At 40.3% G+C, this 105,410-nt stretch overlaps 3 protein-coding genes, 1 non-coding gene and 1 pseudogene across 14 annotated transcripts; 3 read left to right on the top strand and 2 right to left on the bottom strand.

Annotated features, from left to right (window-relative positions):
* Positions 1–17,713: 17,713 nt before the first annotated feature.
* Positions 17,714–58,954, bottom strand: MCM8 (minichromosome maintenance 8 homologous recombination repair factor). Of its 11 annotated transcripts, none has more exons than XM_073792688.1 (20): positions 58,646–58,954; positions 55,464–55,667; positions 55,094–55,177; positions 52,969–53,051; positions 51,310–51,459; positions 49,351–49,454; positions 48,366–48,564; positions 44,920–45,005; positions 40,574–40,725; positions 40,134–40,329; positions 37,010–37,040; positions 33,675–33,815; positions 31,483–31,624; positions 27,274–27,469; positions 25,317–25,536; positions 24,822–25,031; positions 23,897–23,973; positions 19,309–19,498; positions 18,509–18,738; positions 17,714–18,014 (listed from the first exon to the last, which is right to left on the bottom strand). In XM_073792688.1, the coding sequence occupies exons 2-20, from the start codon at positions 55,606–55,608 to the stop codon at positions 18,011–18,013; spliced, it is 2,640 nt and encodes an 879-aa protein (XP_073648789.1). In that variant the 5' UTR covers positions 55,609–55,667; positions 58,646–58,954; the 3' UTR covers positions 17,714–18,010. The 11 variants fall into 11 exon arrangements, 8 of the variants coding, with proteins under 8 accessions (XP_073648789.1, XP_073648791.1, XP_073648788.1 ...); XM_073792690.1 differs by having other exon boundaries at positions 18,509–18,735; positions 55,464–55,610; positions 58,646–58,953; XM_073792687.1 differs by having other exon boundaries at positions 55,464–55,610; positions 58,646–58,953.
* Positions 58,955–59,105: 151 nt separating this feature from the next.
* On the top strand, positions 59,106–69,046 carry TRMT6 (tRNA methyltransferase 6 non-catalytic subunit). Its single transcript, XM_019941452.2, has 11 exons — positions 59,106–59,382; positions 61,922–62,049; positions 63,500–63,609; positions 64,161–64,252; positions 64,383–64,466; positions 64,732–64,856; positions 65,623–65,981; positions 66,375–66,460; positions 67,102–67,204; positions 67,307–67,393; positions 68,322–69,046. Exons 1-11 carry the CDS (start codon positions 59,255–59,257, stop codon positions 68,529–68,531), a joined length of 1,512 nt encoding a protein of 503 aa, XP_019797011.1. The 5' UTR covers positions 59,106–59,254; the 3' UTR covers positions 68,532–69,046.
* A 2,518-nt stretch (positions 69,047–71,564) lies between these two features.
* LOC109550907 (EEF1A lysine methyltransferase 2-like) lies at positions 71,565–81,638 on the top strand (annotated as a pseudogene).
* On the bottom strand, positions 81,622–94,744 carry CHGB (chromogranin B). The gene is made up of 5 exons (XM_019941454.3): positions 94,587–94,744; positions 90,057–90,103; positions 89,497–89,590; positions 82,885–84,581; positions 81,622–81,996 (listed from the first exon to the last, which is right to left on the bottom strand). The coding sequence occupies exons 1-5, from the start codon at positions 94,633–94,635 to the stop codon at positions 81,913–81,915; spliced, it is 1,971 nt and encodes a 656-aa protein (XP_019797013.2). The 5' UTR covers positions 94,636–94,744; the 3' UTR covers positions 81,622–81,912.
* A 6,498-nt stretch (positions 94,745–101,242) lies between these two features.
* Positions 101,243–101,315, top strand: TRNAR-CCU (transfer RNA arginine (anticodon CCU)). The gene has a single exon. It is a non-coding gene; the product is annotated as a tRNA-Arg (tRNA).
* Positions 101,316–105,410: the final 4,095 nt, after the last annotated feature.

Here is a 105,410-nt window from a genome sequence, read left to right on the forward strand (position 1 = left end):
ACTGATACATAGACTTTCTGGATAATCCTGTCAGGGGGGAGTGGGCAGTATTTCAGTCTCTTATCCCTTCCACTCAAGGACCTGCGTTTACTCTTTCCGTTTACTCACTCTTTCCACCTTCTCCTAATTTAGGACACTTTCTCATTGTCTCTTGGGATTTTTTCTTCTCTGTGCTCCATAAGCTGTCAGTCCTGCTGCATCTGCCTCCTGCTATGAGGGCATGATCTTACTTGCTTTTCTCTTCATGTTTTTTTCATTTCTTGCTCTGATAGTTTTTATTTCTATTCCTTTTGGTATTTAATCTTGTTTTTTCTAAATTCTAATTTAATGTTTAATTATTTATTCAATTTATGTACTATCAATTTATGGTAATCTAGTTTTATCCAGGGCCATCAAGAATGATACCATCGAGAATAACACCTGAGCTCTTCACTTAGTTGCTTTATTGTTTGGAGATAGCCTTTTGGCTCATAGGCAAAAAATAGTCACAGAAATTAAACCATGAAATATAATTTATGGTTTTCTGTTTAAAATACAATTTTAGTCGTATGTATTTTTTGTATATTTCTGTGTATGGAATTACATTATACTAAACTGTAAATTTTTAAAATAAAACTTTTGTCTGTTGTCTGTGTAGTGATTTCATTATGTTCTTCTGTTTCTCACTTCAATATAAAATTAGAGAAAAAATTAACCCCCAACTAAAACAAAACTCACACTTTAAATATAGTAAACTAGGAAATGGGGAGGTGTTGGTTAAATGGTACAAATTTCCAGTTATAAGTTCTGGGGCACTAATATACAGCATGGTGACTATAGTTAACAGTACTGTATTATATACTTCAAAGTTACTCAGAGAGTAGAGCTTAAATATTCTCACCACATACACAAATAATTATGTGTGGTGATGGAGGTGTTAACTAACCTTACTGTGGTAAACAATTCCCAATATATACATGTATCAAATCATCATATTAAATTTACACAATGTTATATGTCAATTATATCTCAATAAAGCTGGAAAATGTTTAATAAAATAAAATATAGGAAACTATTATATATATGTATATATATGTAATACAGAAAGTCAGCTTTACTACGGACTACTGATATTACTACTAAGTCTTTATAAAGTAGGGCAGTTAAGTGTCTGGCATTTTGGCCTAAAGGTCAATGACAGCTCAATACATAGAACTAAAAAGTAACAGTGCTTCCAACAGACCATTTCCTTAACACTTTAAGACAGGAGAACATGCAGCTATCAGCCTTTGATCTCATTTTCTAGAACATGACAGGTGTCAGCAAATGAACAGATTAATCTGGGATGAAGGGTGGAGAAAATGCAGAAACCCAGTAAAACAACAATCCCAGATATAAGCTGTTAGGATACACATAGAAAGTAGTAGTGAAGCATATTTGCTAACATATTCAGCTAGGGGAGGGCAGGGGGCAGAGGAAACCTAAAAGTTCTACGGTTAGTATTTGATTTATAATAAGTTAATTCCCTGTTTTATAAATTGTATAAGTTAATTTCTATCTAATAAGATTAACTAAATAGGTGGGCAGGTCATATGTCTGAGGGATTGGGAATCTCTGTCACTGGACTTTTTACCAAAATTAGGAAAAAATAATTGGAAAAGTAAGCCTGTAACAAGAATCCAAGTAAGTACCCGTCTATGAGCCCTAAGTCTCTTGCTTGAGATTAATTCCAATTTTTATCTCTTCACCCTTTTTATTAGAATTATTTTTTTTAAAAACTAGTCAGGTGTCTTATCCCAACTTCTGTAGTCAATCATGTAAATTCTAACAGAACAAAACAGGAAAAGAAAGGATTGTAAATAACCTTGAATAATTAGCCAGTTGACAGTGTGCTTAAGTTACTTCTTTGAAAGCATCAATGCTAACAACAATAGCTACTAATATCTACTGTGCAGTCACAGCGGAGCTATGGAGCTATACCGTGTATGGCTTTTTTTTTTTTAAATATATTTATTTATTTATTTTTGGCTGTGTTGGTCTCTGTTGCTGCACGCGGGCTTTCTCTAGTTGCGGTGAGCGGGGTCCACTCTTCATTGCGGTGCACAGGCCTCTCATTGCGGTGGCCTCTTCTGTTGCGGAGCACGGGCTCCAGGCACACGGGCCTCACCAGCTGTGGCATGTGGGCTCAGTTGTGGCTCACAGGCTCAGCAGTTGTGGAACACAGCCCGTGGCAGCTGTGGCACACAGTTGCTCCACGACATGTGGGATATTCCCGGACCAGGGCTCGAATCCGTGTCCCCCGCACTGGCAGGCGGATTCCCAACCACTGGGCCACCAGGGAAGCCCCTGTGTATGGCTTCTTATCTTTTGATTGATCCTTTGCTGTGGAAGTTGTGAAAGTAAAAATGTTGCCCCTAGAGGGTAGTATTGTCTCGCCACTCAGGCTTTCCTTGGTTAGTTGCAAAGCGGTGCAGGTCGGGCTGTGCTGAAAATAGGCACATCCTGCCTCTGCTAAAGATTCCTGGATCCTGGTTTTAGGCTTTTGAAAATTCTGCAACCCACTCATTCTTTCCCACTTGTCACTTCTATTTGAAGCATAAGCTTTTTGAAAAGAAAACTATCCCAAATCTATTCGTTAATATTTTCTGTTAATAGTCTATTGATAAACATAGAGATATGTTTACCCTCTTCTTATATTAGACATACAATAAGGTATAGTGTTTGTTACTTATATTAAGTTGTTCGATCTGGGATACAATAAACTTGAGTCACTTTCTGTTTCCTGGGACCAGAAGAAAATAATTATAGTGCAAAGAAAATAGCTCTGCAAGTGGATGGGTCTTACATAAATAATAATTGGAAGTTAAAGCCAAATCAGGAAAATGAAATTATTTCTCTCCTCAGGAATCAAGGAGAGTTAAGTTTTGTAGGAGTGAGCTTTAATTACTCATCCTAACCCCAAAGGTATTTTGAATACTTAGTAACACAAATAAGGTACAGGTTTAAACCATTGTAATAACTACATGAACTAACAGTCTAAACAGGAAGGAATAAAGTGATCAGGTTTAGATTTGAAACACGTGTACCCAAGAGAGGGCATTAGTGGTAGGGTCAAGCTCTTCAGGGCCTGCAGAGATGAACTCTATATAAATTCTATAATTTAGATTGCTCTTTAAATTATTAAGAGATCTAAACTAAATTCTTTTTTTTGTCAATTTCTAGTGCCAGCCTTTGATTATTCCTTTCTGAGAATATGTGAACAAGTCTTTAGCTAAGAGTTTATAAAAACTCATATAAATGGTTCATTTCTTGTAGGAAGCTTCAAAGGAAGTAAAAACAGTCACATAGGCAGGCATTATCTACAAACAAGGAAGTGAAAGAGTTGGGTTTCATACTTTTGTCCTATTTTCCCTTAGTAATAAAAAAAAAATTTTTTTTGGCCGTGCCACACATCCTGTGGGACCTTAGTTCCCTGACCAGGGATTGAACCTGGTCCCACAGAAGTGAAAGCACCGAGTCCTAACCACTGGACCACCAGGGAATTCCCAGTAGTAAAATATTTTTAAAGTAACAGCAGGATTTTTAACATTATTTAGTGTATGACTTGCTTTATTTTTTGTTCCATTTCTCCTTGTCAAAAATTTAAGAATCTTGTTTTCTATAGCTTAGAGAGACCTATTTTAATGTTATCATCTAACTATCCAATCCATTTCAGGACAAGTGACTGAATTTGAAAGATGATAAACACCTTCACACCCCCCTCCCCAATGGAAAAAATTTAAAGCAATACTGTGGATTCTTTCAGTGGTTTACTTCTGAGAGAAACCTTCAAATGTGAGCACAAGATAATTTTTTTCCTCCATAGAATACTCAGCACTTTAGTTAATTTTAAAGGGGTTATATAATACCTGCAAAGTGAATACAAATTTGAGAATTTTGTTTTTTAAAGTGTTTTTGAATGTAATAAATATTCTTCAGCTACTGATTTCCTATACGTACCTCATATTCCTCGAAAACTTAATAGTTAGTCCTCATATTTTTAGAAGCCACATCTCCACACAACTCAGCATTATTATTTTTCTTTTTTCTTTTGGCTGTACTGCGCAGCTTGCAGAAGCTTAATTCCCTGACCAGGGATGGAACCCTGGGCTCTGGCAGTGAAAGCACCAAGTCCTAATCCCTGGATCACCAGGGAATTCCCAGCATTAAGTTTTTTTTTCAGTTAAATCAGGTTGTTTAATAACTTTAATTCTGGAGCACGTGTTCATATCTAGGAAAAGGTGGTGTAGGGCTGAGAGGCTCAGTACTAGTAGAGAAAACAGTTGTGTTTCTTGACGAAATTTGAGTTAAACTATGACTCTTCTTATATTTTGAACAAAATACAGGGCTAGATCCCTTTTGAAATATTCTTCAGTCTTTACCCAGTCACTAAAACTGAGATTTTTACCCAGTAAAACTGGCTGTTACCAAAGTATATCAACTTGTATACAAATCAGCCACAGTTTGGAATAGGTTTTCTGATACTAAAACCACCCTCTGATATTTGGCTACCGCCACCTCTTCTATGTTTTGTCAATTCCAAGCCCATTTCCCAGGAAGCAAATTAAACTAAACATATTATTTCCTTTCTTCCACAATTAGAAAATTCTTCTATACCACTCATGTTTAGATTGTAGGGAATCTACATGTCTCTGTTCTCAGAGAGCTTACATTGCAAGCTGTCTGGACTCCAGCCCCTAAAAGATCAAAAGCATCTTCCATGGAATGTTTTGCAGACTTCCTATATAATCCAATGAAAGCTATAAAAAATAAGCAATACAAATTTTGGTAAAATTTCAAGGGATTTCTATAGCCCAGGAGACCCACTCACCAACCCCATGGTCATAACCATTGTGGGCAATGCTCACTCACACTTCTGTGTTCAGAGCTCAGGTTGTGAGTTCAGATGTGAACTCTTTGCCACGTTCACATCTTGTGCTTGTTCTCTATGGCCCCTAATTTAACATATTAAGCAGAGAAGAAATGGGGATAACACCTCAGCTTTTAAAGGTGTCAACCTAGCAACCAAGAAATTTCAGTGCCTCACTCTTCTTTATTCATCACCTTGGTGAAGGGGTGTGTCCTTCATCCCAGACCCTTTACTGAGAACCTCTCATAGTCCAGCTGCTGTTTGGGTAACCTCTGATGATACAGAAACTATAGCAAAAAAGGCATCTTTCTTACTGTCTCACAGTGAAGGTGTCAATGACAAAATGTGAAAAACTTCCACAACCGAAATGTTAGCTAAGAGTCTTTTTCACTGAGAGGTTCTCCGAACATTCAGAGTCAAACGGATGACTTGCCTCTTTTTTTTTTTTTACAGCTGGTTTTCAGTGTCATGACTAGATATCAGCTCCTTTTGCTAGAATACTGTTTATACGATGTTGTATCGCTGTCCTATTGCTATTGCAACACCTTACCACAAACTTAGTGCCTTAACACAAATCTATTATCTTACAGGTCTGAAGATCAGAAGTCTAACACGGATCTCACTGGGCTAAAATCAAGGCATTGACAGGGCTATGGTCCTTTCTAGAGGCTCTGGGTAGCATCTGTTTCCTTGCCTTTCCCAGATTCTAGAGGCCACCCACATTCCTTGCCTGATGCCCCTCTTCCTCCATCTAAAAAGCCATCAGGATTGCTTCTCTCTGTGCCTTTTCTCCATAGTCACATCTTCCTCTGACTGACTCCATCTGCCTCCTTCTTCTACTTTTAAATTCCTTCTGATTATGTTGAGCCTACCTAAATAATTCAGAATAATCAATCTCCCAATTTTAAGACCAGCTGATTAACAATCTTAATTTTCCTTTGCTGTATAACCTAACATATTCACAGATTTTGGGGACTAGGATGTGGATGTCATCGGAGGGGGGATGACATTTTGCCTGCCAAACCTGTGAATACAGTGCTTCTCAGGACTGAGAAGGAGAGCCATTTTCAATACTTTAGATAATAGACCTTCTTTGAGAAAGAGAAGTTTTCAGGCTATCCAGTGTTTTCAATATATCTAGAAGAAGTCTGTTGAAATTATTATTTGTATATGGAAGTAAGGCTAAGGTTCTCGTCTTAATGAATTATTCAGTGACTTTGCAAGTCTGTGTATTAAAAATAGTTTCAAGTTAAATGTCAAAATCTCACTCAATTTTTTTAACCTTTTCATTTATTTTTATGTCTATCTTATCAAGTTATATATATATATAGTTATATATATATATATATGGTAACTAATTCCATTGTGTAGAAAAGCTGATGATGAAAACAAATATGTACACTCTACCTTTCCACCCCTAGGCCCATGCTCCAGAGCAAACCTGGTATAGCTTTTTTTAATTCTTCTGATACTGACCTCTATAACTTCAAATAAAACTAGTATGTAGTTTTTATGAATTAATATTGCCTCATAACTTTTTAAGTATGTAGTAGGTGAGCTGGGTAGAGTGCTTTGGATAAAGGTATATCAGTGAGGATTTAGTTACGGGAAATGCAGACCATTCTCGGCACATTAAAAAGAAGGATTGTAAAACAGAGATGATTGTAATATTGTTGGAAGGGCTGGAGGAATGGGCTGCATGCTGGGTCTCCAGGGCTGACTCCCAGAAAAACACTACAGGCCTGGCTTGCCAGGGGAGCTTCTACCCCCACAACAAGAAAGGTGGAGAATTGGGGCCTGCCAACATCACACAACTGCCTCTTAACAACTGCTAGAATGTTGCTGCAGAGAAGTTAAATTAAATGTCTCCTCAACTACATGTGCCAGCAGAAAACAGCAAGAAGGAGGAAGACGGCTCTCCAATTCTACCTTCCAAATCTAATCAGTGGACTCCAATTCACACTCAGAATTCAAGTGGCAAAAGGACTTTGGGAGGGAATTCCCTGGCGGTCCAGTGGTTAGGACTCCGTACTTTCACTGCCATGGGCCTGGGGTTCCATCCCTGGTGGGAAAACTAAGATCCCAAAAGCCACGCGGCACAGCCAAAAAAAAAAAAACTTTGGGAAACGTTTCTTTGCTTTCCAACCTCTGTATTATAGGAAGGCACACTAGGAGGATGGATTGGGTGTCGGGTATCAAAATCACTTTATTTACTACCATTCACCTCTTTGGCTAGTCACTATGCATACATGTTCGTTCTACCCATTCATAAACATCTGTATAACAACGGCAACTTAACATGACAACGTAAAAAACATATTTCCCTTCTTTATAAAAGGAAGCTATAAAGATCTATCACTCACTGTGTGGTGTTTATTCCTACACTCTGCTTGATAACCTCTATCCAAAGGACTAAATTATCAAGTTGACTACTACCAATACATTTTATTTCAAATAATAGGGGAAGTAAGGGGGGAGGCAAGTTGCTTAATGTACAAATACAGGCCTTCTTTCTGCAACTGGTCTTGAGGTTCCAGTTAATATTTAGAACTATCTTTCTCCATTCCCATTCTGTATTCCCTTTTTACTCGGTCAGCATCTCAGCTGGTCTGGATTCTCTACCTGGTAGGATGACTCAAGGCTTCATCCTGAGGTGTCTGAGCCCATAATGATCCTGCCTATAGTTTCTACCACCTTCTATTAGTGGATGTGAACATATTAGGAACTGCCCTAGAAGACCCTCTAAGTTCTGGAAATGTCTTCCATGCCCCAATTTATATCAGTGACCCAGTTTTCTCCTAATTATCAAGTGGAAGCCCACTAATCCTCTTTATGTTTTCTACATCATAGGCACAAGAGCCAAAATGTTTAGGTGGTAGTTTCAACATCCAGTTCAATGGATTCATTGTCCTGTCTTCTGGTAGAAGTATTCCTCCTTTGGATAGTAAGACCTCTAGCTAGTAAAGCCCAATTTTATGGGCATGCAAAGCAAAAACTTTATGAAGGGATCATTAGAAGTAACTGTGACAAGGTGTTCCTAGACCTTGGTTCCTAGACCAATGTGTTCTGGCTGTGTAAGAAACAGCACAATAAAGTGGTCACTGGCTTGGAGAAAATAATTCATCCTGTAGGACAGTACCCCAGACTTGCTAGATATTATCAACTAGCTGGCATCATAACTGATTTTTCATTGTCCATTCCAGTGTTCCCTCAGGCCAGATGCTCTTAGGTGATGGGGTACATGATAAAGACAGTACCCATGAACTTCAACCCATTGCCTTACTTCTTCAGTTGTAAAATGACTTCCTTGGTGAGAAGTAATACGTGGGATATAGTGACAGTAAATAAGTTTAATAAATTCACATATGGCATTGCTGAAAGAAGTAAGGCAGCAAGAGCAGACCTATCCAAAATAAGCTCACTTCTTCCAGAGAAAACAAATTGCTGCCCTCTTGCGGCCCAAAGTAATTGATCTGCCACCAAGTGGCAAGCTCATCCCCCTGAAGTTTGGCACTGTGTTGTCTCAGATAAGTTGCTCTGCTGTCAACTTAGACCCTCAGCAATGGTGATAGTCTAGGTCAGTCTTGGTGAAGTTCATGTTGTTGAGCACATGCCTAACTGCAACCCCAGACCCCGTGGTCACTTTGTTCATGAACTCATTGGCCAAGGGCTGAGGTGGCTGTAGAAAGAGACTAGCTGACATCCACGGAATAGGTGATATCTGTTTAGTTGCAAAGCTCCTTTGGTGCGCATTCATGTGGACCCAGGTGTACAGAGTACACCCAGACTCAGAGTACATTCTTAGAAACTTATTCACAAGCCTGTTCCCCAGACTGATGTTCATTCATTCAGCAAATACTTATTGAGTGCCTGTCAGTGCCAGGTACTATTATAGGAAAAGGGGACTTAACAGTGAAGATAATAGTTAAAAATTCCTATCCCCATGGAACTTACATTCTAGTGGGATGAGGAAACAGACATAAACAAGATGAATAAACTATATAGTATATTAGATTGTCAACAGAGAAACAGAGATGGAAGATAGGGTTGGGGAAGTGCAATTTTAAACAATGTCCAGGGAAGATGTCACTAAGAAGGTGATACTTGAGTAATGACCCAAAGGAGTTGAGGGGATGACCCATGTGGCCCTTTGACTGAAAAGCAGATCAGAGAGGAGAAACAGCATGTGCAAAGACTCTCTGGTAGAATGTGCCTGGTTTGTACAAGGGCCAGCAAGGAGACCAGTGCGGCTGCAACAGAGTGAGTGAGAGGAATGAGCGCAGTAGGAGTTGAGGTTAGAGTGTGAACATGGGGCAAGATATGAAAGGCATTGTAAGCCATTTCATGTATTTTTGCTTTTATTCTAAGTTAAGCACAGGCTTGACCATCTTGTTTCTTATACGTCCTGACTGGCTAAGCCACATGATGTATGCTTGAAGTTATGCCCACTGGGGAAAAAATCCTTTTCCCAGTGTTCTTCAGAACACTGTGTTCTCCTTAGAGATTCTGTAATATAGCAGCACGCCACTTTTGGCTAGTGCCAGATGTCATGCAGAACCACCTATAAGCCAGGTTCAAAATGTTTCTTTCTCAGCTGAACTACCCTATGAGGCCTCAGATATGGAAGGGAGAGAGCAGTGTGACAGGACCAGACTCACTGGGAGTGTGAGTCACATTCCTGAAAACATACTGGGCCTTTGGGACCAACTCAAGCCTGTTCTTCCATACACCCCTTTCACTTTATGATGAATGCCGCTACACCCACTCAACATTACGGCTTGGTGGATCGGAGAATACCTCTTAGTGTCCTGTGGCCAGTAGATGAGGGCTCAGTAGAGGGCTTGGAGCTGTTTCTGAAGAGGAGGAGTAGTTATTGGCTGAAGAGGACCAGGACTTCTGCCAATCCTGGAGGCCTATGTCGTGATTGGCCTATGAGGACCTGCCGGGACCAGGTTCCATCGAGTAATCTGACACAGAAACTTAGAGCACCAACATCACTAAGATGTTTGCACTGCAGCCTGAACCAACTGGCGAGCCTTCTCTTGCTCTGAGCCTATTTGGGTCCTGGATCAAATTCCAGTGTGGGGGGTGGAATTTTCCCACACAACCAAGCAAGTCTCTGGACACCAGCTGGGTATCCTACAATTTGGCTCAATTCTGACACTATCAACCTGGAGATAGTATCAGATTCCACAGGTGAAGTCCCATAAGACTGCCCTCTACCTCAGATACAAATCCCAAGCCCAGGTTGTTACCTGTGCCTCTAGTTGGCTATAAATCAGAGGTTCCCACAAATCCCTTCCTTGGGTGTGAATAATTAGCTAAAGCTGCTCACAGAACTCCAGAAACCCATTTACTCACTAGATAACTGGTTTATTGTAAAAGGATATAACTCAGGGACAGCCAGATGGACGAGATGCATAGGGCAAGGTACGGTGAAAGGATGTGGAGCTTCCATGTCCTCACCCCAAATCTCCACATGTTCGCCAATCCAGAAGCGCCCCTAACCCTCTCCTTTTGGACTTTTATAGGCTTCATTACATAGTCGTGATTGATTAAATCATTAGCCATTGGCCATTGATTCAACCCCCAGTCTCCCTCCCCTCTTTGGAAATCAGGGGGTAGGACTGAAAGTTCCAACCCCCGATTGTGTAGTTGCTTCCCTAGTAACACTTAGGTGTTTTCCAAAAGTCCCTTCAGTAACATAAACCCCGTAGTGATGGAAAGGTGATAAGACACCCATTTCACTTTTATGGCTCTGAAGTGATTTCGGGAACTGAGGACAAGAGACCAAGTATTATGACAAAAAAAATGCTCCCATGTTTTTGCTTATTGCTCAGGAAATTCCAAAGGTTTGGGAAACTCTGTGCCAGAAACAGGGATGAATATATAATTCATAAATCACAGTATCCCTGAGCCACACTCAAAACTAAAAGTATTATGGATTATACTTATTGTATAAGTAGCACACCTAGTGTGTTGTATCTGGCTTCCAAAATCCAAAGAAGCAGGACAAGTATTGTGACTCTTTCAGAGTGTAACGGGGTGCAAAGTACAGCAACTTGTCTTTCACTTTGCAGGGTATATTCTGATATGCTCCTAAGTACTGGAATCCAGAAGCTTCACTGAGGAGACAGACCCCTAAATTTTTGTGGGATTTACCTCCAAGGTTATGGTATGGATGACCTGCCAAGGTATCTAGGGTAGCCAGTATAGTCTGCTCACTTATCATTCTATCAGCATGATGTCATCAGTGTATGGACAAGAATTGGCATCCCATGGGATGGGGAGATGGTCCAAGTCTCTGTACACTAAATTATGACAGAGAGTCATAGCTGTCATGGACCTGAGATAAGACAATGAAGAAATATTGTTCTTGACAGGTGAAAGCAAACTGCTGCCAGTGTTCTCTTATTAATGAGAGAGAGAAAATAGCATTTGCCAAATGTATAGCTTCCTGCCAAGTTCTAGGGGCTACGCTGATTTGCTCTAGTAAAGAGGATACAATTGGAATTGCAGCTGCAATTAGAGTAATTTAAAACATTCTACTGCTGTCTTTCTAAGACATCTTCTATAATAAAATGAATTAAATAGTGCACTTTATCTTCCAAAAGAAATGGTGGCAGTAATCTCTGTGATTCCTCCAGCAATGCAGCATTGACTTTGGTTTACTATTTTGGCCTTACGATACTATGATAATAATATATGGCCTTCCTATCAGAATAGCCTTGATCCACAAATTAGGGAGCCAAGTGGAGATTTTTTAAGTTAAGTATGTCTGCTCCAATTAGGCATTCAGGAACTGAAGTAACTATAGGGTAGGTTCAGGGACCCATTGGTCCACTGTAAGATGGACTTGGGCCCAAAATCTATTTATTACCTGACTCCAATAGCTATACCCCACCCTCCACTCAACTGTATTCTACAGTGATATTCTGCTCAATATCCTCGAAGTTCATCCATTTTGTTGCAAATGGCAAATTTTCATTCTTTTTTATGGCTAGGTAGTATTCCATTATATATACATATATATTTTTGGCCTCCCCATGGGGCATGCAGGATCCCATTTCCCTGATCAGGGATTGAACCCGCATTCCCGCTCCCTGCACTGGGAACATGGAGTCCCAACAACTGGGCTGCCAGGGAAGTCCCTATTTTTATTTAGTTATTTATATATATATATATTTTTGGCCACACTGCACCACATGCGGGATCTTAGTTTCCTGACCAGAGATCAAACCTGTGATACCTGCATTGGGAGTGTGGAGTCTTAACCACTGGACCACCAGGGAAGTCCCTAGGTCCCATTTATTTATTTGTTCTTTTATTTCCTTTGCTTTAGGAAACAGATCCAAAAAAAAAATACCACTACGATTTATGTCAGAGTGTACTGCCTGTGTTTTCTTCTAGGAGTTTTATGGTTTCCAGTCTTATATTTAGGTCTTTAATCCATTTTGAGTTTATTTTTGTATATGGTGTTATTAGAGAATGTCTTCTTTATTCTTAATTTTTATCCACTTGACTACCATGAACTGAGAGAAGTAAACCAGTCTCTTACTACTTGACTTCTGCATTTTCTGGTTTCTCTTATAGTTTCTGCTTCCTAACGCTATTTGCAACATATCCATAATTATTATATAATTTTATGAACTGCTCTGCCTAGAATTATAGAAAATATTCTTTGTTTAATAAAGCTTTGCCTTGACTTCAGTCTCCTTTTATATTAAGATGAAACCCTTGCTTTCTGTTTGTATTTTCCTGGTACACCTTTTTCCATACTTTTATTTTCAACTTTCTAGTTGACTTTAAGTGCATCTTGCATACAAGAGTTTGTGATCCCATCTGAAAGACTTTTGTTTCAATAGGCGAGTTTAGCCCATTTGCGTTTATTGATTTGACATATTTAGGTTTAGGTTTACTTCTGTCATGAATATGTTAGGCTCTTTTCTTACTTCTAAAACTTTCCACAATATGTTTTCTTGTTTTGCTTTGTATGTTTCTGTTCTAAAATTTGTACCTGGGATTTATTTTAATCAGGAATGGTAAGCTAACAGACATGAGGCAACTGCCTTTGAAAGAATTTATTACTTACACTTCCCAAGAGAAGTGGGCAATACCACACCACAAAGGGCCACAGGGGTTAGCATCAAGGCTGGTCAGAAGGCGGGAGCAAGGGGGAAGCCTAAGTGTTTATTGCTGTGGTTGTGGGAACTGGTGAGGTGAGGATGTCCCCTATTGGGCAAGAAGTGAAACATAGATACTGGCGTTTGTTGTTGGAAGGTTTGTAATCAGAGAAAGCTGGATCCCAGCAGAGATGTAAACAACTTTGGACATTAGTTTGGCCTTGTGATTAATGGATGCCAAGTAGACAACAGAGGATCTAAGAAACACAGAAGAGTTTCTTCTGATAATTTAGGTTTATAATTTCATCTAATAGTTTTAACATCTGACCTTTTAAACAGTATCTGTTATTTTCCTCTTTGAACAATGTATGTTAACATAGTATATTTATACTACATAAGTATATATTATATAAACATATAGTAGATGTGTATACTATTTATGTAGTATATTTCCTCTTCCTTCTCTCTCTCGTCTATCACCTTACTTTGTTTGATGTTATCTGTGCTGACTTTTGTGAAATGTACTTTTTATACTATTAATAGATTTATCATCTTTAAATACCTTTTAACCCTCTATCCCACAAAGACATCATATTTACACTACTATCTACCTTTTCCTTCCTTCCTTTTTTAAAATCAGGACTTAATATTTACATTCTGTTCTATGGCAATAATCACATTTATTGGTCCTACAGTTAAACGTTCAGTGTACATTGCCTTTTTTTTTTTTTTTGGTTTTAATTTTCCAGTCATCTAGTTTGCTGTAAGTTGTGTTTTGGTTTCCCCATGTCCCTGGTACAGAAGTGACATCCATGGGACATGAAGGCAACATGTGCCTTGTGAGGCAGTAGGGTGGTAGCAGCTTCCTCTTAAGGCCAATTTCAGAAATTGCTCCTTGAAGCTTATCCTCTTAACTCACCAGCCTTCCAACAATCCTGTGAGCTAACGAAAATTCTTTCAAAAATCTCCTTTTTCTGCTTAATCAAGTGAGTCAGTTTCTACTGTTTGCAACCAAGAGTCTGCAAACCACAGTTCATGGGCCAAATTGGACCCACTATCTGTCATTATTCAATGGATTAAAAAAATTAAAGATTATCATTCTAGACACATGAAAATTTTATGAAATTAAAATGTCAGTGTCTATTAATAAAGTTTTATTGGCACACAGCCACACTCATTTGTTTATGTAGTGTAACAATGGCAGAGCTGAATAGCTGTGACAGAGGTCATATGACCCAGAAAGCCTAAAGTTTTTCCTATCTGGCCCCTTACAGAAAAAGTTTGTTGACTCCTGGTTTGCAACTAAGAAACCTGATCTAAACATCTGGGTATAAAATTATTTTTTAAAAGTTTTTGTGGGCTTCCCTGGTGGCGCAGTGGTTAAGAATCCGCCTGCCAATGCAGGGGACACGGGTTCGAGCCCTGGTCCGGGAAGATCCCACATGCCACGGAGCAACTAAGCCCGTGCACCACAACTACTGAGCCTGCGCTCTAGAGCCCGCAAGCCACAACTACTGAGCCCACGTGCTGCAACTACTGAAGCCCGTGTGCCTAGAGCCTGTGCTCCACAAGAGAAGCCACTGCAATGAAGCCCGTGCACCGCAATGAAGAGTAGCCACCTCTCACCGCAACCAGAGAAAGCCTGCGTGCAGCAACAAAGACCCAATGCAGCCAGAATTTAAAAAAAAAAGAAAAAAAATTTTTTTTGTGGGCATTGCTCTACATGCTTCAATGATGAGTGTTGTTTTGGAGAAATCTGAGGACAGCCAGATTTTTTTTTCTCCTTCAAAGTGGCATCTGTATAACTTCTCATTTAACCTCTCCTTAGAAGGTGCTGCCGCCAATCTGTATGCCATATTCACACTATCGCAACGGTGGGGTTTTACATTTTTCTCCAAGAGGTTTGCAAAGTACACTCTGAGAAACACCTCGTTGCTTCCTTTGGAAATCTTCAGCCATAGCATCATCTCTGCCTCCTCCCTCATGCAAGGCTGCTTGGGTCATCCTGACAGCTCTTGAGAGTCCTTCCTAGTGTTGGGGTTTGGGTCTCAAGTTGTTTCCTAGTTCACAGAAGATGAACTATATAAATATAAATATATATATATATATATATATATATATATATATTTTTTTTTTTTTTTTGCGGCACGCGGGCCTCTCACTGTTGTGGCCTCTCCCGTTGCAGAGCACAGGCTCTGGACGCGCAGGCTCAGCGGCCATGGCTCAGGGGCCCAGCCGCTCCGCGGCCATGTGGGATCTTCCCGGACCGGGGCACGAACCCGTGTCCCCTGCATCGGCAGGCGGACTCTCAACCACTGCATCACCAGGGAAGCCCTGGACTATATAGTTTTGTTCTTCAGTTTCCTCATTGCTTTTGAGCAACTTCCCAGAGAGAAACAGGGGAGAATGCCTCCTTGTAACTAGAAACTCCTTTCTCATTTATTCTCTTATTCTTTTTCTATATTCTTAAATCAATTTGCTTAACCACTCTGATTAAGTTCTGTATCACTCTGTGTCCTTATTTATAAGTGGTATAATCACCCACTTCATGTGTGTTTACCTCATAGGGGTATGTGGTCAAAATCTGTTTTACATGCTAGGGCAGTAGTGGTGAATAAAGCAAAGTCCTTGTCCTTATGAAGCTGAATAACAGATGATGGCTTGGGCCAGAATAGTGGAACTGGAAGTAAAGAAAAGTAATCAGATTTCAGGCATTTTGAAGATAGTGCTGAGAGGATTTGTTGATGGATTGATTAGGGGATAAGAGAGAGAGTTAAGATAACTCCAACATTTTTGGCATAAGAAACCAGCAGCATAGAGTTTTTAAACACTATAAAATTTCAGAACACCATGGAAAAGGGAAGGTACAAATAGCCTGTCAGAGAAAGTAAAGGTCACATACCAAGAATCAAAATCAGAATGGCTTTGGATTTCCAAACAGAAAAACTGAAAACTAAAAGCAACAGAGTAATATCTAAAATTCTGAGTGAAAATGATTTCCAAACTAAAATTCTATGCCCAAACTATCAATCCATGACTAAGGATAGAATGTGCCTTATAAAATCTTCCTCAGGAAGCTACTAGAAAATGGATTCCACCAAAATAAAGGAGTAAAACAAGAAAGAGAAAGACATAGGAGCCAGGAAATGGGAGAGAAAATGAGACATCTCATGATGACAGATGTGTAGTTCAGAATGGAAAAGGCTGGAGAACTCCAAAAGAGATGTCTCCAAGAAGTTAAAATAGACTATTTGATTTGTCTGTGTATTCTGCGAGGAGATTCAGATTTACAGTGGAGCCTTGGGGTCAAAGCTAAGTGGTTGAGAAACAAATTATTAATTCTAAGGAAAACAAAATTTGTATAAGAAAGGAGATGAATATATTCAACAGTCATAATAAGATTAACGCCAAATACAGATTTAACTAAAAATTATGATATATAACTAAATTGGAGAGAAATGGGGAAGTCTGTATGTATGTATTTATGTATGTATGTAGAAGGATTTAAGAGAACCGTATTCTTATCTTCTAAGGTAAAAAGTCAATATAATTTTTGAAACTGAAAACTCAAGAATGAGCATTACTATAAATAGATAACAAGAATTTACTGTATAGCACAGGGAACTATATTCGTATCTTATAATATACTATAATGTAAAAGAATAGAAAAAAAAGAATAATAAAAAAGAATATATACATATATATGTATAACCGAATCACTTTGCTGTACACCTGAAATTAACACAACATTGTAAAACAGCTATACTTCAATTAAAAAAAAAAAGAATTAGCATTACTAGCGTGTCCTTTAGAAAAATGGAGGTAAATGCGAGAACAGTTGAGACTGAACAGAAAAATAGGGAATGTGGAAGAGTGGAACAGATGCTGCTAGGTTTTAATATTAGTCTTGCACAACAGATATCCCTGGCAGTCCAGTGGTCAGTGGTTAAGACTCCACGCTTCCACTGCAGGGGGCATGAGTTTGATCCCTGGTAGGGTAACTAAGATCCCGCAAGATGTACAGCATGGCCAAAAAAAACCAACTAAAAAAAAATATAAATAAATAAATAAAATATACTTTGAAAAAACTATTAGTCTCGCACAGCTATTTATTTAAAATTTTTTTCAGTAGCTAAGATGTTAAGCTTAGTATGTCAATATAAGGATGGAAACTAGACTTTTGGTAAGCTTGCAGTAGTATATACAGAAGTCTAATTGTAATATTATATACATGAGACTTATATAATGTTATAAACCAAAGTCAAAAAAAAGTCAATATAAAAATTTCCAAATTATGGGCTTCCCTGGTGGCGCAGTGGTTGAGAGTCCACCTGTCGATGCAGAGGACACGAGTTTGTGCCCCGGTCCGGGAAGATCCCATATGCCGCGGAGCGGCTGGGCCCGTAAACCATGGCCGCTGAACCTGTGCGTCCGGAGCCTGTGCTCCGCAACGGGAGAGGCCACAACAGTGAGAGGCCCGCGTACTGCAAGAAAAAAAAAAATTCCAAATTTTTTGGGAATTGAAAGTTGGTTTCAATTTATTTCTAAAAGATATTCAATTTTGTGTGTCAGAACTATTTAAACATTTAAATGTAACTTTGTAAATGCTTACCCAGATGCACATGTGATATGCAAGACTATGAAATATTTATAAGAATGAAAGACAGGTCAAAAATAAAACTATAAATAATTTCTAATTACATCATTTAGATAAAATATAAACAATTTATTTTTAGCCTTTTGGAGAAGTAAAAAATTAACACATGACTTTATCACTTCTTAAATTAGTTCAACACTCTTTTCCTATTGCATTACTTTTGGGATGTTATTTTTCAGATAACTTTTTTTTTTTTTTTTTTGGGTGCATATTCTTCATAATAAACCCAGGAGGGCCTGGCTTGGTAGCTCTTTTACATAGTTTGAAGCTGGTAAACCTTTGGGCCTTTTTTCAAGAGGTAACCTTGGTCATTTAGTGATCCAATAAAACTTTCAAAATCAGCTACCTGGAAGAAAATATCGAAAGAGTTATTAGCTCATTAAGTAATATACAAAAATATGATTTTTAAAATGAATCTCTCAAACAGTAATATACAATTGTCAAGTTTCTTATGCAAATAAAATTATTTGTACTTCTTACAGAAAAAACTGCCTACATATAAACCTTGGATTCTATAATGCCTAGCTAGTCAAAAATAACTCCAGTGGGGCTTCCCTAGTGGCGCAGTGGTTAAGAATCTGCCTGCTAATGCAGGGGACACGGGTTTGAGCCCTGATCTGGGAGGATCCCACATGTTGCGGAGCAACTAGGCCCGTGAGCCACAACTACTGAGCCTGCGCGTCTGGAGCCTGTGCTCCGCAACAATAGAGGCCGCGATAGTGAGAGGCCCGCGCACCGCGACGAAGAGTGGCCCTGGCTTGCCACAACTAGAGAAAGCCCTCGCACAGAAACGAAGACCCAACACAGCAAAAATAAATTAATTAATTAATAAACTCCTACCCCCAACATCTTCTTTTTTTTTTTTTTGCGGTACGCGGGCCTCTCACTGTTGTGGCCTCTCCTGTTGCGGAGCACAGGCTCCAGACGCGCAGGCTCAGCGGCCATGGCTCACGGGCCCAGCCGCTCCGCGGCATGTGGGATCTTCCCGGACCGGGGCAGGAATCCGTGTCCCCTGCATCAGCAGGCGGTCCCTCAACCACTGCGCCACCAGGGAAGCCCCCCAACATCTTCTTAAAAAAAAAAAAAAAGGATTACAGGCTGTACATTTAAAAATAAATAACTCCAGTTTGCAGAGAATCTTTTATATTTGTTTTAGCTTAGCTTCAAAACAAAAATCAGACTAACTTTTGCAATTGAGTGAGCAATTTTCTGTATAAACTGTTTTATGTGTTTAAAGTGCTATTACACCTATTTTCACTAAAACTTTTAAGTAGGTAGAGCAGGTGGAATCATGTCCATTTAACAAATGAGAAAACTGAGGTTCAACGATTTATAAGGATGACTTGCCCACAGGGATTGTCAGGAAAACATGGAAACTGAGTCTTGCTATGATGTTTTCCCCTATCAAGATGTTGAAAACTCTTTAGTAGGTATGAATTTTAGATAAAAACTGTTTTTCTGAAGCTCTGAGCAGCTAATTTTATATCTTAAAGAAAACAAGCCTGTATTTTTAAGTACTCCAAAGACACCTATTCTGTTCTTTTAATCCAAATCTTTTAATATTTAAATATTCTACTATATTAATAAAGGCCTCCTGAAATTATTATAAAAAGATTTACTAATTATTTGGTTTATCATACCTGAATGTTTAGCTCTTTGGCAATCTGCCGAAGTTGATGAAATTGAAATAAATTATTGTAAGTTCTTTCAGCAATGTTGTTGAGAGCGGAAATAAATCTTTTTGCTGTTGACCTGTTGCTCATTCCAGAACCATGCTGGGATCGTTCAAAATCTAGGTTCCCAAATTCATCAGAGTAAGTTCCTAACATGCTTATGGGAAGGAAGAAAAAACAAAGTTACCCAGTGTGGCACAGCTAAAGAAATTTTTGTCCCAGGCCTCCAGGTTATAAGAAGAAAAATATGGGGCTTCCCTGGTGGCGCAGTGATTGAGAGTTCGCCTGCCGATGCGAGGGACACGGGTTTGTGCCCCGGTCCGGGAAGATCCCACATGCCGCAGAGTGGCTGGGCCCGTGAGCCATGGCCGCTGAGCCTGCGCCCCGCAACGGGAGAGGCCACAACAGTGAGAGGCCCGCGTACCGCAAAAACAAAAACAAACAAACAAAAAAAAATTGTGGAAGTAGCCCTGAGGCTCACATAACAAAGATTTAAACATGTTTATTTATTGAGTGGCCACTGTGTAATTCACTATGTATTAACAGTTTGGGGATAAAAATATTTTGGACAGTTACCACTTTTAAGAAACTCCCTATATTTGCAAAGAGAAATGCATAAAAATACAAAGTTGATAGGCTACAATATAAATACCTGGAACATTCTTTTTTTTTTTTTTTTTTTTTTTTTGCGGTACGCGGGCCTTTCACTGCTGTGGCTTCTCCAGTTGCGGAGCACTCCGGACGCGCAGGCTCAGCGGCCATGGCTCACGGGCCCAGCCGCTCTGCGGCATGTGGGATACTCCCGGACTGGGGCACGAACCCATGTCCCCTGCATCGGCAGGAGGACTCTCGACCACTGCGCCACCAGGGGAGTCCTGGAACATGCTTTTTGATTCATGAAAAAAGAAATTCTAAATATACTAAATTTAGGCTTCACTTGGTAAAGATGTGTTCCAGCTCCTAGTGGAGCACCTGGCAAATAAAAGGTGTTGAAAAATACTCTGGATAATGAACTAGAAAGGTTCTGCTGAGTTGCAGTAATGATAGATATTAAAGGATATGCCTATTACTCCAGCTCTCTGCTGCTTTCCTCCTATTTTCACAGTATCATTAAGGAAAGAAATATGTACTTGACAGTAAATTTTAGTCAGAAGTCTGATAGTACTGGTTAGACATACAATTAGCCAGCCCTGTTGCTGATTCCCTGCCTGAATTCTCTGCCTATAAATGAGACATATGTAGTCTCACAGCCAGGCTCATAGGCAAAGATGTTATTTAATCAGGAATTAATTAATCAAATATACATTGGTCACTTCCGAGGCAGTAGGCTTATTGTGGTGAACAAAATAGGTGCAATCCCTGCCTTTAAGGAGCTCACAGGAATGAGTTTAAAGGGTTACTAAAAACACAGCTTCATTTTGTTCCCTGAATAGACAGGAGCTCACATGAAAGAGAAGGAACTGTACAAATAGGAATATGAGTCATCCAAGATTGTAATAATTGATAAAACAATTTGATGAATGTGTGTTTCCCCTAGATTTCCCCTATACCTAGATATATAGTATAATCTTATTTATGATTAACTACTTTACCATATAATTTACCATATACTTATTTCTCATAAAACAGTTATCACAAATGCTTTAGGCTACTATGTTAATTGTAATAGCTAATATTTACCTTAATTATATTTATTTACCATGTGCTATCCTACTTAGTCCTTCCAGCAACCCTAAGACTTAGGGACTATTCTTATTCCCATTTTATAGATGAAGAAACAAAGCCTTGGAAGGTTAAGTGACTTGCCAAAGTTACACAGCTAATGAGTGGCATATCTGTGATTTGAAGAAAAGTATGTAAAATATGAGTTACTTTCCTTAAATAGAAAAAACTCTCACAATGATCTCTTAACCTTTGAAGGTGGCTCTGTTCTCTTCTGCTTCCTAGTTTATTTCCAATTCTAAGAGAAAGCTTATGTGAACTGTTGCCCATAAATATGTGGTTTTTATAGCTATGTGCTCTGATAATTGTGATGTATCGTCACAGTTTAGATTTTTATTATTTAGGCTTCTGCTTCCCAGTTAAAATGTAATTTTACAGGTTCCAAACCACGTTAAGGGCAAACATTCAAAAGTTGAGGAGACAGAAACTCTGAAATGGGGACTTCCCTGGTGGTCTAGGGGTTAAGACTCTATGCTTCCACTGCAGGTGGCACATGTTCCATCCCTGGTCAGGGAACTAAGATCCCACATGCCACACAGTGCAGCCAAAAAACAAAACAAAAACAAAAGAAACTCTCAAATGGAAGATTTAATGAATGCAAAATGATTACTAAGATCAACCTTACCATTAATGCAGTACATTTACTGAGGGCCTACTGTGTGCTAGGCATCAGTCTGGGCCCTGGGAGTACATGGTAAATGCGACAGTTAAGGTTCCTTCTCTCAGAGTTTAGACTGAGAACAGAAAGCATGTTAAGTATCACAAAGCAGGTAATTCACGATCTAGTCTCAAAGTGTTTAACTGGGTCTTGATCTCTACCATGGAAATAATGCCAGGTAACTCCAATCATTTGGAATCAAACTAGCCTCTTTTTTCCCTGAAAATTTTTATAAAAGTTAATAAACACTCAAGCAATTCAGGGAAACAAACTGGAAATCTCATGTGGGTGCTATTTACACTTAATAATGAGAACTCTTTTTTCAGGAGCCCTGAAGAAAACTGACAGCCTGATGCTAATTCAGTTTTACCAGCAAGGCAACTTTGAGAAGTAGAAACAAATACAAGTTCCACAAGGAAAAGCCCATGTAAATACTGTCTGACATGAGTATTCAGACATGCATAACTATTCATAAATGAGCACTGTAGTATTTTTATTGAAAAGGCAATTAGAACATAATATACCTTGCTTAAGTATAATGCTCAGATATGAGAACTAATCCATGTTGTCCACAGACCTGTGGATTTACTGTAGAGAAACACCAGATTGGCTGCTTGAGGCAAAGTTTGGGGTCTGAGGCCTTGGGAGAGTGACAAAGGGTAAAGCCTCAAAAACCAAATGCTACAGGTGAAGGAGAGTGGCTGGGGTAGTCTGACCCTTGATTTGCTTGACTGCCAACAGTCTATGAAGTAGAAGCACATGACACTCTTCAGTAGAGCCAGGCACCAGAAAACCCAAAGAAAGGGCGAGAGAGCATTAAAAAGAAAAGAAAACCAGGAGCGGCAATCTTGGCTCCACTTCCAAAGGTGAAGCACTTAAGGGCACAATGCACAGAAAGAGAAAGATACACATACTCAAGATTGTGAGCAAAGAGGCAGCTTCTTGTCATTAAACGAGAAGTCCCTGTTGTTGGTGCTTGTTTTCAATTAGGAAAAAATTTTAGAATCCAAGATTTCTAGAATTTTGGTTGGGTTCAGTGACTTACTTTCCTAGTGAAAAAAAGGATCTCTATTAGGACTCTCAGTTTCTTATTGGTCTCGTCTCCCAGGAAGTTAGACCTACGAGAAGTCAGGCAGGCAGCTGGTTTTTGTGGCCATTCCTTTACTTCATATGCTGGTACACTGAGCCCTGGCAGCATGTTGTATGAGAAAGTCTAGTAATTCCTACCTGTTTGCTTATAAATGATCAACTGGAGGGTCTCCAGCACAATGAAGCCAGCCTGGTAAAATTTTCACCTACAAGACCCCTCGAACCCTAGTAGTGAGTCACGTAAAAGAGAAAATTGATGGTTCAAGTGCTGTGTGATGCTAAACCAGTAAGATATTAAGATATAGAGGGTAATATGTTAGGAATTGGTCGAAAGCATTGGTAGTCATTAATTGTTAATAATTTTATTCATTATGAGGCAGTTAGTTACTCTGGGGCCAGCAATAAAAAATTATAAGCTGTCAATTCTTTTTTTTTTTTTTTTTAGCCACACCACGCAACGTGTGGGATCTTAGTTCCCTGACCAGGGATGGAACCTGCGCCCCCTGCACTAGCAGCTGTCTTAACCACTGGACTACCAGGGAAGTCTCCAGAGAGGAGATCTTTAAAGTTGTCATCACAAGAAAATAAATTGTAACTGTGCAGTGATGAATGTTACCTAGACTTACTGTGGTGATCATTTTGATATACGTATATCACATATATATATAATATCATTATGTTGTACACCTGAAACTAATAATGGTATATGTCAATTATATCTCAATTGAAAAAAAAAGGTACAGAACAGAGTAAGTTATATGCTATTTACAAGAAAGTAATGGGTGTCCTGGTAAAGAGAAAGGGTGGATGGTAAACAGGATGGAGGCAAGCCTTCTCAAAGTATGTTTTTGAATTGATTTTAGAACTATGTGAATGTATTACCCATTCAAAAAAACCTTTTTTTTTAATGTAAAGATTATTTACACAGGAATATTTTAAACCAGTAAAGTACAATTTGTTCCAAGGAAAATAAGTGATCAAATGGGCTAAATAAAAATAATATTGCTTGTCCCAGTTAAATATATAATTTGAGATGGAAAGATGACTGGTATTTCACTTAAAACAGCATTTAAAATGTAATCTTACCTATATTTCATAATTTCAACTATGTCCTCAGCATCTTGTTTGGTTGCTTCCTCTCTCAATTCCAACCTTGCTCGTGCCTTTTAAAGAAAACAACCATCTTCAGATAACAAAAGATAAATATATTTAACACTGATTGAGCAGGTATAGTATGTCTAAGTTTATTTCATTTATTCATTTTACACAAAACTTTTTTGGGAAGAGGGGCTGTAGTATGAAAAGTCACAATTTTAAAAAATTATCTGAAAACTTGAGTATGAAAATTATCACTCATTTTAAAATCTATTGTTATCTACTAAAATAGATTTTAGTAGATAAAAATTTTTTATCTACTAAAAACATCTTTCTAAATGCTCATTCTAGAAGATTTGATTATGAAATAGACTTGCCTTGTACTTTCAGGAAATCATGCCTAACTAATTTGTTAAAACAACAAAGATGAGTTACTCAGATTCTAGGAGCAAAAAAGCTCAAACTCTGATCCAGTTAATTTTAACTGCCAGAGTTCTCTTAGCATTCCATAATTGTGAATAGATGTTACTGCCGTTAGAAAAACAGGCACTTACAGACCTGTTGTATATAAAATCAAATACTCCTAAGATATTTGACACATTCCATGTTCCCATATGCTCACTTTTGAATTCCCAAATCCTTAGTTAACCTAAGCAATCTTCAAACTTCAAGAGTCTCCTAAGTGTCATTAAAGGAAAAAAAACCCATTGCATAAGTAACTGGTCCTGCTTCGAAAAAAGTGGTTAAACTTTGATTGTTAAGTATATGACAACCCTTTTAAAAAAAATGTATCTACCCATTTCTAATGTCTCTCAGTAGGAAGAAAAGCAAATCATTACACAGAAAATTGAGAGAAATCTTATTACCCTCTACTTCCTTTTTAAGCCAAAAGAATGTGAACTTAAAATCAACGAACCTCTGTTAGACGAATCAAAGATTCCAGCTGCCTAGTAGTGATTGGTGAGCTATTTAACCGCTGGCTCTGTTTCCGGAGCTCAAGGTAAAAATCCTGAAGAATTTGAGTAGCTTCTGTGGATAGCCTTGGAGAGACATACTGCCGAGCATAACCAATGTACTTTCTCAATAGCTGGTGGGGAATTGGATCTATTGTTTCTCCAGGAACCACCTAAAGCATGATAAAAAGGCCCAAGATTACAAGGATAAGTAGCAAATAAAATCTTTCTGCTAAAATAACTTGTTTAGATAAATAGACCAAATAAGCCAAACACTGTAGTTCTAGCTCTAAGTCTAGTTGACTCAGATTATTTCAACTGAACTTTATATAAACTCTAGTATTATAATATAAAAGGTATTTGCTATGAAAGTTTACATACTACTGCTCTACAACAAGCAACACACTGAACTCTGACATTCAAACAAAACTGAACTGAATGATTAAGAAGAAGCATACCTTTAGTCTTTCTGATAGTGGTTTATCAGAAACCACTTCAAGTATAGAAGTATTTGAATCTTGACTATTCATACGAGCTACTGTGGCACTGCTAACAGCTCTCTGCTTTCCAGCCCTTATTGCAATCACATGTTCAGAGAGTAAATGATCATGATCCTCATTTGGGGTGTCTAACAGGATAAAGACTAAATCAAATCTGGATAGTAGGGCACTCCCCATTCTAAAGGTGTGAAAGAAAGAAGAAACAGTGATCGGAATTAAAACAAACAGAAAACCTAGAAAACTGTTTACTCACTTGCTTACTAATCAAGTTCCAGGTAGAACTTAAAAAAAAGAAAATGAAGCTTTAGGTTAAAGAAACAAGCAATAGCTTCTGGATTCAATATACCCACCAACTCCAGAGACACACCAGGTCACATGTGCACAGCCTTATATGTACCTATATCGGTATGTTGAGGACGCAGTCTTTTCTCACACCAGCAAAACCACTAAATTCTTCTCTATGTTCTATATCACTCCCTATGATTTAGGATCATTGAACTTGTAAGCTAGAATGCTACATGATACATCGAAGGTTATCTGGATGAGTAGTTCTTAATCTTTTATATTTCCTGTCTCACCAAAACATTGAGTCTCTCAAAGTACCTAAGCCCATTTAGAAGCAAAAATACCACTTTTTCTTAAAGGGGCATTTATATGTCTATTAATCATTATAGTAAAAGTGCTGTGTTTTACTTAGTCATTTCTAAATTTACCAACCAGATAACTCCTTTATTTGAGACCAACAAACTGAAATCCAGAGAGGTTAAAGAATTGGACCAACATCCTAGTGGATCCAAGTTCCCTGGATCCTTGTTCAATAAGATCTTTCTGATCTTTCCAATTACAGGACTTGGTCATTTTATTAAGAAACACTAACAGACGGCTTTTTTGGTGGTAGTACAGAAATACCCAGGATCTAAAAGTACAATTGTGTTTTTTACTATGTACCATTCCTACAATAAAAGTATTTATTATTAAATATTAGAAAATTAGCTTTTTGTTTCCCACTAGAATTTAAAGTTCCAATTTTTTACATGAGGCATCTTTTTGTCTTTTTCTCACTTATGCATCACTTGAGGCTATTTTCCCCTCCCCATACATTTTGTCCAACCTGTACAGAACAAATTAGAAGAGAAAGCATACACACACCCAGATATAAACATTGGTTTTGGAAAAAAGTGGGATCCACATATACAGATAAGTGTGTAATGTGCTCCTGTCACTTAACCATAAAGCACAGACATGTTCCCCTATCACAGTACATACAAAGCTACCTTCATTCTCCTAATTGCTACTTTCCACAGTACAGTCTTATTATCTAGTTCAAGCACTTCCCTACCGATGGGGGCACTTCACGTTATTTCCAATCTTTGGCGTGATAAATAATGCCGTAAGACCCACCCTGCCAACATATCTTTGTGCACTCTTGTGCCTATTTCTGTGAGTATAATTCCCAAAAGAATTGGCTGGAACAAACAGAATATATTTAAAATAGTGATAAACATGTCAAGCTGTCCTTCAAAATGCTAAACTATGTATGTTAGAACCCATTTCGCCACCCCATTGCCAATAATGATTAATATTTAAAATATCTGCCAATCTGGTAGATGTCAATAGCACTTCATTGTTTTATTCTTTTATTTTATTTTGGGCTTGCCATGTGGCATGCAGGATCTTAGTTCCCTGATAAGGGATCGAACCCGTGCCCTCTGCATTGGGAGCGTGGAGTCTTAACCATTGGACTGCCAGGGAGGTCCCAGCACTTCACTGTTTTAACGTGCAGTGTTCTAATACATTTTTGTCCATTTATTGGAAACTTGCAACTTCTGTGAACTTTCCATTTATGTCCTCAGTTATCTTCTTCATATCTATAGGCATTCAATATACTAAAGTATAAATATTTGAAGAGGCTTACTTTAAATTCTCAGAAACTGTTTTAGCTTTATTGTAGTGTCCTCCTACTGGATTGGCAGCAGCAATAATGGAAGTTCTTGCAGGAAGGCTGCAAACTACGCCAGCCTTAGCGAGACTAATACATTGCTGTTCCATGGCTTCTAACAAGGCTTGATGTTGATTCCCCATCTTATCAAATTCATCTATTCCACAGATACCTACAACCACAGTAAAATAATTCAGACAAAAAATATTCCTTTCGTCAAGTTTCAAACCTGACAAGATAGAAATTATTCCACAATAAAGCATATTTCCATTAGTTTCCAACAGTTAAGATTATAAAATGTCATACAGTACAAACTTTGTGCTTGTTTTACAGCAAATAAAATATTTATCTTATTTAACTGTTATATAATATTTAATCATTTAGCATTTTCCTTGGGCAAGGCACTATGTGGTGAGGGTTACAAAAATGAAGATATGAGAGTGACCCTCAAAAAGCTCAAAGGCTTAAATTTGAACAGATAATATATATATACACATTTAAGATAGTATATTTTAACAACTATAATATATATGCATAATCATATGAATTTTCTGGGGGTGGGGTGGAGTTAAAAGAGGAAGGAGAATCTGGAAAGGTTTCAAGAAAAAGGTGCTATTTGAGCTGGGTCCTTTGGGAACAGTGGACAGCATGATTTGGGAAGGAACACAAAGCCTCTAAAGTCAGAATCTGTCTAGAGTGCAGTTCTCAGCAATGCCAGGTGTTGACTGTACAACTGTAGAGTTAACTGTACACTTAACCTCTTTAAACACCATATGAAGACCCACCACTGAACGGGGAGGAGCAGCGGTAAGGAGTATCAGTTTTTAGATTCCACCTATAAGTGATCATATGATAAGTCTCCTTCTCTGTCTGACTTATGTCACTTAGTATGATCGTACCTAGGTCCATCCTAGATAAAACTTTTTTTTTTTGCGGTACGCGGGCCTCTCACTGTTGTGGTCCCTCCCGTTGCGGAACACAGGCTCCGGAAGCACAGGCTCAGCGGCCATTGCTCGCGGGCCCAGCCGCTCCGCGGCATGTGGAATCCTCCCGGACCGGGGCACGAACCCGTGTCCCCCGCATCAGCAGGCGGACTCTCAACCACTGCGCCACCAGGGAAGCCCGATAAAACATTTTATGTGCCAGGTATATTACGTCTAAACCATAGGTTTCTGGAAGCCCTCTAACATTACCTTGTAATATTTTTCCTCTGCTTCTCCCCATACCATGAGCAATTTGGTGGTCATGTCCTGAGGGCTTTGCTATGGTTAAATGTCTCTATATCTACTTTATGATCAGTAGGTCCAGGACTCTCTGGAATTGATGGTATTATTGGAAATTCTCAAGATTACTAGTACAGTTCCTCAGAGGTGTGGACAGGGTAGGAACAAAGTCAGGCTACCTCTTTGCCACTTTTCAAAGTTTAACGCAGGAGCTGGCAAACTTTTCCTATAAACGGGCAGATGAAATTTTTTATGTTTTGTGGGCCACATATAGTCTGTCACGTATTCTTGGGTTTTTGTTTGTCCTTTACAATCCTTTAAAATAGCTTGTGGACTACACTAAAATAGGCTGAAGGGTGGGTTGACTTGTGGACTAAACTTTGCCAACCCCTGGTTTTAAAGCATATAGTTTAAGTTGTGAAAATTTTACTCTTTTTCTTGTTTGGCTACAATTAGTATATCTTGTTGCTTTTTTTCCAAACAACTTTTTGGTCATTTCATTAGATATTGAAGAAGGGAAATATTACAAAACAGCTCTATTTCTCGTTTTTTTTCCCCTGAAAGTTTTCAGTAAAGATTTTAGTAGGATCCTATTTTTTAGTAGTATTCTATTTGTTTCTAGAATCTGGTCTCGGCTAATATTCTTTTGTATTTTAACAGTGATATTTTTACCATCATAGTGCTTGGCTCATCTACATAGATTTGAAAGAGAAGGCCATTGGCTTTTTTTTTTTTTTACTTTATTTTATTATTTTTGGCTGCGTTGGGTCTTCATTGCTGCACGCGGGCTTTTCTCTGGTTGCAGCAAGCGGGGGCTACTCTTCGTTGCAGTTCACAGGCTTCTCATTGCAGTGGCTTCTCTTGTTGCAGAGCACGGGCTCTAGGAGCGCAGGCTTCAGTAGTTGTGGCTCGCAGGCTCTAGAGCGCAGGCTCAGTAGTTGTGGTGCATGGGCTTAGTTGCTCCGCGGCATGTGGGATCTTCCTGTACCAGGGCTCGAAGCCGTGTCCCCTGCATTGGCCGGCGGATTCTTAACCACTGTGCCACCAGGGAAGCCCTGGCCATGGACTTTTAACGCTGTGCATCTTAAATCACATTAGCTATCTGCACAGCTAAACCCTGTATCACCTTCAACTTCTATTTAATGGAAAGTCTGACAGCTTAATAATGAGTAACCTCTTCCTATTTATTATTTTCTTCACCTGGTAACCTAGCAAAAATACTGTCACTTCTAATGAGCTATATAATAACCAGATATATGTTTGTTGAATTTATGCATTCATCAAATATTTACTGAATGCTTTTTATATATCAATACTATGTTCTAGGCATGCGGGATATAGCACTGCGAAGACAATATTCTCTGTCCTTGTGAAGGTTACATTCTATTCAGTGTTGGGAGGAAGACAATTAAAAAAGTAGACCATATGGTATATTAGAAGGTAAGAAATGCTCTGGAAAGAAAGGTAGAGTAGGGTAGGAGAACAGGGTCTGCTGGTGGTGGGGGTGGGGGTGGTTACAGTGTAAAATGTGGTGTTAAAGGAAGGCCTCGCTGGGGTCAGGACTTTTGAACAAAAATTTGAAGGAGGAAAGGAAATAAGCCTTGCAGACTATCTGGGGTAAGAAGGTTCCAAAGTACAAAGCCTGCGATGCAGGAATGTGATGTGCCTGGAGTGCTGATGGTATTCAAGGTATAGCAAGGAGGCCAGTGTAGCTGGGGAAGAGGAAATAAGAGGAAAGTAGCAGGTAATGAGGCAAAAGAGGTGATTAAAGGGTGCCTGGGCCACTATCAAACTTGGGCTTTCACTGTGTGAGATGGGAAGGCACTGGAGGGTTTTGAATAGAAGAATAATGTGATCTAAGTTTTAATGGGATTGCTCTGCCTTATTAAAAACAATAGGAAGGGCAAAGGTGGTCACAGGTATGCCAACTAGGAGATCACAGTAATAATCCACGTGAGAGATGATGGCGTCTTGGATTGGGGTAGCAGCAGTGGAGAGGTGGTTGGATACTGGTTATATCTGGAAGGTAGAGCCAACAAGATTTGCTGACAGACTGGATGTGAGGTATGAGAAAAAGTCAAGAATGTCTTCACGTTTTCTGATATGAGCAAATAAAAGGATGGAAGTGTCATTTACTAAGATGGGAAACACTGTAAGAAGAATAGGTTGAAGGGGAAGATCAAGATTTTGGTTTTGGACACGCTAAGTTTGAGAAAGCTGTAGAGATACTGCATAGGCAAGGGGAAATATGTGCCTGGAGTTCAAGGGGGAGGAAACATAAATTTGGAAAATTTCAGGATATAAGTAGGTAAAGAGCTATGAAGCTAGATAAGATCATCAAGAAGGTAAGTACAGACTGAGAAGAAAATAGTACAAAAACTAAGTTATCCTGAGGAGCCAACCAGTTAAAACGTTGGGGAGACGAAGAACAAGTAAAGACTGAGACTGAACAGTGAATAAAATTAAGAGGAAAACCAGAAGAGTGCAGTGTCCTTGAAACCAAGGAGATACAGTATTCACTGAGGCAGCAGTGATCAGCTGTGTCAAACATGGCTGACAGGTACTAGATTTAGAAATGTGATGTCACTGGCAAACTGGAAGGAATGAATGACCTCAGCTGGACTGGAACCTGGGCACTGCCTGATACATGCACAGGAATATGTTTTCCCAATCGGGTTAAAGCATCACAAAGAGAAATTTAGGTAGCAAAGCCCAACTGGCGATCTCTTCCTGCTGAGCCTTCCAACTAGAGTTCTTATAAACTATCCATCATATCCTAAAAAAGCAAACAAACAAAATGATGAGATGTGCATTTCTAGTTTTTCTGGCACTCATTCTCAACTCACTGGTTGGGACGGTGTTGTCCAAATGACTCTTAGAACAGACTGTAAAGAAATTAACTGAAAAGGAAAGGGCTTAAAAAAAAAAAGCCCCAAAATTATTATTTGCTTTGGCCTCTTACCTTGATCACCAAGTACCAGGGCACCAGCTTCCAAAGCAAAATCTCCAGAGGAACTATCTTTTGAAAGAGTTACAGTCAAACCAGAGGTGGTTGTGGTATTACCACAAACATACACGCCACGTGGAGCAACATTGCACACTGCCTAATGAAACAAAGAGTTTAAGAGAATCAACCAAAGTAAAAGGGAAATAATAGCTATAGTAGTTGCTCACAAATATTAGCTATATGCCAGGTATTCTTCTAAGAGCTTTACTGTACAATCTTCACCACCACAGTAAGACGAAGGTAACACTCCTATTACTGATGTAGAAACTAAGGTCTGAAGAGAGTAACTTACACAGCTATGAAGGTGTGACGTTAGGATTCAATCAAACCCAGGCAGCCTGATTCTGAAGTCTGTGGTCATGTGAATACTCTACACAATTCCATTTTATGCTTCATTTTCAAGTTGAAATAGCAAAAATGTAAGTACTAAGTTTAGTTTCAGAGACTCCAATGCTTCTTTAAACATCAGGTAATAAAATGGCTCAACAGTGCTCACCTTCTGAGTAAATAAGATACGGCACGACAGAAAAGTAGTTAAATGACACAGCAGCTAAAAGTATGGATCTCTGGAGTCAGACAGACCTGTTTAAATCCTGGCTCTACCATGCATCTACTGGTGGTGCTGCTCTTGAACCTCTCGGAGCCTCAGCTTCCTTATATTTTATCACATACTGCCTTGAGGAATAAATGAGATCGTATATGCAAGGCACTTAACCTGGTACCTGGCATACAATACATGCCCTGTGCAAGGCTGCTGTACACAGCTGTGCACCCCACAACCTTAGGAGACAGCACTTACACTGCTATCTATGTCAATAGTGCGCTCTGGACTTGCGTAGCATACAACCCAAGTGATGCTTCGGTGCCTAGCTAAATAAATGGTAGCTATCATTATTTTTGTTACTTGTAATTCCTTAGTTGTTAGTTTGAGAGTATGATGGCTTGCTAAATGGTCAAAGGAAAACATAATTTAAAAATATAAACAACTCATAACTGTTAGTGTTAGCCTAATTTTTAAAAACCTTGGCTTAGTGGGGCTAGCAGACTTAAATGCAATTCAGATCCCCACATGCACTTTTACATGCATATTCTACCTAAGTATATACTGTTTTCATTTTTACTATCAACTCTGTTTCAGCTATAACTGGGTACTCTATGCCTCAGTTGTCAGGCTTATAGCATGTGTTCAGAAGAGAATTAAAAAAAAAAAGTTGACCCAATTGGCCAAAATGAACAAAACTGGGAAACACAGGATTAAATAAATATCAGATTAGGAATTAAAATGATAAGTGATTTAACACTCAGCCATAGGGAATAAATAATGACTCTGACATGAAGGACAGTAGGTTTATAATACAATGAGATCAAGAGTTTTCAATCCTGGCTGCACTTCAGAATCACCTGTGTTTATAAACGTGCAGATGCTAGGATCCTAACCCAGAGATTCTTAATTCTTAATACCGGGGACGGCCACGGTATTTTCGAAAATCTCCAAAGGTGATAGTGATATGCATTGCTGGCTTACCAGGTATCACTCCAAGGAAACCAGAAGCACTCCAACCAGCTGCATTTTCTAGGGCCAGCATAAGCCCTGGAGGGGAGAACTACTAGGCTCTGATTGGCACAGCCAAAATCATCTTGGGGACCAACAACAGACTGGTCATAGAAGTTTCCTTGTTTTAGACTCAGAAAGAAGCAGTGGAGATGGATAGGACAGACCTCTTACCTTTATCAGACTATTCTTAAAGCCCAATACAGTGTTTATGTAGCTGTATGAAGAGATAACAGGTTACCCTGCTTTACTTTCTTGAACTATTCTTTTCATAGGTGAGGTCACAACAACAAAGACTAGCAAAGCAACGCTGGATACAAAAAAGGGGGTTAGGGAAATGGTTAATATTTCACAATAGTTGACATCTTAACAGAGCAGCATGCTTGTGCAGCCTGAGTGACAGGAGACTGGCTCAATTTGAAAGGATGGCCAGATACAAGTTATATATTATTCACACAAACCCCAACTCACTCACACTACCTGACAAATAATACCCTCTGGAACACAAACACTGTATGTTTTAAGAAAATTCACTTGTGAATTAGTCATGCATTTTATAAGCAAAAGGTCAAATACTAAATGTCTGATTTCCTACCTGTAGCATCTGACTCTTTCCCAAGCCTGGGTCTCCAACAACAAGGACATGTGGGTCTCCTCGAATTGGAATTCTGTTTTTGTCATCTACATATTTCTGGCTTCCTCCAAAGAGTGCTAACGCCAAACCTGCTTTAACAAGCTCAGATGTGAAAGAAGAGAGAGAAGAAACAAGTGAGAAAAACAAAGATGACTAGCAAAAGGGGTGCTCCTCCGATGTTTACAACATTTGTGTGTGGATTCTTTTTTTTTAAAGCATGATTGAACTCTGTTTTTTTTTCTTTTCCTAAGAAAAGTAAGTCTAAAAATATAAACTTCTTTAATGTAAATGATTAAAAAGCTTAGGGCTTCCCTGGTGGCGCAGTGGTTGAGAGTCCACCTGCCGATGCAGGGGACATGGGTTTGTGCCCCGGTCCAGGAAGATCCCACATGCCGCAGAGCGGCTGGGCCCGTGAGCCATGGCCGCTGAGCCTGCGCGTCCGGAGCCTGTGCTCCGCAACGGGAGAGGCCACAACGGTGAGAGGCCCGCATACCGCAAAACAAAAACAAAAACAATAAAAAGCTTAAATTAGAAAGCATATAAAATCAGGTTATCTTAAAAGTCACTGAGTGAAGACCTACCTTGCCAGGCATTGAATCCATTCCACAAAACTGAGAAATCTTTGTTAATTTCTGCTTTAACATTTACAGTGTCCAGAGTCACTTTAAAAAAAGGTCATTCCTATTGACTCTAACTGGTAACCAGCTCTGTCTTACAAGGGACTGTAGTTTATCTTTCATATAATGATTCATATTAAAATATGAGAGACCTCCTTGGTGGCGCAGTGGTTAAGAATCCACCTGCTAATGCAGGGGACACAGGTTTGAGCCCTGGTCCGGGAAGATCCCACATGCTACGGAGCAACTAAGCGTGTGTGCCACAACTAATAAGCCTGCATTCCAGAGCCCGCAAGCAACAACTACAGAGCCCACACGCCACAACTACTGAAGTCCGCGCACCTAGAGCCCACACTCTGCAACAGGAGAAGCCACCGCAATGAGAAGCCCGCGCACGGCAACAAAGAGTAGCCTCTGCTTGCCGCAACCGGAGAAAAGCCCATGCACATCAATGAAGACCCAACAGAGACAAAGAAAATTAATTAATTAAAAAAAAATACTTAGAGCTAATCAATGAATTTGGTAAAGTGGCAGGATACAAAATTAATGCACAGAAATCTCTGGCATTCCTATATACTAATGATGAAAAATCTGAAAGTGAAATCAAGAAAACACTCCCCTTTACCATTGCAACAAAAAGAATAAAATATCTAGGAATAAACCTACCTAAGGAGACAAAAGACCTGTATGCAGAAAATTATAAGACACTGATGAAAGAAATTAAAGATGATACAAATAGATGGAGAGATATACCATGTTCTTGGATTGGAAGAATCAACATTGTGAAAATGACTCTACTACCCAAAGCAATCTATAGATTCAATGCAATCCCTATCAAACTACCACTGGCATTTTTCACAGAACTAGAACAAAAAATTTTGCAATTTGTATGGAAACACAAAAGACCCCGAATAGCCAAAGCAATCTTGAGAACGAAAAAAGGAACTGGAGGGATCAGGCTCCCTGACTTCAGACTATACTACAAAGCTACAGTTATCAAGACGGTATGGTACTGGCACAAAAACAGAAAGATAGATCAATGGAACAGGATAGAATGCCCAGAGATAAACCCACGCATATATGGACACCTTATCTTTGATAAAGGTGGCAGGAATGTACAGTGGAGAAAGGACAGCCTCTTCAATAAGTGGTGCTGGGAAAACTGGACAGGTACATGTAAAAGTATGAGATTAGATCACTCCCTAACACCATACACAAAAATAAGCTCAAAATGGATTAAAGACCTAAATGTAAGGCAAGAAACTATCAAACTCTTAGAGGAAAACATAGGCAGAACACTCTATGACATAAATCACAGCAAGATCCTTTCTGACCCACCTCCTAGAGAAATGGAAATAAAAACAAAAATAAACAAATGGGATCTAATGAAACTTCAAAGCTTTTGCACAGCAAAGGAAACTATAAACAAGACCAGAAGACAGCCCTCAGAAAGGGAGAAAATATTTGCAAATGAAGCAACCGACAAAGGATTAATCTCCAAAATTTACAAGCAGCTCATGCAGCTCAATAACAAAAAAACAAACAACCCAATCCAAAAATGGGCAGAAGACCTAAACAGACATTTCTCCAAAGAAGATATACAGACTGCCAACAAACACATGAAAGAATCCTCAACATCATTAATCATTAGAGAAATGCAAATCAAAACTACAATGAGATATCATCTCACACCAGTCAGAATGGCCATCATCAAAAAATCTAGAAACAATAAATGCTGGAGAGGGTGTGGAGAGCAGGGAACACTCTTGCACTGCTGGTGGGAATGTGAATTGGTTCAGCCACTATGGAGGACAGTATGGAGGTTCCTTAAAAAACTACAAATAGAACTACCATATGACCCAGCAATCCCACTACTGGGCATATACCCTGAGAAAACCAAAATTCAAAGAGTCATGTACCAAAATGTTCATTGCAGCTCTATTTACAATAGCCCGGAGATGGAAACAACCTAAGTGCCCATCATCGGATGAATGGATAAAGAAGATGTGGCACATATATACAATGGAATATTACTCAGCCATAAAAAGAAATGAAATTGAGCTATTTGTAATGAGATGGATAGACCTAGAGTCTGTCATACAGAGTGAAGTAAGTCAGAAAGAAAAAGACAAATACCATATGCTAACACATATATATGGAATTTAAGAAAAAAAATGTCATGAAGAACCTAGGGGTAAGGCAGGAATAAAGACGCAGACCTCCTAGAGAACGGACTTGAGGTTATGGGGAGGGGGAAGGGTGAGCTGTGACAGGGCGAGAGAGAGTCATGGACATATACACACTAACAAACGTAGTAAGGTAGATAGCTAGTGGGAAGCAGCCGCATGGCACAGGGATATTGGCTCGGTGCTTTGTGACAGCCTGGAGGGGTGGGATAGGGAGGGTGGGAGGGAGGGAGACGCAAGAGGGAAGACATATGGGAACATATGTTTATGTATGACTGATTCACTTTGTTATAAAGCAGAAACTAACACACCATTGTAAAGCAATTATACCCCAATAAAGATGTTAAAAAAAAATACTAAACTTAATTGCTTTAAATAAATAAATAAAATATGAATAACTGTCCAACAGAAATGACTATTATTTGTGATATCTCTATATACTATTTTTGCCAAATTTATGTATTTTTGAGCAAAGAGGAAGTAAAATACTTACTTCATGACCAAAAATGACAGGGCAAAGCGAGCTGAAAAACAGAATATGACTTATAAATTCTAACTTACATTTCAGTGATACACTAGAAGATCTACTTTACAATTTGCTTAACTTGCTTTATTTAGCATCAAAAGAAAATAGTAAAAAATAAAAATTTACATCTCCTCAAACAACTCAAGAAATTTTATTCTAACAGTAAATTTATCAAAATTCTTGGTGAATCTATAAAGGGAAGAATGTTTTAAAAAGTGTGCCTGTGTAAGGGAGGCAGGACACTTGTAAAGCATTTATATTACTAGCCTTTAAAATGCATCATAGGGACCTCCCTAGTGGTCCAGTGGTTAAGACTCCACGCTTCCAATGCAGGGGGCGAGGGTTCTATCCCTGGTCAGGTAACTAAGACCCCTCATGCCACATGGAGCGCCACAAAAAAAAAAAAAAAAAAAAAATATCATAATTATGGTCTTCTACTTTAGGCTTTAGGATATCAAATTACATTCTATTTTACATGAATAGACATCTTTAGACCTGTGCAGCCAAGTCACTGAATGAAGGAGACTAAAGGGTGAAATGAGTACATAATAAAGGGATAAAATTTCATTTTTTCAGTTCAAAGAATCAGAATAAATAAGGCCATATATGAATATATAAAGTATTATGTTGAATATAAAGAAGTAGTTCCCATTTATCAATTATATAAACAGGAACAAAAAGGACAGGGAGGAAGAGATATAATCAGTTAACTGTGAATCATTATCCCTGTTAATACATGTCAACACAGAAGTTGGTGTCCTGCCACTTCCCCTTGGCAATCATTGTTCAGCGTGCTCCTGCATGATCACTGCTGGCCTCTTACCAAGCACCTGCACCTGTCTGCCAAAGGGCTTTCTGTGGCTGCAGAAGCATCATCAGCAGGCAGGCTGGGCAGGCCAGAAGTGCTCGGATGTCTAATATTCTCAGGAGCAGCCCCAAATCTAGGCCCTTAGATGGAAAAATACTGAGGCTAGCTCTATAGTCAAGTGTCCCAGAGGCCTCAGAAGGATTAAGCCTTTATTAAGCCTCCATTAAGGTACCATACACTAACTGCCCTCCCTTCTCTGTCTCACTTCCCCATTCTCCTCCCAGTATTTCTGGGGATCACCTCCCAAAGAAACTACATTTATGCAAATCATTGCTTCTGAAGGAACCTAAACTAAAACAGCCTTCTATTGTCTTCTCCATTCTCTTTTCATAGGCCTCAATTAATCTAGCAAGGGTTGACAACATTTTTCCTAAAGGGCCAGAAAGTAAATAGTTTCAGTTTTACTGTCTGGGTCACAACTACCCAACTTTTGTCAAAGCCAACAATTTGTAAATAAATGGGTGGGGCTGTGCTCTAATAAAAACTTTATTTACCAAAACAAGCAGCCTGCCTAGTTTGCCAACCCCTGCAAGATTCACAAATGGAGGACCATGAAAAATTCAAGTTTTGATGTTGGAATCACAAACTTAGAACTAAAAGGTAAAAGCAAACTGTAGGAAGGAAACCCAGGTTTTTCATACTAACTTATCTTCCTTAAGTATGACAGAAGAAGGACCACTGCAAATGTTCATTTTTATTTATAACTGGTAAGAGGTACCAATCAAAGAGGTGTTTTGGTCCTCAACCAGGGTGTTCCTTGGCCACCTGCTACAGACCACTCACCACCCCAACATTTATCACCAGATCACATCGCCACCCTAGCTCAGAGCACCCTCTCTCCCAGGGTGGGTTTGGATGGCCATCTATTCAAAGGACATCTCTAAGGGTTTAAGGACAAAGAACTCCTGAGGAACTCTATACTTTTCCCAGCTTTCTAATTAACATATTAAAGGCAGAAAGAAAAACTGTTAAATTCTCCTAGAGCCCAAAGCCTAGGTGAAGAGAAAGGCGTGACAAGATCAATTTTTCTAATACAATGCACTTCAAAACCTCAGTTCTTTACCTCTGGTACAGCTACTATTCGGTCTCTCACATTTTCTCCTATTTCTTCAAAGTTATCCAAAAATTTGTCAAAATACTTCAAAATAACAGCACATTGTGTTAACTATGTTAAGTACATAATGAAATCTCATTTAATCTTCAGAACAACATTCTGAGGCAGGTATTATTATTTCTACTTTAAGAAGATAAAAATGAAGGAGAAACTAACATGCCCCAGATCACATTGGAAGTGGCTGAAGCAAGATTCTAACTCAGGTTTATCTTCTAGAAAAGGCTCGTAATCACTAAAGCAAAAATGCTTCTACACTGCTTCTTCTCTACTGCAGGGCAATAACACGGAAATAAAAAAATATTATGAAATACTTATCAATAGTAAGTGACTTCGATGTGAATCTATTTCTTGCTTTTTAAAAGTAAACAAACAACACCCTACATACAAGTAGTTGAAATGACTTTGTAATTCACTGTCCCATGACTCTTCAGTTGAGTAACTAGATTGTGTAATATAGTAAATTTTCCTTATTGTTTCAACTAGAGATCAGTAAACTTATCTGTAAAGGTACAAACACATAAATATCTGTGAGCCATTCTCTATTGCATCTACTCAACTCTGCCCCTGTAGCTCAAAAGCAGTCAGATACTATGTAAATGAACAAGTGTGGCTGTGTTCCAATAAAAGTTTACCTATGGATAGCAAAATTTGAACTTCATGTAGTTTTGTGTGTCATGAAATATTCTTTTTAATTTTTTTCAGCTATGAAAAAATGTAAAAACCACTCAGCTTATGGGCTGTACAAAGATGGGTGATTAGCTGGATTATATCTCTTCCACTCTGTCCTTTTTGTTTGTTCCTATTTATACAATTGACAAATGTAAAATACTTCTTTATATTCAACATAATACTTCATATATTCATATATGGCCTTATTTATTCTGATTCTTTGAATTGAACTGAAAAAATGAAATTTTATCCCTTCTTTAAATATTATGTATGCAGTTCACCCTTTAGTCTCCTTCTTTCAATGACTTGGCTGCACAGGTCTAAAGATGTCTAATGAATTGTAATTTGCAAACATTTTGATTAGTTTTCAGTTATTGGTAGCCAAGAGCACCCCCAACATGCACACGATAAAGTAAAACTTGAGATAACCTCATACATACTTGACAATGAGTTTAAACAGGTTTTCTTCAGATTGAATCTCCTGGATGGCATAAAGGTCCTTAAGTGAGAACTCCATCAATGTTCCATGCTTATACTCATCCTCGGAAGGCTTAGTTTTCTGTCCTTTGCTGTTGCTAACAGAATTTGCTTCAATGTACAAAAGGAACATGCATTTGTCATTCTTATTTCGAGAACCTGTAAATTTCAAAGTATGATATACAATAATTGGTATTTTCATTTTCCCTACAAAGATTCAAGTAGACTGTAAAAGAAAGGCATGGTGAGCTATAAATAAACTTTTATTTTAGAGGAAAAGTTTCACCTATATAAGAATCAAGTTCTTTAAATTAATGGAAATTCAGAAGTATCTTAAAAAGGGAAAAGATGAATGCTGACAAACTATTGAGGGACAATTGAATTAAGGAAAGTTATACCACACCTTCCTCAGCATTTGAGACTTTGACAACTCCAGTGATAGTCACTGTGTCTCCTGGGACACAGCTATCCACAAGATCGTGAACAAGCTCACATTCTATTGTTCGTGGAATCCGACCTGCTTCTCGCTGATCATCAGACATCGACTCCTGGATTCTAAAAAGTTAAACAATTTTCAGTCAGTACATAAACTGACTTTGGGTTATTTGGTCAACACAGTAACTATTCAGGGTCCACATGATGCTGAGATAGATAAAGGGCAGTTAGTTTAAAAAAAAAAGAAAAGGTTCAATGGTATATTTAAAACTACTTCAGCAATTTCCAATTAAAGATGGCAGAATGGGCACATGCATTTGCCTACCTTCCCTCTAAAGTGTCCACCAAAACAACAGTCACTAAAAGAGTGAAGAGAAGTTTTGGGGCATGCAGAGGTGCCATCATCAAATAAGAGATATTAATGAAATTTTATAAAACAGCAAATGGGAAAGTACTGATGGATAAAATAAAATGAATTCCAGAATACACACAGGAAAAATTTACAAGGGTACAAGAGAAGTGGGAGCCAATGTTCTCAGCCCTAGAGAGGCTTGTAAGTTGGAGGTGGCAGGAATGGCAAGTGGGAGCAGATGGCTGAAACAAAACAGAATAATCAACTGAAAGACAAGTCGCAGAAGAGCTGTTCAGAAATTATTTGGAAGGTGGGGGCATAGGTGGCTAGAAGAAGAAGGAGGGCATCCCAGGAAAGCCATCAGGCTTCCCCATCTGGCAAAAACCAGAGCACTGTTTTAAGGAAACAGAGCCATCTACTCTATGAGGGGAACTAAGGTGCCGAGAGAGGATATCAGAGCTCCAGCATAAGCCTCCTCATTCTGGCATTTGAGGAGCCCAAGCCAAATTCAAAAACACATGCATAAAGCAAAATCTGGTTGTCAAAACCCTACCCTCTATCTAGGGATGAGGCTTTTTGAAGAAAAGCTCCTACCTAAAAAATAGCAAAGGAAACTTATCCTACCTACTCCAAATAATTTCTCATTCCTCATCAGATATTTGAAGATGAAATGGCAATAATTAAAGAAGGAGAAAAGCATTAAAAACAAAGAAAAAACTACTTAAGAGTTTCTGAGAAAATGTTACCATCATAAAACAAGAATGAGCTGCTATGAAAAAGAAACTATTGGAAAACAAGTGTGAGATCAGAAAAATTAAAGATATGTATATAAAAATCAAACACTTATAGAAAGGATACAAGCAAAAGCCAAAGAAATCTAGAAAAGAGCATAAAGAAAACAAAGGGTGAAGGACAAACAATTGAATGGATACACCTGATAAGAAGCCCAAAGAGAGAAAATAGAAAATAGATATTCTAGAGTTGAAGACAACTCTAGAAGAAAAGGGCCAATCAGTATCAAGCAAGATGAAGACACAGTTAGATAGACTCAGACGTTTTCAGAACACCATGGATAAAAAGATTACGAAGAGTAGGAAAAGTGCTAAACGACAGTTATAGTCCAAATATGAAGCATATTAAAATATGGGCTAACTCAGTGGAGTATAAGAAAAGAATCCTTTTTGATTTTGATGCTTGGATCATTTTCCTTTAAGGGGCAAAAAACCCCAACAAAACAAAACAACCCAGTGACACAAATTACATTTCTTTCTCTTGGCATCTGATCACCTGACTTGATTCTCTGTTGAACAATATTTATGTTATCATAAAAATGTAAGTGCTGTTTGTTGGTTTCATTAGATATGACCTATGAATAAAACATGGAAGATAATTCTCATTAGAAAACAGAAGTAAACCTTGACAATTTAAAAGTAACATCATACTGAAAAAAGGTGGAAGAGGGAGAAGGGACAGCAGGTACCATGTCTCTAACATTCTCAGCTCACAGACTGGATAAGTAAAGTGAAGGAAGAGACATAAGAATGCTATCTAGAATTATGTATAAGGCAACAAGAAGTTGTGGGAACTGTGGCCTTCTATGCTGATTGAGTTTTTAAAAACATACACATTATTTTAAAACTTTTTAATTTAATCACTTAAATGATGAAAGTAAGCACAAACCCTGCTCCATGGTTACCCACTACTTTCACCCTCAATGCATATTTAAACACTGGCGAACTGCAATGAGAAGTGTCAGAGTGACACAACATGCTAAGGTCACCTTGCTTTAAAAAAGTATATTTTTGGGGACTTCCCTGGTGGCGCAGTGGTTAAGAATCCACCTGCCAATGCAGGGGACACGGGTTTGATCCCTGGTCTGGGAAGATCCCACATGCCGTGGAGCAACTAAGCCTGTGCGCCACAACTACTGAGCCTGCTCTCTAGAGCCTGCAAGCCACAGCTACTGAAGCCCGCATGCCTAGAGCCTGTGCTCCACAACAAGACAAGCCACTGCAATAAGAAGCCGGCACACTGCAACAAAGAGTAGCCCCCACTCACCAGAACTAGAGAAAGCCTGCATGCAGCAACAAAGACCCAAAGCAGCCCAAAAAAAAGAAAGAAAAACAGTATATTTTTACACTTTTCTTATTAAAAGAACACATATTTCTATGTGTCACCTTTGTAAAAATTTAAAAACACAGATAAACAGAAAGAAAAAAATAACAATTACTTTCATCTGACCTCCCAGACAGTATACTCTTAACATGTTTTTGTATTTACCAGTGTTTTTTTTTTTTAATAAAGTCAGTATTGTACAGTAGAGAACATTCTGTGACCTGCTTTATCACTAAATTCATTGTAAACATTTTTGGATGTCATTTCAAAACACTCTCCTACATCATCATAATTAGTGGCTACACAATAGTTCATAGTATCATCCTTTTTATAATATTTTCTTCAGATGTTTAGGTTATTCTCCATTTTTGGTTATCAACACTGTGAAAACATACTTTCAGCAAGCTATTTCTGCACATATTGTGACTGTCTTCATCAGATGAACTTCTAGAACTGGGACTGCTGCAACTATAAGGCTTCGATTCTGATATACACAATAAAGCTATCACCTTGACTCATCCAAACATTTCAATGCACTAGTTGAGAAACAATTACTTAATTCCTTATGGCCATCCAAGCTAAGGCTCAGAAAAAATTGAAACTGAGTTTACTATATATGGCAGGAAGGAGGCCTTTCTTCTAGGGCAAAAAATCATTTTATGTACCTACAGAGCAATAGAATAAGACAATTAATTATGTAAGCTAATATTGCATTAACAAAGTTTTACTATAACTAACTCATTTAAAATGAACCTGAGCAATACCTTACTTTTAAAAACTCAAGAAAAGGACTTAAATGTCCTCCTTTTCTCAATCATCTACCCCTAAGTTTGATTTCCTAATATTAGGAGATGATCATTCAAACCCAGTTAAAATATTTAAGCCTATTTTTAGTCTATTTTTACCTGAAAACAAAGAAATTTTGTTCAAATAATTAAATCACTCTGAATCTTCTATGCATATACTGTGAACCTTATAGCACCTTTGAGGCCCTCACCACCCCCTTCAGTGGTGAAACTGCTATAGACATGGGCTGGAAACCAGGCTCCCCCACATGATCATACTCAAGAGTTTTAAACATTTCATCTTTTATAAAATGGAGTGTCTGTAAAGATCTCAGCATAGTGCACAGTTAATTATTGTATATATTGGTCTTGGTTTTTATAGGGCATTAGGAGGTCAAGCTAGGACAGGGCTTGGTAGAAATCTACTTCACTTTTCCCCTATGTTCTTAGTTTTTAAAGACCATTTGTTTCAGCCAAGTTTCCTGGATAGCACCCTGACTTCAAAACTACCCATTATTTTATATTTAGGGATGAGTTATGGGACTACAGCCAGAAAAAAATGGAATAAATTGTTAAAAATATACACACATAGAGAAAACTATCTGACTTTAAAAAAAAAGTTTTTTTTAATCACCTATAGAAAATGCCTCATGGATATTGTGAACATAAAATGAAATGTATCTATTTCTAAGGGATTCTCTATTTTAAAACTTCAAAACAATATTATTTCTAGGATATCACATTATGGAATGAAACATACAGCTTTGCTTATATATACATCCAATTCAATGAGTAAAATAAATGAGATATAAAATGATTTCTCAATAGCAAAATGACATAATACTTGTACGTTAAATCCTTTCTGGAATCTGATAGAAAACAAATCTCAAATGAAGACAATTATCACTCCAACACATAACTCTGCAGCAAGTAAACCTTTTATTATATACTTTATCACAATCTACAGAGAAGCATCAAAGTATAATACAGGAATACTGTAGATTTACTTGGCAGTATGAGGGCTCTAAAACCTGCCTTTTATTTAATAGTCTGATTGCTTACTTGATTGACTGCCAGTCCATCGTAACTGTGAGAGGAGAGCTTCGGAGTGCAGTAAATGACTTCCCTCGACATGCAGGCACAGGACACTGCAACAAGATTAATTCGCACTTAAATTTTGATATACTACAATCATATCTCAGGAAAATTCAAGTTAAAATGCTTCATTTAGTATTGGTTTAAAAGTTGGTCCCAGAATGGTATTAAAGTAAGATGAACTAAAAGCTGCAATGACTTTCTATTTTCTTCTGTATTGATTTTGTTTTTGAGGCACTTTTTCAGCTGGTCCCTCTTGATGACTGCTCTTATTCTTTCTGCTGTGGGCATGCAAGTCTCTTTACACACCTGTCACACCAAGCACTTATTCCTTCCTTTGTGCCCAAGTAGTCTCCCAATCCTTGAACATCTCCTTGTATCCAGTCCCACATACCCAGCTCCAATCCTCCCCTTTTCAAAAGCCCTTCCTGGGTCTTCTTTAATCCCCAATTCTCTTATCTAACCTCCTTTTGCACTGCTTGTATAGTATAATGTTTATTGTACCACACAGGCAGTCCTCAACATGTAAGTCAGTTGTGTTCAAGTTTTCGTAAGTCATTTGTTTGCTGTTTGTACCTCAAGATGCATTTATAAGTAGAGAGACTGTGGCAGACTGTGTTTTCCAAATACGGTTGTAATTGTATCACCCTTCAAACCTTTCTAGAACCCTGCCACTCCCCTATAAAGAGCTGGAGTCTAATTTCCCCCTCCTGGGATGTGGACAGGCTTGTGACTCACTTTGTAACCAACCGAATGTGACAGAAGTAATGCTGCCTGACCTCTGAGGCTGCCTCAAAAGAGGCAAAGCCATTTCTGCCAGTCAGCTGGACCTCTGTCTCTTGAAGCTATTGGCAGTCATGTGAGCAGAATGAGTGTCCTGAGCTGCCATACTGTGGGCAAGAAGCCAAAACCAGACCACACAGAAAGACAACGTGGAAGAGAGATACTGGCCAGTGCCCAGTGAGTCCAGTCACTTGCTATTCCAGCTCCCTAAGAGATCAAGAGCCAGAAGTACCCAGCCAACCAGTTCTTCCAAACTCCTGACCCACAGACACCATGTGAAATAATAAAATGATTGTTGTTATTTTGAGCCACTATGCTGTAGGGTGATTAGTTATGCAGCAATAGTGACTGGAACAGAGATCAGCTGGAACAACTGTCTTTCTGATCACTTTGATTCACTGAAGTTCAGACATGAGTAATGAAGTCAGCGTTACTACCTACTGTATTAGAGGGCATGGAAATACCCTGACAAAATAATGTTTACAGAAAATATCCAATTTAAATCAGGATTTAAATTCTGGCCTCTCCAGGGAATTCCCTGGAGGCCCAGTTGTTAAGACTGCGCTTTCACTGCTGAGGTCACAGGTTCAATCCCTGGTCAGAGAACTAAGATTCCACAAAATGAGCCAAAGGGGAAAAAAAAAAAAAAATCTGGCCTCTCTGACCTAAAGGCAGTCCTGAATCTTAAGCCCAAATAGTAGGTGACACCCATTTACCAACACCATTGATTATTCAGAACCAATAGCTGAATCTAACATACTCTGTTCTTCCTACAAGAGAAGGAAGCCTTAGGAATTTCAATGTGAGTAAAAATGTACTAAATGTTAAACTTATTAAAGTCTAAGGATGATAAAGGCAACTCTGGAAAAGAAGAATCGGTATGGCAAGTGTTCCTACCTTATCAAAAGTTTTAATAAGGTCAATGTAAATAGGATTGTGTAGACCTGGTACAGGACCAGTGAAATAAAACAGACTCACATGTCTACAGGAGCACAGTGTACTACAGATGATGTATTACACATCAATAGAAACAGAGGGCTTAATTAATAAATGGCGACAACTGGCTTTCCACCTAAAAGAATAATGTTAGATCCTTAGCTTTATGCCATTCACAAAATTAAATTTCAGATGGACAAAAGATCTAAATAGAAAAAACAAGACTTAAAAGTACTGAAAGAAAATGTAAGAGAGATGTTTATAAATAGTGAGTGAGGGAGGCCTTCTTAAGAAGCCATGGAGAAAATGTAAAAGTCATAGGAAAAAGACTGATCAATTTAACCATGTCAAAATGTATTGATAAAACTCTAAAGCAAAAAATGTACCACAAAGTTAAGAGATAAACTAAAGACTGGGAGAAAATATCTATAATGTAAGAAATCAATGCTCAGTATCTAGAATTCATAAAGAACTCCTATCAATAGTATAAACAGAAAAATGAACAGAAAATTCAATAAAGAAACTGAATGGCCAATAAAGATGTGAAAAGATGCTCAAACATAACAGAAATCACAGAAATTCATATTAAAAATGAAATACCATTTTACACCCATCAGTCTGGCAAAAATTTAAAAACCTAACAATACCAAGTGTTAATGAAAATATGGGGAAATGGTAATCACTTAACACCACCAGCAGGGGTGTAAGTTGGGACCAACATTCTGGAAAGTACTTTGGCAACATCTAAAAATGTTAAAAATAAGCATAGCATATAACTGAGAAATTCCTCTGCTAAGGAGACATGTACAAGAATGTTCTCTGCAGCATTATTTGAAATTGTGAAAAACTGGAAACAGCACAATGTCTGCCAAGACTATGGATAAACAGTGGCTATTCATTTACTCCACACAATAAATGAAAGAATTAGATATGTATTAAGATAGGTAGAACTCCAAAATAACCAAATGAAAAAAATGCTGTAATTTGTTACATTCAGTATATCATTTATGTAAACATAAACAAAACAAATCCTACATATATAGTCAAGTATGAAAATGCAGACTTGAGGAATACATGCTGATTTCAGAATAGTGGCTCTAGGGGTGGAACAAAGTTAATGGAACTGAGGAGGGAAACAAAGAGACTTTACCTTTATAACACTTAATATTTTTTGTAAAAAAATTAGCTAAATATTTGCCAACCCATAATGGTAGTACACAGATATTAGTTACATTATTCTCTACACTTTTCTATAGTTTTAAAATTTATAGTTTTAAAAAAAAGTTAAAAAAGGAATGCATCACTTTCCAACAGCAGAATAAAGGAAAGAAAACAATATGTGTACCTATTAAGCCAGAATATAAAAATATGAATGGAAAGAATACAAATTAACTTCAGGATAATGACTGTCTCTGGGAATGGTACAAGCAAGGGGTAAAAAAGAGACAAAAGCTGTACCAGTAATGCTTTACCTCTTTCAAGATACAGCTGGAGCTGGCAAAATGTAAATTCTGAGTGGTGAATAGAGATGTTTTGTTTATTTTTTGTACCCTGAAGTATTTTATAATTTAAAAACTGAAAATAAACAATAAAAATAAGCTCTGTATTTAGAAACACTGGGAAATGTTTTCTGTAAATTGATTTGCCTTCTTTACCAAGATAAAGAAGGAAGTAGTTAAAGAACATGGTATAACCTTTGTGGGAAGATTATATTTTCCATCTGGAAGAGAAAAACTCTGAATTTCTCCACACGCAGCACAAAGAAAAGCCATCTTGGTACAGAGAGGCTTTATATTACTGACGCGAACCACTGTCCCTCTCAGAGCAATGTATTTTCCATAGTAATTTGCTCGGACATTCTTGAGCTGTGTTAAGGGCTCATAGTTGTATACCCTAAAAACAAAAACAGGAACATATTTATCTATACATTTAAAATGAGCAGAAAGCTGAGGTTGTCTGCATTTTCACAAGTCCCTTTAAGAAACTATGGAATTCTCAAACCATATCATCCCCATATATATCAGGAATTTTACAAGTATTAAATCAGTCTTAAAAATAAAAAAAGTTAAATCTTCACTTTTCCTCTTGTCTCATTGGCTGTTCTCGAGGGAAAAAGGAAAAAAATAATGCCAAAAGGAAAGTCTCAAATTCAGCAACTTCTGAGTCTCCAAATTCTTTTTCAAGAAATGTTAGGAAATGTCTTTTTTAAATTCTAAGGAAAAAAAACAAAGAAACAACCTTGATGATTACCTTATTCATCTCTTCTAATGAGAATTTAAAATCTTATAATACAATAAAAAGTTGAATTCAAGAAAAAATTCCATTTGTTCTCTGTGTTTAATAGAAATCTAATAATTTTAACAAAATTTAATCACACCACTTAGTGTATCACATGGATTATTAAATGTAAATAGCAGGGTCTTGATAAGCATACATCCAAAATCAATGCTTACAAAAATTTGCAGGTTCACAAATCAACTTATTTAGGCAGAAAAAGCTTATTTCTATCAAGATCTCTTCAAATTCAGCAGGTTCACTTGGATGTGATGACCAATGAGTTAGCAAGAAACTCATATACTTTTTACTGATTTCTTTGGCTTTATAAAATAAGGTTCTCACTCTTAAATAGTCTTTAATGCCTGTTTCTGAATAACACTTCAATACCAGAAAATTCCTCACCTTGTATGAATGTGTGGCACATTTACCATTGTCTCCCCATTTCTAGACAATCCTTCTTGGGCTTGTAACTCAGCTGCATGCCTTTCAAGATCCTTAGTTAACACCTAGACAAGACAGACATTTACTCAAAAGTTTGAAAACAAGATACCCTCTTGAAGCAGAACTCTTTTATAGAGAATATGAAGTTAAGAATATAAACAGTTCAGAAGAGCATATTAACAGAACTCTAACTGCCCTTTAAAATTCTGATATTTAGGGCTTCCCTGGTGGTGCAGTGGTTGAGAGTTCGCCTGCCGATGCAGGGGGCGCGGGTTCGTGCCCCAGTCCGGGAAGATCCTACATACCGCAGAGCGGCTGGGCCCGTGAGCCATGGCCGCTGAGCCTGTGCGTCCGGAGCCTGTGCTCCGCAACGGGAGAGGCCACAACAGTGAGAGGCCCGCGTACCGTAAAAAAAAAAAAAATTCTGATATTTTATTATGATTACTTATTTTATAGTGGGTTATGTTTTACCTGGGGTTCTGCTGTCCTTGGGCTGGAAAACTCCAGCATCCCTGTCTGCTACTTTCTGCCTCAACTAAACCTAGTATTAAAAGTCCTTACAGTAGCCCCTTAAAGATATTCTGGATGGATTCTGGAAAAAAAATATTTTCTACTTCTCCAAATTCAGTGATTAAGATAAAGAAAATAAAGATTACTTTTGAAATAACCAATATTTACCTCCTTGGCATTTGACATTAAGTAAAATAAATATTTAACATCTACCTGTGTACAAAGCAGTATGCTGCCAGTCTGAAAAAATGAGATGCAAATATGCAGCTATAATTGCTACCATAAAGATTTACAGACAAAAAAACCATGTGAGTTTTGAAAAGGGGTCATGAGAAAGGTTTCAGAGTGACAACTGAGTTAGGCCCAAGACATTTGGACATGTGAGGCAAGGGGCATTCTATGCCAAATGGACAGCACGTGTAAGAATCCTAGGGGGAGCTTAGTTTAGCTGGATGGCAGTGAAAGAAGGAGAGCAGGGAGAGGAAGTTGAACCAGGTTATGGAAGGCTTTCAATGCCACACAAAGGGTTTGGATATCATTTGGCAGAAAAGAGTCACCACAGTTTCCAAGGACAAATCGTGTTTTACCACGTATGGCAACAGTTAAGGAAAGATAATGAAGTCTTATGACAGAGGCTGTAAGGATGGAAAAGAGGTGGATTTAAGAGATATTTTAGAAATAGAAGTGAAAGGATGTGGTAATTTAGACATGAAGAACTAATGAGAGGGACTTCCCTGGTGGCACAGTGGTTAAAAATCTACCTGCCAACGCAGGGGACGCAGGTTCAAGCCCTGGTCTGGGAAGATCCCACACGCCGCAGAGCAACTAAGCCTGTGCGCCACAACTACTGAACCTGCGCTCTAGAGCCTGTGAGCCACAAGTACTGAGCCCGTGCACCACAACTACTGAAGCCCTTGCGCCTAGAGCCTGTGCTCCGCAACAAGAGAAGCTACCGCAGTGAGAAGTTCACGCACCGCAACGAAGAGTAGCCCCTGCTCACCGCAACTAGAGGAAGCCCGTGCACAGAACAGAAGACCCAACACAGCCAAAACTAAATAAATTAATTAATTAATTAAAAAAAAGAACTAATGAGCAAGAGGAGTCTGAAGACAACAGCCAAGGTTCCCAGCCTTGGGTCACTAGCAGTGTATACATCTTTGCAACGAATCTTTTTAATGAACCCTCACCTGGATACCCTGACCTCCTCTGCTCTATGTCCAGTCCTCAGTACCACTTTAAGACCCACTCTAAACCCCACCACGCCTATGAAGTCTTCCTCTGACAGGATAGCAACCTTTCATTTCTAGCAAAGGTCTGTTGGTAAAAACTAAGAATCTTTTAGAGAAGGTACTGTGACTGTGAAATCTTCCTTTAAAATTTTGACAAAAGTCTCACAAAATCAACACTTACCTGATGTATTGCCAGACCCATGCAAGCCAGGGTTTTGTCAGGTGTATCCCTTAATTCATTTGCTATATTTGGTATCAATTTAGCTATTTCATCATCTTTTGTCAGTTCTTTAAAATCCACCAAAATACTTCCCTTTCTTTCTATTTCATCCTACAAAATATTACGGTATGAAAATAATGATTGCTTTTTTACCATATATGAGCATTCAATCACATACTTTGAGAAAGCATATAATGTTAATATAGTGATAATATCAGCTCATGCAGCTCAATATTAAAAAAATAAACCTAATCAAAAAATGGGCATAAGACCTAAATAGACATTTCTCCAAAGAAGACATACAGATGGGCAAGAAGCACGTGAAAAGCTGCTCAACATCACTAATTATTAGAGAAATGCAAATCAAAACTACAGTGAGGTATCACCTCACACCGGTTAGAATGGGCATCATCAGAAAATCTACAAACAACAAATGCTGGAGAGGCTGGGGAGAAAAGGGAACCCTCTTGCACTGTTGGTGGGAATGTAAATTGATACAGCCACTATGGAGAACAGTACGGAGGTTGCTTAAAAACTAAAAATAAAATTACCAGGGCTTCCCTGGTGGCGCAGTGGTTGAGAGTCCGCCTGCCGATGCAGGGGACACGGGTTTGTGGCCCAGTCTGGGAAGATCCCACATGCCGCGGAGCAGCTAGGCCCGTGAGCCGTGGCCACTGAGCCTGCGTGTCCAGAGCCTGTGCTCCGCAATGGGAGAGGCCACAGCAGTGAGAGGCCCACGTACCGCAAAAATAAATAAATAAATAAAATAGAATTACCATATGACCCAGCAATCCCACTACTGGGCATATACCCAGAGAAAACCATAATTCAAATAGACACATGCACCCCAATGTTCACTGCAGCACTATTTACAATAGCCAGGTCATGGAAGTAACCTAAATGCCTGTTGACAGATGAATGGATAAAGAAGATGTGGTACATATATACAATGGAATATTACTCAGCCATAAAAAGGAATGAAACTGGGTCATTTGTAGAGACATGGATGAATTTAGAGACTGTCATACAGAGTAAAGTAAGTCAGAAAGAGAAAAACAAATATCGTATATTAACGCATACATTTGAAACCCAGAAAAATGGTACAGATGAACCAGTTTGCAGGGCAGAAATAGAGACACAGATGTAGAGAACAAACATATGGACACCAAGCAGGGAAGGTGGTGGTGGTGGGGGTGGTGGTGGGATGAATTGGGAGATTGGGATTGACATGTATACACTAATATGCATAAAATAGATAACTAATAAGAACCTGCTATATAAAAAATAAATTAAATTAAATTAAAAATATATATGGTGATAATAAGTACTATAAGTTTTGTGCCAAGCACAGTTCTAATATTTAAAATGTATTAACTTATTTATGTCTCTTAACAACCCTTTGTGGTAGGTATTAATAATACTCTCATACTCTAATGATAGACGAGAAAACACACAAAAGAAAGCAATTCACCGAAGTCCATATTGCTGGTAAGTGGGAAGCTAGCAGCTGGACCAAGGCAGTCCAGTGTCTATAATCACAATCACTAGCACCTCAAATACATTGTTCAATAAGATGACACATAAAGGTGGACTAGTAGCTTTGTTATGCAAGAACCTTACCTTATCGTATAAATCGATACGCCTTGCAAAAAAATTTTCAAATGCTTGAATCTTCTCAATAAAAGGAGAGCTGTCGCTGTAAACTAATCCAACAAATATGGCATCAGCACTAATAAAAATTACACATGTACAATCATATTTTTCATGAGACAGAAGAAATACTATATACATGGTAGATGACTTCTAATTGCTGTACATTCTGATTACATTTAGATAAGAACTGGTATAGAATGTAAACATAAGATTCTAAAACAAGTTTAGGTCTGCATAATCTGAAAGGCAGATAGGAAGTGTCTCTCTCTAAAAGCACCAATATCTGAAAATCTTTACATTGAGCTGTGACACCTAGTAAGATCTACTAGTTCAAACAGCTTACATAATAAAGCGAAAACTTAAGCCGCATAGCACAGGGAGATCAGCTCCATGCTCTGTGACCACCTAGAGGGGTGGGATAGGGAGGGTGGGAGGGAGACGCAAGAGGGAGGGGATATGGTGATATATGTATACGTATAGCTGATTCAGTTTGTTATACAGCAGAAACTAACACAACGTTGTAAAGCAACTATACTCCAACAAAGACGTTAAAAAATAAATAAATACGTTAAGGTTTAAAAAAATTTTTTTAAAGCCAAAGCTTAGCACACTAACTAAACTCTTATTTCTTTGCAAAGAAAATCCTACTAGCCCAAATAGCCATTTGTCAAATCCCTTCCTGAGATCAGGAGAGGCAGACTACCACTCGGCTCTGGTCCCAAAACTGTAAAGTTATCTTCCACATTGTAAAGTTCTATAACATTTTTGAATTGGTCTCCCACAGAGAAACAGTACAATGAAGCAGTTCGGAAGTACAACTGGCCAAAGGCAACTAGTGAACTCCATTTTTAGGACCAGTCCAAAGATCACTTCTAGTATTCTCTAGTATTCTGAGCTAACTGCTAGGGAAATACTGTGGGTGTTGGTGGCTAATGTATCCTAAAGCAACAAAAGATACATCAACTATGAAACATAACATTTCTATATACCAGAGAAAAACAGACTCTCAACACAGCAAACATTTGTAAAGCACTTCATTCATTCACAAAATGAATACTGAGTGCCCGGTATGGGGCAAGATCCTTGCCCGTAAGCAGTACAGTCCAGTGGGTAAAAAAAACACAGATATACATAAACACAAAACCCATATCTCATAACAAGCATATGATACTATCAGAGCACAGGAAAGATGATTCTCCAAACCCATACAGACAGATGTATGATGTTAACTGATGTTCTGGATTACAAAAAGGAGATTCCTTAACTATGTTTCTACACAAACTGTGTTGGCTGTTGTCTCTTGATTCCAAGCCTATTCTTCTATTTTCAGCTTTGTGATTCTTTGATCAAGATCTGCACATGGAACTTCCCAGACTCCTGTAAGATTCTGACAATTAGAGGCAACTTTAGAGACTGGCAGGTGGCAGGAAGGAAGGAATTTATTCTTGTTTCCAATTCTTTTCAGCATCTCTCCAGCTACAGAGGATAGCTAAGTTCTGGCCTCCAGCTCTAAGCACCAACCATGCCACTCTCCTGCCAGAATTACCAGCAGCAACCTGCTTAATTCGCCTCAGTGGTCTGAGCACAGCTCTGAAAGATATCCTTCAGAGGTCCAAGCACAGCTTTGTGGGGTGCCCCTCAAAGGTCAAAGCCACAGCTATGCTGTGGCTCCTCCTTTCAATTCTTAGGTTCTGATAACCTCAGCACTACTTATCTTTTGTTCCCTTAGGCAAAAGGGTGGTTGTGGTGCTTTCCAAAGTTAACACTATCTGGGAGTTTACCTCAGTGTTCCCTTTTTGCTCTTTCAGTCTTCTATCTGTATACCCAATTCCCTGTATTAACTCCTCTTTCTGAAATACCTAGTGTGGTTTGTTTTTCTGACTTATAGAAAAATAAAAAATTATGCTCTTGAAACATAAACATAATTCAATTGTTTGAGTGAACTAAGATTAAAGAAGAGGGGAGATAGATATATATATATATATATATATATATATATATATAAGCCAAATGAGCAGTAATATGAGATGTAGCATCCAAAAAATGTTAAAGAAAATAAGACTTATGGTACTTTTTGCACTTTTAACTCTACCTTCTGACAAATAAAGCTTCCAGCCTTTATATGGTATGAATTGATCCAACGTTGATTGTAGTAGCAAAGACTGTGGGGTTTGTTCTGAAAAAACAAAACCACAAAAACAGAATACTAGGTTAATAGAAGCAGAACATTTTTTTTTTCCTATTTGCTTCTCCTTATAACAATGAGACCCTGACATGTTATTAACAGAATATCTAAGTTACAGATTTCAGTAAGAATTTTGGATATTAACATCCAAATATTACCTTAAGGGTAATGTCAAATAAAAGACAGACAAATTTGAGTTAAACTGCTCTTCATGACAGGCACGAACAGATTCCTTCACGAAGGAAAAAAATATTGCACTACCGTTGGCCTCCCCTACCAGGATGTTTTCCTGTGGCTTTATTCAGGTCAGGTCTGTGCTTTAGTTCTCTCCATTTTCCTAAGAAGCTCCCACCACCTCTTCCTCTTTTCCAGCTTTGAAATCTTCCCCGTCCAAATCCTCTGCCTCTGTACTCTCCATTCATGTCTTTTAAAAGATAGAGATTAGGAAGTTCTCATCAAAACTGTAGGAGAAACAGTGCTCCTAAAAATGTATTAACATAGAAAATAAGAAAAATTAATATATATTCTAGTTTGAGACCAGCAATGTTGCACAGCATGGTACAAACCCCAAACACTCTGCAGTAATTCTTCTAATCCTCATCTCCTTTTAAGGCCTACCACAGATGTTTAACCAAGTATACTGAGTGCTTATGCCTTTTCTTATTTTTGTCATGGGATTTGTCATGGGATAAAAATAAGAAAAGGTACCATACCTGTTTCCATGGAACTCTCACAATAGAAATGAAAATAAAACAGGTAATTAACTCTAAGATACCTCTGTAGTGTGGTGAGACTTATTACAGGGCAGCACTGTCTGAACATTATCCTGACCTGTGACATTAGGAATATATCATCATAGCTCCTTATATATAGACAATCCAGCTGTGCCATATCCACTTTTATCAGGGATACATGGATATCCTTTTTTTTAAATTAATTTATTTTTTTTATTTTGGCCACACTGCATGGCTTGTGGGATTTCAGTTTCCCGACACAGGCCACGGCAGTGAAAGGACCAAATCCTAACAACTAGACCACCAGGGAACTCCCTGGATATTCCTACATAGGTATCTAAGACAGATCTTTCTGGGGAAGCACAGGAGTGGGATGGGTACATACATGTTTCAACCTTTCTTGTCCTGTAGGGGCCAAAATGGAAAAGAAGTTAATTTTCCAGATTTAGAATGACTGTGTTAAAACGACAATGAAAGCAAGATCATTTCTAGGCCAATACTGATAGATGGGTTATTTGCAATTTTTAGATAAATTTGTTAAAATGCAATAAAGTTTTTCTGAAAGCATATCCATATTTGTTAATATCATTTTTGGGGCTAATTATCCCTTCCTGCTTTTTTCTACTTTGTACATGGTGAGATACTCATTTAAAAAAAAATTATTTTATTTTTTGCCACACCGTGCAGCTTGCAGGATCTTAGTTCCCTGATCAGGGATCGAACCCGGGCCTACAGCAGTGAAAACGCTGAGTCCTAACCACTGGACCACCAGGGAATTCCCAAGACTCATTTTTATTAAACTCAAATCCATAAAAATAGTTCCTGGTTGAAAAGCAATAAATCAATATATATGTGATCTTTTAAAATGGGTTTTAAGGGGCTTCCCTGGTAGCGCAGTGGTTGAGAGTCCACCTGCCAATGCAGGGGACACGAGTTCAAGCCCTGGTCCAGGAAGATCCCACCTGCTGTGGAGCAACTAAGCCTGTGTGCCACAACTACTGAGCCTGTGCTCTGGAGCCTGTAAGCCACAACTACTGAGCCCATGCGCCACACGTAGTGAAGCCCACGCACCTAGAGCCTGTACTCTACAAGAGAAGCCACCGCAATGAGAAGCCTGCCCACCACAACGGTCGCTGCAACTAGAGAATGCCTGCACACTGCAACGAAGACCCAACACAGCCTAAAAAAGTTTTTAAATGGGTTTTAAAATAATTCATATAAGTAGAGCACAGGGCAGTGAAACCATACTGTATGATATTGAAATCATGCATCTGTCAAATCCCATGAAATTATACAACAAAAAGAGTGAATCCTAATGTAACTATGGATTTTAATAACAATGTATCTATTTGGGTCCATCAATTGCAACAAATGTATCACACTAATGCAATATGCTAATAATGGGGGAAATGGGGGTGGGGGAAGGGAAGAGGACCTATATGGGAACTCTGTACTTTCTGTGCAATTTTTACAACAATAGTTGTAAACCTACAACTATTCTAAAAAATAAAGTCTGCTGAAGAAAATAGTTTACTCGTACAACTCAATATCCAAAAACTGAACAGAGGACTTGAACAGGCATTTTTCCAAAGAAGACTTAGAGATGGCCAAGAGGCACATGAAAAGATGCTCAACATCGTTAATCATCAGAGAAATGCAAATCAAAACCACACTGAGATATCACCTCACACCTGTCATAATGGCTATCGTCAAAAACACAACAAATAATAAATGTAGGGGAGGATGTGGAGAAAAGGGAACCCTAGTACACTGTTGGTGGGAATGTAAATTGGTGTAGCCAGTATGGAAAACAGTGTGGAGCTTCCTCAAGAAATTAAAAATAGGGACTTCCCTGGTGGCCCAGTGGTAAAGAATCTGCCTTCCAATGCAGGGGACGCGGGTTCGATCCCTGGTCAGGGAACTAAGATTCCACATGGCGCAGGGCAACTAAGCCCCCACGCCACAACTACTGAGCTCACACACCTCAACTAGAGAGCCTGCATGCCACGAACTACACAGCCCACACGCTCTGGAACCTGCGCGCCACCAACTGAAAAGAAGAGAAAACACGCACGCCACAACTAGAGAGAAGCCTGCGCACCACAACGAAGAGCTGTCGCACCGCAACTAAGACCCAACACAGCCCCCCCCAAAAAAAATTTAAATGAAGTATAACCTATAAAAATTGAATCACTATGTTGTACATCTGTAACTAACATAACATTATAAATCAACTATACCTCAATAAAAGAAAATAGTTCATATCCTAAGAATAAAAATAAATAAGAACATATCCATAGACTGTAGTGCAATTCATTACAAGACAGCGTATCCGCATCTTTATTTAAAGCGATTTAAATTAGTAAATAAGTTAATAACAAGTTCATGTTATGGGCACTAACAGGGCTTTGGTAATCATCTAGACCACACCATACGTTAAGAAACTGAAGACCAGAGAAATTAAGTGAACTGATCAAGATCAAATTTGTCTGTTGACAGTACTGAGCTCAAACTTCATCTCCACATTCCCAACCTGAAGTGCTCCTTCGACAATGCTACGTGCCGTACCTTTTTCAAACGAGGTAATATGGTGAGAACAACTAGTAAAAATTCCAACATAAATGCAAGAGGTAGGACTGGAGAATGGGTAAACGCCACCCGTCGGGCTTCTATGCTTGGTTAAATACCTCACTTCATTTACGTCTCCTCAAGACTAAGTTCTTACTTGCAAAAGATGGAGGTCCCAAAACTCTCTTAGTTCATGGCTGGACTGGTTCTCCCTTCCTCTCGGGAGGAAGCACGACGGGGCGGAGAGGAGACTCCGCGGTCCGAGCTCCACAGGTGTCCCTGCCCAAGCCCCGCAGACTCTTCACCCTCAGCTCTCCTGACGTCCCCGCGCGGGATCGAAGCTCGTCTGTAGCAGCGGCTTGGGGACCTCAGCTTCTCCACCGAGGCCGCACAGCGGAGCCGGAAAATGTCTAGAGCACGGCGCCACAACAGCACGGCTAACCAAATCCCAGTTTTCCAAGTTCTTTTTTGGCGCTTCTGTGACGCAACTTCCGCCCGAAGCTGCGGCGAGACCGGAGGGGCGTGACGGAGGGCAGCCAATCAAAGAGATCGGCCTGACGGAAGCCCTGAGGCTCCCGGAAGCTGTCCTGAGGTTCTTATCGGAAAGCGGAAGCGGCGCGCAGCACGTGGGGGCGGTGCCGGTCAGAGGGCTTTGAGTCGTCTTGGTTTGTGGGAGGTGAGGCTGCCAGCGGCTACAGCCCAGGGCCAGGGGCAGAGCGCGGGGAACTGGAGAGACGCTGCGGAGCTCGGAGACCGGCTGAGCGTTATGGAGGGCTCTGAGGAGCAACCGGGCCCACGGCCACCGCATCCCGGGGACCACCGCATCCGCGACGGCGACTTCGTGGTGCTGAAACGGGAAGACGTGTTTAAAGCAGTGCAAGTCCAGCGGAGAAAGTAAGTCGGGTCGCTGGCCTTAGGGGTTCTCCGCCCCCATCTTCTAGACACCCTCTCCCTCCAGGGTACCATTATTGGATTCCCAATCCATTCTGGATTCCCAATCCTGTCCCTCGTTATCTCCTCTGGGATCTTCCCACAGAGGCCTTTGCCCCCAGGATCCCATCCTTGGCCCTCGAGATCTCCCTCACTCCTTCTGTCTTCCTACAGAACTCCCCTCCGTGATCTCACACTGGCCCTCCATCTTAAGCATCTCACTTTTTCCAGGGTCCTTTTCCCATTCTTGGCCCTCAGGTGCTCCGCCCCTCTCTCCAGGCCCCCACCCCACCCCCTGTCCTGTGGTTCTTTCCCCAGGTTTTGAGTTCTTCTCTCCTGTCTTCTCACAGAAACCACCCTTCACCCTCTAGTCTCATTCTTGCCTCCCAGAGCCCCCCTCATCACAACTTTATTTTGTATTCTTGAAACCAGTGCTCTTTTCTCTTCAGAATTTCTGATTAGAAATGTGTAAAGTGCTAATACTAATTATTTAAGCTTTTTAATTTAAGTATAGCAGTGCAGCGAAGTCCTTAGGGTTATACGTTCGATGAATGATTCCATGTGCAGATGAACCTTTGGTTTTTCTTTCTACTATTGTCCTTTTAAGTTGCTTGATCGTGAGATGTGGTTGTTTGAGTTTGCTTCTTACAAATGTGCTTTTTTAGATAAGAGCTTTTCATTCCCAAGGAGACAGACAGTAACATCTTTATTTCTAAAAAGTATTCTTTAGACATTTATTTTGAAACACTTTTCATCAGTTTTCTTGGCAGAAGCCATAGCATTAGTTTCCATTTTGTTTAGAAAATGACCCTTGGAGTTCAGCTACATCGCAGGCCAGAATCTCCCTTCACTCTTTCCTGGGGGCTGCACTCATCTGGTTAGGCAGAAGCAGTCCTGCCTCTGTGAGCAGACTCTGCACATCCCCCTCTTCCCCAAGGAAGGTGTGGCTCCATATCCTTCTGACTGGGTCCCACTTTCCTGACTAGGGCAGTGACCTCTTGTCAGGCCAGTCAGTTTGAGTGACACGCCCTTCTTTGCATATCAGACCAGCTGCCAGGGGGTAAACCCAACCCAGCTCAGACACAGTGTTTTGCTAGCACTGGGCTACTCAAAGGATGAGGTGGGGGAGGGTACACATCTGGGCTGAGCTGAGTTTCATCTTCTCTGAGGAGATTCATGTCAGCATATATTTAGAGTGTCTGTTATGTGTTAATCACTGAGGACCCAGCAACGAGCAAGAATTGGCCCTGTCTGGATGCTTAGGATCTTGGAGAAATTCACTCAGGTGGTTCAAGTAAGGAGACTTAATGAAGATGTGACACATACACATACAGAGATGTGACAAGGTTTAGAGAACCAGTAGAGACTGGTGATGCATCCAAGGGTCTAGAATTGTGGGAAGCCTTCAGCAAGGGAGCCTGTGTGATGTGGTGTGTGCATTCTGTCATGGTTGGCCTCTTGGGGCACAGAGAAAGAAAGAGAAGGTGTAGGATGGGGCATAAAGAAAATTAACCAGTGTACATCTTTCAGAATTCAGAGTTCTGTTGATACGCGCCATGTCCTGAAGCTAAGCAGGGCTTCCTGAGATCCATTTGTTCTTTGCTGGATAGACCGTGTGGTGCAGTGGAAAGAACCAGGCTTTTAAGTCAGGCAGACTTGGATTTGAATCCCAATTCCTACTGTGTAACTGAATCTTGGGCAAGACACTTTTCCCTCAGTCTCAAGTTTGCTCACCTGGAAAGAGCTGTGTCCCAGGATTACTTAATTGAGAATTAAATCAAGAAGTATGAAACACCTGGCACATACTACCTAACCCCTGATCGACACTCAGTGGGTGTTAGTTTTTGTCTTTTGAAAGGAAAGTTTTTTGTTTTTGTGGGATTTCCCTTTTACATTGTTAAGAAGATAAAAATCTGGGTAATGGGAAAAGCTAAGATTGCCTGGGCCTCAGTAGAGCCTCATCAGTGTTAGGCACTGTTTACAAATGTGTAGATTGTCAATAATGTTATGTAAATATCATTTGCTTTTACTGGATGATTTTCAAAGAAAATGGCCAGTTAGGCCAGGGAATTTGTTAAATCCCTGTCATCTCAATGATTGTTCAGTTTTGAGATTTTCTTGTGTAAGTTACAAGAGGCGTCACAGTGTGTGTCTCAGTGGCATGGCAGTCTTGCTACTCAGGAAATCCAAAGTCTGCGAGTTTGGACATCCTGTCAAACAGTGCAAATTGGAGCCAGACCAATGCCTCAGAGGAGGAATGTCTTCTGTCCTTGTTTCTCATTCCAAATTCAGTGTTTTTGTGGCTTCTTTATTAATTTTGTGCAGTGTTTTGTGTTTCTGACCCCAACCCAATCCTCTCTAGTTCATTTGTCGGTTCATGGTCAGAGATAATGCTGCTAATCATCCTTTAGGGAGACTGATTATGAAATAACCTAGATTGAATAAATCTTTCCTATACTGAATACAAATGAGATTCAGCTAATTGATTGCATTTCTTCCCCAGAAAAGTAACTTTTGAAAAACAGTGGTTCTATCTGGATAACGTCATTGGCCATAGTTATGGAACCACATTTGAAGTGACCAGTGGAGGAAGTCTTCAGCCTAAGAAGAAGAAGGAAGAGCCTACTTCAGGTGCACTGTACTACTTAGGATGTATGAAATAGTTGCTCTTGAGCTGGCTACTCAGAAACCTGTCAACTCGAATTAATTCTAGAATGCTAGCCCAGGCTGTCCCCAAAGAAATCTAAACTCATAATCTAAGAACTGTAGCTTGGTGGAATGCATTAGGGTCTGCCTTTGGCTTTGAGATACCTGGGTTCTGACTCCTGCCCATCATTAACCAGCTCTTCGACCTTGGGCCAGGTATTTGATGCCATGAATCCTTGCAGCTTCATTGTAAGAGTGGGTGTGGAGCCCTGTTGGTGTCTAGAAGTTACCAGCTCTTGAGGTAGTTAGCATATAGGGTAAGGATAATAGGTCTGGCTTTGAATTCAACTGACTAGGTTTAAGTTCCAGCTTCATGACTTACTTTATAACCTTGACCTAGTTATTTGGTTTCTCTAAGTTTTATATTCTCATCAGTAAAATAGGGCCATAAACACATTTAATGCCCAAGCTGTAGTTGTCTTCTCTCAGAGAAGTTCTTAACAGTGCCTTGCCTGTTAGAGTAACGACCCCATAATTTTAGTATTATTGTTATTAAGATTAAATACTTAAATTTTTATCAAAATAAATGTGCTTAAATATTAATAAAATGAAAATACTTAATTATTAAAATTAAATAAGTAAAACACTATTGAAGTTCTGGTTCAAACCAGTTTATTAAATACTTTTAAATCAACCTTCATGTTTTTATTAAGCACCAGATATGTTCTAGACATGATTAAGCAGTGCAATTTCAGCAGTTCCTTAGATAGACTATCCCATAAAATTTATTTAGCAGTGGGGAACACTAAAAATAAGCAAACAGCATAATTTCAGATGGTGATATGTGCTGTGCAGATGGTAGAGTAGGGAGGTGTACTGAAGGCTGATTGAAATGTGAAACTTGGCTGAGATGGTGAGCTCAGCCCTGAGTGATGGAAAGGATCCACCCACTTGGAGGTGTCACAGAGCATTCCAGACAGAGGGAGCAGCAAGTGCCAAAGCCCTGCATTGAGACCATGCTGCTGTGTGTCTAAGGAACAGAAAGAAGGGCAATGTGGCTGAGTACAGGGGTTGAGAAATGAGCCCTGGAAAGGTAGCCAGGGGCCAGGTCATATAACAACCATGCGGGTCGTCTTTGAATTGCTACTGGAAGCCACTGTGGTTTTGTGCGTTGGAATAGATGAGCCAATTTGCATTTTAAAAAGAGAACTTTGGTGTCACGTAGATTGTAAGGGGACAAGAGTGGGAACAAGAATATGAGTGAGTGGCTTGGAGTAGTCGTGACAAGAAAGGATAGTGGATTGGGGTGGGGGCAGTGGAACTGGAAGGCCAGATTTAAGTGGCTGATGGGCTGGATGTGGATACGAACTTAGAATAGGAAAGATTTTTAAATAATTTCAGATCATACATGTCATAGAGCAATTTTCTTCCTTAGAGACCAAAGAAGCGGGCACTGATAATCGAAATATAATTGATGATGGGAAATCTCAGAAACTTACTCAAGATGACATAAAAGCTTTAAAGGACAAAGGCATTAAAGGCGAGGTAAAATTCAAAGGATTTTTTGTTTTGTTTTCATTTGGTATTTAGGAAATTGCTTGCATTTTAAAGCAGACTTCTCCTAAGGTAAAATGTAAAAATACTGTACACTTCTGTTAAAAATAGCTTGAAGTGTATATACAATTCAGTATATCAAAGATTTTGTTTCTTATAGGCAGGAATGTAAGTGAATAGCATTACTAATAGTGTTAGCAAAAGGGAATTTGATAACTTAGTTCATCTCAGAGCTTAAGTTTGTTCATTTTCAGTAATGTTTTCAGCCAGTGTCTTCAGGACTGACAGTTTTCTTTACTTCTTTTCTTCTTTTATTGTATATGTCTGTTCTTTTACTTTGATTTAAATGGAGTTTAAAGTACTTACATTTTAATACAAATTCTAGATAGAGTATAAAAATACAAAGTTCACCCATTTGGACTTCTGTGGAAAAGGGCCTGGAGAATCAGACATTTGGATACATTCTGGGGTAAGAAACCTTTGAAGTTATCTGTGCTGTGAAAATAAAGTTTCAGGAAATCTGCTTGCTCCTTTTCTTATAGGAAATAGTTCAGCAATTAATTGAAAATAGTACAACATTCCGAGACAAGACAGAATTTGCTCAAGATAAATATATAAAAAAGAAGAAAAAGAAGTAAGTAATTTTTGTTTTTAAAAGGATGAAAATATAAAATCTTTTTATAGATTTATAAAATATATTATTAAAAATAAAATATTTTTAAACTAGCTTTTTAAAATTGATGTTCTGCTTTTCCTTCCCCCAGATATGAAGCCATGATTACTGTTGTGAAGCCATCCACCCGCATTCTTTCAGTTATGTATTATGCAAGAGAACCTGGAAAAATTAAGTACGCTTTGTTTCCTTTCAAAAGTATAATTGGGGGAAAGTATATCTTTAAGAAAGTCATGATTTTAAGTAAAATGAAAATCTTGCTCATCTGCATAAAGTGTCCTCCTACTTCATAAATTGTAAGTCCTTTTTTACTATTGCCTCCAAAGCAATCGATAATCTTATCAACATCATTTTTATGAAACAAACAAAACTTGAAAAATTATGATCAAAATAGCAGACTTTGCTTAGCTATAAATGAATGAATCATTTTTTTTCCTTAGCCACATGAGATACGATACGCTAGCCCAGATGCTGACGTTGGGAAATATCCGTGCTGGCAATAAAATGATTGTGATGGAAACATGTGCAGGCTTGGTGCTGGGTGCAATGATGGAACGAATGGGAGGTAAGATTTAACGTTTTCAAGTTCATTAAAACCCTACCATGATTTGAGTCGAGGGGTCTAAAAAACTCAAAACTCATGGAAAGTGAGTTTGAGTTACTGGAAGCGAATGAAATGACTTGGGTGTGCCTGCACAGCTCCAGTCTCTGGGACCTTTCTCCATAGCCCACATCTCCCAGCCTGAGCTGTGCTGGCACTCCCGACACAGTGTCCTTTCCAGCTTCTGTGTCAGTGGGGATGGTTCTGAAGCCTGTGACTGGCTAGGACCTCCAGGACCATGATTTCAGTTAAACTTTTGGATAGTTGGTGCTCATTTTATTGGCCTGAATTGAGAGTATAGGGTGGGAAGAATACTAGGGATGTATTCTGTACTAGAAGAGTACAACACAGCCTGATTTGTCTGCCCTTTTTATGACCCTGTTGAAGATAAGAACTTCTAACTGTCCTGTTTAAAGATTGGACTTGGGGGATGCTGAGAACCAATCACCAATCATGTGACATACAAAATTTGTATGATCACAGGGTTTTACTGTAGTGTCAAGGGGGGTACACTTCTTTAAGACTTCCTGTGTACCTGTTTGGAATTCTGTTACCCCCACTGGGAATATGCATGGACTCCAGATGGACCCCAGAGGAGCTGCATCACCTTCAACCTCTGAACAGCGTAAAGCAGAGAGACCTTCAGTCTCCTTACTGTGTAGTACCCCGAGGGTTGCATAGTCTAGAGCCACCTCCGTTGAGCAGATATTTGTTTCTTTTGTCTGTTCAGGTTTTGGCTCCATTATTCAGCTGTACCCTGGAGGTGGACCTGTTCGGGCAGCAACAGCATGTTTTGGATTTCCAAAATCTTTCCTCAGTGGTCTTTATGAATTCCCCCTCAACCAAGTGGACAGTCTTTTAAATGGAACATTTTCTGCTGAGATGTTATCTTCAGAGCCAAAAGACAGTGCTTCGGTTGAAGAAAGTAATGGCACACTGGAGGAAAAACAGACTTCAGAACAAGAGAACGAAGACAGCATGCCAGAAGCCCCAGAGAGCAATCACCCAGAAGAACAAGAAACAATGGAAATTGTCTCTCAAGATCCAGACTATAAGGAGCCTAAAGAGAGAGGAAGCAAAAAGGATTATGTAAGAATGTTAAGAGTTCCCACTACCCTCAGTATCTTCCTCAGGCTTCATTTAACTTCATGTAAGCCCTGAGATTTGATTTGGCTTTGGAGCATCAGCTCCCAAGATAACAAATATCAAAACAGACAGATAAAAACTGTGTGTGAGTGTACACATGTGTGATTTAATCTTTGGGATGGAGCTTTAGGATACAGAAGCATTGTATAGGTGGCTGCATGGTGGTTTTATAACCAAAGGGCTCTCTTATGTGTTTTTAGCTTCCTTATAAATGATCTTCTTCTGTTGCCTTAGTCCAAGTTGATAAATATTGTTAAAATGTTTTGACAGACCAGTGTTTCCATAAACCCGACTGAATGACCTCAGTATGTTGGTATCTTATTTTTCTTCTTGAAGATTCAGGAAAAGCAGAGGAGACAAGAAGAGCAGAAGAAAAGACATTTAGAGGCTGCTGCTCTGCTGAGTGAAAGAAACGCAGACGGGTGTGTTGCTGAAAGAACATGGGAGACATCTTGGTGCTCGTGGGCTCTGCTTCAAGCAGATTAGCATTCTCTGTCTGCTTGTCTATTTTGGTTGTAGTGAGGGCAAACATGATGATTCTGTCTTGGGTTTTTAAAGAAAGGAAGCTGCATCTGGCAGAGATGAGAAATTGATTATGCTGGTTTCAGAGTTTTAGAAGAAATTGAAATTTCTCCAATGATGTCACATCAAGTTGGGCTGTGTAGTCCCACTAGGTGCAGGTTGGAGGGCATTCCAGTTGATGTGTTACTGACTAAGGGCATGGGCTAAGGAAAACCTGACAGGAAAGGCAGATTCAGGTATCTGCAAAGCCAGTATTACAATGTTGGATTTTCTTCCAGATTTTTTTTTTTTAAATCAAGACTGTCATTAGAGTTGCCAACTCTAAGTTGGCCGCATAGAGTTGCCAGTCACCATGAGAGTTTATAATCCAGTTTGTGTTTCCTAGAAAGTAATAGCTCGTGATTTTATTGTTGGAATCTCTAGAATGTTGTATTTAAAGTGCTTCCTTGTGTGAGTCATGCAAATAAATACGTGATATTTTAAAACCTATGCTCTGCTTTGGGGACATAGAGAAATAATTTGTCTAACATTTTCCTTGCAGTTTAATTGTAGCTAGTCGTTTCCATCCCACTCCACTGCTGCTGTCTTTGCTGGACTTTGTGGCTCCTTCAAGGCCATTCGTGGTGTACTGTCAATATAAAGAGGTAATACTGAAACAGAGTGGACAGGAATTCTTGCATCTGAATGTTGATTCTCAAATTGCACCCTCAAAATAATTATTAACAGAACTCTGTTTATGCCTTTAGCCTCTGTTGGAATGCTACACAAAACTGCGGGAAAGAGGAGGGGTCATCAATCTCAGGCTGTCTGAAACCTGGCTCAGAAATTACCAGGTATGTGTTCTCACAACCAGTCCCTGGGAGCTGCTCTCCTGGGTCGCTGGCTCTGCACAGTAGTACCAGAAGCTGTTAAATAGGGATCTCCCTGTTTCTATCTATAGATATGGTGGAGTCTCACGTCTATAACTCAGAGAAAGTGCCCTGACCTTTCCGGACCCTTTTTTCTTTTTTCACGTCATGGTCTATTACTCAGATACCCGAGTCCAGAGACATTTAAAATGCAAACGACTATGGTTCGTGTTTCCCCAAGGCCTTGAGATCACTGTAGAGGGAATAACTGATAATAGCAAAATCCCTAGGCTAACAAGAAAGTGACCCTTTCCTTTCTGCTGGCATGTCTTTGCAGCAAGTGTTCGAGAGTTCCTGGTGGGCTCTGTGTCAGTTCAGGTCCTCTGGAACGTATATGCGAAGATAGAATTAAAAGTGTAAGAGAAATGCCTGTGAAAGATAAGACAAGAGAGAGCAGGATTAGGCAGGGAGAGCTGTCAGACCATGATACAGGTCTGATGCCTGTGACAAGTGGGAGGAAGGAGGGGAGGAAGAGCATGCAGTGCTGCTCTGAGAAAGTCTCAGCCAGGATGACGAGGAACCGCAGAGCAAAAATTGCCCATTAAAGGAGGGTGAAAAACCAGGCCCAGAGCACTACACAAACCAGTTGCCCTTTCACCACCAGAAACTTGCTTCAGGTATAAGAGAAATGGTTTCAGTTTTATATTTCAAAAGAAAATCACTTAAACCAACTTCTACGCTTTTATCTGCACTGTCATGTGAAAGATGGACCTCCTTAGGACTTGGTCTGATTAAATTGGTCTCTCTTCAGGCGAATCTGTGTCGTTTAAATTCTCATTTCTGGCATGTGTATTGTTAACGTGGCTTTATCTGCCTAGGAAAACATGAATGTCTGTCTTTCTGTCTTGATTAGGTTTTGCCAGATCGAAGTCATCCCAAACTACTGATGAGCGGAGGTGGGGGGTACCTTCTCTCAGGCTTCACTGTTGCCATGGACAACCTTAAAGCAGACCCCAGTCTCAAATCTAGCACCAGCACTTTAGAATCACACAAGACTGAAGAGCCAGCAGCTAAAAAACGGAAGTGCCCAGAGTCTGACTCAACCTTTCAAAAATTGCTTTGATTTTTGTTCTCAGACATTATGCAGTTAGTAAGTAAACTTTAAATGCCATTACTAATTGTGTTTTCATATCCTAAGAATGAGAACATGTCTATACCCCTGTTCGTGGGAAGGACAAGTAAGCCTTTTGTCCACCTCTGACACAGATTGGTTCTGTCTGTCAAAACCTCGAGCCAGAATACCCAAGCCTGGGGTAAGCAGTAAACTGGTATATGGCCAGTTGTGTTTATTTCACAAAAATCCTCTAAGTACTTTTAGTGCTCTGCGCAAATATCTTTAGAATTTAGAGATCAAAGAAATATATTTATACAAAACTTTGTTTATATGTTAAGCCAAGTGGAATAACACACCATCAGTGAAACTTGGGTACTGAAACGAAGGAATTTGTGGAAGAAATTTCCTCTGTTCATTATGTTCTCTTCAACCTAAGCAATATGAATGTGTGTGAGACTTACAGTACCAAAAATGTCCACCCTTTTCCCTCCAGTGGAATAAACTTTTAATAATTTTATATTTTATTATCTTAATAGTTGATGACCTAGAAAAGATCTGAGTATTTATTTTACTGCTGTTTTTGTCAGTAGAAAGGTGTTGTAGGGTACTTTTTTGAATTAATTTGCCAATCCTCTCATTCTTTGTTCCAAATAAAGTGACTAGAATTTTTGTGTACTATTAAATGAAACAGAAATGGTTTTTTCCCTCCCCAGAGACTTACGGAGATAGATAGATACATGTATATGGATATTGGTATATGCGCATACATACATATATTTATATGTGCACACACATCCACATGGAGACAGAGAGAACACACTGTCCATATAAACAAAGTTTAGTGCAGGGCTTAGACCAGTCCTCATTGCATTAGTGTCACTCCTTGTCAAATGTATTTTAAAGTGCCTTTTTTTGGTGATTATTAATGCTGGTTTGTTGAGCTCTGGCATGACTAGGTGGTTAGCCTTTCTAAGCTCTGAAAAAGTGTAATTAAATTATTTGGTCATCTGCAGCCAAGAAAAGTGTTTAGAGGAAGCCACAGCTCTTGCCCATTGAGAGTCTGAGTCTTGCTCACTAAACATGCTCATCGTGTGTATTGTTCATGTCGTTATAGAATAGATGCAATCATCCAGCAAGGGGCATCTCAGAAAAAAAAATTGCTTTTTCCTAATAGCATGTACTATTATAAAAATGGCCAGTGTGGTTACCAACAACTACAGTTCTGATTCCTTTTTCTTAAAACAATTGCTTTTAAAGAATAAAAGCATTTCCTACTGTGATCCATCTGACTTACATGAATGATGCTGTCAGTGATGCCGCATTCATTGGCTTTCAGCTGATTGTGACACATGGTCTTTGTAAGAAAACATGCCTGGATTGGCATGTCACTGAACATGTGCTTGCAAACAGTTGTCACTCACATGCAACCAGTCAAGTTTGGTCGAAGAGAACACAATATATGCACAGACTAGATTCAGTAGTGGCTGGTCTCCACTGGTCACTGTTGTTAGAACCATCTCCTACTTGAAACTCAACCAGTTTTCAAGTCCCATCTCATTCCATTCAGTGTGGGGGTCTGCACTGCCAAGGACCTGTGCGCCCATATAGCTGCCCCTGGAGTTGACTTGTGGACTTTTGCACCAGGTTAACTTAAAGTTAACCTTTACTTGTTAATGTTTTCTCATTCATGTAATTTACTTCATCTTTGAGTACTGATGATTTAATTCAGTGGTTTGAAAATTTAGTGTGCACCAGAATCCCCTGGGGGGCTTATTAAAACACTGATTGCTGGGCTCCACCAAGTTTCTAAGTATTAAGTCTGCAATGGGGTGGGAAATTTGCATTTCTAAGTTTCCAGGTGACACTAGTGCTGCTGGGCCGGAACCCACTCCTTGAGAAACACTTCTGTGTATACACACATATCAAGAGTGTCTTGTTTATAAAGTGGACATCCACCTTTGGAGCACATGAGTGGGTAATTCTATGACTACTAGACATCCAGTCACCAGGAGAGCTATGTGAAATAGCACTTTAATGAGTGGCCATCAAAAAGTAAAGACAAAATCATTATGTAATTTCCATCTTACTTCTCCATTGGATTAGGATACTTGGAAATATACAGTGGTGCCAGTTAGAAGATTTTTTAGCATAAAGGTACATTAAAATTGTATGACGTTTTATTGAGTTGTAATTGACATAATAACATTGTGTAAATTTAAGGTGTTCAGTGTTGATTTGATGCAGTTTTGTATTGCAGAATTAGCTAACACCTCCACCTGTGACATACCATTTGGGTTGGGGGCGAGAACATTAAAAATGTACTCTCTTAGCAACTTTCCAGTATATAATTATGGTTAATTATAGTCACTATGCTCTACATTAAATCGCCAGAATGTATACATTCTTAAATCGCCAGAATGTATTCATCTTATAACTGAAAGTTTGTGCCTTGTGACCAGTATCTCCCCATTTCCCCCACCGCCCAGCCCCTGGCAGTCACCATTTTACTTTGTTTCTATGAGTTTGATTTTTTTAGATTCCACATATAAGTGACATCATACAGTATTTGGCTTATTTCACTTAGCATCATGCCCTCAGAGTCTATCCATGTTGTCACAAGTGTCAGGATTTCCCTCTTTCTTGTGGCTGAATAATATTCCATTGTATATATATACCACATCTTTATCCATTCATCTGTTGGTGGACACTTAGGTTGTTTCTATATCTTGTCTATTGTGAATAATGCTGCAATGAACGTGGGAGTGCAAATATCTCTTCAAGATACTGATTTCATTTTCTTTAGATATATATTCACATACAAAAAGTCTACGCTTTTACACTGCTCCTACATTTTGTATTTTTGATGTTTTGTTTTTTTCATGTTGTGTGTCCATTAATAAATTATTGTAGTTATATTTTAATACTTTTGTCTTTATAAGTGACTTACCCACCACTATTACAATATTAGCATATTCTGAATTTAACTCTATATTTTACCTTTGTAAGTGAATTTTATACTTTCATATGTTCTCATGTTACTAAATAGCTTATTAGTAGCTTTCATTTCAGCTTGAAAAACTCCCTTTAGCATTTCTTGTAGGGCTGATCTAGTGGTGATAAACTTCAGCTTTTGTTTGTTTGGAAAATTCTATCCTTCAATTCTGAAGGACAACTTTGCTGCATATAGTATTCTTGGTTGGCAGTTTTTTCTTTCAGTTTTTTTGAATATATCATCCCACTTGTTTCTGGCCTGTAAAGTTTCTGCTGAAAAATCTACTTGTAGTCTTATGGGGGTTCTCTTGTACGTAACAAGTTGCTTTTCTCTTGTTGCTTTTAAGTCTCTCTCCTTGCCTTTAACTTTTGACAATTTAATCGTAATGTGTGTCAGTATAGGTTCATCTAATTTGGTACTCTTTGAGTTTCCTTTATCTGGATGTCTGTTTTTTTTTTCCTCCAAGTTAGGGAACTTTTCAGCCATTATTTCTTTGAATAAGCTTTCTGCTCCTTTCTCTCTCTCTTCTCCTGGAACCTCTATAATGTGTATGTTGGTCCACTTGATGGTATCTCAGGTCTCCTAAGATATGTTCACTCTTTTTCATTCTTATTTTCTTTTTGTTGCTCTGACTGGATGAATTCCACTGGACTGTCTTTGAGTTCATTGCTCCTTTCTTCTGTTTGCCTCTGTTGAATTTTTCAGTTTAGTTATTGTATTATTCAATATTCAGTTATTCTGTTTGGTAGTTATATTTTCTGTCTGTTTTGAAGTTCTCACTTTATTTATGAATTGCTCTCCTTACCTTGGTGGGCATCTTTATGACCATTATTTTGAACTCTATCAGGTAAAATCACTTATCTCTTTCATGAAGATCTGTTTCTGGATATTTTGCGTGTTCTTTTGTTTAGAACATATTCCTCTGTTTATTTTCTTTCACTCTCAGTCTTGGTGCCTGCACATTAGATACAATAGCCACCTCTCACAGTCTTGACAGAATGATCTCATATAGGAGATAAACCTCATCAATTAGCCCAGTCTGAGCTCTTGGTTGTCTCTCAAGACTTTCTGATCTCCAAGCTACTTGAAGAGTAACTGATAAGCTGTTAAGTACACCTGACTTTGTTCTTAGTGGCTCCCAATAATTGAGGGTGTGCCATGACCCATCAATATCCCAAAGGGTAGAATTGCTGTCAGCACCTAGATGCAGGCTGATTAGAAGTGGATCCTCAGGCAGCAGCTGGGAAAGTATGTAGTTAAGCCCTTTCCAGGGAGAAACTGGGAGGTGAGCATTTTTTGCCTGCTCCCTCTACACTGAACCCAGATGTATAGCTGCAGGGGGTGCTCCTGCACCCATATAAAAACTTCTTTGCTAAAGTCCTGTGGGACTCGTGAATGCAGTTCTCATTGGCTATTAGATTTGGGGTTCTGTTCCTTGGGTGGCAGCTGGGATGCCAGACATACATACAAGCTCCTTCCAGAGAGGTTGGCAATCGGATAATGTTGGGGCAAACCAGAGGTGGAAAGTAGGGAAAGTGCTCATAGACTCCGGTGGCCCTGGATCACAGCCAGTCCCTAAATGTGTGCTAAATTGAAGCCTAGCACTCAAGCTGCAGCTTATAAAGTGTGTAGTCACACCCTCAGGGAAAGGCTGGGAGATGGGTATTGTTCTCTGCTACTTCTGCACTGAGCCCTGGGGGGTGGCCACAGCAGCAAGTGTTTGGTTGCCATTAAGAACTGCTACTTTGTTTGCTCCAGTCCTGTGGGTCTCATGGACCTAAATGGCCTTGGCTTTCAGAGCTAGGTCTTTAGGAGGCCCGTTGGTTCCTTGAGTGGGACTCTTAAATGTTGGGGTGCTATGTTGCGGTCCAAACCCTGTGGCCCTCAGGGAGAGGCTGGGAGTTGGGGTTGGCATTTCCCTCTCAACTGTACAGTACTGTGGCAAGGATGAAGTTGAGAACATTCATTGTATCCGAATGAGGGATGAGGGAGTTCAGGACCCTTCTATGTTGCCATCTTGGTCCCCTCTCATATGAAGCAGATTTTTTTGTTTTTTGTGTTTTTTTTTTTGGCCGCACTGCGTGGCTTGCGGTATCTTAATTCACCGACCAGGGATCAAACCCAGGCCCCCTGCAGTGGAAGCTAGGAGCCCTAACCACTGGACCACCAGGGAATTCCCTCATATGAACCAGATCTTAATGGGTAATCATTCATTTATTGGTTATATATGGAAAAGCCAAAAATATATTCTTTTTTAATATGTATAAACTTTTGAAGAAAAAGGGCGTGTACATTTTGTTTTAAAGCATTTGTTGTTGGAGATTGTCATGCTGAGTGAAATAAATCAGACAGAGAAAGACAAATATCATATGATGTTGCTTGTATGTGGAATCTAAGAAAATGGTACAGGTGAGCTTGTTTGCAGGACAAGAGAGAGAGTCACAGACGTAGGGGGCCAACTCATGGTTGCCAGGGGGGAAAATGGCAAGGGGGAGTGAATTGGGAGATTGGGACTGACATGCACACTACTATATATAAGGTGGATGACTAATAGGAACCTACTCTATGGCACAGGGAACTCTACTCAGTGCTCTGTGGTGACCTATATGGGAAAAGAATCTAAAAAAGAGTGGCTTATATGTATATGTGTGACTGGTTCACTTTGCTGTGCAGCAGAAACTGGCACAACATTGTAAATCAACTATGCTACAATAAAAATTAATTAAAAAAAATAAAGCATTGATTGTAAATATTACAATAGCAATAGTAAATACTAAGAAGCATGTCCTAAAAATCTGATTATTAAAATTCATGTTGTTCTAAATGGTCCTGATTTTGGACTCTATTTAACTAGTGCTAGAAAGGATCCAATTACATCTGATATCTTTACTAGAAATAGAATGTTGCCTCTGGGCTAGTATTAATTTTTGTAAAAGAAATTACAGATTTTTCTTGGCCTTATGTAATGCAGGTCAGATGGCAAGAAATGTGAGTACCTGAAGAGCAACTGATAAGCTGTTAATTACCCCCATTAACATTTATTAGGCACCTACTGTTTTTTGACCCTTTCTGAGGAAGTGCAAAATCTTCGAAGCATAGGAAATTAATGTGATGTACTCCCCCCTCCTTTTATTTTTGCCTCTTACAATTCATTAGTAACCTGGGCTTCTGGCATTTAAATGAGATATTAAAACAGGACTGGAAAGATTTAGACATTTCATTTTCACATTGCCAGAAAGTTAACAAGGTACTAAAGAAAACTTGTTTCAAAATGTGGGTGGCCTCAATATGTTGTATGTTGTTATCATTCTAAACCAGCACACTTGGAAAAGTAGAGAAATTAATCCAGAGGGCGGAGGAAGTGAGAGTGAAAAGTTATTTGCTTTCTGGGAGTACTTTCCACAAACAAATACGTGTAAGTAAGGTGGCCTCTCACAGTTCTTTTCCATCACCTGTGAGTGACACAAAGTAGCTGTAAGGCGACAGACTCAAGGAATAGAGGAGACAAAAATAAGAAAGAATATGCCTGCTTTAAACCAAGTGTCAGCAAGCCACAGCCCACAGACCCAATCTGGTGCACCGCCAGTTTTTTTGTATGGCCTAAAGCTAAAAACAGTTTTTTCCATTTTTAAATGTTGGGATGGAGGCAAAAGAAGAATAATTTTGTGATATGTGAAAATTACATGAAATTCAAATTGCAGTGCCCATAAATGAAGTTTTATTGGAACACGGCTAGGCTAATTTGTTCAAGTATTGTCTGTCCATGGCTGCTTTCTGCTATGGCCAAGCTGAATAGTTGTGACAGAGACCATATGGCCTTCGAAGCCTAAAATATGTTCCATCTGGCCCTCTAAGGAAAAGTGTGCTGACCACAGATTTAAGTGAAGCAATGAATGGAATAGGAGGGCAGCATTTCGGAGCGTGGTGGGAACGAACAGAGCAGTGGCGCTGGGGCCCCAGGCACAGTCAGAGGGGCAGTCCCAGAGGGGATGGCTTCGTCCCAATGGCTGGGGACCCAAGAGCGCTGGGATGCTATTATCTGTGAGAGAGAACTGCAAACTCTCCAAGAATATGGAGATACAGGATTAATCTCATTTGTAGAAGTGGGTATAGCTTGACTAAGGTAGATACAAAAACACAAGATTCTACTGGATGCTTCAGTACTTAATAGTGAAACTGGAAATGGCAGAATTTGGTTTCCCTAACATTACTGGAATTGATACAGCTTTCCAGAAATATTACAGAGAAAGAAGGTTTATTAAGTTGAAGGTAGAAGACTTTTTGAATCTTTCTGCAAAGCTGCCTCGATTTCATACTAGTATTGCCAAAGGGACTATTGATGCCATAAGCCTTAATCCTAACAGTGCAATTGAGAAGGTGAAGCATTAAGTGAAATCTCTTTCCAGAATGTTGAAAAGTGAAAGACTTTTCTAATAACCTAATATAATTTAACCAAGGAATCATTGCTAAATGAATTCAGTGAAGGATCTGAACTTCTCAAAGAGCTACCAACACCCAAGTTCAGCTTTGGAGGCAGATCTGGAAACAATGTTGCATCACTGGTTTTCCAAAAAATGTGAGACTTTTTATTGGACAAATTCAGTTAGCTTTTTTAAAGAAACTCCACAACAAAGTAAACCTGACACAGAAAATCCAAGGGTAATAAATGCTTAGTAATCACACAGGATGCACACGTTGTATAGATAGAATAGGTTAGTAAAAAAAACCAAACAAAAAAAAACAAAACCATGAGCATGTAAGTGGTTGGGTTTTAGAGGTAAACCAAGAATAAAATTTTTCTTTTGTATTTAAAATGTAAATATTTTTCTTTCTGATTTAAAAAAAAATTCCTGTAACTGCTGAAACAGTTAAAAACTTTAAAGCAGTAAGTGAATTTACAGGGAAAAAAAAAAGATGTAAAGTGAAATCCAAAGCTCTTTCTCAGTCCTCTAAACCTATTGGCAGCAGTTGACTCCTCTCCGTGTGACAGTTTTCCTCTCCTGGTTCCCTGCTTCCTTTTTAGCCTTTTTTCCTCCATCTCTGTTGCTGGTTCCTCTTCATCTCTGAGATGAATGTTTAGGAAAATATCAGTGTGCCCCAGGGCTCAGCAACTGCACCTTTTCCTTTTTTTTGTCTATACTTGCTGCCTGGGTGTAGGATGTTCAAGGGATTTGGGAACTGATAAAAGAAAAAGATAGAACCATGAGGTGGCAGGAGCTCATACCTACTTTATTGGGTGATGATGATGCTCTGACAGGTTTGCAAGGGCGGGGAGGGAGAGATGTTCCTCATAGCAGGAATCTGTCCAGAAGCTACACCAAGGGGGTTGCTACTCAAGGGGAGGAGGGCAAGAGAACTCCCAGGGAGAGGGGAGTTGGGGTGGTGCCTTTGGTGTCTAGGTAATGCCGCTCGGCATGGCAGGGAGTCGCTGAGTCAGAGAAGTCCAAGGGGCAGGAGTCTCACAGCTTATAAGGATTGAGGTCTGTCTTGTAGTCACATGGCTCTATCTTATCAATGGCCAGCAGATGCTAAGTATAGTCTGGCAGAGGTATGCAAAGCAGATGGGCCCTGAATGTCCAAAAATGTGCTCCTTTGGGCTATGTTTAAAATGAATGGATGTATAAAATTTGAGTCTGGCACTGACAGGCTTTTGAGCTAACAGTTCTCAGCCTACAGTGAAGAAATAAACAACTTTGGGGCAGATATACAGAGGCCATCTTTGGCTCATTTATATAACACTAGGTGATCTCACCCCATTTTGAGGCTTTATACACCATCTTTGTGATGGTGACTCCCACACTGTCTTTAGCCGCCCTCTTCCTTGAGCTCCAGGCCCATACAACCTACTCAACACTTCCACTGGGCGTGTAGTCACATCTCAAACTTAACAAATCCCAACCTGAGTTCCGCATACCTCCCCTCTAAGCCAGTCCCTCCTGTAACCTTCCCCACCTCCCTTCTTCCCAGTTGCTCAGGACTGAAACCTTGGAATCATCCTTGATGCCTCTCTTTCCCTCCTGCCACACCAAATCCATCGGCCCTCCCTGTCATCTGCCTCCAAACTAGATCCTGAGTGTGACTACTTTTCCCCACCTCCAGTGCCACCACCCTGGTCCAAGCCATCACGATGACCTGTCAGGATGTTTTGCAGTGGCCTTCTTGCTGGTTTCTGTGTTTCTGCCCTCACTTCCCCTACAGCCTTCTCTCAACCCAGCAGCCACAGTGTTTTTATCATGTAAAGCAAATCATGTCAGTCCTCCAGAGAACTCTCCAATAGCTAAAGCAAAAGTCCTTACCAGGACCTACAAAGCCCTGCATGATCTGGACCCTTCCACCCTCTCTACCCTCATCCCCTATGACTGTCCCCCATGCTGCCTGCTTGTTCTTCTTCAAACGTGCCAACCACATTCCTGTTTCAGGGCCTTTGCATCTACTGTTCCCTCCGCCTGAAGTGTCCTTCCCCAGGTGTCCATGTGGTTCATCCTGCTTCCTTTTGGTCTTCACTTTCTCATTGAGGCCTGTTATGTGTCCAAGTGACTAGCTCCTGAGCTAAAAATAGTAATTGTTGCACTTAGTTAATTATTTAGCACCTGAGATCTCCCAATTATATATATGTTACAATGGTATGTTGTGGATTTTCATTTTGTAATGATAGGACACTTTCTCCCCTCCTGTCCCATCACTTGATAAAATATTAGAGACTGTGACAATTAAATACTCAAGTAAGAAAAAAAACTGTAAAGTAACTATAGATGGCTGCATCTGCAGAAGGATTTGGGAGGGGCAGAGGCCATTTGTTTCTCATTATATCAGGTACATAGGGTGCCCTAACAAAGTACCACACGTGGGTGACTTAAAACAGAAATTTATTTCACAATTCTAGAGGCCAGAAGTTCCAAATCAAGGTGTCAGCAGGGCCACACTCCCCCTGACAGTTCTAGGGGGCAATCCTTCCTAGCCTCTTCCAGCTTCTGGTGACCCCAGGCGTTTCTTGGCTGGTGGCAGCATAATTCCAGTCTCTGCCACTGTCTTCACATGGACTTCTTCCCTGTATGTCTGTCTTCACATGGCATTCTTCTCTGTATGTGTCTGTATCTAAATTTCCCTCTTCATATTGGATATGGGCCCACCCTAATGATCCCATCGTAACTATTATAGATCGCATCTGCAGAAGCTCTATTTCCAAATAAGGTCACATTCACTGGTGCCAGGGGTTAGGACTTCAACATATCATTTTGAGGCACACAATTCAACTCATAACACTCACTCAATGTTTTGCCATCAACATATATTATTTTGACTAAAGGGGGAAAAAACAGTAACCCGGTTAGTCCTTGACTCCTTCTCAAAGAAATGGTGGCACCCAGAGGTCCTAACTGCACTCTGCTGGGCACCACGGCTCAGGTGAGATTCTCTTGGGTGTCTCCTGCAACTTTGATAGGTCATTCATGCCTGCACATTCCCCTGCCCTGAAGTGTCAGCAAACTAAGATGAAAAGCTGTGCTAGAGCACAGGGCCTCACCAGGCAGTGGGCCAGGAGGAAGCTGTGTGAACCATTTCCAAGCCTGGGGCACCATACAGAGCTGTGCTCCATATGCCAGCAGCTTCTCCGCATGAGCAGTGCCCACCATGTGTGTGTGTGTGAGTGTGTGTGTGACTTGCCAGGCTGGCATTTGATGCATTGCAGTGTTTCTCTCATCCAGTAAGTAAATCCCTATTCATTTTGAGCCCCTTGAATTCTCTTTATTTAGGAAATGATTTTGTTTTCTACTGGACTGCAGTAGAGAAGGGGAGAGACATATTGCTTTGCATGTATTGTAACGTGTTAAGCATTTCCCAGTATCTTCTGTCAAGACACAGTAACACAAGAGATTATAACTGCAATGTATTACAACGTGTGGTTACATTATTTACCATAAGACGAGTTTGAGCTTGCTGTTGAATGGTTTCTTAGGTTGGGCTTTCCCAGAAGCAATCCCTGAGATGAGAAGTTGAGGACAATCGGTTTATCTGGGAGGTGATCCCAGGAAACACCAGTAGGGTCACCAGTAGGAGCAGGACAGGGAGGTAAAGAGAGCCCATAAAGGGTGCACTAGAGAGCAGGCCACCTGTGGCACCTGGGGCTCAATCCCCTGGGGAGTTCTAGGAGGCACAGAATATGCGGCTCAGAGTTAATCCACCTGAGGGGTGCGGGAGCTGGCCTGCTTGGGTTGAATTTTGCCCCCAGAAAAAGATATGTTGAAGTTCCAACCCCTAGTTCCTCCAAATGTGACCTTATTAGGAAATAGGATTGATGCAGAGGTAATTACTCATACTGGAGTAGGGTGGGCCCTTAATCCAGCATGACTGGTATCTTTATAAAAGGAACATTGTGTGAAGAGGAGAGGGTCATAGAAAGAAGATGGTCATGAGAAGATGGAGGCAGAGATTGGAATGATGCTGCCACAAGCCACGGAACGCCTGGGGCCACCAGAAGCTGGAAGAGGCAGGAAGGACATTCTTCTACTGACTTTGGAGGGAGTGTAGCCCTGCCAACACCTTAATTTTGAACTTCTGGGCTCCAGAACTGTGAAAGAGTAAAATTCTATTGTTTTAAACTACCCAGTTTGTGGTACTTTGTTATGGCAGCCCCCAGAAACCGGAACGATATTTGTATCCTAACTCCTTGTCCCACGAGGACTGCCTCCAGCAGCCATGACCCCCAGCGCTTCCCACTCACCTTTGCGAGCAGCCCGTCATGATCCCATGGCTGGAAAAAATACCTAGAGAGACAATAAGCAGCCTTTTAGAAGTGTGTGTGCCCAGATTTAGAACCATTTTCTGTCAGATTCATCACACTGATTCATCACACTGGCTTGCTCTCCATATGATAAACTGACACTCTCCTGGAGAAGTATGTCACCAAGAGTTAACCTGACAAGAATCTGGCTAAATTATCACAGGCAAGTCTTAACTTAGTTAAGAGGAGGAGAACCAGGCCTTCCAGATGAATAAAAGCCATGGGTGATGCCCAGAGGACAATGCTTTACCTGAACTGCCAAAACAGGAGTAATCAACCAAGTAGAAGCCACCATCTGTGAGGAATGAAATGCCAAGTAAAAGAAGGGAGAAGGGCTATTGTCCGTTGGTCTTGCTGTGAGAAACTGCAGCCATAAAAATCGTAGCAGCCACTGTTTTCTGCACCATTGCCTTACACTGGGCACTACTCTGAGTGTTTTGCTTAAATTCAGTCATCCTCACAACAACCCAATGGAACAGATATCCTTGTTTTACTGATGAATCTGAAGCCCAGAGAGGGAAAGTAACTTGCCCAAAGTCACACAGTTACTTAGAGTCAGAGCCCTGTCTTCTTATAGAGCAGATATGAGACAGGCCGTGAAGGTCCAAGGATCTGTCTGGCCTACCCCAGATGTTGTGATTCCCAGTCTGGAGTTCTTCCCACTATCCAGGCTTTCTCCTCAGCCCTGAAAAATGACCCTTGGCCAGCTATTCCCAGAGCTCTCCAGATAATCAGATTCTAAAAGTAATGGCTTATAATAATTTTTGAAACAGGTTCTTCAAGCCTATTTAATCTTCCTCCAGCCTGGGGGAGCAATGTCTTTTCCTGATCTCTTTCTCTTTATATCCTCCACATTCTTTTATTTATTTATTTGGCTGCGTTGGGTCTTTGTTGCTATGCGCGGGCTTTCTCTAGTTGCCGTGAGTGGGGGCTACTCTTCGTTGCAGTGCACAGGCTTCTCATTGTGGTGGCTTCTCTTGTTGTGGAGCACGGGCTCTAGGCACGCGAGCTCAGTAGTTGTGGCGTACAGGCTTAGTTGCTCTGCGGCATGTGGGATCTTCCCAGGCCAGGGTTCGAACCCGCGTCCCCTGCCTTGACAGGAGGATTCTTAACCACTGCGCCACCAGGGAAGCCCCCTCCACATTCTTTTATTTCAGATGTTTGCTCTTTTTCTTTTTTTTTTTTCATTTCTGTATCCAAACACCAACAAACCAACAAATCTTAGTACTATATTTTAGAATTTACTTTGAAGAATGGATCTAAAAGTCACACTCCTCCCTATTAGCCCAAAGGAAGCTGAGAACATGACACTTTTGGCCTCAGGTGAATCTTTTATTACTTCAGACTGAGACATTTTTTCAAGGACAGTAGCACAGTCATTGTCACAAGCATGTTAATATATCTATTATTTGATAAAGCATATGCTACAAGTCATGCTATTCATATTTTCAATAACATTCTGGCAAAAATTAAGGACATTTCCAATCATGTCAAACATTTGATGAACAGTAAATTCTACTTTCTGCCTTTGGGTAAATAAATGGGGTCTTTCAGTGAGGTGGTGGAAAACAGATCATGTGAAGGCTGCTTTTAAAATCTGCCCTTTGCTCCAACGACCATCAGCCCCTTCGGTTACCACTGAATTTCTCAGCTATTTTCTGTAGTTCCAAATCCATCGCAGCCAAGTTTTCAAGTTCTTTTTCCTAGAAAATACAGAAAAGTAGAGGCATGAGGTCCCAGATCAATTTAGTTCTTTGCAGTTCTAGGGAGTCTGAACAGAAGGGGGAATTTTTGATATGTTAGAGGCTATAGGAGATACCCGACATCAGTGGTTTTCAAAGTGTGGTTCCTTGACCAGCAGCATCAGTATCACCAGGGAACTCGTCAGAAATACAGGTTCTTGGGCCCCACCTGGGGCCTACCTACTGAATCAGAAACTCTAAGGCTAGAAATCCCACATGATTCTGAGGCACATTCAAGCCTGAGAAGCACCAACCTACATAATCAATATTGGGGGAAAAAAACATTGTTAAGGAAGGTAAAGCTCTGGTAATGTTCCTTCTCCTACACGTAGATGTCTGACTGTTATAGGCCAAGAGATGACAGAGATAGAACTAAGCAACTAACTTCTGTATCACCTGTTCTTTCCTACCCTGGAAAATAGTGATGAAAAGTCAAATGACCAAGGAGAAGACACTAGACCAGTGGTTTTCAACCTTCGCTGAACATTGAAACCACCTGGGAGCTTTAAAACATCCTGATGCCCAGGCAGCATCCAGTACCAAACAGAAGCTCTGGGTGTGGGTCCCAGATGTCAGTAATTTTTCAAGCTCTCCAGGGGATTACAACATGCAGCCGAGGTTGAGAAGCACTGCAGCACTGCAGTGGGAGGAAGTGGACAGGGCTGTGGACAATGGCTAGATGCCAGGTGGAAATCAAACCCAGAGGTTGTCTCCGCTCTGTTATTAGGCGTACAGTCCCATGGTGATTAATCCCCATCCATATCTCCCCCTAGTATCAGATAGTCTTGTATATAACATATTAAAATTAACCACCTGAAGTTAGTTTTAAGCAAAAGCCCCACAGCATACCTCTTCCTCTGTCAGAACTCCTTGGCCAGCTCTCTCCTCTTCACTTTCTGCTGTGTGGCGACGGTGCATCTGCTCCTCCGAGCCATAGAAGTCCGGGAACTCAGCTGACTTCTTCCTGTAGTGAAGGAGCCGGTCCAGTTCGGCCACTCTGTCATACTGCCTTTTCAGATCCAGTTTGGGGGCCAGGTTTCTCTTCTCATACCCCCAGTTTACATCCTCCTCAAAGGGCTTTTTCTCCCACCAGTCATAGTTGTATTCTGGGAAGAAATTCTTCTCATTCAAGGTCAGCCCGTTCTCCTCTTCACCCTCAAGAGAATTGTCATCCAGGTGGTCTTTTCTCTCAAACCGGCTGCTCTTCCACTGGGGAGGGTCGTAGTATGGACTGACAAGCTCCGCTAATCTCTCCTTTTCGGTGATGTGAGGGGGAGCATACTGTTTGCCTCGAAGCCTCGCTTCTTCCCTGTTCTCTTCAGCGTCTTGTGGGTCCCCCAGCTGCGGCCACTTCCCTCGGGCCCCTTCCTCACCCCTTTCCTCATCATAGTCGAGGTAATTTCGCACCTCGCCTGGTGGATGCCGCCTCGCCTTGTCCGTCTGGCTTTCCTGAACACGGTGGTGCGCTTCACCCAAGAACCGTTTCTCTTCTGTTTGGTGTAGAGTGGAGTAGGCTCCCGGCTCCCCTACCCGGGCTCTGTGGCGGGGTCCCCCCTCCTGGCCTCTCTCTTCCTCGCTCTCCTCGTCATAGCCGTGCGCCATGCTATTCAGCTCTAGGCTGAGGCCTTTTCTCCTGTCCTCCTCCTCTGGGCTCTCCTCACTGTGAGGCCTGGGAGCCCGGTGCTCTTCACTTCCTTTGCCCCCATATCGTGCCCCCTCCAGGTCCCCGGGAGCCCGGGCAGCCAGGTGACTCCTCACTTCCTCCCCGTATTCGGCTTCTTCCTCCGAAGCCCTGGAAAGGGTTGGATGGCGGGCTCTCTTTTCCCCTGAGCCGCCTGTGCCCACGTGTGGCTCCTCCCAGGAGTACCCCCTTCCCTCAGCGGGAGGACTCCCTTCCTGAGAGGACCTGTCGGGCCTGCTCCTCCCATGGTGGTGTCTTGGCCTCGAGCGTCGCTTGTCCGCCTCGGGGCTGACATCCTCGTCGCTCTCCTCAGGTCCTTCCTGGCGCTCGGGGTGGCTTTGCGGTTCTCGGGGCCCATTCTCCTGGCTTCCGGTCTCCTCTCCACTCTCCTGGCTGCTCCTCTCCCGGCTGTGCGACTTCTCCAGGCCCCCTGCAGACTGCGTATCGTATCTGGACACTAACTCCTCTTTCTTAGCTGGAGTCTGGTTTCTGTGGCTGGGAAGAGCAGTTTGTGCCTCTCCTGGCCCCCCAGGGTGTCTCTCCTCACTGCCATCTTCCACACGCTCCCTTTTCTGATATTTCTCCGCCTCTTCTTCCTCCCTGTCGTGTCCCTTGCTCTTCTCAGAATGGCGTGCCTTTGCTTCTTTGGCCACTTGGCTGCCTTGGGGCTCGCCTGCCCGCTCTCGGCTGTGCCCACCGCCCTCTGTGTCTGCCACTGTCTGGCCTTGGGCGTCCTCCTCCCCTATGTCCTCCCTACTGGAGGTCCTGGGGGCTTCTGAGGCGTCAGCTGGGTCTCTTAACAATCTCACTTCAAACCTTGTGTTTTCATTTTCACTTTTCTCTTCATCTTTGAGCTGTTTTCCACCTATAATGAAAATAAAAAAGAGTAAGTATACTTCAGAATTGTTTGTGGTTCACTAAGCACAGCCTCAGTGATCACTACAAATCCTAAAGATCCTGAAAGTCCTTGGGTAATTTTTTAAGTTAATAAAGAATATACTCAGATTACTTTTAAAAGAAATGGTATGGGGACTTCCCTGGTGGTCCAGCAGTTAAGACTCCACACTCCCAGTGCAGGGGGCCAGGGTTCGATCCCTGGTCAGGGAACTAGATCCTGCCTGCTGCAACCAAGATCCCATGCGCTGCAACTAAGATCCAGCACAGCCAAATAAATAAATAAATATTAAAAAAAAAAAGAAAGAAATGTTATGAAAACTCCTTAGCTGTGTTTAAATCTGATAATAAATTCTCTGCATATTTATTTTTTAATAACACCCAACAAGCATCTTTCAATGACCAAATTGAAATCCAAATATAGGTTTATAAAATACTAGAATTTAGAACCAGAAGATACCTTAGAATTTGTGTATTTCAACCTCCTCTTTTTGTGGACAGAGACACTGAGGCTCAGAGAGGTGTAATTCAGGACCATTATTTCCATGTTTGCTCTAAGTAGGGGTTTAAAAGTTAGCATTGTGTAAATGGTTCCCACTAGAATCCAGCTAAATGAAGTTAAATGCCCAAAATGGGAAATATAAGATTCAACAAAGGATTAAAAATGTGTTTAATTAGTTTACCAGATTTTTATTATCCAATCAACTGTGTAGATGCAACTTAGCAGTAAGTGACAATAAAACTTAGTAATTGGTGATAAGCAGGGTGTTTGTTTCTTCCCTGAGAAAACTGCACAGCAGTGGAAAGGACCATGTCCTTCCCTCACTCAGGTCCCATCCACCCCACATGTTCTCAAAGGTTGAGAATGAACTTCAGTAAACTGAGTTATCTTTGTATTGCACAAATCAACAGTAGACAGTATAACCGACATTTTAATTGAATGCTGTTTTTTCTCATCTTTTCCAAATGTTGACAGCATCTTCACTAAATCCTCCTTAACTCAAGGGCATCCTGTGAAAGAAGATATGCAGTTAACACTGTCTGAGTTGTTAGCTGGGAGGGCTTGGATTTCAACTGATGTCACTGAGTTCATATAGAACACCTGAAGCCAAGGCTGCTCACAGCTCTAGGCTGACGTCTGCGCCATCCATGGTGGGGGCCACCAAACCTTTGTGGCTACTGAGGACTTGAAATGTGGCTGGTCCAGACTGAGACATGTTGTAAATGTAAGAAACCACCAGATTTCAGACTTCAGATGAAAAACAAGAATGTAAAATACCTCAAATTTTCATATTGATTATATGTTGGAATGATAATATTTTGGATGTACAAGATAATATGTATTATAAACGTATGTACAAATTGTATATTGAATAAAATAAATTGGACAAAACTAAATATATTATTAAAATTAATTTCACCTGTCTACTTTTTTAATGTGGCTACTGAAAAATTTGAAATTATATTTGTGGTTCACATGATATTTCTATTGAATGGCTCTTGATGAGTCATTTTGAACTGATATTTGCAAAATAGAAAAAAATGGTCTGTTTTGTAAAAATGTCCAAGAAATAGCAGACAGTCTATTCCTCTCTGCTTAAAAGCCCAGCCTGGCATGATAATATTTTCATGTTTTATGAGGCAACTGAAAGGTCCCTGACCTTCCACACCCAGACACCTGAGGGCTGGCCCCTCACCAGTGCCTTTGCCTTTTAAGAGCCAGTGGTGGTGTGTGCAGCACTGAGGCAGGGCTGACCAGGTATGCACAGGTAAGCAGGGAGGCTTTGAGCAGATACTGATGTCATCTGGACAGAATCTCAGCTTCCCGAGGCAGAGGCTGTGTGGCCCTTTTCCTACTGCCTGCTGGTCAAGAAGAGAAGCATTTTTATTTTTTCCAGGTTAAATGTGTACTGCTTGTAGCAGCTTGCCTGAGGCTTAGCACTTCCTCCTAAATTTAGCTTTAAGTCCCCTCAGGTGAGATCTGAGGAAGGCTGTGATTAGCAGCATACAGTCTTGTCAATCTGTAAAACCAAGGTGTGAAGCTCACTCTTACTTCAAGTAAAAAGGAGAAAATGCACCTTCCATCCCTAACTATCATGTTGCAGAGATGACCTGATCAAAGAAATTGTTATACCTGTTAAGAAATTGGACTATGAATTCCCTAAGATCTCTTCAAGCCATGAAACAATGATTCTTCCCTGCTCCCCAAATGTTTGTTTGCTCAGTAAGCGTGTGCTAACCGAGATGTGCTGGAGAGAGTGGGAGTGGAGACAGAGATGGGCTGGGGATGGGAGGGAGGCTACATGAAGGAATTCATCCAACTTGTTGGCAGAAAGCTCCACCAGTCCTGTGACCAGCATAAGACATTTCAGCAGGAGAGAGAAAACCAGAATAGGACAGAAGTGTGGACAAAGAATGTCGCCTGCCAAATCAGTAAACAAAGGGTGTCCTGGCCATCTAGGCACTGCAGCCACACCTAACTGTGTACCCAGAGGGGATTCAGGATGGAAAAAACAAGATAATTAAGGTGCATATGAAAGGAATGACTTCAGTAAGCCCAGACTCTTGCATCTTCCCATACATAGAAAAGTGCTAAATTTGTTAACTTAAGATGTCTGGTTTTCTTTAATTAACTGTAATATTTTAATGTTCTGACTATCTGGTTTTTATTGCAAGAACACCTATATATCCTGCCTCCTCCCTTACCTCTTCAAAACAGTCCCTCAGACTGTATCTGAGAGGTTGTCTCCTGGGCTTAAGTCCTTAGTATGTCCATGGAATAAAATATAAATCTCAAATTTTAGGTTGTGCTTCTTTTTTTTTTTTTTAGTCGACAGAAGTTATGAACTGGTAGCCCAAAGGTGAATTCTATTTGGCCTGAATAACATTTTTAGTAAATTTGAATTCAGAGGCAATACTTAAATACTAGGAGATATTGCTTAGATATCCAAATTTTAAATTCTTTTGAAAAATCCCAAGATCTGGTAACAGAATCTATATTTCTCTCACAATAGGTTTCAAGCTGAGAAAAATCTACTCCTCCTTAGAAGTGGCCTGTATCCTCCAGTTCGTGAGTCACTTCCTGTCCTGTTTTATTCCTTTCTCTTACGTATTTTCCTGGCCCTGGCTGGTGTTTGAGTCTGCAACCCCGGAGGAGCTCGAATCTCCCTGATCTCAGTATTTAATGGCTCTCTGGGTATGATGTCTCCAAGGTCCTGATAGACATGGGTCATTTGATTTTTACCAGTTTTCCTGGGGCTCTCTCAAGAGACTCAAAAGACCCCAGGGCACAATCAGTGATGAGCAGAGGCTAGAATCCTACCTGAGAGCTAAGAATCTGATCTTGGCAGTTAGCAAAGCCCTACAATCAACAACTCTTCCTAAGCAATCTTGGTTCTTTGATGACCTAGTATGACAGACCCAAAACTTCTGCATCCGTCTGGTAAACAAAGAAATGGGAAGGGAGATAACGAGATGGGTTTGCCCAAAGTAGCAGCATTTAGTCCCTGCCTGGAGACCCACCCTGCTCTCACTCATTCCCTGCAATGGCTAATAAACTCATTCTGACAAGCTCATGAAAGAGGCATGTAGGCTGGGAGTGGTAGAGAAGCTTCCTTCCACTGTGCATGGGTCTCCTACAGTCTCAGGCCCCCACACCTACTATGGTTATCCTGAAGCCCCCAATAGTGGATTGAGTCCCCCCAGGCTACTCTTTTGGCTAGTCACTCATACTTGTTATAATTTTATGCATGGACCTCATGTGCAGCAACAGGAAGAGAGTATTATCTTGCAATAGGAGATTTTGAAGGTGAAAAGAAGAAAGAAAATCCACTGTTCTCAGCCTGACTAAAAATTTAAAAGCAGAGAAAGGTGTTGAAGAGAACAGAGCTTTTCGGATTTGTTTGAATCAGTTTGACTTCATGCTAAAAGAGATGCATAGTTTTTGTTTTTGTTTTGGCCATGCTGTGCAGCATGCGGGATCTTAGTTCCCCAACCAGGGATCGAACCCATGCCCCCTGCACTGAGAGCACAGAGTCTTAACCACTGGACCACCAGGGAAGTACCAGAGATGCATAGTTTTGTAAAATTTACCTCTTTATGTCAACTTCCAATGGATACTGCTCATATCACTGTTTAAATTTTGTTTTCAACATAAGCTGTTTGTATAGAGGAACATTCCAGTCTAGACCCAGAAGGGCATTGCTCTGACTCCTTGGATGCTCTAAGTCTACCCCCACCCCTTCCAGTTCTCAGGCCTGGAACTCCTGATACCATTTGGTAGTCCTCTCATTCTAACAAGCTATGTATTAAAATGGCTTAACCAATCTGTCATGTAAACAGGCCAGAAGTTTCCCAGTCACCTTTCCAAGCTTCTAGCTCCTCATTGTCAAAAGAGTAGAAGGTAAAGAGAAGAATAATTTTTGTCTCCTTCTATCCTTTCATCTTCCATTGCTTCCAGAACACTTCGCCTCCCTGTCTAATCACAAATGAGCACTCCCCATACCTCACTCCACCCAAATGAAAGTCTGTTTTAAAATTCCAAACTCTCAAACCAAGGAATTTAAGAACTATATAGACAGCTCACAGACTATCATTCAGTTCAACTCCCTCATTTTACTTTGAGGAAATAAGCCCAGAGAGGCAAGGGGTCTTCCCCATGGTAACACGGCTATGAAGTGGCAGAGCAGGGTTTGGAAGCCATATGTTTAAGTGGCAGAGCAGGTTTGGAAGCCATATGTCATCTTCCCAGATACTGATCTAGCCTGTAGTCTTCCCACTGCATCATGCCCCTGGTTCATATGGAGATAAAGTGGAAGGCGAAACAGAGGGAGCAAGAGAAAGAACTACTCAAGGGACAAAGATCTCCTGAAGTGGAGGATACTTACTCTTCTTCAGGACTTGTCGGCACTCAGGGGTGATGGGTGGAGTGTTGGACTTCGACAAGGCATTTGAGAGGACCTCGATGATGCAGCGAGTCACCTAGGGGGAAACCGGAAAGCAGGCTGGCAAAGCTGGTATCACTGGGATGCCTGACTACTTAAGCCAGAGCTGCTGTCAAAAGAGGCTTGGCTATGTGACCTGTACCGATGCAGACCCCTTGGGTCAGGAATGTAGACTTACATATAGGACTGTAATGAAACCTCCCAGGCCACCCCACAGAACAATGCAAGAAGGCATTGGGTCAAGACTATCCAGAGAAGAGAAATAAACACCCATTTCTGAACAGATTCAAAGGAAAACAGTGTGATGACAGCTATCCTCAGGGGCACTAAAACATCCAGGAAGGAGGTAAAAGCCCAGGGCAGGAGGGACATCACTTGCTCCCATTTCCTCATTGTTGTTTGTCTATTTTTGGTTTTCATTTTGTTTAGTTTGATGAGATAAGGGGTGGGAGAATCCAGAGTCTAGATATAAGTCTAGATTCTAGACTTCCATTTCAACTTACCATTTCTTCACTGTGGTTCCTGATGTCCACTGGCATAGAACTGACAGCTTTGAAAGAAAAAACGAATGGGAAGTGAGTTGATTTTAGGAAGCTGTGTGTCCCCAAACTCACAAAATCACCCCACCCCCAGCATGTTACTTGGAGGGAGGGGCAAAGTCAGAGCTGAGCAGAGTGGAGATAGTTGCGGATGTCTGTCCCAGGGACAAGAATTGCCCCAGTTGCACGCACACACACACATGCACACACACACACAGCTGTTTCCCCTAGCAATGTCATAAACATGATTTGAAAATGAATGCTATCTTATATCCAATATAAATCCACACAAGGCGAGCTTCTGGGATACTGGCAATGTTCTGTTTTTGATCTGGGTGCTGATTACACAGCTGCGCTTAAGGAGGGAAAAATTCTGTAAGCTGTATACTTATGATCTATATGCATTTTTCTGTACATATATTATATGTCAATAAAATGTTTAAAATAAACCTAGTTTAAATGAAACTGGGGTGCCCTCCTCAACCCCTCTGCCTACTCAAAATGGGTAAAGATCTGTGATTCCCTTTGCCTTTTCCTGTCCCCAAGAAAATATTCTCCCTGAAACTCACTTTATTTACAAAAATGTGGTTATGATTATCTTATATAATTAATTACCTCATTTTACCCTCAAGCCTTTTCTTGGACAAGCACACTTATGTGTGTATCAGTGTTGTTTCCCTTTCCCCATGTTGTCTGCAGCCATGTAAAGAATATGGGAGGTATCTAATTTTACCAGGATATTGTTGAATCCATAATATCATATGCAAATAGGTGTTTAATGAATAGTTCATGAGGATATTGCAAAAAGATAAATTTTAATTTATTTAAATTAAATTTCATGAGATTCTGCTTATTTTCAACCAGTGATTGAAGTGCCTTTGTCATCTTAGGAAATGCTTCAGGTGTTTTTAATTTTACAGTGCTTTTTTTTTTTTTTTTCCTTTTTCAAAGTTGCTTTGATTCTTTTATCTTTCACTTTGACTTTGTTTTGTCTAAGCTCTTTCCACTGGAGAAGCTCAAAGCATTTACATATAGGTCCATCTCTACAGTTCTCCTGACACTCCCTAGAAGAGAAACTGCTATTATGGCTGGAGAGCTCAGTGCAGAAGATTCTTCCAGGTCTCTGAGACAAGTGAAGAGCTACTTGGAGCAAGAGCAAAACTCTCAGACATCAGAGATGGAAGCTGCTCAAATGCTGTTTCTTATTACCAGCAACCTGACCTTTCCTCCCCAAATATTTGCTTTCCAATCTCTTTACCTCCTCCCAATCAATTACATATCATAGGGCTCAATCTAGAAATAAAACTCCTATTTCATTTGCTCACCTTACTGAATTTTCCTTTTCAAAGCACAGCCTGGGATCTACTCCAATTGTTTCAATAGGCCCAAAGTTATGCAGCATGTTAAAATCACTGGTAAAATATTTAAGAAGTGATTAACAAGGTATGTCCCCACTATCGTCCTGAAATGTAGTTCAGACAAGATCTGGATGGCCACCTTTGGTACTCAGGGTCCAATATGCTGGGCCATTATTTTATCCCCCAAATGGCTGTTATTTGAGAACATTCCCACTTTGGCACTTACTCTTTCCACCTGAGATCTGTAAAATGCTCTGAAAAGAAATAACTGAGAGAATTACTTCTGTCATAAACTAGAAAGTGCCTTTTAAAATTCTGGCTTTCCTAAACTTTCTTTGGTAAATGCAGTTTCTTGCTAATAACTTTTCTTTTTCCACAAATGTTTAATAGGTGCTATTATTAACTACTGATATTGCTAAAGTAGTAACAGTCATTTGATTTGAGGGGAGAGGAATATTTTTCTTCTGTGACTCTGAACAATTTGTAGCTCATGTTTGTTTTTACAGAACAATTCTCTTTCCTAATTGAGGCTCTTCAGACATCTTTTTGATGGAAAGGAACTAAGGTCTCCTTATGAAAGCATATTATGCATCTAGTGAGACATCTAAGTTCCATTGTATTTCTTCCAATAGAATCTGTGGCAGCAAAGTAATAACAGAAGGTATGTTGATACCCCTAAAGTAGTTTAACTTATTTTTGTAAAAGTTAACATTAAGGGTGCACAAAAGAAAACCCAATAATTGTGATAAAAGTGAAGTAGTCAAATGGCAGAAAAATTTTCAAATAATATCATATGATAAATCTGAGAATAACTTCCAAAGTATTAATATTCCATAAGACTACCAAACTAAGGTTTCATCCCAGAATGAAAATACAGCTATAAAATAACATGGTACGCAAACTCTGTAGTTTTTTTGTTTTTTTTTTTGGGGCTGCGTTGGGTCTTTGTTGCTGCGTGCAGGCTTTCTCTAGTTGTGGCGAGCGGGGGCTACTCTTCGTTGCGGTCTGCAGGCTTCTCATTGCGGTAGCTTCTCCTGTTGCAGAGCACGGGCTCTAGGCGCACGGGCTTCAGTAGTTCTGGCACACAGGCTCAGTAGTTGTGGCTCAAGGGCTCTAGAGCGCAGGCTCAGTAGTTGTGGCGCATGGGCTTGGTTGCTCCACGGCATGTGGGATCTTCCTGGAGCAGGGATCGAACCCGTGTCCCCTGCATTGGCAGGCGGATTCTTAACCACTGCACCACCAGGGAAGTCCCCGCTAACGCTTTTGAATGCAGAAACCATCTTACCTAGTATATATGAATAGCATGTAGCTCCTTCACTTATATTAATTTTTAGAGTGAACAACTCCTGTAGAAAGGTGTAGATCTCCTTCAGAAGCTCATAATGGTAGGAAATGAGCCAGATGGTTTCTGCAGGTTTCCTGTGATTTTGCTAAAGAACAAACTCTGCTTGAAGGCTACCATACCTAATATCCAAGCATTTGGGGGAGGTGGGAATGGGGAATGACTGCTAATGCATATGGAGTTCCTTTCTACCACAATGAAAATGTTCTGAAATGTGATAATCTGTGAATGTACTAAAAATCACTGAATTATGCACTTTAAAAGTATGGATTTTATGGTGTGTGAATTATAGCTCAGTAAAAAAAATTTTTAAAGAATATAATATCTTGATTTTAGTTGCTGTTAAAATATAAACCCTTCTTAAAATATTATCTTGCGTAAGAGACATAAATATTTTACCACTATAGTTAAATAAGTCTCATAAAAGACATTGTTTTTGTGGTCTATAGCACAATGTATAGCACAGATTTATCTTGTTAAGCAATTCCTTTCTGAAAATATTTTTGACCAGGAAGGATTCTAAACATTCATTTGGTTTCCTTTAATTAAATCGAGAACATTTATAGGCAATTTGTAAGAGTGACAAGAATTTTAGAAAATTCTGCATGTATGTAGTTTGCAATAAAATAAATTACCAGTGGCTTTCATTTTCTCTTTGGGATCCCGTAATTGCTGTCAATGAAACCCTCATATTCATGGATGGCGATGCCTCAACTCTAGTTAGGAACCTCAATCTCAGATAAGAACAATATTCTATGAGGTCATTAAGACAGCTAAAAGAACCCCTCCAATTTAATCTGGTGGTGGCATATTTACTTCTCAATGGACTCATGGATTTTACTTCAACACACACACACACACACACACACACACACACACACACACACATTTTTTCCCCAAATCTCCAAAGATCATTTCTTTGAGATTCAGAGTAGTTTGAAAGATCAATCCCACAATTTTCCACACATAAAGAGGCACTCAAATATCTACTACTTAAAATTGTATCCTCCCAAATTGACTGAAACGATTTTTTTTTTACTACTCTAAAAATATTTTTCGTGGTTATTTTATACTCATTATTTTTCTGGAATACAAAAGTCAAAATATCTCTTGCAGTTACCATTTATAACTTAAAGATGGATTAATTTGAATGTGAAATTACCTCTCCCCAGAGGCAGAAATACAAAATACAGAAAAATATTACACTAAACCTGTGCATACATATACCTGAACACACATATATGAATGTGTTAAGAAAAAAGATATATCTTATCTACATATATACATAAGAGACTTACTTTTATCTAATCATGTTTAAATAATAAAATAAATTATACAGTTGCCAACTAATATAATACATGTATTCCTGTCTCTCCGTGGTCATCTGGCTTTAAAAAGCCAAACACACACAGATTAATTAATTAATTACAGATACAGAATAAGACTATCACAGTATCTCTCTAAACAGGTAAAGAGGATGTGACATTTTAGAAGTGAGCACAAAATGTGGGGTTTCCTTGGAGGCGCGGACACGTCTTCTTTATATCGATTAAAACAGACTCTTTTGGTTGGGCTAGGAAGCTCTCTGGCTTTTTCCAAGTCAGACGTTGGAGCGGGGAGTTGAAGGGAAATACCCAGGGAAGAGAAGAAAGTAAGAACCTCAAGCAAGAGGGAGACACCATCCACTCAACCCTCCCCGTCTTCCAGTATCCGCCAGTCAGGATGCCTAGAGCGGCCGGAGAGGCAGAGGCTGGCGCTGTCCGCGGTTCTGAACTCCCCACAGTGCCCACTCACCCGCCATCATCGTGGCTCCCAGGAGGCCGAGAAGCACTGCAGGCTGCATGGCCCGGCTCGCCGGAATCTGCGCAGGAGAAGAGGGCGGCGGCTGACGGTGAGCAGACGTGGACGGAAGGCGAGATGAAGATACTCGGGGAAAATAGCCTTGTATCTTGGTCCCCGCGGTGTGGCGCGGTTGGCGCAGGCCCCGCTCTTTTAAAGAGCAAGCCGGGGCCGCAGGGCCGGGAGGGGCGGGCACCCAGGAGGCGGCGCCCCCTCGCTCAGCCCTGACGTCATGAGGCGGCCCCGGGGCGGTGGCGCAAGTAGGAAGAAATTTACGCCAGTCCAGTCGCCTTGGTGCTCTGGGTCTTGAGCGGGGGTGGGGAGTTAGGCAGAAGAAGGGATGGAAGGGTGAGGGGAGGTAGTTAAAATGAGTCAGGGGGAGAGGAGCGAGGTCCTGCTTAGATTGTTCAAGCTTATTTCTCATCTCCCCCGCACCGCACCACCCCCCAACCTCCATATCTAGAAACATGTGTTTGAGGCTGTGTATGTCTTTTCACTGTTGTCAGTTGGTCGACAGCCAGTTCCTACATTCAGACTTACTTTTCTTTTTTCTCATTATTTTATAATCTTTTTATTATTTCAGATCAGCATGTACAGGGAGGCGGGGGGGAAGCCTTTGGGAAGAACATTTCTCAGGAATTCTCTCAAAGCAGGATGACAGAGGAAATCAATATTTTCCTTAGGAAACAGGGCTTTAGAATAAACATGGTATGAGATAGGGGTACAGTCATTTTTTTTTAAACCATATCACCACCTAAGTGTTCTGGGAATTTTTTTTTTTTTCCTGAAATGACCATATTTCCCACCTGCTCTGTAGTTTAACTTTGAAAAAAACCTGGAGTCCATATGTGTACAGGTATGTGTCTGGACTGTTCTAGAATATCAGTCCATTCCATTTCGGTGGTCTATTTGTTTATCCTTGGAGCAGTACCATACTTTCTCTATCACCATAGCTTTTAAATAAATCTTGATATCTGGTGGAAAAGGTCTTCTCAACTTGTTTTTCTTTAGGATGTTATTGGTTATTCTTGGCCCTTTGCATTTTCATATAAATTTTAGAATCAGTTTTCAATTTTCATGAAAAACTCTGAGGATTTTGATAGGAATTGCATCAAATCTATAGATCAATTTGGTAACAGCTGACATTTTTAATCTGTGGATCAATTTGGGAACACATGACATCTTTAGAATAGTGGGCTGACCTAGCTTTTTGATTGCTGATGTTGTTCTGGATATAATTTTATCTCAAGTTGTACAGAATACTATTACTATAGGAAAAGAGAAGAAGCCATAGGGAAGAACATTTCTCAGGAATGCTCTCAAAGAGGAATTAAGGAGGAAAGCATATCTCCCTTAGGAACCAGGGTTCAGAAAAAAACATAGCTTTGCACATGGCTCCTGAAATAGGTAATCCATCAGGACCCAGTCAGGAAAATGAAACTACCAGAGGGAATTTAATACAGGAAATAATACTCAAGGATTAGAAAAGCTGAAAAGCAAATAGGAGAAAATGAGGAGACCCAGAGATTGTTGTAGGGTAAAGAAAGGATGTATCTTCGCTGGACCCCAGAAACATGGACCACCTGGTAGGAGTGGGAAGCTTTACAAGCTACAAAGGCCATGGGGCCATGGAGGAAGGGAGCTAGAACCACAGAAGAGAAGCAGCCACTGCTAGAGATGCATCCCCTCCTCCCAAGAAAAGAAAGGGGGATAAAAACCCGACTTCTCCTTTCTTTCAGTGCAAGTACCTCTTAGTGTCTGAACATACCTGGGAAAGACTGACAGGGAAGACTGTAAAATTTAGTTTGCAAGGGCCAGTCTCTCCAGCAATACAGAACAGAGGAAGGAATCAGGAAGCAAACAGACCAAAAAATGGCATATAGTTCAAAACCACAGGTTAGCAGTACAGGTTCTGAATTTAGATTTTTCTCTCAAAATTTATGAATTCATTTCATTTGCACATATAAATGCTTATCAAGCACTGTAGTAGATACATATTCCACTGGCTATAGCAGATTACAGCGTTAATCCCAACATTAATGGCTAAAGGAAATATACTCCTCCCCCTGCTCTAGCAGAGTTCACTAGTCAGAGAGTAAAGATGGGAGAGGTGTAGGGTAGACTCCAGGTCTACAGAGGAGGGTGAGAGAGCATGGCATGCCAGGAAAATGGCATTACCATGGAAACTGATGCCCTGCAGATGTACATCTACAGAATTCTCTGTGTTTGTGGCCAATAAGATAAACATTTATCTCTGTGACTTTAAGGTTTTTTCCTAATAAAGACCATGTCAATAAGTAGTTTTCCTTAGATAATTTGATCCTACAATACATTTAGTACCTGGTTTCTTATGTCAGGTTAGATTCCTAATACACTTTGACATAATTAAGAAATCACAAATCAAATCTTCATCTTAAGAGAAGATAGAAACTATTTTTTAACCTACTAAATTATGGGTAATATAACTCCATATAGCTTGCAAGAAGATATTAATTAACATTTCTAAAAAGAGGTCAAGAGATGGGACTTCCCTGGTGGTCCAGTGGTTAAGATTCCTCACTCCCAATGCAGAGGGCACGGGTTTGATCCCTGGTTGGGGAACTAAGATCCTGAATGTTGCACGACACAGCCAAATTAAAAAGAGGTCAAGAGATAGAGCTACAACCATTCAGGGTGACAAAACAGGGAATCTTCCTCTTCAGTTTGGGGTTTTGCAGAAAATTAGATGAACAGGTGCACTTATTTGTTTATATACTGGAGAGAAAGCAAGAAATAGATATTGAGAACTAGGGGAGATAACTATGATTTGGGTCTGATGGGTTGATAAGACCATTAGGTGCTTGAAAAATCTATTATAGTTAGCAACACATCACATGGTAAGGATCTAGAATGAAGGCTGCTTGCTGGTCTCTCATATGTTCCTCCTCCCAACATACACATACACACACACACACACACACACACACACACTGCAGCAGATGCTACTGGTTTTCTGCCCATTTCCTTAATTTCCCTCATTCTTACCATTTTGGAGCACACTGGCTTGATTTTCAATGGCCAAGATCTGCATTTCTTTGCCTGATATCTCTCTCTGGTCACCAGAGCAAACAGAGCTGTGCAAATGGCAAGTTGGAAATGCTGAGGAATCAAGACCCCCAGGAGCAGCCCTCACCCGAACATGAGGTGTACAAACACCCCAGATTCACAGCTCCCTCAGAGGTATGTATTCTACATAGGCTCTGAGAATTTCCCAGCGAGACTGAGCTTAGTTACACACAGTGGAAATTTTCTTGATAGCAAGCTCTTTATGGCTGACTTTTCTTTCCTGTTTTTCTTCTCTACTCCCCACTGCTGTTTCTTGGAATTATCTCCAGATAAATTACTTACAGTCAAATCTTTGTCTCAAGGTCTGCTTTTTGGGAAAGTTGAACGATGACACATACATTCACAAACATATAGCAGGATGTTAAATAGAATTTTTCTTATTATGTCTGACTTTTGACTGAAGCCTCAAAGCTAGGCAACATGGGTTTTAAGTACTCACATGCTTCAAAGAGAGAAGCCAGTCACATTTCTACAAGACTTGTTAACGGGGCCAAACTGGCACAGTGGGTATTACTCACAGGTCTGTGTAAGGGAACACTACAGATACAAACCTAGAAATGCAAAACTATAAAAGGACTGGTTGGAGAAAGAACTTTTTTGAAGAGAGTTTGTAGGGAGCCCTGTACTGTTTCATGATGCTTCTTCCTATCTCTGCCAAGTTGGGGGCTGCAAGAAGCTAACATAAAGTGGAGTTGTCTGCAGGAAGGGAGACTGATACCTCATTTCCTTGCCAGATGCTTGCTGAGCTGCAGAAACCCATAGACTCGCTCCAACGCCAATAGAGGAGAGTGGGAAGGAGATCACAAGACAATTTAATTTGTGTCCCCAAGAGTTTGAGAGTGAAGTGAGCAAGGTGGAAGTGGGCAGGAGATCAGCCGGAGCAGCCTCAATGGCAAGTTGAGGGGAGAAGACAGTGGCTGGAACATCTGCATGTACAGAGTTTTCCCTGGGCTAAGTGGCCTCCACAGAATGCTACTGGTCTCAAGTCACCCCAAAAAGCCCCTGCTTGAAGGAGCAAGGGGATCCCCAAGATGTGCTGATAATGGTAGCTGAGAGGTGTTGTGAGAGGTCAGAGAGCATCACTTTTGTCAGAGACTGGGGGAGTGAAGAGGTTCCCACGGAGTACTCTAAAGAATCCACAAAGGTCCCTTGTGAAAGGGCCAGCCAGCATCTGGAGGTGTGCCACAATAGAGGGCAGTGAAAACCAACAGAGGACCACAGATGACTGGCCATCTCTGAACCCTCCTCCATCTCTGTCATCCTCCTCTTCGGTCCAGACCTGAAGGAACTGAAGGGAGGGGTAGGATAGGAAAGAAAGAAACAAGGGAACAAAAGGAGAGGCCAACCCTTCCCTCTTCCCCATGACTTGACTTGTTCCAGATCAGGCAGCAGCTGGGAGTTAGAGGGGCTTTGAATTGGGTGAAAAATAGAAGTCTGGACTACTGTAATAGTCCAGAGTTAATGAAAAGCTACTGTTTTGCCTGAGATATTGTTCAAGGGTCAGAAAAGGAGCTTTGACAGAAATGCTTGCAGACAGTTGTAAGAGAAGATTGAAGCTGTTTCTTAAGTGTACCTGCCAAGTTCATCATGTTCAAATGGGTTATGTGTAACATAGGATAGAAAAATGCTTGCATATTGTTTACAAATATGAGTACTGTAGTATAAGGGGAAATGCTCCGATAGGACCAGAAATCATGAAGAGTCCTTGAGAGATAAAAGCAGATAGGTAGAGAGTGAAGGAGAAAAATCACAGCTCCTAAGATAGGACTAATGCAAAAAATCAGAGGAAGTTTGGAGTTCTGTCAAGCCCAGAAGCAGGGGAGGAATGTGGGTGTGAATGTTGAGGAGTTTGAGTGGAGTCCCTAGTGGAAGCACACACAGATGGTGTGGTCCTCCCCTCTTCCAGCACTTGTGCCAAGCAGTGAGTAGCAGAGATGTCAAGACCTGCATCCTGTTCTGTTGGGTTCTTTCCACCTCTTAGGAGCAACCTCTTTCAATCTCTGATGCCTTGATGTCCAGGGGCCTATTTCTCCTCTTTTCCTGAAAACTCCTTCTCTATATGACACTCTTCATAGGGATTTTTGAAGTTTGGTTTCATTCCAATGTATGTATCTCAATTTGTGGAATTTCTAGCAACAAGCCAGAAATAATGGTCATGACCTTGAAATCACAGTAACTTCAGGCCAACATGTCTGATACTGGAAAGCAGAAGCAGTCCTGTGCTGATTGTTTTGAAGTCTCCCTTGTGTACTCTGTCTGGCCTTTTTCTCTGTGCTCATCCTCAGGAGTCATGAAATGTAAGTTGGTTCCATCTCGTGATTCTGAGAGATCTGGTGGACTTAATAAGCACTCTTTGCTCTGAGAGGAGGCATTCTTTTGGTGGTGCTGAATTTTAAATTATTTATGGCGAAGATTAGAGCATGCCAGCTCCCAGGCAGGCCTCTCCTTTACAAAAATGTATTCTGTATATGTAAACTCCAGAAAAACTCCATGTAGGCTAATTACAGTTTTATACCTATGAATATTTTATTTCTCAATAATTCATAATGGTCCTCAAGGAGCCATTACCATTAAGTAAATATGCATAATCAGAAACCTCCCAAGATTGTAATTGCCCATATTTTTGTTCTGGGTAACATGTATATATACAGTGGGCCACTTATCAGTTTTATTAAAGGATTGTTCTCCATCTCTTTCTCCCACTTTCCTAGCTGCTTTCCTTTCTTTTGCATTCACTCACAAAGCTCAGAAAACAGCACCGAATAATATTATCCTGCCATACAAACTCAGTACTGCCTAAAACTAAATTACCAATGGATGGGCCAGTCTCAACTTTTTTGTCTTTTAGAAGGCATATTATCCTATTACGTATGAAAATAAATATTGAAAGACTTACTGGATTTGGTCTTTTCCCCCCAGAAGTAAAGTGAAGGCAGACTTCATAGCTAACTAAGGAAAGGAGAAAGAACGTTTGCAGGCATATGTCCCAAGGGGCAAAGAGGTACCCGGCTCCTGCAGACTAAAGCAAAAGTCTCAGGGTTCATCGGACCTGAATCTTGGGCCAGTTTCTAGCCTAGAGATGGAAGAGGAAGTAAAGGGGCATCCAAAAGGCCCCACTGAATCTATAGCCCAAGGAGAGGCTGAAGAAAGGCCAGAGCAGCACGAAGGAAAGCAGTTGCTTCAAGGGAAATAGTTGAGTCACTGAAAAGTGAACTTGAATTACCCCCACTCCTGAATTCACCCAAAACGCCATGAAATGGGTAGACAATATTTCTTCAAAGCTAGAGCAATGGTTTGTTTGCATAATAAGTAAGTGTTTTATTGTGATACTCTGGACACTGTTTTGATAGTGGGAATGTAGAGCAGGAAAGAAAACAAGAAGAGTATGTAAGAGACAGAGTGTCATACACACAAGTTCCTACCCCCTGCTCTAAGTAAACCCACACATGGGTGTTCTTGGATGCTGCTACCTCTTGATTTGAGGTAAAAGGGCACAAAGAGGGACTTCCCTGGTGGTCTAGTGGTTAAGACTCTGTGCTCCTAATGCAGGGGGCCTGGGTTCAATCCCTGGTCAGGGAACTAGATCCCGCATGCTGCAACTAAGAGCCTGCATGCCACAGCTAAAGATCCTGCATGTGGCAATGAAGATCCCACATGCCACAACTAAGACCCAGCTCAGCCAAATAAGTAAATAAATAAATTTTAAAAGGGCACAAAGAGGCAATGAAAGCCTCAGAGAAGGCATTGCAATGCCAAGTCCGTCAATGGCCCCCAAGCCTCTCGTTTCCATACTCTCTTTTCCATTTCTCCCGGGCCCTCTAGACGAAAGGGAGACACGAAGAGAACTTTCTAGATGAAAGGGAGACACCAAGAGAACTTTGGGAGGTGAGGAAGAAGTAACTTGGGGACCACGCTCTGTCTCCTTGTCATTCTGCTCTAGAGTAAACATCCAGATGACCCAGCTTCCATCATCTTTCTGTCTCAGTACCTGCTAACATCCCACCATACCAGTTCTAAAAGTGAAGTGGTAATCTGTACAAAATGTGCTATTACAAAGCGCTAATGAATGCTGGGAGGCTCCAAACCAAGCCAACATTACTCCTGGAGGCATTTCAGAGCAACCTGTCCCTAGAGACCTCCAAGGGGAGAGAATCCATGAGTACAATGTCACACACAGCGAGAGGTTCCCCAGGGACCCACTTCAGTTAGGGACCTTCTCAGGATCTCTCAGCTCATACCTGTGAGTTACGGCCCACTTGGTGGGCCAGCTCTGCTCTTGCTCCACACGGAAACAATAACTCCCATAATTATATTCTTGGGGTGAGGGTGGGGCTGCTGAAGTGGACATTTCTGTGAACACTGCAAAGTGGGTGGTGGGAAGCCTTTCCAGAACTCCTAGGAGGAGGGTGCAGGCCTTTTAAAATCTCTGTCCCCTGAAGGCATTTGATCCAACTTCAGTGAGTTAAGGAGGTTTTTGTCTCAGGGTGTCACTTGACTACCTCTGCTGATTTCAACTGTCCACAGCGAATACACTTTACCCTGTGCCTATGGGCTCAGCCTTGCCTGAATCTTAGGACCCCTCTTAGCCTCTGTTAGGAGAGATTCACAGAGTTTAGCATCAGGCCACGTTTCTATGTGGTTGGGTTCAATCTGGAGTCTGACTTTTTATGACTAGTCTTATTTCTGATTCGTCTTTGACCTGTCCTCAGCCAGCTCTACTGTAGCCCAAAATTATATAATGTATGATTAAGAGTTTGGGACCTCACTCCTGTAAATGGTGTCTCCATATTTTCAGGTGCTCTGCCACAAGCCTTGGGGTCATCCTCAACTCCTCTATTCTCTCACACCAATAGCTGATCTTTTAGAAAATCCTGAAGACTCTTAATTGAAAATAAGTACAGAATCTAACTGCTGGTTTCCACCTCTAACTACCACTACCACTACTACAAGTCACCACCATCCCTCAGCTAGCTAAATGAATGGCCTCCTCACTGCTCTCCCTGCCTCCACTCCGGTCTCTTTATAGTCCATCCTCCATATAGCAGCCAGACAGAGACTGAAATGTTTAGTCATGTCACTGCTCTGTTCAAAATGCTCCAGTGGCTCCCATTTCACTCACAACCGGCCTTTCATGATTTGGCTTCCTTTACCCCTCTCACTTCTCCTCTCATGCACCCTGCTCCAGCCACACAGGCCTCTGTGCTCCTCCTAAAACATGCCAAGCATTCTTCTGCCTCAGATCTTTGGCACTTTCTGTGGCTTCATTGCCACCTTTTCAGAGAGGCTTTCCCAGACCTCCCCTCTCCCACTTTGCCAGCTTTCCTTATCCTTTCTCCAGATTTATTGTTCTCCAAAGTACTTATTACCGCTAGTTAAACAGACATTTATTTTACTTATTTGTTTGCTGCCTACATCTCCCACTAGATTGCAAGCTCCATGAGGCCAGGGTTTTTTGCCCTTTTCATTCTGTACTCTATTCCTGGCACCTAGAACAGGGCCTGGTACATTGTGGCTGCTCAGTGAATGCTGCTGAGTGAATGACTGATGAACAACCAAATGTGGGAATCGTTATTAGGGAGGACATTCAACCAATAGGAAGGTGGGTGGTCTACTTTTGAGAACATTAAAACTATGACATTGTGTAGCATTTACTGGGTTAAATTCAAATGTTAGATTATTTTTAAAAACTATTCAATTATGTTCACTGGCATTTATAATGTTTGGATATTTGCTATAGGCTACAGTTTTTTGTAAATACTGCTAAGCTGTATGTTTCTTATATATTGAAATATTTTAAGAAATCCATAATAATGAGTAAAGAATTGCTAATTTTTCAGTTTCTAAAAATTAATATTTTTTGAAAATTTAGAAACACTACAATGAGTGAGGATACAAAAAGTTTACTGAGAATCTGTTTTGAAACTTTACCCAGGGTCAGTCTTGTTCCTGGAGGACAAATAACAGTTTCCAAGAGGTGTGTGTTTCTACCGGAAGCATAGATATTTAGTAAATGTCATAGGCTAAAGAAGCCACAGAAAGTTGCTTTTGTTTGTCTTCTCTCCCATGTTCTCAATTTCATTTAAAACAGCATTTTACTTTTGCTACGGCTGACAAGTCAGCTCATATGCCCATGGGGGCTTAAAAGAATGTGGCAACCTGAGTTGCCGTTTGGTTGTAGGATAAGCAGTTTCTTAACTACTCTGAGGCCCAAGCACCCAGGGTGAAATTGCAAGATCTGTGGCTTCCCACGTGCCAACTTGTATGTTTTCCAGCCCAAATGAGTTTAGGTGGAGCAAGATGTGATCCAACCATATCAAATTCTCAAAGGGCAGTGACTGCTCTCTTGAGAGTAAATTATTCTTTATCCCAATAGTAGAGACAATTGTGTCTGCAGCAGATGCCCTCTGGTCCTGAGGGCTGGTAAGCAAAGAGAGGGCGTGAATGAAAATCATCAAGCACATGCTTAACTTCTCACCTCAATCCAAGTCAAAATGGAAGTCTCTTTGGCTTCTTCTATCAGGAGCCAAAGTTGTCCTTTGAAGCCAGGACAAAGCCAGCAGAGTTCACAATTCTTACACTTTAGCAAGTGTCATCGACAATGGTCATGCTCTGTTCCACTCACATTTTAGTATGTGGCTAGAGGAGGGAAGAATTAAAATTAAATTTTAATTTTAGATTAAATGGACCACTCATTCTGATGTAACATTTTTGTATGTGGCCTGTGATATTGTGATTCATGACAAGAAATATACATTTAGTCTCTGTCCCTGTTTCTGGCAAAGAGCTCTTAAAACCCTTGGAATTTCCTAAGAGTGATAAAGTTGCCTTGATATTCAGAACAAGCCTCTTTTGACTGAGTTTATGTTAAGAAGGTGACTTTTGAAAGCACCTAAGGATGGGAGCTGGTTGCTGGGGAAACCAACCACATGATTGGAGAGTTGGAACTTTCAGTCTCATCCCCTGACCTCCGGGGAAGGGAGAGGGGCTGGAAGTTGAATTCATTAATCAATCATGACTATGTAATGAAGCCTCCATAAAAATCCCAAAGGATGGGGTTTGGAGAGCTTCCTGGTTGGTGAACCAAAGTGCTTACATGTGCCATCATGCTGGGCCCCAAACTCCATGAGAACAGAAGCCCCTTTGTCTGAGACTTTGCCTTGTGCATGTTTTCATCTGGCAGTTGATGCATGTCTTTTAATATCCTTTGTAAAAAAACAGAGATCTAGTGACTAAACTGGTTTCCTGAGTTTTGTTAGCCACTCTAGCAAACTAATTAAATCCAAGGAGGGGGTCATGGGAACCCTTCATTTATAGTCAGTCAGTCTTGGACTTGTGATTGGCACCTGAAGTGGAGGGCAGTCTTGTGGAACTGAGCCCTCAACCAATGGCATCTGATGCTATCTCTGGGTTGACAGTGTCAGAATTGAGTTGACTTGTAAGACTCCCAGTTGCTGTCTTACAGTTGCTTGGTGGTTTAGGGAAACCCCAAACTGCACCCCACTCCACACATTTGAATTGGTTCATCAGAATCTTTATGGTCAGAGGAGGGGAGAATTAAGATTAAATTTTAATTTTAGATTAAATGGATCACTCATTCCAATGTAACAAACATGCTCTGAGCTGCTAATTAGATGCACAGGTAGATGCAGATGTAAAAGATGTAGGTTACGTAGA

This window comes from Tursiops truncatus, chromosome 15 (assembly GCF_011762595.2).
Source record: "Tursiops truncatus isolate mTurTru1 chromosome 15, mTurTru1.mat.Y, whole genome shotgun sequence".
Classification (NCBI taxonomy): Eukaryota; Metazoa; Chordata; class Mammalia; order Artiodactyla; family Delphinidae; genus Tursiops; species Tursiops truncatus.

Bases quoted from the DNA above. Each gene is read 5' to 3' on its own strand.
- MCM8 (XM_073792688.1), bottom strand. From the start codon at position 55,608: ATGAATGGAGAGTACAGAGGCAGAGGATTTGGACGGGGAAGATTTCAA. The intron at 40,330-40,573 runs GTGTGGTATAAC...TGAAATTTACAG, and splicing joins AGTCTCAAATGCTGAGGAAG to GTTCTCGAAATAAGAATGAC. The intron at 37,041-40,133 runs GTATGTATGAGG...TCTGTTTTTCAG, and splicing joins CTGTTTAAACTCATTGTCAA to CTCGCTTTGCCCTGTCATTT.
- TRMT6 (XM_019941452.2), top strand. From the start codon at position 59,255: ATGGAGGGCTCTGAGGAGCAACCGGGCCCACGGCCACCGCATCCCGGG. The intron at 63,610-64,160 runs GTAAAATTCAAA...CTTTTCTTATAG, and splicing joins ACAAAGGCATTAAAGGCGAG to GAAATAGTTCAGCAATTAAT. The intron at 64,467-64,731 runs GTACGCTTTGTT...TTTTTTCCTTAG, and splicing joins AGAGAACCTGGAAAAATTAA to CCACATGAGATACGATACGC.
- CHGB (XM_019941454.3), bottom strand. From the start codon at position 94,635: ATGCAGCCTGCAGTGCTTCTCGGCCTCCTGGGAGCCACGATGATGGCG. The intron at 90,104-94,586 runs GTGAGTGGGCAC...TTTCTTTCAAAG, and splicing joins GGGAGCCACGATGATGGCGG to CTGTCAGTTCTATGCCAGTG. The intron at 81,997-82,884 runs GTATGCTGTGGG...TGTATTTTCTAG, and splicing joins GAGTTCTGACAGAGGAAGAG to GAAAAAGAACTTGAAAACTT.